The 144,179-nt window shown below is 38.8% G+C and overlaps 6 protein-coding genes across 8 annotated transcripts; 2 read left to right on the forward strand and 4 right to left on the reverse strand.

Moving 5' to 3' along the window:
• The first annotated feature begins 726 nt into the window (after nucleotides 1-726).
• Nucleotides 727-13,374, forward strand: LOC117301295 (UDP-glucuronosyltransferase 2C1-like). The gene is made up of 6 exons (XM_033785184.1): nucleotides 727-775; nucleotides 2,274-2,891; nucleotides 9,084-9,399; nucleotides 10,196-10,430; nucleotides 11,864-12,083; nucleotides 12,812-13,374. Exons 2-6 carry the CDS (start codon nucleotides 2,290-2,292, stop codon nucleotides 13,095-13,097), a joined length of 1,659 nt encoding a protein of 552 aa, XP_033641075.1. The 5' UTR covers nucleotides 727-775; nucleotides 2,274-2,289; the 3' UTR covers nucleotides 13,098-13,374.
• A 6,821-nt stretch (nucleotides 13,375-20,195) lies between these two features.
• Nucleotides 20,196-32,603, reverse strand: LOC117301574 (UDP-glucuronosyltransferase 2C1-like). Of its 2 annotated transcripts, none has more exons than XM_033785602.1 (6): nucleotides 32,418-32,603; nucleotides 28,030-28,665; nucleotides 27,100-27,430; nucleotides 24,728-24,959; nucleotides 23,683-23,902; nucleotides 20,196-23,096 (listed from the first exon to the last, which is right to left on the reverse strand). In XM_033785602.1, the coding sequence occupies exons 2-6, from the start codon at nucleotides 28,632-28,634 to the stop codon at nucleotides 22,811-22,813; spliced, it is 1,674 nt and encodes a 557-aa protein (XP_033641493.1). In that variant the 5' UTR covers nucleotides 28,635-28,665; nucleotides 32,418-32,603; the 3' UTR covers nucleotides 20,196-22,810. The 2 variants fall into 2 exon arrangements, with proteins under 2 accessions (XP_033641493.1, XP_033641494.1); XM_033785603.1 differs by lacking the exon at nucleotides 32,418-32,603 and adding an exon at nucleotides 30,794-30,831.
• An 8,742-nt stretch (nucleotides 32,604-41,345) lies between these two features.
• On the reverse strand, nucleotides 41,346-50,513 carry LOC117301724 (2-hydroxyacylsphingosine 1-beta-galactosyltransferase-like). Its single transcript, XM_033785752.1, has 5 exons — nucleotides 50,207-50,513; nucleotides 47,953-48,268; nucleotides 44,546-44,777; nucleotides 43,911-44,130; nucleotides 41,346-42,386 (listed from the first exon to the last, which is right to left on the reverse strand). The coding sequence occupies exons 1-5, from the start codon at nucleotides 50,449-50,451 to the stop codon at nucleotides 42,101-42,103; spliced, it is 1,299 nt and encodes a 432-aa protein (XP_033641643.1). The 5' UTR covers nucleotides 50,452-50,513; the 3' UTR covers nucleotides 41,346-42,100.
• Nucleotides 50,514-69,542: 19,029 nt separating this feature from the next.
• LOC117301538 lies at nucleotides 69,543-74,955 on the reverse strand. Of its 2 annotated transcripts, none has more exons than XM_033785558.1 (4): nucleotides 74,816-74,955; nucleotides 72,911-73,881; nucleotides 72,240-72,302; nucleotides 69,543-69,773 (listed from the first exon to the last, which is right to left on the reverse strand). In XM_033785558.1, exons 2-4 carry the CDS (start codon nucleotides 73,800-73,802, stop codon nucleotides 69,619-69,621), a joined length of 1,110 nt encoding a protein of 369 aa, XP_033641449.1. In that variant the 5' UTR covers nucleotides 73,803-73,881; nucleotides 74,816-74,955; the 3' UTR covers nucleotides 69,543-69,618. The 2 variants fall into 2 exon arrangements, with proteins under 2 accessions (XP_033641449.1, XP_033641450.1); XM_033785559.1 differs by having other exon boundaries at nucleotides 72,911-73,887.
• Nucleotides 74,956-78,184: 3,229 nt separating this feature from the next.
• Nucleotides 78,185-99,650, forward strand: LOC117301830 (ubiquitin-associated and SH3 domain-containing protein B-like). The gene is made up of 13 exons (XM_033785826.1): nucleotides 78,185-78,300; nucleotides 84,720-84,773; nucleotides 86,448-86,634; nucleotides 87,809-88,007; nucleotides 89,041-89,210; nucleotides 91,146-91,354; nucleotides 92,194-92,365; nucleotides 92,960-93,125; nucleotides 94,199-94,321; nucleotides 95,555-95,647; nucleotides 96,458-96,703; nucleotides 97,801-97,907; nucleotides 99,349-99,650. Exons 1-13 carry the CDS (start codon nucleotides 78,185-78,187, stop codon nucleotides 99,478-99,480), a joined length of 1,974 nt encoding a protein of 657 aa, XP_033641717.1. The 3' UTR covers nucleotides 99,481-99,650.
• Nucleotides 99,651-110,506: 10,856 nt separating this feature from the next.
• On the reverse strand, nucleotides 110,507-111,718 carry LOC117301725 (uncharacterized protein K02A2.6-like). Its single transcript, XM_033785753.1, has one exon. The coding sequence runs from the start codon at nucleotides 111,716-111,718 to the stop codon at nucleotides 110,507-110,509; it is 1,212 nt and encodes a 403-aa protein (XP_033641644.1).
• Between the last annotated feature and the right edge of the window lie 32,461 nt (nucleotides 111,719-144,179).

The following is a 144,179-nucleotide window of genomic DNA, read 5'->3' on the forward strand; positions in this document are numbered from 1 at the left end:
ATAGCCCGGTTCATACTTCCTGCGAATGCGAATGCGAATGCGAAGCGAATCTTGACGTCACAAGTTCGCAACGAACAATTCGCAGCAGTTGCCCTCTGCTCTACTCCCTTGCGAATAATCGCTGCGAAAGGAGGGTGTGACGTCAAATTCACGTCAAATTCGCTTCGCATTCGCATTCGCAGGAAGTATGAACCGGGCTTAACAATAAGATAATTGTTTTACTAGTCAACGTCCAGCAGACTAACTAAACAAGGTAGTACCTGCATAGTATCCTGCTTCTTCTACGAAATCCGATCCCCCCCCCCCCGCAAACAAAATAAAGAGTTTAAAATAGAAGCAAAAAAAACAGACGCCCGGAAGTAAAATATTGTTTAAAATTCAAGAATTATTGCTTATAGAATCTCCTTACAACAATAATGATCAATTCTGTACGTATGTTCTTACAATAAAAAACACACCGACACATGTTTATGGGTTTGGCCACCCGCTTGTTTATTTAATATTAATTTTCATTTTTTGTTGTTGGGGGGGGGGGGGTATTATGCCTTGTGTTTTTCTTAATCACGACTGTTTCATGCAAGTTTATAGTGCGTTCCAACATGGAACAGCAGTTGAGACATTATGCATTACTTATTCAACATTACCGAACTGGTAGGATAGCCACACCGAAGGCCGATTAACATTAGCAAGCCATTCCTTTATCTGATGTCTTGAAGAGAACATTGTTTCAACAGCCAGCCACTACTCAAACGCTACCTTTGTGTTTCTTCTTCAGGTATGTAGAATTGAAGGCAAGATCACTCGAGAGAGTCGAGTGACGAAACCGCGAGGGCCTTTTACTAGTTTGTGGTTTCTTTTTGTTTTAAAGGCAGTGGACACTATTGTGCATAAAATAACTAACATGTGAAAATTTGAGCTCAATCGGTAATCGAACTTGCGAGATAATAATGAAAGAAAAAACACCCTTGACACACGAAGTTGTGTGCGTTTAGATGGTTGTTTTCAAGACCTCAAGTTCTAAATCTGAGGTTTCAAATTCGTGGAAAATTACTGCTTTCTCAAAAACTATGGCACTTCAGAGGGAGCCGTTTCTAACAATGTTTTACACCATCAACCTCTGGGATACACTAAAGTGGAAATAATTGTCTTTGACTGTAATTACTACAAAAGGTGTCACTATTTCAAAATAATTATCGTCAGAAAACCTTTCTTGATTACCAGTAATGGGGAAGGTTGATAGTATAAAACATTGTGAGAAACAGCTCCCTCCGAAGTGACGTAGTTTTCGAGAAAGAAGTGTTTTTCAACAAATTTGATTTCGAGACCTAAGCATCAGAAAGCACACAACTTCGTGTGACAAGGGTGTTTTTTCTTTCATTATTATCTCGCAACTTCGACGACCGATTGAGATCAAATTTTCACAGGTTTGTCATTTTATGCATACGTTGAGATACACCAAGTGAGAAGACTGGTCTTTGACAATTACCAATAGTGTCCAGTGTCTTTAATGTTTATAATATACTGACTGGACCCACCTTCGCTCTATTTATTTCTTGACGAAAGGATAAAGGTGAATGTAAAGCCTTCAAAAGGTAAGTAAAAATGTGGGATATATTTAACTCATGATGAAAAAAGGGGTCAACCTCACACATTACTTGTTATGTACCATCGAAGGTTATTATTCCTTCGATGGTACACGCAAGTAATGATGTGATGTTGACTCCTGAAGGAAGAAATCAAATATATCATATATCTTTCTTCCGTAAGGTATTCAAATGTGCGGGCAGTACTTATTACTGGTATTAAACTAGTGTTTCCGATGATTATGAATGTAATAAAAAAAAAAAACTGGATGATTTATTAGTTAAGATTGTGGAGATTCCAGAGCGCTGAATTCATAGATACCTGTAAATTGTACAAAGAATATTTACCCATGAACAACAACGGTATAAAAAGTATGCCATGGTGTCAAATGTTTTTTTTTCAACCGGCCGAGTTCTCGAATTTAAGGCATCTGAAAGCACACCACTTGTGCGACTAGAGTGTTTTTACTCCGATTATTCTCTCGCAACTTCGACGACCAATTGAGTCTAAATTTTGACAGGTTTGTTATTTGATGCATATGTTGAGATACACAAACTAGTGAGAAGACTGGTCTTTGACAATACCGTGTGTCCGGTGCCTTTTAAGAACTACAAAGGGGGTGTTTGTCTGTTCATTACAATATGATATTGATTTATTACCTACTTTCATTTTCTGTTTGTTTTCAACAGCCAATTTCTCATCACCATGGCTAACTCCAGCCGGAAGCACCTTCAGTTTGCTATAGTCCTCGCCTTCATTGTTGTTTACGCAAACTCCATGGAGACGGTACGTCCCCCAAAGAAGCTTAAGTTTCTATTTTACACCGCCGCCGACGAAGGTAGCCACCACCTAACCAGTACCAAGATTGCAGCTGCCCTTGTCCGAAGAGGTCATGACGTCACGTTTCTGCTCAGCAACAGCTGTACAAAATGGATGAACGCCAGCGATGCCTCCCTGTTTGACTTCACCGTGCATAAGTCCAAGTTTACTGAGAACGACCGGGTGGAAAACTTACGAGAGTTATCCCGTGCCAGTCTGCGTGGCGATACGTCCAGTATCTTCCGCATAGTTTTATACGTATGGCGGAAGAAACTTACATCCAACGAAAGTGCTACGCACGAATTCTTCCCGACTGAATGTGAAAGTCTCCTAGGGGATAATGATACCATAAACAGTCTAAGAGAAAAGAAATTTGACATGCTGATCGGGGACGATTTAAGCAGTTGCAACCCTCTACTCGCTAAGATACTAGGCATCAGATTTTCTCTTATTAGTGGGCTCGGTTCTAGTCCTGCTAAGGGAATGTGGTAAGTGGATAAATTCATACTAATTTTGGTTTGTACCCATATACACACACGTACATGTATACATCGATGTGTGTTAGCACTATTATGGCTTTGTCAACCCACCGGGATACTAGTACCGAACTTCAAATAAAACAGGCTTGTTGAGAACACAATAGCTTTATTTAATAACTTAACTTACGTAACTTAGGTAAATTTAGGACGGAGACTCCAACCTCCCAGACCAGGCTAACGGCTACTGGCGATCATAGGCCGCGCCCTGGTCTAAGTACTATACCCCGTACCTAATTAGTATTCATAATAATTATTACTACGCCATCATACGAAAAGTAGTCCCATAACAGCACTGTATACTCAGTACTTCCACTCGACTTGTGGACTTGTGGACTTGACCATTAACGACTTGTCCACAAGTCTATACTTTCCCGAGCCCTGTGAAAAAGATATCACAGGCATGTTACTCGGGTGAGATTCGAACCCACGACCCTTGCAATTCTAGAGCAGTGTCTTACCAACTAGACTACCGCGATTGCCCGGTAGCTATGGAGGCAGTTCGAGTCCTATGTTTCGGCAGCGGGTACCGCAACGATTATAAGAGATGTTAATTAATTTGCGGATAAAGAATATTCATTTTGGTTTTTACCCATACACTGATGTGTGTTAGCACTGTATACATAGTACTTTCCCGAGTCCTGTGAAAAAAAACACATCACAGCGTGTTACTTGGGCGGGCTTCGAGTAACATGCCTGTGATATTTTTTTCACAGGACTCAGTGCTAACACACATCGGTATAATAGGTAAAAAACAAAATTAATATTCTTTATCCCCGATTCAAATTGAACATTTCATATAGATGTATTCACTTTTTAAAAATTCACCAGATCCCAAACTTTGGCAATAGACGATGTGACCCATGTTTACATTTAAACCCATCTCTGTTGAAAAAAAAACACTGTTTTCATACTACTTCGCTACGCTCATACGCAGTTTCATTTTCTATGGACGACAAGAAACAAAACACACTTCAAATTACAAACAATTTGTTTCAGATAATTTTATTATAGCATGGGATTGGGCCGTAGCGCAGCGGTGAGTGTTAAATTGATCAATAAGGAGTAGCATATTATTAATATTATTTAGTTATATATAAGGTTTTAATGTTAGTTAAAATAATTATAAATATCCATCATAACTCAATCCAGACTCATCGAGTCTCGGCCCTTACGGCCCTTCGGGCATCGCCCGGTATCCTCTGTTATCTTCTTATTACATATCGAGTACAGTCAACTGTAACATTTACTGTTATTTATATTTATGTTTTAAATACAATTTTGGATGATCGCCATTCCTCACTATCAAGACTCACCGATTCTCGGTCATCTAAAGCCTTTTCGAGCATCGCCCAGTATCCTCCCACATTTTCTTATTACAATGGATTACAGTCAACTACAAAAATGTTCGTTAATGCATACACTTAGATAAACACCATTCATCATATTTAGTTATCACTGTCTGGCCATCGAGCCTCGACTCAAGCTTTATATACTAAACACATTGTGTTAACTTAAATCCAATTCGAAGGAAGTGTATATTCCCAGAATTTAAAACATTATACGTGTACAAATTTATACAACTTTACATGGTGATTATTAATTGATTTACAACTTTTTCGGAGTATACTTCTCACGTATAAACAAAATTCTCCATTATTATATAATTTTGCTATTACTCTTTAGAAAGTATTGAGGACACAAGCAGTCTCTGATCAAAGTCTCTCTTCACATATCTGTTTTTTGCTACTGTTGTCTTCCATCTACCATGTTGCATGATTAATTCTTCGCCTACTCCTTTATTTGCCAAATGGGAGGCTCCCCCCGATATGAGACTATGCAAACCGTATATCTTCGGGTTTTGAATTCCTATTAATTTAAGAGCATCTATAAATAATTCACGACATCTAGTATAACTTAGGGGCTTATTCACATGAGGTTTATACATTTTAATACTGGGATGGTATGATAGTCCTGTGAATAGATGTACATCTTGACCAATTGTAACACTAGATCTGGACATAAAATTCCTTAATATCGCAACAGGGGAGTATGAGGTGTGAGTATCGGATAGATAAGCTTTATTCCCTTCTCTAAAAATGTCCGTCTTGGATCTGGGTATGAAAATACTAAATCCTTTATTATTCGGAAGTTCTTCAATATGAGAAGCCTTTATCTGAACCATTTCATCGTGCCTGAAAAGTAGGGCGAATTTTAAGGAAACGTAGCAGGCTGTTCTTAGTTCCATTAATGTGTTATCAGCTCCTCCTAACTGGTCAACTATACGTTTAACTTGCTCTAGAGTTATTGGTTCTTTTTGAATTGGTGGTTTGTGAAGTTGACGTCTGGCACTTACTAAAATTTGTTGAACTATTGGTGAGTCTACCGGGTTTATTTTTGCATTAACTAAAGTATGTACCCATTTGATGGCTGCTGCAGCTGATGTGAGAACGCTATCCGGGTTTGCATTTTCTTTTAATTGAAAGTGTGCGGCTATTCCTTCCTCTTGAATTGGAAGTTTTATGTCTGTACACATTTCCTTAATCCAAGCAAAAAATTTCCTGCATTTGTATAAATATGCAATAGTTGTGCCATCTGCCTTAGACAACACAGCTTCATTGAAGATTTGTCTTCTCATACTGTCCAGCTGGATTGGAAATTCTGTCCAAAACGGTTGTGAGTATACTATCTATAGTGCAAGCAAAAACAAATACAATATATAGAACAAGTAATAATTCATTAAAGATTCGGAATCAGTTAGGTTGCAGTGCAGTCGATGAAAACAGCACAAATTAAATCTCTGGGAACCGAGTAATGAATTTTTGTTCCTTCCAAGTTCCAAAGCATTTTCCCCTTCGACTGAAACAAATCCCTTTATCCATATTTTGTAGTGTAACCACATAACTGGCCAAAACACTGAAGAAGGCCACTGTGGGAAAACTAAAGTACCTTTAGCTTTACAGTTGAGGAGTGTCTGTAAAACACTCGGAATCAAAACTACTGGGGGTACTAATAGACAATTCTCTCCTGACCAATTTTGGGCAAAGGCATCTACTCCAGAAGTGCCCGGGTTCCAAAATCTCAAAAAGAAACGTGGAAGTTTGGTATTATAATGACAGGCGAAACAATCTACGGAAAATGGACCCCACAGCTTTGTTAGAATATGAAAAAATGGTGTTGATATCATCCAATCATCAGTGTCAACCAATCTACTTACGAAATCCGCTTGTTCGTTTTTATTCCTAGGGATCCATTCAACTTCAATTCTAATGTTGTGATGCATGCAAATCTGAAATATGTCATGTGCGATTCCTTGTAATTCTGTATTCATACTGCCCACTTCAACAATCCTTGCCGCAGGTTGACTATCTGTATAAATCTTTAACTGGGACCCCGAAACAATAGGTAAGAAGGAAGAAATAGCGAAGAGAATGGTATTAAGTTCTCTCCATGTGGAACTTTTGGTTGCTTGTTCTTCTGACCATTGCTTGTGGGCTGTATGTATACATCATTACAAACGATTGCACCCGACCCTGTTGCGCTTGCATCACAACATACAATCTTATTCACTTTCCTACTTGCAAATACGTGCCGTACATTTAATATAGAAACATTTCGGGACCAGAACTGAACTTCAGAATTGGTTTGGTGAGTTAAAGTTATGGAATCAGCTTCGTCGTTGGCTTGAGCGATCTGAACTTGGCCATGCCTATTCATAAGCTAGAAATATTGCCACATACTGGACCAAGTGAAATAATTTGTCCAACAAAGGAATGTAGTTTTCGAACAGTTAAGTTGTACGTTTCTTGAATTTCACGAATGTTTTTTTTTATTTTATCTATGCGCCTGTCAAGTACTCTAAGTGTTCCTTCTCTAGTGTCCCAACGCATACCTAACCATTCGATTGACTCTGAAGGCTCCCATACGCTCTTGGCAATGTTATAAATGAATCCCGCTCTTAGCAAATCAACTCTCACATGTTTAGATATTTTCTTAGCTTCAGTTGCATCAATTTCAGTATTATTCGATAACTTTGGAATGACAATAAAACCATCATCCAAGTATAGAGCAATTAGAATACCAGAAGCTCTCCAATGTGTGACCAAAGGTTTCAGCACTTTTGTGAAAATTAGTGGAGCAGACGATAAGCCAAAAGGAAGAACAGTGAATTCGAAATATCTTTGAACTCCATTAATTGTCCATGAAAACCCGAGATACTTCTGATAAGCGTTAGCTATGTCTATGTGATGATAACCTGATTTAAGGTCAAAAGTTATAAGCTGTGCGTTTTCAGAGAAAAACTGCAAGGCAACTTTCCAGTCATCGATTTTGAAATGATTCTTTTGTACAAACTTATTTATTCTGCTCAAGTCAAGTATTAATCGTTTCTTCCCTGAAGGTTGAAAAGCTACAGATAACGGACTAACTGTGTAAGATGGATCTGGCTTCTCTGATATTCTGTTTGAAGTTAACAATTCAAGAATGGAATCAGTGACAAAGGAAATCTCGTTTAATGCTGAATTGTTGTTCCGATAAAACATTGGTGGTGGGAATTCTATAAAAGGAATTTTTTAACCTTCAGTAACTACCGACATGATCATTTTAGATGCACCTATACTTTGCCAAAATTGGGCACACTGCTTTAGTCTTCCCTTTACATTCGTTTTATCAGTTTTTAGCTCTTCGTTAATGTTTTTATCGAAATCACATTGTACCTCTAACACATCCCCGAATTTATGCTCTAGGTGGGTGACTTTAAGCTGTCCCGCTTGATCCTGTGCTGCTGGCTCCGTTGTTGATGGTTGCCGTATAGGGGACTGGCATGTTGGAATTTGTGAAGGTGCTGGCAATAAGAGCCGGGCTTGGTCGCTGATAAACTGGGACCTTCCAGGGTGAGGTCCTACTGAACTGGTTGTATCCAGCCGTCGAAATGGCTCTATCTCTTGGTTTGGCCTTGGAAGTGATGGTGACGGGGTAGAATGGGCAATCTCTTGCCCAATGCCCTGGCCTTCTACAACTGAAGCACATGTCAGCATGTGGCAAGCCTATAAGAGAAATATATCAATCAGAAGAGTTATAAGAGTATAAACGTTATCAAACGATATGGAAACGCCATGATTGTGAAAGATAACCATTGGCAAAAGAAATGTTGTTAACCCCAAGTTAACACTCCCGTGTGCGGTGTTACGGCGTGAACTGATTGATCGAACCTATTGTCCCATTATATACGCGTATACGCTTCATTGATTTGAACTTTCCCGCACGCAAAACCACGTGACCCTGACGATTGGATTAGACGCGCTTTCAAGTCATCCCTCCAAATGAAACTATATATACGCCATATTTTCGTCGGGCAAAAAGACACGTAGTCATGGTAAGATTGCATACACTTTCGAGCTGGCTGCCAAAACACCAAGGTTTTGCCCGGCGGTATGCGCGCGAATCATGTTATGGTTTCCGTGTGACGTCAGAAGTCACATCGTCTATAGTGGGTGCGTTCGTTTAGCTCCCCTGGGTCGACTCCGGTGCGTGGCGTTTTTTTTTACCAGGACGAACATGAGTAATTATCTGCACACACTCGTCCTGGGAAAAAAGCCGCCACACACCGGGGTCGACCCAGGGAAGCTAAACGAACGCACCCAGTGTTACAGGAATTGGCAATTACCGTGCACGGTTAAAAGTACCTAATTTTGTCGCAGCTCTTTTGGGGGAAAACAAATAGACCAAGACAACTTTTAGTGACTGGTGTGTATGTTCCATTCAATCCCATTCGGAATAAAACTTCTATGATGCTATTATTACAATTACTACCGATTGGTAGAAAAGTTATCAAAGTTATCGGGCCTTGGATTTCCTGAAACACAACAACAATCTTGACTAATCGCAAATTACGGTGCAGCCATCTTTAATTTCTCCCATTGTTATCGATATTACCAAACCGAGGCTGGAAGAAAAAAAAGTCTGGTTCCTAACTGCAAAATGATTTTTTAACATTCATTATTGTTTTTGATACTAGGAACATGACCAAGATGGAGATAGCATGATAAAGGTCTATTGCAATACATGACATTCACAATATTGATAAAAGCTGCAATTATCATAATGTTCAGTAATAATCCAAACCGTTTATTTTGTTACAACTAGGTATGGTTTACCGAGCCATCCAGCCTATATACCGGAGCGCCAATCCGGTCTGACCGACAGGATGACGTTCCTTCAGCGCCTGAAGAGTTGCTATTTGTACGGCCTCCACATGCTCGCCCGACGCCAAATGTTGATGACATACCGTACAATCCAAGAGGCTTATGATCTCAGTCCAGAGAAGAGCACGGCAGACATGTTGGCCGAGGCGCAACTCTTGTTGTTCACAGTGTCCTTTGAACTCGACCTAGCCCGCCCTCTAACGCCGAATGTTATCTTCACTGCCTCGCCTATGCTGGGTATACCGTCGGAACATAAGGTAGGAAGATTGGGCCCCAAAAACGTTGTGGATTTAACAACTATTGTGCTAATAAATGAAGCAATTTGTAGCCACAATCAATTCAATATGCCCCCCCCCCCCCCAATTATTATGGGTTCTTTAAATAAAGGCAGTAGACACTATTGGTAGTTGGTTGATAGTATAAAACATTGTGAAAAAGACGGCTCCCTCTGAAGTGGAGTAGTTTTCGAGAAAGAAATAATTTTTTTTCGAAACATCGGAATTAAATTTTGAGGTCTCGAAATCAAGTATCTGAAAGCACACAACTTCGTGTGACAAGTTCTTTTCTTATTGATAGTTATCTCGCAACTTTGACAACCAGTTGAGCTCATATTTTCACATGTTTGTTATTGTATGCATAATGTTGAGACTAACCAAGTGAGAACACTGGTCTTTGACAATAGGAGACTTTCCAACGCTAGGCGGCAGCAGACATACCGGGTAAATTTCCATTGTTTACGTAGTTCTGAACATGCGCATAATTCTGAGAACAATGGATTTACCCGGTAAGTCTGCTGCCCTCTATCGTCCCAGAAAGTCTCCCATTACCAATAGTGTCCATCAGTGTCTTTAACCGAAACCTTCACCCTCTCATCTAATAATTATGCCTGCCTTAAATTTTACCGTAATAAAACTCATCAGTCATACACATATCCGCCCTCAACTTATGACGGCATCACACTTGGCTCCGGGGTCGTATACCCCCCAGGGAGCTGAGAGAAACTTGAAGATTGTTATTATGTCATCGTTATTCCATTATACATTGTATACATAGATATCAGAAGATCTGCAAGAGTTTCTAGATGGTGCTAACGATGAGGGCGTCGTCCTCTTCTCGCTTGGGGGCGTTGTGAGCGAGATGGAGTCTGCGCAAGCGCAGATGTTTGCTAACGCATTGGCCAGGCTACCACAGCGAGTGCTTTGGCAGTTTTCTGGTGACAATTATTCTCGAATAAGAATCGGAAATAACACCAAAACCGTAACATGGATGCCACAGCAGGAGGTCATGGGTATGTTTAGTGTTTGTTGTGTTTGAGTTGTGTATCTTGTGTGGTGTGTTGTTGCTAGCGGGTTTTTGTAATCGGTGTCAAAGTCTGGGGTGATTGGGTTCCACTTTTCGAGGTTGTATGCCTGACCAATAGGGTTCAACGTAGTAAGGCGCCTTCTAATTACGCGTAAAAGGTTACATGTATTACGTTATTACAGGTTTTTAAACACAACATCCTACAACCCCCCCCCCCCCCTTCACACACAATCCCGGCCCCTAGTAGCCTAAAGTATTATACAAGTGTAACATGGTTTGAGGGTGACTGGTCGATATTAGCTCCCCGAGGTATTGAAAGTTGACATTCGCCTCAGCAACTATAGTTTGTCAACTCCCAATACCGAGGGGAGCTCATCGACTAGTCACCCGAAATAAACCACGTTATACTTGTTTGACTATACTTCATACATAATTCATTTGTTTTGAGCAAGGGGAAATTACGTCACTGTGAAACAAAACGAGCCATGATGAGTTTGTTCATGCGATGGATGTCACTAGAGCGATGTTCGTGCGTGTGTACAACAGTACCACGATCGTAAAGCGCCTGACAAGTAGAATAGCTCCGCCCGGGGCTATTACTTTTCATGCGCATTAATTTTTACCCCTTGAGTTAATACTCACGTGCGCGCTTGGTAGTTTAGCAAAATTCACACCTGGCACGTTATGATGAATGGTCATGAACATGTATGAGGTATAGTAAAGATTGTTAACTGTTTGCACAGCTGCATACTTCATAGGGAAATAGACCAGTTATTTGAATCGTTGCCAAAGTGAGTTATTAAAACTCAATACAGTGGCAAAATAGTGGGTAGAGCGCGCCTCTTACCGTGTGTGGCACTGGATCGATTCTCGGCTGGGGCCATATTAATGTGTGATTAGAATTGTGCCTTTGGTTCTCAACTATGCAAATAGTTTTTCTCCAGACCCTCTAGTTCCCTTCCCGAAACAATCAAAACACTTCTGATCTCTACTCAGCTACCCGGTGTGGCATAATATTCTGACACCCCCACCCCAGAGACTCGGTGTCTCGTCGCCCCCCCCCCCCTCACCCCAATGACGAATCGTGTATAAACTTCTTCTGCTAGCGCCCTCTTTCTTCATCATACTACGGCGGACAGAATTGCCTGGGACACCCCGGTTCACTGTAAAAAAAAAAAAAAAAAAAAAACTATGGTGCCAGGTAAAAGGCGGTAAATTTCACTGAGGAAGTTTTGCAAACTACCCCTTCAAGGCACAATTTACAAAAATTCCGCAGTAAAGTTTACGGTGATTTAACAGGCACCCTAGCTGCCAGGTAAATAAATTGACCGTAAAATTTACGGGATTTTTGTACAGTGTACGAGATGATGATTTGCCTCCAAAACTTTTCATTTTATTATTTTCCTCACGTTGTTACAGGTCACCCACACACTAAAATGTTTTTAAGCCACGGTGGTTTGAATGGTCTATACGAAGCGGCATGGTACGGGTTACCAGTGGTTGGTATCCCACTCTTTGGTGATCAATTCGACAACATGGAACGGGCCGAAGTCAAAGGGATGGCACTCAAGCTGGACATCCTGACGTTGAATGAAGATGTTTTAGTTGAAGCTATTACTGAAGTTATCAAGGAACCGAGGTAAGAGTGCTAGATTAGTCTCAGATCAAGGCGCTAATGGGTAGGGAGTTGTCGTAGCCGCATCCTTGGCCGCCAAATCAGTTAAAGCCTCAATAGTCTATAAATCTGACGTCACACTTCGAGTCTCGTGAATAGGAGACTTTCCAACGCTAGGCGGCAGCAGACATACCGGGTAAATTTCCATTGTTTACGTAGTTCTGAACATGCGCATAATTCTGAGAACAATGGATTTACCCGGTAAGTCTGCTGCCCTCTATCGTCCCAGAAAGTCTCCCATTACGCCTTTCACCAGCCTTGGGCGGATGTCCGGATTCGTAAGATTACCTTGACATCACTTTAATGTACACATACCTGCATTGCAGTGAACAAAATAACACTACATGATGAACACAACATTATGCGCACGTACGTTACGTGCAGACGGTCGAAAGTGCAACCTGACATTACCTCGGACCAATCACAACACAGAAATACAAAGTTGACGTCATAGCATGCACGTTTGTCCAATGAAATCATTGAGATGTAAAGCCAAAGCCTGTAATGCGTATAAAGACAGGGACTAGTCTTTCTTTTCTTCTCGCCTTGTGTGTGTATATAGATTTAAACCGTTTATTGTTAAGTTCAAATTCCTTAATTTAACTGTTAAGAAACTTTTTTAATTTGAATGGTGTCAACTCTTTTTAATGAACAAAATAAACCATTAATATATTGTAATTTCTCTTTTCCAGATTTCGCGAGAGGGCACAACACATTTCCCGAATGCTCCGTGATCAACACCTCATTCCCTCTGAGAAAGCTGCGTTTTGGATTAGTCACGTGACCAAATATGGCGGGGAGCATCTTCGTCCGAGATCAGCTGATCTTACATGGATACAAAGTAATCTCATTGATGTATATGCGTTTCTTGGCGCCATTTTACTTGTAGTTTCGGGGTTGCTCTTTCTTGTTTGCAGGGTCTGCTTTGTGGTTTTACGTGACATGTGTAAACGCCAGGATAAGGTGAAAATGACGTAGTCGATCAGATTAAAGTTCATTTTCGCCATTTTACTTGTAGTTTCGGGGTTGCTCTTTCTTGTTTGCAGGGTCTGATTTGTGGTTTTACGTGACATGTGTAAACGTCAGGATAAGGTGAAAATGACGTATAGTCGATCAGATTAAAGTTCATTTTGAACGCATAATGAGCTTCTTATTCTAAATCATTATTTAAGTTTTGTTGATAATCCGGGGATACCGGGTGGTGGTAATAAAATGCACTGGCCATTATTGGTAATTAGTTTAAAGGACACTATTGGTAATTGATCAAAATAATTATTATCATAAAACCTTACTTGGTAATGGGTAATGGGGAGAGGTTGATGGTATGAAACGGCTCCCTATGAAGTGCCATAGTTTTCGATAAATAAGTAATTTTCCACGAATTTGATTTCGAGACCTCGGATTTAGAACTTGGGGTCTCGAAATCAACCATCTAAACGCACACAACTTCGTGTGACAAGTGTGTTTTTCTTTCATTAGTATCTCGCAACTTCGATGAGCGATTTAGTTCAAATTTTCACAGGTTTGTTATTTTATGCATATGTTGAGATGCACCAACTGTGAAGGCTAGTCTTTGACAATTACCAATATTGTCCACTGCCTTCACATTTTAAATTGTCAGCATAACAACTTATTTTGTAAGGAGCAATGTAGACCTGTTGATTGTATCAAATCATGGAGGTTCTACATCCATGATCAAACATTGTGAAAACGGCTTCCTTTGTAGTAGCGTATAATTTGAGAAAGAGTTAACTTCTCACCCAATAATATCAAAATATTTCAGGCCTAAAACACAATCTAAAAGCCCACATTTTTTGTGAAAAATAAAGTATGTGTTTTTTCTTCTTAGTATTGCTGCAACTTCGATGGCCAATTGATTCAAAATTTTCACAGATTTGTTATTTGATGCATACGTTGGGATACACGTAGATTCCCGAAGCCTTTTAGCCCCACCACAGCACGAGTAATTTATGAATATTCATGTTGTAGCACCTTATAGTTTGGGCCAAGAAACAAGAAACTGCTGTTGCTAAAATGTGTTGCAAACTTATTTCTCTGTTGTGGTGCATTGGTTACTGCGGTGATAGTACATTGTTCGAAGGGTTAGCCATGAACGAATTAATATCACATGACAGGGATGTGTGTGAGAGACTGTATACAACAACTTTCATGCGTTTTATTCGTAATGGCGGATTATGATCACAGATTTAAATCTGAAACTGGTCTATTTTAGGTTCGGCTTCACTTTAAAGACAGTGGACACTATTGGTAATTGTCACAGACTAGTCTTCACAGTTGGTGTATCTAAACATATGCATAAAATAACAAACCAGTGAAAATTTGAGCTCAATCGGTCGTCGAAGTTGCGAGATAATAATGAAAGAAAACAAACCAATGTCATACGAAGTTGTGTGCTTTCTGATGCTTGATTTCGAGACCTCAAATTCTAAACTTGAGGTCTCGAAATCAAGTTCGTGGAAAATTACTTCTTTCTCGAAAACTATGTCACTTCAGAGGGAGCCGTTTCTCACAAGGTTTTATACCATCAACCTCTCCCCATTACTCGTAATCAAGAAAGGTTTCATGATGATAATTATTTTGAGTTATTACCAATAGTGTCCACTGCCTTTAAGATTGTATTACAACTATATTACACAAATGCATCCAATTAGTCATGGTTTCAAGACGCCCCAGTTGTGTAGTCACGGGGAAAAAAACCGCAGTCATTCCAGTACCGCTGTGCTGGGTCTTAGACATGGGCCGTTTTCGAATCCACGGCTTCGGCTTTAGACTCGGCTTCAGGCTCCGGTCTCTCTTGTCTGAAGCCCTGAACACGTACGTGTAAAGCTTGGGCAATAAAATCAAAACAACCGCTGGGCCAAGCTAGCCTGAGCCGAATCTGGTGCCGAAGCCGTGGTTTCGAAAAGGGGTCATAATTTTGTCGGTGGGTGTGATAGTGATCTCAGAGCTGTATTATTGAGAGAGTTGCGACATGGAGGGACCAGTTTTCTTTAGTCACGTAGTTGCCGGACACCGTATTGTCTCCAAAAGCAGCACAACCCAATGGGCAGACTAGTCTGGCACCCCGCGTTCCCCCATGCGTTTCTTCGGGAACGAAATTGCTTCTAATTGCAGAGTTGTCGTTACTTTCCCAATGGTTGCGTTCGTTTAGCTTCCCTGGGTCGACCCCGGTGTGCTCATCCAAGTGGCGTTTTTTTTTTCCAGGACGAACGTGGGCACTGATAATTACCTCACGTTCGTCCTGGGAAAAAACCCGCATCATAACTTTGAGGTAATTATCAGTGCCGACGTTCGTCCTGGAAAAATAAAATATGCCACTTGGATGAGCACACCGGGGTCTACCCAGGGAAGCTAAACGAAAGCAACCAATATTCGGCTCTGCGTTTACTGGAATGACAGCGCCCTCTAGACTAGCAGCGTTGTTTATGGAGTGATACCGGGGTCGCGGTATCAGATGTCCGTGCTAAAAGATCCGCGTGACGTCAACGGGCATTTCAGATGTCCGGTGTCGCGTGCAATTATGTCATCTATGCAATACTATCCGGAGGACATTGTTGCATATGCAATAATGTCCGCCGGACGGTTTTGCATATGCAATATTGTCTTCCCGGACACTGCTGCATAATGCAATGGTGTCTGCCCGGACACATTTACATATGCAATCGTGTTCGCCCGGACGCTGCTGCATAATGCAATTATGTCCGCCCGGACACATTTGCATATACAGTTGTCCACCCCGCGCAAAACCGTTCTTGCAGTAAATTAAACGCCCTTGTTCGACGGAACACGTTCGCCGTTTTGTTTTCAAGCTATAAGTGCATGTCATGAATTACATGGGAAATGTTCGGTCGATGGGTATTCGCTGCAATCATTAAATACGTGCATATTCATGCTGCATATTATACGTAGGTTCAGTGCATGTACGCTCGCGTACGCGCGCACATTCATATACAGTCATGTCCGCCGTACGGTTTTTGCATAGCCCCGGACAAGATTGCATATGCAAAAATGTCCGGAGCGACAGTATTGCATGGACACAATTGCATCTGACACCGGCGTGTCAAGCTTTCCGGGATGACGTAGCATGCTGTCGTTGCGGGCGTGAGTCTCCTGTGCTCTGCTCTACCTACCGCCGCGAATAAATCTTCTAGTTATCGTACGAGTGCTTTTTCGACGGGCAACCCAAAACCCTCTTCTGGCTTTCAGATGAAACTTCTTCGTAATTTCAGCTCCTCAAATACTTTATTATGCGATTACTTTTTTTCGCAATACTGTCGTAGACGCTCCACTCGTTCAGCTAACGATTTACTTGTGGACGCCGCCATACGAGCACGAGCAAAACGGCGCTACAATCAATCGACTACTTTCGCTTGCTGTGGGCAGGTATGGCATGACGTAACACTACCGTATTATGTTGATAATCCGGACCTTTTAGCACACCGGACATCTGAGACCGCCACAGCGGTTTATAGCGATGAGGTTTGTGTGACTTCACACAACCAGAGCATCTTGGGCCAAGACTAGCATCAAACTATTTGTTTCACTGTGAAAAAAAAAATCTAAAAAACTCAGTTAACCTGGTGAGCCCTTGTTTAAAAATCCGTTTTAGTTAAAGTACAATGTATAATAATTTGCCCATAGGAAGCATTTTGGGGTGAACTATTGCCCTCTAATAGACCAATTGCGAACAAATAAAGAAATACGGTTATTATTATTTTTTATTCATGGTTTTGCTGATTTAATCATTTTCGTAAAGAGGCAATCAATTTCGCTCACCGAGGATTCAAAAAGTATGACTAAAGAAAAACGAATAAACAGATAAACTGTAAAGAAAAGGCAAACCGTTTCGTACCTTCACAGGTTCAAGATGGAATGCTCCCTTCAAAAAGGCGAAGTCGAGTTGAACACTACAATCAATTTTTCAAAAAAATGAAAATTTATTTTCTTTATTTTATGTTTCCATTAGACTTTACTTTGGGCCCCATAAGGGTTGTTTTCTTCTTTATTTTTTCGGGAGACCTTCAATGGTTAACTGACCAAGACCTGACGTTTGAAAGTGTTTGAATGTTTTTTTAGGTTTTTTTTAAATGTTTTTCCAGTTGTTGTTTTTTGTAAATATTCACCAAATTCATGAAATGATAATCGCACAGTAAGCAAAAAAAATTCCGCTTAGCAGCGCTATGAAATTGCGGCCTGGTCATTAAATCATGGTCAACAAAGTCGGCCATGTTTACAGTGCAGCAGCCGATTTCATGAAACTTTACGCAACTGCGTAAGTCCACTTGCGCAACATTTATGGCGTAAGTTGCGCCACAAATTATTGTCGAGTTCCACCGATTTCACGAAAGTTACGCCACGCCACAAAATGGCGCAACTTACGCACTCGATTTTGATGGCGCAAGTCAGTATTTTATGCGCAAGTAAACTGCCATCAGCACAACAGTAGCCGATATTGCGCAACATTTTATGGCGCAAGTTGCGCCACAAATTTATGGCCGAGTTCTGCAGATTTCACGAAAGTTACGCCACGCCTAAAAATGGCGCAAGCCTGAAAGTTGCGCTACAAAAATGTCGCAACTTGCGCCCTCAATTTTGATGGCGCAAGTCAGTATTTTATTGCGCGAGTTAAACAACTGCCATCCACCGTGTTTTGCGTGGGTTATATAGCTTACGCTATTCCTGAGGCTGCGACGACGGTTCAGTGTTTTCCGAAATATGTTTCATTCTTTCTTTCAGCGGAAACAAGACACATTAATCAGTTAATGGTTTCAAGTACGTTTTGCTTTGAAAAAAAAAACCACACCTTTTTAAGGAAATAAATACGGGGTCCTTGAACCAGTGACTGTTGATTGGAATTGCAATCATAAATAAAAGTTCAGTAAACACTTTCGTCACTCATAATTTTATTGTCAAATATGAACTCATCAGTTCCGATCAACAGTCCCATATCCCCAAATTGATCGATTTTGTTTCCATTTAAAAACTTCATCCTCCCATATCAAAACAAATCAAATACTTTAATACAAGACAAAGAAGTCGAAACAAATTAGTTCATAATGCATTTTTCAATTAAGTTTATTTTCATTTTTAAACATCTTTTATTTATTGCAGCAAAATACTACATGGCTTATTATTTTATTTATTTTTCAGTAACCACTGTAACATAATTTTAAGACCTCTAACCCTACGCACCAAAAATAATACAAATGAAGATATTAACTAAATTTAGCTGTCAGAAGATGACAAATAATGGTTGTCACACAGTTTGTCTTCAAAACATTTCAAAAGAATTGCACAAAATATTTGGCAGGAGAGAATGGTTTTCATTTAATTTAATTTAATTTAGTTGAAATGATTTGCTGTTGTTAAAATTTAAACATTATAGAGGAACAGTAGACACGACAAATGATCACTTCACGTTTGGGTGTTGTTATTGACATGTAATAAGTTTCTTGTGGGTCACTCCCTGTCGTTGATGATTTTATAATGAGAAGAACAAGAAGTAAAAAAGATATGTTTTTAAAAAGGTTATGATGTCATTAAATAATCGTCGACAAATAAAGCTTGGGATTTAAAGAGTGTTTTTTTCATAAAGCCCCATTTTCAAGAAAATTGTAATAAGGGGAAACAATCAAATTTTGACAGCAGCATTCAGTTAAGCTATTTGAAAAAAAACCTCTACCATGGTTGAAATTGTGCACAATGTACCATCATCGTGGATAGTTGACGAAGCTGCCGAAATTAAAAAAATTACTTTTTTTGTACCATTTTGAACTAGTTTGTGTGAATCACCGACACTACGACCGTACTAGTTCGGAATCCCGTATTTTATCTACCTCCATGGTTACTATTTTGTACACTTCTTCTACTCAGTAATCCCAACAATATGTATGTTTATGCACGTTACATCCAGCGAAGGTCACAGTAAAACGAAGTTTCAAAACTGTTGAGTTTTGCGGCATGTCCGCCATGAGTGTACTGTGTAAACGACGTATCACCAGTCGATCGCATCCACACACGTCTTTTTGTCGTCAGTGTTTTGTACATCTTAATACCTTTTTTCTGTTCAAAATAACCTGAAAAGCGAGTGTCTGATACTGTTAATCATTTAACTAGTCCTTTCTTTAAATGTCTACAAACTTACCTTTACAAAATCGTAGATTAGGGGTTAAAGTTGAGCCATTTTATACCGACAATTCCTCCGTCTTCAATGTGTGTAACATTAAATTGTATGTTGTTTTCCGTGTAAAAAAAGGTCGCGTTTTAAAATGGCCGCTTTGGAGTTTTTTTTCTACTGGGGCACTAAAAACTAACCTCTACAGCGGTTCGGAATTTTTCGTGTGCTCTCGGAACATTCCGGCACGGTTCGCGACGATCCCCCACGCAGCAGGTTTGGGGAGTTGTTACATAAGAGTGGACTAACCACTAGGACCTGGTTGTTAATGATTTCATGTCTAAAAGATGCAAGTACTGCTTCAGACCTCTTTATTCTTTATTCTTTATTAAGTACATTTGTAGCAGCAGGTTTGGGGAGTTGTTACATAAGAGTGGACTTTATATCACTGGGACTTGGTTGTTTATATTTTCATGTTTAAAAGATGCAAGTACTGCTTCAGACCTCTTTATTCAAGTACATTTGTAGCAGCAGGTTTGGGGAGTTGTTACATAAGAGTGGACTTTATATCACTGGGACTTGGTTGTTTATATTTTCATGTTTAAAAGATGCAAGCACTGCTTCAGACCTCTTTATTCAAGTACATTTGTAGCAGCAGGTTTGGGGAGTTGTTATATAAGAGTGGACTAACCACTAGGACCTGGTTGTTAATATGTTCATGTCTAAAAGATCAGTACTGCTTCAGACCTCTATATTAAAGTACATTTGTAGCAGCAGGTTTGGGGAGTTGTTACATAAGAGTGGACTAACCACTGGGACCTGGTTGTTTATATTTTCATGTTTAAAATGTAGTGTTATTTTGCTTCATGTCAGTTCAGTTGACACGAGGAATGACTTGACGCCATTGGGGACAAGAACTGTGCATACGTCAATTTGTTGAATGTGTTGTACTGTCACGATTTATTTCTCTTTTCGTCCACATCAAAAAAAAACCTAGCACAGATAAAATATCAATACATTATTAAAGGTTTATGTCTATTCTTTTTCCAAAATGACAATGAGTTAATAACAACAATAAAGTCTGTATCGTGGGCATAGAGTATGCTCAAGCTTGATGTACACTGTCACTTAACTAACATTAATACACACATGCATGTACCATAGAGAATTTTCTCTATGCATGTACAATATACATAGCCACACACGGATTTGTGTCACATTGTTCTGACATAAACTATTTTAAAACATCATTAAATCCACCTATTATATAACCAAAAATACATCAAACTCACCAACCAAGCCTCCACTATACCTCTCTAAATTAGATCATTATGTTGGGGTCCATAGGTCCAGGGTCGTATCTCCTAAAAGAGATAAATCTACTGCATAGTTTCTACCTGTGTCTGTATTCTCTAATAATATTATGTCCAAGAGAAAAGCCGCGAAACTTACTCAGTGCGTTTAACCTGTTCAGTATTAATACGCTTAACAGTGATGTATCTGGTTACATAAAGAAAAATCATATTATTTAAATAATACGTTAAGGGTACATCAAATAATTATCTGACGACTATAAGTCGGTATTGCTGGTTTGCAAATGACTACAACATTAAATAAGCATCAGATTGTCATGAGGACTACTTTTTCGTTTGTTCCTTTCACAACCCTAACTGTGTAGTAACTTTGCGAGACCATTAAAAGTGAAGTGCGCCCTCTTTTGATATACTATAACAAATGTAATTTTATGAATGGGCTCAAAAACTCAATACACCACAAAAAGATGCAAGCACTGCTTCAGACCTCTTTATTCAAGTACATTTGTAGCAGCAGGTTTAAGGGGGTTGTTACATAAGAGTGAACTAACCACTAGGACCTGGTTGTTAATATTTTCATGTCTAAAAGATGGAAGCATATGTAAAATGACGTCAAAAGGTCATTCTCGCTCGGGTATTCTCCGATTGGCCGAACCGCTGTGGAGTTTAGTATTTAGTGCCTTCCTTTTTTTTCTAGCGGTTTCAGGCAACAGTCGTTGAAATAAAGACATATAAGCCTCGTTCGCGGTGTTTGTCCATAATTAAAACGTTGCGCAGCTAAGACAAGTTTCGTGAAATGCAACGAAAGGAAGTGGTGCAGCTGCTCAACATTTACGTAGCGTTATAGGCCTAACGAAAAAAGGACAGAGGTTTTATGACAGTGGCTCAAGTTAAGCACTATTTTACGTGAAATCCGGCACGGGTTTTATGCGGGTTAGCCTATAGCCTACGTTATTCCTTCGGCAGCGACGACGGTTGGTTCTCATGTGCCGAAATATATTTCCTTCTTTCGTTTAGCGAAACAAAACAAAACAAACATAAAATCATCAGCCATTGGTTTAAAAGTACGGTTTACGCTAACCACACGTTTTTTTAAAATAATAATAATATCGGCCACATTTTAGGGGTAGGCCTATAAAACGACCAGTGATCATTATAGTTGAAAAGTACAATTTTAATAAACACTAATCTTTCGTCTTTCATTATTTATTTGTCAACCATGAAACCATCGGTTCCCGATCAACACCTCCACCCACAAATCAACCCTTTATTATAAACTTTATTAAACCCCCCAAAAATTATTTAATTAAATTTAGTTTAATATATAAACCTTCTTTTATTTTCTGCTTCAAAATATATAACAGTTTATTGATTGTTAAGCCGTGTTAATTATGTAGAATTTTGTTCGAAACTACAAAAAGATATTAGCTAAATTTAAATTTCAGAAGATGAAATAATTTTATGATTGTAATCCACCACAAAGTTAGTCTTTTAAACACTTCCAAAGAATTTCACCAAAACATTTGGAGAGTAACAGTGGTCTCATGTTGATTAATTTAGTTGAAAGGATTTGAAGTTGTTAAAGAATGTCGTTATAGTATAACAGTAAGGGTTAAGATGCCCGAGAAATTGACCAACTAGTTTGAGATAATTTCTATTGGTAAACTTAATTTTTTATTTGTGTTTTAAACTTAGAGTTGTCTAGCAAATTTATTTGTAACTAATAAGCTTACAGTAATTCATTGTTGAAGAGTAGCCTATACAAAGGGCCCTTAGTTTAATTTCATTAGCTAATTTAAGTCTTTAAAGCAATATTTCATTTTGCTGTCGAGATTTAAAATGGCCGCTGCGTTGCTTTTTACAGCTGTGTCAGGCAACAGTCGTTGAAAATGATATTAGCCTCGTCCGTGGTGTGGGTAATAAATAAAACGTCGCGCAGCTAAAACTAGTTTCGTGAAATGCAACTTTTAAAAGGACTGGCGCAGCTGCGCAGCATTTACGTGGCGTAACTTTACGACATGGCGCAAGTTACGCACACTTTCGTGAAAACGGCTGCAGGGCCTAACACCGAGAGAAAAGCCAATGAGCAACACAAATAAATGAACTTCCAAATACAATAAATTAAATTCCAAATACAATAGCTACAGATCTATAGAAAAAGAAGTGATTATATTGGGTTTAAGAAACTAATTATAAAGATTTTTTTTGGGGGGCGTAATTTTTGTTGCAATTAAACCTCTTTTTTAGTTTTGTTTCACTTTTTGTGGTGTCGTGCAGTACCTGATGACAAATCGTACAAAGCACCTGAGAACGAGGAAAAGCAACCACATCACCGCAAACAAAATGGCGCACAAGAACGCGTACACGTCGATTAGATAGTACTGGACCCACGTCATATCTGCTGACCGGGGGCGAAGATGACTGCCACCGAATTTGGTCACGTGGGCTACCCAGAATGCAGCTTTGTCAGCCGGGTTTTCAAGTTGATCCCGCATCATACCAGAAATGTGTTGCGCCCTCTCGCGAAATCTGGGGATAAAGACGAGACGATAAAAATACCCATCAGTTGCGTATTTGGTTACAACCTTAAATAATAAGCCAGAGCCCAAGCCATTGGCATAATAGACTGGTCTATAACTGTGACTTAAAAAAGGGCCCTATAATATAAAGTTCTACTCACCGGTTTCTGCCGGTTTATAGTTCATAGTTCTTAGTCCAATTTATTTCCATTTCAAAATAGGTTATAGTCGGAATCAAAGCTGCTAATGGCTTAATGATAAACAAGAACATAAAATCCAGAAGTTGTGTATTTTTGATTAATTCAACTACAACTTACATTGTTTCAGCAATGTTTAACGTTTGTAAAGGTTTTATGCCGTCATGATCAAGTCAGGCCCTGAATGGGAGACTTTTGAACGCTAGGTGGCTGCAGACTAATTTACTGTGTAAATTTCCGCTGTTTACATAAAGTTCTAAGCATGTGCACGATACCGAGAACAATGAATTTCGACCGGTAAGTCTGCTGCTACCAAGTGTCCAAAAAAGTACCCCACTCCAGCCACGAACAGCTTCGTTCGTGAAGATAGTGCCCTATTTGACTGCATTTTGGACGTACCTTGGTTCTTTAATCACTCTTGTCACTGCTTCATACAAATCATAATGGGTCAGTGATGACACCTCGAGCTTCAAACCCATCCCCTTAGCAACGACTCTCTCCATGTTGTCAAAGTGGTTGCCAAAGAGTGGAATGCCCACCATTGGTAAGCCGTACCAACCCGCCTCCAGAACACCCAGCAATCCACCATGGTTAACGAACGCTTTAACTTTTGGATGATCTGAAATAATAATAAAGAGAACAACCTTGAACGCGCAGATACCCAACCGATAGATTGTATGCCTCCTGGCAGCCGAATTCACGAAACGCTATGATTAGTTCGAGTAACTCGTCCTAACTTAGGACGGGTTCAATGCGTCCTAACGTCTATGGTTAATACGGAACTCGTCCTAAGTCCTAAGATTATTTCTAAGTTAGTGTAAGCTTTGCTGGTAACCTGTTTCTGTTAAGCAGTACTTTTCTGTGCTAAGCAAGTTTTGCTGTGCTTAGGCCTACATCATGCTTTATGAAATTGGGCCGTGGTAGTAACGACTCAACGTTTCGATCAGTACGATCTAATAATAATAATAATAGGCCGTGTCCGAATTGGCGACTTCGGCCACAGCTACGGCTAGGGCGCGCGCGTCTGCCATTCTTCAACACTGACAGACGCGCTGGTCTAGCCGTAGCTGTAGCCGAAGTCGCCGATTCGGACACGGCCATATCGAAGTTTTATACAGCGCACGTATCTACCAAACAAAGTACTCAAGGCGCTGAGTATATACAAACTTTCAGAAAGATAGGTTATTGTAGAGATGAATTCTAAGACCCAATTAAAAAACACATTATAAGGGTTTACAAGGTGCTACGGCGCATACAGCAGCCACAGCCAGGAAAACACCGGGGCGAACCCCTTGTCTTTTCGATATTTGCACTGGGTTCTTTTACACGTGTTATACACACCACATTGGACCAACGGCTTTACGTCCCATCCGAAGGACGAAGCAATGGTGTATTGCTTAAGGACACAAGAACCATAGGTTTAAATAATTATTGTATATCTTACTCATCAGTTGTTTTTGAGGCATCCATTTTACAAGTTTAGTGTTGTTCCCGAAGCGTACGTATGACGTGTTACCAGTGAACTGCCATAGGACCCGCTGGGGCAACCGAGCAAATCCGTCAGCGAAAAGCTGAGCTTGCATAGTTTTCATCTCGTTCACGTGACTGCCCAGCGAGAACAGAACAGCACCCTCATCGCCAACGGTGTCAAGAAAGTCTTGAATATCTTGAGGTATCTGCGAAGTGATTGGAGAATTGAAACAAACGTGACATCACAAGCTCTTAATTTATCTCGAAAACACGTACGACTTGTTGAACCGAAATTGATTTTGCGAGACATTGATAAAGGCAGTGGACACTATTGGTAATTACTCACAATAATTATCATCTTAAAACCTTTCTTGATTACGAGTAACGGGAAGAGGTTGATAGTATAAAACAGTGTGAGAAACAGCTCCCTCTGAAGTGACGTAGTTTTCGAGAAAGAAGTAATTTTCCACGAATTTGATTTCGAGACCTCAGGTTTTAGAATTTCAGGTCTCGAAATCGAGCGTCAGAAAGCACACAACGTCTTGTGAAAAGGGTGTTTTTTTCTTTCATTATCATCTCGCAACTTCGACGACCAATAAATTGAGCTCAAATTTTCACAGGTTTATTTTTTGCCTACGTTGAGATACAGCAACTGTGAAGACTAGTCTTTGACAATTACCAATAGTGTCCAATGGCTTTAATGTCGGGCAAGTTACAGTAGATGAGTTGTTGGGATGGTATTGTGGTCGAGTAGACTTTTAGTTTTAAATAGCCCGAACATCTGACGCCAGAGATTGGCCTCAAGCATAGTTCAATCCCCGTGTATATTCACCTTTCACCTACATTTATTCACATTAGAGATACACAGTCAAGTTCTATCAGCTGTGTTTATGGTGTAAACCGAGGACTTCTCTTTGTTCTCCCATTGTTTGGACATAGTATTTTTTTCAGACGTCCTCATTGGTTTTGTACACGAAATCAAATCGAGGACGTGCTCGGTGTGAATTTTTCCCGGATCCCTTCTCCAAGTCCTCGGTTTGAATGCGTAGACATGCCCTACACTAACATAGCGTGCAAGTACACGCACAACATTCATGTGTATACATGTATGTACATAATACACACACGTGGACACAACATTCAGAGGAGCGTATTTAGGCTTTCCATCTAGTCGGTGTTTTGGTTTGTCCGAGGGGATGTCTGTCGGCTGCACAAACATTACCTTGGACCAATCAAAACACAGATAAGTAGGATTTGAAACTTTGCATGGTGGAAATAAGATATAGAAGAGTTTGTGGTAACACCTTGTAATAACTATCTCTAAATGAGTTGGGGTGGTTCTGAAAAGAACCGTAGGATTAACTCGACGTTTCGATCAGTATGCTCTGGGGCCGATTTCACAAAGGTCTCAAATTGATCGTAACTTCAAATCAATCGTAGTTGCTAAGTAAAGTGTGATGTCACAATACAAATCTCTATGGTGATACTGAAAATTTGTCTTGCGATGAATTTTATTGCTTTGTGAAATTGGGCCCTGATCGTCTTCTGGAGAAGACGATCAGAGTTACCGCAAACTCTTTTATAAAACACATATACGGAAGCCTTTAGAACTGCATTTGTACAATGATATCATCGTATCCAATGTAATCACTTGCTCTCAATACCCAAGGATTAAAGACAGGGGCCCAGTCTAAGGCCCTTTCGAAACCACGACTGTGGCTTTGAGATTGGCTTCAGGCTCCGTTCTCACGCCTGGTGAAGCCCTGAGCGCGTACGCAAAACACGCGTTGATGTCAAATCAACCACAGGGCCAAGCTAGCCTGAGCCGAATCCATATATGCCGAAGCCGTGGTTTCGAAAAGGGCCATGGTTTTAAGAAGAGACGAGAGAATATGATTATTTATAACGCTAGGGGGCAGCAGACACCATAGTTGATGATAATTTGTACGTGGACAGCGTCAAATGATTAAAAGTGTGTAAATAGAAGGATGCGACATGTCACGGATAGACCAGCGCCATACCCTTGTGCAGTTCAGTCTAGCACCCTGTGCGCGTACGTCGTGCGTTTTTTACGTAAACCGTGTAGAGTCAAGGAGCAATAAATTGCTCCTTGGTATAGAGTTCAGTGACCAACCAGTCTTCGTCCCAAAAAGTCGCACAATGAAATGCTCATGACGTCACTGACCACCATTTTTGATGAAACGTGCAAGCGGCGTGCAAGGCTATCATTGGCTGAGCCGAACACAAGCGTGCACTTTGCCATTGTTTGTCATCAAATAATGGCGGTCGATGACGCTACGTGCAATCCATCTATTCGTGAGAAAACTCCATAGTATTCTGACTCACCTCTTGTTCTGGTGATGTGTGTAGATCTTGAAAAAGTAGAGGCATTACAACCATAATCGTGTTCGGCTGCAGAGGTCTTGCGAATTCCAGTTCAAAATCACCGATGAAGATCTGAAGCTCCGCCCTGGCCAACATCTCGGACATGTAAAGCTCCGGACTCAGGTTATACTTCTGCTGGAGATGTGCGAAAAAATACTGAACTTGGAGGTGGTTTGCTAACTTGTGGACGCCGTACATATATACATTCTTCAGGCGCTGTAGGAAGTTCATCCTGTCCGTCAGGCCGGCTTGGCGCGAAGGGATGTAGGCTGGGTGAGTCGGTATTCCGTGCCTGAAACGATTCATTAGACGAGGTTCTAGAAAGTACCACCACATAAAAATAAAAACAACTCTTTTCTTGTCGTGTACCATGCACGATAAATCCAAATCTATTAACATAGAACTAACACAACCGAAAGGTTCCAAAAAGCAAAGCAACACCCCGTTTGATTTTTGAGTTAACGTTGAAATGATGTATAATGTAGGATTGGACAGGCTGTGAGAAAAAAATGAATAGGACTGAGATGCCTATTTAAACGTACTGGACTTCACTGGTTATCGTCAAAGACCAGTACTCTCACTTGGTGTTTTCCAACAGTAATGCATTACGTTTAAAATCTCTGAAAATGATGGCTCAAAATGGTCATTATAGTTGCAAGAGATCAATGAAATAAACAAAAACCGCCCGTGTTGCACAACATTGTGTGCTTCCAGACGCATAGTAAAATGATTCAGCTGGAAGTCTTTTATTATTTTAGTGTCCTGTGCTTTTAATGACTAAGTAATGGTATTGCCGAGACATCTACGATACCCGTGCTGTCCCAGAAGCAAAGCGGTGACATCCTGGAAAATGGTGGTGGGGAGGGAGGGGGGGGGGGGGGCTATACTCACCAGTCTCCCCTTGCAGGCATAAAACCCCTTGCACTGATATGAAGAAAGCGAAGACCAAGTCGTTGGGCAAGAAGAGGCTGGCATTCACTTAGGTCTTCCCCGACCAGTATGTCAAACTTCTCGGCTTGAAGACTCTTTATTGTATTGTTGTCACCAAGCAGGCTGTCACAGTCGGTCGCGAAGTTAAAGTTATTTTTTTGGCCCGGTGGTTTATACCATTGTTTGATTAAATGGTACCGCATGTTGTTTAATACCCCTTTCAATTCCCCGCGAAGGCTAGCGCGTGAAATCTCACGCAGGGTGCTTTGACGATCGTCTGCCGTGAATTTGGACTTGTGGACGGTGAATTTAAACAATCCGGCGTCGCTCGCGTTCATCCACTTCGTACAGCTGTTGCTGAGGAGGAAGGTGACGTCATGACCCAGTTCGACAAGAGAAGCTGCTATTTTGGCGCTGACGGCATGGTGACTACCGTCATCGCCCGCAGTGTAGAAAAGAAACTTTAACACTTTTGTGGATTCTTTTGGTTTTCTGCAGTTAGCGGTGAAGGACAAACAGATCAACATAAAAGCAAGTGGGACGAAATTCTTGCCGACTTCAGCCATGACGGCAATTGTTGATGCCAGATAATTTCACCTGTATTAAAATAATGAAGATGAATGTAAATTAATACCTCTCGATAACCTTTCTATTTCAAATAATAATAATTATTTGATAGTATAGGTTTTCTCCGTCAAATTAGGCAAATGAGCAGCCAATTTCATTTTCATGCGTTCGAATTGAAGCTGTTTTGCCTCTCCAGTTGTTACAGTGTTTCAAATTCAGAATTTGGCCATTTAATTTCGTTTTGAGATCGAGTCAAATTCCTTTAGCACTCTGTTCAATTTAGTGTATCGTCATTCTTTTTCGAGACACAAACGCCCCAAGAAGCGACTGCAAATTTGAATGCTGCTTTGATGAATTGTTAAATTGAATTATTATTTTTTTAAATCGAATGACGCAACATTACATTTGACTAATCATAAAACGAAATCGAATGGCCCTTTTCAGTAGCATTCGGTTTCGCGCGAAATAGAATAGCTTGATGGTTAAATTGGCTGCTCATTTTCCGAAATTGATCGAGAAAACCTATAATAACCAGTGACTCTCAAGGTGCTTCAACTTTTAGTGTTTTCTTGAAATATAATATAGGTTTTCACGGTCAATTTTAGAAAACCTATATTGAGATACATAATTTCAAGTATGATATTATTCTTTTAAATAACACATTGTAATGGGTTACAAGGTGCTTGTGGTGCAATATAATGCAGATCAAACCAGGATCCTTTTGATACGTGCTGGTGGGTTCTTTTAACGTGCACACACGGGACCAACGGCTTCCAATCCAAAGGAAGACACACCAATAATGGTTAAAACTCTCCCCTGCCCTACTGGGTCTAATTTTATTAAAGCGGCTAAGCACAGCAATTTGCTTAACACGAAATTTTTTGCCTTTGATTAAAACTTATGTTTACCAACCAAATTTCCACGTGATTTTCAGAAAAAGCGCTCAACAGTTGCAGTACCCGTAACAAGCAATATGCAACAGTTGAAAATTTGGTTGGTAGTCCTGTTTTTATCAAAGGAAAAGTATCGTGCCAGCAAATTTGTGTGCTTAGCAGCTAAGCCATAGAAAGCCATCCCATTATTCTTCTAGTTTTTGTGTTTGCTTATGTGTGTTCATTCATTTATTTTTATAAAGTTAAGAGACTTACATATCACGACGAAATGAAAACAAATTTGAAAATATCAACTAGAGGTACATGAAAAGTTTTTGTTTACTACAAAAACAAGGTGTTCGTGGTGAGTGAGTGAATGAATAGGTGACAACATTTTACCTCATCAATCCAATGACTGGTTAAGGAGTTATGATTTTTTTTACAAATTAAACACCAACTTCCGGTTTGCATCGGATAAAAGGTCAAATAGGGGTTACTTTTTATGTAGCGCGTGATAAGTTTATTAAGACCTTTTAAATAATGGATGGGTTGTAAAATCCAATATTTGGTTTAGAAGTTATGATTTTTTCAAATATAAAGTTTCAACTTCCGTTTTGAACCGGAAGGCACTGTCAAATGAGGTCACACTTGGTAGCGTTGGTGATGTCTTTTGAGTTCTTTCTTTTGACATTATAGATGATAAAAATCAAATCATGTGGTTTAGGATTTTTTTATTTTTCAAACATTATAATTATATCAATTTCCAAGTTTAACTGGAAGTCAAGGTCAAACAGGGTTGCATATTGTATAGCACGTGATAAGTCTATTAAGACCTTTCAGATGATGCATAGATTGAAAAAATCCAATGTATGGTTCAGATGTTATGATTTTTTTCAAATATAAAATTTAAACATCCGGTTTGAACCGGAAGACAGATTTTTCAGGTCACAAATTATAGCGTTAGTAATGTTTTTCAAAGCCTTATCTGGAGTAATATTTTTTCAAATAATTAAATGCATCTTCCTGTTTAACTGGAGGTCAAGGTTTAATAGTCAATGTTGTGTATCGTTTCTTAAGTTGTTACATACCTACCCAATTGGCCAATTATTTTCAACCTCTGGTTTGAACAAGAAGCCAAGTTTAAACTGATTTCATTTGTGTAGATCCTGACTAGTTCATTAAAACCTTTCAGCTGACGTATGAATTGTAAACATTTTATAATTATGTGATGGACTATCTGAAGGTGTATAATGTGTCTTATAACATCAATGCAAATGTATTCCTACTTGTAGTTTTGGTGCGAGACGTTGTTCATTATTACTCAACTATTGCGATTCACCGCGATTCACTCAGCGCTCGATGTTACTAAAAACGTTACAGCGCCCTCTTTCGCTGGACTAAAGAGAGCACTTTTGGGAATTCCCCCCAAAAACTGGTACATAGCGTGCGTTGTTGATCAAAATGGGGTAAACGCGTGGGTCAACAGGTGCTTTGACGTCCCTTTTCGACTGATGTAAAGGTCCAAATTTTGTTATTTCTGTGCAAAAGATTGAGCGGGATTGCTGTTTTACAATCTGAAACAAAAATTACGTAGTTTTAAAAACATGAATACGATAAGATTTTATGAAATTTTCAACTTCCGTTTTGCACTAGAAGTATTAAAAATATTTTACGTGTTCTGTGAAGCATTTGTCCAACTTTTAATGATCTATCCGATGATGTGTAGGTTGTCAAAATCCGAATCATAGTTTTTGAGTTATGATTTTTACAAATATTAAACTTTGATCTAACGTAATTCAATTCCCGATGACGTCATAATGACGTAATTAAGTATGTGTTGTCTTGATACTGAGGTTCAACTATCTCTTGAGTTTCAACATTACATTCAATCTCAATCTTGAGTTATTCCGTAGAAAAGCTCGAAAGTTGTTTTTTGACGAAAAAAACCCGAAGGTGAACTTCGACCCAGGTTAACTTTTCAAATGTTGCCCTAGTCTTGGTCTATCAGATGCGAAAACTTTTAACATCATAGCTTTCATATTCGTTGAGATACAGCAAAACGAAAATGGTCCCTTTTCAACTTTAAAAACCTTGTAATTTGACACCTAATGACGTCATCATGACGTAATGAAAACTGTGCCGTCTTCGTATTGAGGTTCAATTGTCTGATGAGTTTCAAGGATCAGTTTGGCTTGAATCTTGAGTTATGCTATAGAGAAGAGTTGACGGTGAAGAAGAAGAAGAAGATGGAGAAGAAAAAAAAGGAACAAAAACAATAGGTGTTCGTGCTGAAATGCACGAACACCTAAAAAAAACGGAACAAAAACAATAGGTGTTCGTGCTGAAATGCACGAACACCTAAAAAAAATAGGACAAAACAATGAAGACACTGATGGGCACCTTTGGTAATTGTCAAACACCGGTATTCTCACTCAGTGTATGCCAACATTGACTGTGCATAGAATAACACAAATCAGGAAAAATACAATAAAATACTCATTTGTCATCGAAGATGCAAGAGAGAATAATGAAAGAAAAAGCACTCGTGTTGCAACAATTTGGTACGGTGCTTTAAGATGCCTAACAAAATGGCTACTTGCCTGCATTGCGTATTTTATTTTAGATAGTCGAGTAAGAAATTACCCCTCTCTCAAAAACTGTTGTTTTTTAGAGAGATAAGTTTCTCACATTGTCTATACTGTCAACAGCTCTTCATTGCTCGTTACCAAGTAAATTGTTACGCTAACAATTTTATTTATTGTTTTATACTACAACATCTCTCCATTGCTCGTTACTAAGTAAATTGTTATGCTAACCATGTTATCGAGTATAGTTACCAATGGTGTTCAGTGCCTCTATAAATATCCTCACAAAATTACAGACCTAAAACGTAAGGGTTGTTTTACTTACCCCTAAGTATTCCACGTTGATTGCAATATGGAAAAGGTTTGCGACAACACCATGTAATGACTATCTGTAATGAGTTGGGGTGGTTCTGAAAGTTTCAACTCGACGTTTCGATCAGTAGGCCTATGCTCTGATCGTCTTCTGGAGAAAGTTGATTGCAGCTTCTTGCCAAACGAGAAGTGAGCCTACGTTTAATAATCTCTGACTGGCGCCAATGATATAAACCTATTTTTTAGAACAAGCTGAGCTTAAGCACTTGTGTTTTACTCCGGGAAGTACCAGCACTTTCTACCAATAATGTTTTATTGATCTGTTCAAAAATACCTGGACCATGAACAATGAACGATGATTTTGGTGCATACTTATTATGACTGTGACTGATTATAAACAATAAAAAAAATAAGCTTAAAGGGATGCTGCAGTGAGTTAAAATAAAACAGTTACTTTTGCTGTCATTTATTTCTGATATATGTATTGAACATCAATAAAATGTGTTTTGTTTTTTCCCCCGACATATCTCACTTGCGTAATTAGCGAATAAGTCATGCCCCCCCCCCTTTTGTGGATAGTTACCGCCCCCTACCATCGACGTCACGTCGGGAATTCAAACATATCGTCTGCAAAAAGAGTCTGGTTCCTAACTACACGCGCCTAGATACCGGGCCACACAATGCACACGTCTCTATATGCAAACATGCCAGGGGACCCGACGGCTCGGGTTCCCGACATGACGTCACATGAAGGCTCCATTTTAGGGGCGGGATGGGTTCTTCTAATCTTTTGAAAACCACTTTTTAAATACCTGCGCATTATATAAAAAAAAATCTAAATCTACCAGCAACTATTTGTAAGAAAACCAACCATTAAGCTGATAAGTGAATATACCGGAGACTGTATTTATGATAAGGATCGCCATTAAAATAAGACCAGTGTTGCGGGTACAGGACTCGTTTGGTATAGGTTTTCTCGGTGGAATTTCGGAAAAAGAGCAGCCAATTCAACCACCAAACTATTCTATTTCGCGCAAAATCGAATGCTACTCAAAAGGGTCATTCGATTTCGTTTTGGAATTAGTCAAGTGTAATGTTGCGTCATTCGAACTAACAAAATAATCATTCAATTTAACAATTCATCAAATCAGCATTCAAATTCGCAGACGCTTCTTGAGGCGTGTGTGTCACGAAAAAGAATGACGCTACGCTAAATTGAACAGAGTGCTTAAGGAGTTTGACTCGACCCAAAACGAAATTGAAAGGTCGAATTCTGAATTTGAAACGCAGTAACAACTGGAAAAGCAAAACAGCTTTAACTCGAACGCATGAAAATTACATTGACTGCTCATTTGCCGAATTTGACCGAGAAAACCTATATTATGTCAAAGATTAAAGTATTCTCACCAAAGTGCATGAAATAAAAAAATCTGTGAACAATCAGGCTCAATTGGCCATCGAAGTTGCAAGAGAATAATGGAAATAAATTTTTAAAAACTTGGTTGCACAAATTTGTGTGCTTTAGATGACCAAGGGCTTCAGGCCTGAAGTTTTTGTAATTATTGAGTGAGAAGTAGAGGTTGCCTCTTTCTCAAAAACTAAGTTACTTCAGAGGGAGCCGTTCCTCACAGATTGCTCGTTACCGAGCAAGATGTAATGCTATCAATTATTTTTGACTAGTTATATAATGACCAGTGCCTTTGAGCGCGGTTAATATGTAATGCGAGTGCGAATGGGAAGCCGCGTTTGACGTCACATGGCTGCCTTCGCAGCGAATCTTTCACACAGGAAGTGATTAAAAAAGGTGATTAGAAGAGCGAACCTCTATAATAAGGGAATCAATGTGTGGTGATAAAGGTTTTCATCTGGTGGTTTAAACCCGCCGGGCCTGGTTCTTGATAATTTTAAAGTATAATTGGGGGTTTTTTTTCAAACAAAAGAGTATATGTTTCTAGACAATAATTATGTTTTTGTTTTGTAATGGTTTTTAACGATTTATATGTTCAAAACAAATAAAATAAAGTTGTGTGGGGGTGACTCCGCCTACCCCTCGTGTGACGTCAATCGAGGCAGACTTTGCCCCGATCGAACATCGAATACACGTACGTGCAAGTACATTTAAGTCCTAGTCGTGAGTTTATACGTTTCGAAAAAGTTTTTTTCCTGCATTTTCCCGGCAATTTCGACCAGGTGTATTGCTGCAAAACATTTAAATATGGGGTCAGTTTGCAAAGTAGTCCGGTCCGACATCTTTTCCAGCGTTGTGCAGCAAACACTTCCAGCCGTCGTGCTTAGAGAATCCGGAATACACCACGCATTTTGGCATGAAGAGAAAAGTTCTTTTCTAAAACATGACTCCATCACAACATTTTTTTTTCAGCTAGTGGGGAAGTCGAAGAAGATACCTGCAAGACGTAACGAACCTAAAGGAGCATTTGCACAACGTGAACAAAATCAGGTAACGTTTCAACTTTGAGGGCATGTTTTTAGCTTGCGCCAAGCGTCACTATCTTGTGTTGTGTTGGCACTGCATGCGATTCATCGATCATCGCGCCTCAATTGACGTCGCGAACAGTGCCCTCTTGGGTCGGGCTTTTTTTCAAATTTGTAAATACCATGAAAACTATTTTTGTTTACCTTAGTTAATTGTTTATTCATATTCCACATCATTCCAAACACACTCTTCTAGTGACAAAAGCTTTATTTTGACAAAATATCACTTCTAGGTGACTTTAATGATAATAATTGTTTTGAGCAATTGCCAATAGCGTCCACTGCCTTTAAGAAAATCCGCATGCCTCTCCATGCCTATCGAAAAAGATCCCAATATTATTACAAAGTTTGTCTGGGGCTCAACCATTTTAAAACATATTGATATATATATTATTGCAGGCTAAGAGAAAATTCCTCCTCTGTTCAAAGGTCAAGAAAGAGCGGGTAGGGGTCCATAGTTTTAACCTTACAGCACGAGTAAAAATATAAGCAATGTGTGTACCACATAATTAACAACATGACCAATTCAATTTAAACTACAGCAAGGTCGTAACACGTCACCCAGAAAAGTAACGTAGAGCCATTGGAGCCGGTTCGCACACTCCGTAGTTAGTTGCCCTTTAAAACAATTTTAGACTTTTGGGACGCTAATACAATACAATATAATAATGTTTATAGATCCCCAAAAGGGTATTCAAAAGCTCGCATACAGTAAAAACATTGACACATTGAAAACATTACAACACAGACAATGGCTAAACTACAATTACAATAAAAACACTACGAAGCACGAGGGATATAAAAGGAGGATGGGAAGCAGGCGCGGATCCGGGGGGGGTGGGGCGCACGCCACACCCCCCCCTTTCAGGCCAAAGAAAACAAGAAAAAAAAAGAGGGAGAAAAACAAGAGAGAAAAAAAAAAGGCGGGAGGAGGGGGACGACACAAATAAACTTCATGCCTGGGTATTTTTCTATCAAAAACCCTATTATTAACCCGTCGTTGGCCTACATCATGTACGCTGTTTCATTGTGGACCACTGTTATTTCGCTCACAGACATTGTCTCAAGAGTAATTTAACGTGAATCTGGGCATGTGAAAAGCGTGTTTCCCAAAATGAACATCAGCGCGAAACACACAATTTCAGCTCTGTTTACCGCCGTGAATTCGTCGCGATCACCATTCCACTTCCATCGACCAGCCCTGATTTCGAGGAGGATCCCCTGCATGCGAATAAAATCACACGCCTGAGCTGATTCCTCTTGTAAATGCACGCCCTGGCAAACATATCCGGTGTAAAAACTGTTTTTATTTTCTTCTTCAGTAATTTATATTAATGACCCCGTTGACGAATTTTAGGTGTGAAAATGCAAGTATTTTGATACCGCAATTATGTTAATGTGCAAAACATTGATCGCCAACGACAAACAGGGTAAGCAGATTGGGGAAAAACTAGCCCCATAAATCGGTCCAATCCACTCGGCCCAAGCATCCGGATATAAAATTCTTCCGCTTCTTGAAAAAAAAAAAAAAAAAAACGATCTGCAATGATCTGTATCATGAAACATTCCGTGTAATATGCTTCTGAATTTGTAGAAAGCCCTAACGCCTAGATTTGTTTAAAAAAAAAACGTTATCATAGGTCTTGTTCCGAACTGCTCGTGTTTGGCGGAGCGCGCATACGGACGTTCGTATAGTTAGTCGGGTTCCTTTAATTGTAGCAATTAATTGTACCATAACCTAAAGGTTTTTTAAAATATAGTTTCATTCGGAGGGATGACTTGAAAACGCGTCTAATCCAATCGTCAGGGTCACGTGGTTTATTGAGTGCGGGAAAGTTCAAATCAATGAAGCGTATACGCGTATATAAGGGGACAATAGGTTCAGTCAATCAGTTCAGGCCGTAACACCGCACACGGGAGTGTTAACTTGGGGTTAACAAAATTCTTTTGCCAATGGTTATCTTTCACAATCATGGCGTTTCTATATCGTTTGATAACGTTTAAACTCTTATAACTCTTCTGATTGATATATTTCTCTTATAGGCTTGCCACATGCTGACATGTGCTTCAGTTGTAGAAGGCCAGGGCATTGGGCAAGAGAGTGCCCATTCTACCCCGTCGCCATCACTTCCAAGGCCAAACCAAGAGATAGAGCAATGTCGACGGCTGGATACAACCAGTTCAGTAGAACCTCACCCTGCCAGGTCCCAGTTTATCAGCGACCGAGCCCGGCTCTTATCGCCAGCACCTTCACAAATTCCAACATCCCAGTCCCCTATACGGCAACCATCAACAACGGAGCCAGCAGCACAGGATCAAGCGGGACAGCTTAAAGTCACACACCTAGAGCAGACATTCGGGGATGTGTTAGAGGTACAATGTGATTTCGATAAATACATTAACAAAGAGCTAAAAACTGATAAAACGAATGTAAAGGGAAGACTAAAGCAGTGTGCCCAATTTTGGCAAAGTATAGGTGCATCTAAAATGATCATGTCGGTAGTTACTGAAGGTTACAAAATTCCTTTTATAGAATTCCCACCACCAATGTTTTATCGGAACAACAATTCAGCATTAAACGAGATTTCCTTTGTCACTGATTCCATCCTTGAATTGTTAACTTCAAACAGGATATCAGAGAAGCCAGACCCATCTTACACAGTTAGTCCGTTATCTGTAGCTTTTCAACCTTCAGGGAAGAAACGATTAATACTTGACTTGAGCAGAATAAATAAGTTTGTCAAAAGAATCATTTCAAAATCGATGACTGGAAAGTTGCCTTGCAGTTTTTCTCTGAAAACGCACAGCTTATCTTTTGACCTTAAATCAGGTTATCATCACATAGACATAGCTAACGCTTATCAGAAGTATCTCGGGTTTTCATGGACAATTAATGGAGTTCAAAGATATTTCGAATTCACTGTTCTTCCTTTTGGCTTATCGTCTGCTCCACTAATTTTCACAAAAGTGCTTAAACCTTTGGTCACACATTGGAGAGCTTCTGGTATTCTAATTGCTCTATACTTGGATGATGGTTTTATTGTCATTCCAAAGTTAACGAATAATACTGAAATCGATGCAACTGAAGCTAAGAAAATATCTAAACATGTGAGAGTTGATTTGCTAAGAGCGGGATTCATTTATAACATTGCCAAGAGCGTATGGGAGCCTTCAGAGTCAATCGAATGGTTAGGTATGCGTTGGGACACTAGAGAAGGAACACTTAGAGTACTTGACAGGCGCATAGATAAAATAGAAAAAAAAAACATTCGTGAAATTCAAGAAACCTGTTCGAAAACTACATTCCTTTGTTGGACAAATTATTTCACTTGGTCCAGTATGTGGCAATATTTCTAGCTTATGACTAGGCATGGCCAAGTTCAGATCGCTCAAGCCAACGACGAAGCTGATTCCATAACTTTAACTCACCAAACCAATTCTGAAGTTCAGTTCTGGTCCCGAAATGTTTCTATATTAAGTGTTCGGCACGTATTTGCAAGTAGGAAAGTGAATAAGATTGTATGTTGTGATGCAAGCGCAACAGGGTCGGGTGCAATCGTTTGTAATGATGTACATACAGCCCACAAGCAACGGTCAAAAGTACAAGCAACCAAAAGTTCCACATGGAGAGAACTTAACACCATTCTCTTCGCTATTTCTTCCTTCTTACCTATTGTTTCGGGGTCCGAGTTAAAAGTTTATACAGATAGTCAACCTGCGGCAAGGATTGTTGAAGTGGGCAGTATGAATACAGAATTACAAGGAATCGCAAATGACATATTTCAGATTTGCATGCATCACAACATTAGAATTGAAGTTGAATGGATCCCTAGGAATAAAAATGAACAAGCAGATTTCGTAAGTAGATTGGTTGACACTGATGATTGGATTATATCAACACCATTTTTTCATATTCTAACAAAGCTGTGGGGTCCATTTTCCGTAGATTGTTTCGCCTGTCATTATAATACCAAACTTCCACGTTTCTTTTCGAGATTTTGGAACCCGGGCACTTCTGGAGTAGATGCCTTTGCCCAAAATTGGTCAGGAGAGAATTGTCTATTAGTACCCCCAGTAGTTTTGATTCCGAGTGTTTTACAGACACTCCTCAACTGTAAAGCTAAAGGTACTTTCGTTTTCCCACAGTGGCCTTCTTCAGTGTTTTGGCCAATTATGTGGTTACACTCCAAAATATGGATATAGGGATTTGTTTCAGTCGAAGGGGAAAATGCTTTGGAACTTGGAAGGAACAAAAATTCATTACCTGGTTCCCAGAGATTTAAAGGTGTTATTTGTGCTGTTTTCATCGATTGCACTGCAACCTAACTGATTCCAAATCTTTAATGAATTATTACTTGTTCAATATATTTTATTTATTTTTGCTTGCACTATAGATATTATACTCACAACCGTTTTGGACAGAATTTCCAATCCAGCTGGACAGTATGAAAAGACAAATCTTCAATGAAGCTGTGTTGTCTAAGGTAGATGGCACAACTATTGCATATTTATACAAATGCAGAAATTTTTTTGCTTGGATTAAGGAAATGTGTACAGACATAAAACTTCCAATTCAAGAGGAAGTAATAGCCGCATACTTTGTTCAATTAAAAGAAAAAGCAAACTCGGATAGCGTTCTCACATCAGCTGCAGCAGCCATCAAATGGGTACATACTTTAGTTAATGCAAAAATAAACCCGGTAGACTCACCAATAGTTCAACAAATTTTAGTAAGTGCCAGACGTCAACTTCACAAACCACCAATTCAAAAAGAACCAATAACTCTAGAGCAAGTTAAACGTATAGTTGACCAATTAGGAGGAGCTGATAACACATTAATGGAACTAAGAACAGCCTGCTACGTTTCCTTAAAATTTGCCCTACTTTTCAGGCACGATGAAATGGTTCAAATAAAGGCTTCTCATATTGAAGAACTTCCGAATAATAAAGGATTTAGTATTTTCATACCCAGATCCAAGACGGACATTTTTAGAGAAGGGAATAAAGCTTATCTAACCGATACTCACACCTCATACTCCCCCGTTGCGATATTAAGGAATTTTATGTCCAGATCTAGTGTTACAATTGGTCAAGATGTACATCTATTCACAGCACTATCATACCATCCCAGTATTAAAATGTATAAACCTCATGTGAATAAGCCCCTAAGTTATACTAGATGTCGTGAATTATTTATAGATGCTCTTAAATTAATAGGAATTCAAAACCCGAAGATATACGGTTTGCATAGTCTGAGATCGGGGGGAGCCTCCCATTTGGCAAATAAAGGAGTAGGCGAAGAATTAATCATGCAACATGGTAGATGGAAGACAACAGTAGCAAAAAACAGATATGTGAAGAGAGACTTTGATCAGAGACTGCTTGTGTCCTCAATACTTTCGAAAGAGTAATAGCAAAATTATATAATAAAGGAGAATTTTGTTTATACGTGAGAAGTATACTCCGAAGAAGTTGTAAATCAATTAATAATCACCATGTAAAGTTGTATAAATTTGTACACGTATAATGTTTTAAATTCTGGGAATATACACTTTCTTCGAATTGGATTTAAGTTAACACAATGTGTTTAGTATATAAAGCTTGAGTCGAGGCTCGATGGCTTGACACTGATACCTAAATATGATGAATGGTGTTTATCTAAGTGTATGCATTAACGAAAATTTTTGTAGTTGACTGGAATCCATTGTAATAAGAAAATGCGAGAGGATACTGGGCGATGCTCGAAAAGGCTTTAGATGACCGAGAATCGGTGAGTCTTGATAGTGAGGAATGGCGATCATCCAAAATTGTATTTAAAACATAAATATAAACAATAGAGTAAATGTTACAGTTGACTGTACTCGATATGTAGTAAGAAGATAAAAGAGGATACCGGGCGATGCCCGAAGGGCCGTAAGGGCAGAGACTCGATGAGTCTGGATTGAGTTATGATGGATATTTATAATTATTTTAACTAACATTAAAACCTTGTAACTAACTAATATTAATAATATGCTACTCCTTATTGATCAATTTAACACTCACCGTTGCGCTACGGCCCAATCCCATGCTATAATAAAATTATCTGAAACAAATTGTTTCTATTGTGTAGTTTGTTTTGTTTCTTGTCGTCCATAGAAAATGAAACTGCTTTTCATGCGTATGAGCGTAGCGAAGTAGTATGAAAAAACTAAAAACACTTCTGCCGTTGAGAGCGGGCGTCACAGGACAATGCCGCTGACGTCATTTGTGGGAGTTTGCTTTGTTATACATCCACGCTGCAACAAAGCGGCTTTATCTACTTATGACGTTTTGAGAGTGATTACGTAACAGGGCTTTTCGCAAATCTCGCAGAAAAGCTCTGGACAAGGGCATACAAAATGACTGTTTTTTTACACAATTGAAACATATTTATAATCATATGACTCGATTTCCTTATTCATCGAAAACATTTTAAGTGGAATTCAGCAAAGTTCACGACTTGACATTTTCGTTCAAGCAGGAATTCACTGCTTCCGTAAGAGCCAAGTTCTTTGCCTACGGTAAGCACAGCCATGACATTATGCCCTGCACATTCCTTTGTTTAAAAGACCGATTTAGAACTTAAAGGAACAACTTTCAAATTGAAAGCACTAACGACAGTAGCAATTTCGTATAATACAGACAAAAAATGCTGCCTGGGGATGGCGCGGTATTTCATTCTGAACAACATGAATAAAATCACGCCCCCCGTTTGGAAAATCCTGGATCCGCCCCTGGATAGTGGTTCGACGCAGATGGCACTCGCATACGACCAGACCTAGGAACCAGCTGGCTGGTAAGCACATCGTGAAGAGGATTGTTAGCACCATTCAGTAGCTTAGTTAGCTTGGCAGCCTGCAGATCCCCATATGCTGTGTCAGGTAGATCCACTGTTCTCGGTAATGTGCGCATACTCAGAACTACGTAAACAACGGATATTTACCTGAGTCTGCTGCCACCTAGCATTCAAAAGTCTCCAATGAACCTTGCATCATGACGTTACAGAGCAAAACAAGGCAGACCATTGAACAACAACCCACTGTGAATTTCTTTTTTAAAATTGCACTTAATTTAAAATAAACTTACTCTAATGTTATTATCAACCTTGCAACCCCAAGAAAATGAACAATCACAATAAGGAATTCATTTTACGCTTAAATTCCAATTTAAAATTCTGATTGATTACGTAATTTTCAACTTTTCCTGTCGTTTACACATGCCACGTAAAACCACAATGCAGACCCTGCAAACAAGAAAGAGCAACCCCGAAACTACAAGTAAAATTGCGCCAAGGAACGCGTACACATCAATGAGATTATTTTGTATCCATGTAAGATCAGCTGATCTCGGACGAAGATGCTTCCCGCCGTATTTGGTCACGTGACTTATCCAAAACGCAGCTTCATCAGACGGAATGAGGAGTTTATCACGAAGCATTCGGGAAATGTGTTGCGCCCTCTCTCGAAATCTGGAAAAGAGTTGGAAGAGTTTGTTAAGATATGCATTGAAACTGAAGCAAAGTCACTTGTCTTGATCCGCAAGACGTGCACTGTTTTTTAAAACCGATAATTTCATGGGATAAACTTGCTTTGACGTAGCTTAGCTTTTATAATCTTGTTACCATGTGACAGGCAACACAACAATAAAGAAAATACAGGTTTTGGAAAACTCCAGATGCAGTTGAAACAGTGGTTAATTTTATTTTAACAGTTGAAACAAAGCAAAACTACAATGCTACAAATTATTATGTTTTTTTTTCTTTGGGTTTGTAAGGGCTATGAAAGGCAGTGGACACTATTGGTAATTGTCAAAGACTAGCCTTCACAGTTAGTGTATCTCAACATATGCATAACATAACAAACCTGTGAAAATGTGAACTTGCGAGATAATAATGAAAGAAAAAACACCCTTAATTTGTGATGGTTGATTTCGAGACCTCAAGTTCTAAATCCGAGGTCTCGAAATCAAATTCATGGAAAATTACTCCTTTCTCGAAAACTATGGCACTTCAGAGGGAGCCGCTTCTCACAATGTTTTATACTATCAGCCTCTCCCCATTACTCGTCACCAAGAAAGGTTTTATGCTAATAATTATTTTGAGTAATTACCAATAGTGTCCACTGCCTTGAAGCATAAAATCCGTAAGAATAAGTTTTGTATAAGCCATAACAAAAAGAAAACAAAAGCTACCGCGCAAAAAAAATAATGGGGCGTGGTGTTGTTCCATTCGCACTCAGCAAGTTGCATGGACGGGTTTAACTATTGCCAGAGGATTGTACTTGGGAAACATCAAAATGAAAAATACCAGTAGAAACTTCGTTGGAATGATGGCAGCGGGTTTCGTTGGGCTGTGGCATGGAGCTATGTGACATTAATTCGTTGACGGATGATACAACGTAATTAAAAAGAATAATAAATAAATAAAAACAAATAACGGAAAACGAAAGACTCAAAAAACAAGTCTTGCCGCTGTTGCTTCTTGTGCAGGAATGGTTTGAGTCAAGGGCTGCGCCAAAGCAGGATAGTTCCGCGCCACACCATTAACGCCTCAGCGAACTGCAAGTATTCTTTATAAATTGAAGTTACTTAAAGAGGAATGGAATTCGGTAAACAACTACGTAAACAAACTACGTTAACAAATGACTGGGTACTCCATGTCAGTTGGTTACATAATTGGTCCTTTTATATTATTGGTCCTATGTGATTTAGTGTCATCTTGCATTTTAAGACTGCATGCAGCGTATATGCCCAACATGTGCATACATGTTGTGTACATCATAGAGTGCCGTTTCATTCACTGTAATTCAGGTGTGATGCGAGGTCAAAGGTCAATGTACGGATCCGGATATATCATTATGGCATAATTCACGAGCCTCGAAGTGTGACGTCAGATGTTCAGGCTACTGAGGCCACTGATTTGGCGGCCATTATACGGCTACGACGACATTCCCTACCCATAAACGCCTTGATCTGAGACTAATATAACACTTACCTCGGTTCCTTGATAACTCGAGTAATAGCTTCAACTAAAACATCTTCATTCAACGTCAGGATGTCCAGCTTGATTGCCATCCCTTTGGCTTCGGCCCGTTCCATGTTGTCAAAATGATCACCAAAGAGTGGGATACCAACCACTGGTAACCCGTACCATGCCGCTTCGTGTACACCATTCAAACCACCGTGGTTTAAAAACATCTTGGTGTTAGGGTGATCTGTACAAGAGATGAGGACAATTATTATACAATTTGGGAAGCAAATCATTATCTTGGAATGGGTTGAATTGCTGCTGTTAGCTTGGCTAGAATTTTAAATATTTTTTAGACTCGCAAGCCGGAGTGAATTTCACTGTATATGTATTTATATGTATGACAATAAACAATTGAACTGAATTGAATTGAAATTTGTTGTTAGAAATAGATGACCACAAAGGTAATAAAAGTTATACTTGGTTATCATAAAGTGCATATAATTATACGTAATATGAAGATCAATGTGCCTTTTGTTTTCCTTCGTCAGGCGTACAACCTCACGGCACCTACACCCGCACTTGGACTCAGACTTTATAGAAAGCTCGGCAACGACACACACAAAAGATACACATTTACATAGCAAACACTATACACATACCCATGACCTCCTGCTGTGGCATCCATTTTACAGTTTTGGTGTTATTTCCGATTTTCATTCGAGAAATGTTACCAGAAAACTGCCAAAGCACTCGCTGTGGTAGCCTGGCCAGTGCGTTAGCAAACATCTGAGCCTGCTCAGACTCCATCTCGTTTACGTGACCTCCAAGCGAGAAGAGGACGACTCCCTCATCGTTGGCACCATCTAGAAACTCTTGCAGATCTTCTGATATCTATGCAATAAAGGGAATAACGATGGGTTCATGCTAAAGCCAAGGTTAAGGTTAGGCTTCAAACTATAGACGATGTGACCTCTGACGCCACACGAAAACCATAACATGGTTCGCGCGCATACCGCCGGGCAAAACCTTTGTGTTTTGGCAGCCAGCTAGAAAGTGTACGCAAACTTACTATGACTACGCAACTCAGTGCCCGGCGAAACATGACGTATATAGTGTTTTGTCAACAGAGGGCGGTTTGAATGTAAAAATAGGTCACATCGTCTATAGGTCAGAGCTAAAGTTTAGTGTACATCAACAAATGGATGTGGCTACAGGACCATACGGTTTTACTAGATTTTTATTAGGCTTCACTTTAATCGGGGTTGTTCTAAAACCCCCTCGACCCCCTCGACCCCCACGACCCACGACCCACGACCCTCCGACGTCCGCCCCGTGTTCGAAGTTCGAACGGTCGCTTTACGGCCGAGTAAGAATTAAGTCCCCGATTTAGAATTCACAGTGTGTGATCCGTGACGCAACTTCCTTCCACGACTAGGCTCGACTTCAAGTCTGAGACTGCGGTTATATTTATCTGCATCAGCCACACAGAATTGGGAGTATTTACTCTCCGCTCCCGCACGAGACAAGTTCACACCGATTTGGGACCCCAAACACGTCCGTGTGGCCATTCGGTCGGTCGGGTCTACAACCTTGAGCTCCGCTTAGAGCAACTAGTAGTACCATAGTACACAGGACGGGAGCGATCGGCCGGAAATGGGTCCGTCTGCTGATCATCACGTAATGAGTTGGCCGGTATCGTACTCGGGCGGTAAATGCAGGTTCCCAATTTGGTTAATAATCTCGGATCGGCCAAGAGATACACTTGGAAATGCCGCGGTTTTTTATCTGTACATCGTAATTGCCACAGGCCCGATCTCGGCAGCCAATCACGCGAAGTTTGCTTCGTGCATACTACGTGTCTCGTACGCTGTGTTGTGATCTGCGAGGCATGGTAGTCGATGTCAGCAAACAACATTGTGTGCGTGATTGGCTGAGGTTGTGAACTGTGGCATTTTGGTGTACAGAAAAAAAGATCGCACAAAAGTCGATGGTCGAGGGGGTCGTGGTTCGTGGGGCGTGGGTCGTGGGGGTCGAGGGGGTCGAGGGGGTTTTAGAACAACCCCTTTAATCGGGAAGGATGTGCTGACTTTCTGATGACTTTGTTTAAGGGAATAACGATGGGTTAATGTTGAAACTGGGGTATGGTAAGTTTTAGGTATGATTATAAGTAAAGTTCAGGCCAGAAGTTTAGTATAGGTTCTCTCGGTCAAATTATGGGGAAAAGAGCAGCCAATTTCATTTTCACGCGTTCGAACTAAAGCTGTTTGCCTCTCCAGTTGTTACTGCGTTTAAAATTCAGAATTCGGCCATTCAATTTCGTTTTGAGTCGAGTCAAATTCCTTTAGCTCTCTGTTCAATTTCGCATATCGCAAATCTTTTTCGTGACAAACACTCCTCAAGCAGCGTCTGCAAATTTGAATGCTGCCTTGATGGATTGCTAAATTGAATGATTATTTTGTTAAGTCGAATGACGCAACATTACATTTGACTAATCATAAAACGAAATCAAATGACGCTTTTGAGTAGCATTGTGATTTCGTGCGAAATAAAATACCTTGGTGGTTAAATTGGCTGCTCATTTTCCGAAATTGACCGAGAAAACCTATAGTATGTACATCAAGAAATGAGTGTGGTTTTATAAGATTTGTTTTAGACCACTTGGGACGGTGGTGCTATATTTCTGATATCTATGTATAAGGTAATACCGATGTGTAAACTGGAGTATACTCCTGTTGAGGCATGAACAGTGAGGTACATTGGGCCGGATAAATAAAAACTAGCAATTACTTATCAACTTAAAGGTTCAGCATTAGCAAGAAGACTGAAAAGTAAAAGATCAGGCATGAACATTTTGCTCGCTGGATTACCTTTCACTTATAGACATATAAATAAAAACGACATTTTACTAACATACTGTAGCAATTACTTGTATTTTTACAAGCTACTGCATGAGGAGCTTGAGATTTTACTTGAACAATAGTGTTGCATATATGGCTCGGTATCGGGTCAGTATTAAAGGGTTATTTTTTCCCTTGGCCTAATAATCCAACTATAAATGTTACTTATAAATTTGTTGTGTACTTTAATTGCTCTAAAAGTACCAATCTCTGGAGCGCTGGCGTGGAGAGGCTGGCTGTTTCCTCATCAAAAACTTGACTAAGTGGAAACTGCCCCGCCTGCATTTCAGTTAATCGCTATTGATCAGCGAGTCCATGCCTCTATTGTTATACTCCTGAATACCCCGCTATTGTGCTTTTCTCCGACCACTTACTAATCCGTTCAAGTAAATGGTGTTTTTCCAGTAAAAGGTTATTTATAGAGATTTGAGCAAATTCTCATGCCTGATCTTAAACTTATCGACATTTTGTTAATGGTGGCCTTTACACGGTCCAGTATCTTGTGAAACTATCAGGTAATAGTAAAATGTCGGTTTTATTTACATCTCAATAAGAAGAGTCCCTCAAGCATTGATTTTACCTACTAGTTCGACCAATTACTAGCAATATTAAGGCTTACTTTTATTTACATAAGGATTTAAATAAAATACTAGTATATAGTTTTCTCTGTCAAATTCAAAAAATGAGCAGTCAATTTCATTTTCATGCGTTCGAGATAAAGTTGTTTTGCCTCTCCAGTTGTTACTGCGTTTCGAATTCAGAATTCGGCCATTCAATTTCGTTTTAAGTCGATTCAAATTCCTTTAGCACTCTGTTCAATTTAGCGTATCGTCATTCTTTTTCGTGACACACACGCCTCAAAAAGCCTTTGCGAATTTGAATGCTGCTTTGATGAATTGTTCAATTGAATGACGCCACATTACATTTGACTAATCATAAAACGAAATCGAAATATAATAGCTTGGTGGTTAAATTGGCTGCTCATTTGCCGAAATTTACCGAGAAAACCTGTAACAGCAAATGCTAGTTTTTATTTATCTGGCCCATTGTGACCGTAAGCAAGTCATTGTACCAGACATTATTCAAAGCTCACAAATGGCCAACAAAACGCTTCAGTTCACGTACAAATTTCCCGTTCATTACAGTAGTTGTTAAAACGGATAACCTACCTGATGTTCCGACGGTATACCCAACAAGGGCGAGGCAGTGAATATGGCATTCGGCGTTAGAGGGCGGGCTAGGTCGAGTTCAAAGGATACTGTGAACACCCAGAGTTGAGCTTCAGCCATCATGTCCGCCATGCTCTTCTCTGGACTGAGATCATAAGCCTCTTGGATTGTACGGAAAGGCACCAACATTTGGCGTCGGGCGAGCATGTGGAGGCCGTACAAATAGCAACTCTTCAGGCGCTGAAGGAACGTCATTCTGTCGGTCAGACCGGACTGGCGCTCCGGGATATAGGCTGGGTGGCTCGGTAAACCATACCTATAGTTATAATGTCACGAAACGAATGATTTGGATTATTACAGAAAACTTGATTTAAAGCCGTTGGACACTTTCCGAACAGCACAACAATTAAAGGTCACAGATTTACAAATAACTTACAGTGTTTAGTGAAGGAAATTGTGAAAGACTTCACTTGAAATATTATTTCATGAAATGCTTTACTTTTTGAGAAATCATTAAAAGTATTATCAATTCTCAATATCGAGAATAACGGATTTATTTTAAAAACAAGTCATGACACGGCGAAACGTGCGGAAACAAGAGTGGGTTTCCCCGTTATTTTCTCCCGACTCCGATGACCGATTGAGCCGCTGACACGAAGTGTGGGCCTTTGGACAATACTGTTTACCGATGTTGTGCAGTTGATTTAGGTGCAGCTCATATCAATAACTGTGATTTTCATGCATTGCAAAGCGATTTGCAATGCATCAGGAGTCAATATTGCGCTCACATTCGGTACCTTCTGGAGACCAATGACAAAACAAAAAGGAGAAATATGGGTTTTCTCGATCAAATTTGGCAAATCACCAGTCAATTTCATTTTCGTGCGTTCGAATTAAAGCTGTTTTGCCTCTTCAGTTGTTACTGCGTTTCAAATTCATAATTCGGCCATTCAATTTCGTTTTGAGTCGAGTCAAATTCCCTTATAGCACTCTGTTCAATTTAGCGTATCGTCACGTCATTCTTTTTCGTGACACACACGCCTCAAGAAGCGTCTGCGAATGAACTTTTAAATTGAATGACTATAAATTGTTTGTTAAGTCGAATGACGCAACATAACATTTGACTAATCATAAAACGAAATCGAATGACCCTTTTCAGTTGCATTCGATTTCGCGCGAAATAGAAAAGCTTGGAGGTTAGTGGCTGCTCATTTTCCGAAATTGGCCGAGAAAACCTAAAATAACTCCATTGGAAATAAAGACCGGGGTGCTACAAAAGAAATTCTGTGCACAACGTCTATGGGAAAACCTTTAAGTAAAGGGACATTGGAAAGAACAAGAGATGTCTCCACAGGGATGGATAATATTTGAGAATGTGTGTTTAATTGTGTTTTTAAAAACCCGGGAAATGTAAAAGTCTGATCCTTTTTTTATCAGTCGGTATTAATTGCGTATACTAGATAATCTGAATGGGATTGAACGGAACTTGAGGTCTCGAAATCAACCATCTAAACGCACACAACTCCGTGTGTCAAGGATGTTTTTTCTTTCATTGTTATCTCTCAACCTCGACGACCGATTGAGCTCAAATTTTCACAGGTTTGTTATTTTATGCATATGTTGAGATACACCAACTGTGAAGACTGGTCTTTGACAATTACCAATAGTGTTCACTGTCTTTAAAAGCAAGCTGCGACAAAATTAAGTAGGCCTACTTGAGACCGTGGAGCTGACGCTAACTGTCTAATCTTGTATGACTAGACAAAGTTTGGGATCTTGCAAGTTTAAAGGGAAAGTACTCGTTTGGTAATTACCCAAAACAAATATAAACTTAAAAACTTACTTGGTAACGAGCATTGGAGAGCTGTTGATAGTGTAAAACATTGTGAGAAACAGCTCCCTCTAAAGTAGCACAGATTTTGAGAAAGAGGTAATTTTTCTCTAAGACTTCTAGCTAGAAGTATTTCATTTTCTATCTAAAAGCACACACATTCGTCCAACACCAACTCCGATGACAAATTGAGCTCAAATTTGCACAGGTTTGTTATTTTATGCATATGTTTAAATACACCAAGTGAGAACACTGGTCTATGACAGGGACCAATAGTGTACCTTCCGTACTGAGTATACAGTGCTAACACACATCGGTGTATGAGTAAAAAAAAAAATAATATTCTTTATCCCCGATGCAAATTTAACATCTATTATAGTGTACCTTCCCTTTAAAAAAACAAACATCAAAATGTATACGTACCACATTCCCTTCGCAGGACTAGAACCGAATCCACTAATAAGAGAAAATCTGATGCCCAGTATCTTAGCAAGTAGAGGGTGACAACTGCTTAATTCCTCCCCGACCAGCATGTCAAATTTCTTTTCTCTAAGACTGTTTATGGTATCATTATCCCCTAGGAGACTTTCGCATTCAGTCGCGAAGAAGTTGGTGTACATATCACTTTCGTTGGATGTAAGTTTCTTTCGCCAAACGACCAAAACCATGCGGAAGATACTGGACGTATCGCCACGTAGACTGGCACGGGATAACTCTCGTAAGTTTTCCACTCGGTCGTTCTCAGTAAACTTGGACTTATGTACGGTGAAGTCAAACAGGGAGGCATCGCTGGCGTTCATCCATTTTGTACAGCTGTTGCTTAGCACAAATGTCACGTCATGACCACTTCGGACAAGTGCAGTTGCAATCTGCTTAGCCATTAGATGGTGGCTGCCTTCATTGGACGCGGTGTGAAATAAAAACTTCAACTTCTTTGGAGGACGTATCGTTGTCATTGAGTTTGCGTATATAACAATGAAGGCGAGGACTACAGCGTACTGGAGGTTCTTCTGGCTGTAGTGAGCCATGGCGAAAGGGGGGGGGGGAGGTGGCTGTTCAAAACAAAGACACTATAATTCGTTATAAATCAACAAAACAAGACGAGCAGTAGAGTACTGTTGGAAACGATCGAGACCACACCGGCTCTTTTCAGAGCCAACACTCCCAACAAAAGAGATTTACACACGGTTTACCCGCAATAATGTACTATTGTTTATAGGTTCTTTCTTTAGCCTAGTAATGTTTTTAACAAAGTAATTGGCAATGGGTTTCACATGACGTCATATGACATTGGCCGTCATTTTGTGATGATAACCAATTAGGAGATGTGAATGCCGTGCACGCACGGCGCAGTGACTCTCAGCCAATGATAGCATAGCCCGAACATCTGACGTCACACTTCGAAGCTTGTGAATGTTATTGACCCTTTTCGAAACCACGGCTTTGGCTTTAGATTCGGCTTTAGGCTAGCCTTGTCCCGCGGTTGTTTTGACAATTTGCGCGTGCTTTGCGTTCATACGAGAGGACGGAGCCTGAAGCCGAATCCAAAGCCGTAGCCGTGGTTTCGGAAAGGGCATATTTCCAGAGATCTACAGTTGAGCCTACGTCAATCTTCATCTATGCTAACCTTTCACAAACCACTTCACATATTGATTTAAGATACGCAGTCAATTATTTAAGATACGCAGTCAAATTCATGCAGCGTGAAAACGTTTTTATCAATACGTTAATAATCTCGGTTGGATATTCCCAATGATATTTCCAATCTTGGTAGATCACTGCCAGGTTTAGTTTTTGTGTTCTGCTGTTTTTAATGTTTGTATTTGTTTTATAAACTCTGTGATTAAAAAATCGGTGGTTCTACATCATTGTAGAGGATCCTTTGCAGTGTGTAACTACCTTTTTTTGGATGCAGTTTAAGACAGTACAGGACACCTTGGGTAATATTATCAAATACCAGTCTGAAGTAACGTAGTTTTCGAGAAGGAAGCAATTTTCCACTAACATTTTTGAATTTGATGGCGATAACTCAGAATTAGATTTTGAGGTCTCGAAATCAAGCAACTGAAAGCACACAACTTCGGATGGGTTCAATGCGTCCTTAATGGATACGGAACTTAAAGGCAGTGGACACTATTGGTAATTACTCAAAATAATGATTAGCCTTGGTAATGAGTGGGGAGAGGTTGGTAGTATAAAACATGTGAGAAACAGCTCCCTCTGAAGTGGAGTACTTTTCGAGAAAGAAGTAATTTTCCACGAATTTGATTTCGAGACCTCAGATTTAGTATTTGAGGTCTCGAAATCGCAAGCATCTGAAAGCACACAACTTCGCAGGACAAGAGTATTTGTTCTTTCATTATTATTTCGCAAATTCGATGACCGCTGAGCTCAAAATGTTCACAGGTTTGTTATTTTATGCACAATATAGGGCCTATGTTGAGATGCAGGTGAGAAGACTGGTCTTTGACAATTACCAATTGTGTCCACTGGCTTTAACTCGTCCTTTCGTCTTACAGAGTCGAACATCATCTTCGAAAACATAATCGAGTTACTTTTTAAAGGCAGTGGACACTATTGGTAATTACTCAAAATAATTATCAGCATGAAACCTCACTTGTTAACGAGTAATGGGGAGAGATTGATGGTATAAAACATTGTGAGAAACGGCTCCCTCTGAAGTGCCATAGTTTTCAAGAAAGAAGTAATTTTCCACGAATTTGATTTCGAGACCTCAAGTTTAGAACTTGAGGTCTTGAAATCGACCATCTAAACGCACACAACTTCGTGTGACAAGGATGTTTTTTCTTTCATTATTATCTCGCAACTTTGAAGACCAATTGAGCTAAAATTTTCACAGGTTTGTAATTTCATGCATATGTTGAGATACACCAAGTGAGAAGACTGGTCTTTGACACTTACCAATAGTGTCCAGTGTCTTTAAACAATGAAGACAATATTTATGTACATTTTCAAACGGGTTTCTCACTTATCTGTTCTACTAAACATGTGTGTTGTCAGCACAAACTTCAGAGAACTTAGTGGTGCAAGATGAAGCTTGACCGGATCTAGTTGTTCTAAAATTATTTGTTTAAGGGGTCAGCAGCCAGCAAGATGTTTGGGCAATATTGGACTTCTACCAGCACATTATGTTTATTCTTCATTTTTCGTAGCCTTGCTCAAGGCAGTCGAATTATTCACTCCGAAAAAAGACCGCCGCTGTATAAAAACCCACCCGTATTTAGGCTCAATCGGTCATCAGAGTCGGGAGAAAATAGCGGGAAAACCAACCCTTGTTTCTAATGAAAATATTCAGAAAAAAACTTGGAATTAACCTACTCTATTAAAGACAACCTTGAAAGAAAAAAAAATTTGAATGACCACAAACACTTCTCTCTCTTAACTGTTTTTAATATAGGTTTTCTCGGTCAATTTCAGAAAATGAGCAGCCAATTTAACCACAGCCTATCCTTTTTCGCACGAAATCGAATGCTTCTGAAAAGGGTCATTCGATTTGTTTTTAAGACTTATTCAAAATGTACTTTCAACGTCATTCGATTTAACAAAATAATCATTCAATTAAACAATTCATCAAAGTTGCATTCAAATTCGCAGATTTTATTTTTTTTGCGGCGTGCGTTTAGTCATTCAGTTTTATTTTGGGCCAGTGTGCAGTCTTAAAAACGCTTGGTTAACTTGTTGTTTCCTTACACGAATGTTAAATGCATGCGGTTCAATTGTTGGCACTCTTGAACATAATATGCCAAGATGTCTGGCACGCCAAAAGATTGATGCTTGGTGAACATTTACACCCAAAAAAATACGAGAAAAAAAATACAAACAATTCACGCACATTCAAATATAAGGTCTTGCTCAGTTAACCATTTTAAAAAGCTCTCCCGAAAAAATAAAGAAGAAAAAAACATTATGTGGCCCCAGGTAAAGTCTACTGAAAACACAAAATAATGAAAATAAGATAAGCTTGATTTAAAAGTGAAGGTGCGAAACAATTGCCTATTACAGTTTCTCTGTTTATTCGTATGTCTTTAGTCGCTTAATTAGAACGCTACCTGGATCACCGAGGGAGTAATAGTTTTAACCATTGCACGAGTAAACGCAGTCAATATTTGTTTTATAACACCCCAAACACCCCGAATACAGATTGCAAACACTTTTCCTGTGCTGCATGTAGTGTCGTGCAATCCGAAATGGTTACAGACTATTAATTTATTATCCTCGTACACGCAACGGACGTCTGGGTACTGCACGCCGTGTGCTAGTCTTCGGACTATAAAACACCAAGCTGAAGCGAATTCCCAGCCGCGAATACCAGCCGCGAATTCTCAATTTACGGCCGAAAAGTCCAGCCGCTAATTCGAGTCGCCGCGCCAGCCGCGCTTTTCCCGTTTCACGAAGCGACAACATTTCCTAAGTTGTTCACCCACACTTTAGCCACTGTTTCTTTAGTTTGGTAAATTCATGGCAATTTTGAATATTGGTTTTGTGAAAATTTCGTTCATTAGTTCTTAAGTTCTATTTATTTAAGTATAAAACGAAAAGAAAAACAACATAAATTTTATTGTCTCGTTTTCTTTTATTAACATACTGCTCCGGCAAGGTCATTAATTTGATTGCTGCCAGCTTAAAAAAAAAACGCAATACAAGTTTTAAAAACTTTGTATTGGGTTTTTTTTTTTGCATAATAAAAATAAGTGTGTTTTTGTATATCATTAAAACCTTGGGTTGTGCTGCATTTGGACTGTACTACCGGGACCAGCAACCACATGAACAATATAAATTGGATGCTACTCTCTTAAAGGCACGGGACTAGTGTGTTGGTTAGACCAGTATTCTACATTTAAGTAAAAAGGCTTCAGACCTATTTTAATACTTGAGTTAAAAATTACCGCTTTCTCAAAAACTATGTTACTTCAGAGGGAGTTGTTTTCATAATGTGTTTTGTAACACCCCTTGCAAGTATTCTGCCTGCTCATTGGTTTAGAGCGCGTCACAAATTGTTACTTTTTAGTGTTTAATTATTAATACCATTTCATAACACATCGAAATATTTCGTTGAAGCTAATTAGACCATGTAATTAGTTCTTAAATAAAACACTTTGTATGTTGTGGGTTTTGTCTCATTTGAAGGGAATTTTTAATCAAAGAAATAACGTAAGTGGTCATTTTAAAACAAAATGAAGCTCACATAATTAGCAAATAGTTACTTTTTAGTGTTTAATCATTAAGACCATTTCATAACACATTGAAATATTCCGTTGCAGCTAATTACACCATCTAATTAGTTCTTAAATAAACCACTTTATATGCTATGGGTTTTGTTTCTTTTGGAGGGAATTTTTTTTCCAGCCCAAAATGGCTAAGCAGTCACTTTAAAAGAAAATGTACCTCATATAATTAACAAATAGTAAAATTTTAGTGTTTAATCATTCAGACCATTATATTACACATTGAAAAATTCCGTTGCGGGTAATTAGACAAACTAATTAGTTTCTTAATAAACCACTTTATATGCTGTGGGTTTTGTCTCTTTTGTAAGGAATTTTTCCTGCCCAAATTAGCATAAGTAGTCACTTTAAAACAAAATGTACCTCTCATAATTAACAAATAACTAACTTTTGCAGTTTACTCATTAAGACCATTTCATAACACATTGAAATATTCCGTTGCAGCTAATTACACCAGCTAATTAGTTCTTAAATAAACCACTTTAAACGGTATGGGTTTTGTCTCTTTTAAAGGAAGTGCATTTTTCTAATCAAAGAAAAAACGTGTAGTCGCTTTAAAACTATATGTAGCACACATAATTAACAAGTATTGAATTGTTAGTGTTTAATTACTAAGAAAACTTAATAAAACGTCTTAATATTTCGTTGCAGCAAATTTGACCCACTAATTAGTGTACAACTACACCCTTTTGTGATTTTGTTTGTTTGTTTGTAGCTGATTAGGCCCGCCGTGAACTTCTTTATTTTATGTGAATGTGTTTTATATTTCTTTAATGAAATCTAACGAAATAAATGTAGTCGCTTTAAAGTAATACGACTTCACGTAATTAGCAAGTATTTAATGTTGGTCTTTAATCATTAAGACCATTCAACAACGCATTTATTTATTTATTCCGTTGCAGCTAACTACACCAAATAATTAGTTCCTAATGACACCACTTTATATAATGGTCTGGGTTTAAAGTCGTTTAAAGAGAATTTCACAAAAATAAATAAAAAATAACAAATATTTGTTTATGTTTGCGCATTAAGACTACTCCATAACACTTGATGTTTTAAATTACAATTGTTTTTCCAAATCTGAAAGGTAATAGGGTATTCACTGCCCTTTAAATATCAATACATAAAATGTTTACACTCCATTCGTTGTTAAAATGTAAAGACAAAATTTCGACAACTCGCAGCATCAAGAAATGCACCTACCCACCTTGCACTTGACCGTTTACATCATCATAATAATTGTATAATGATCGATGCGTTTAAATACTGAAACTAACGGGATCAATATTAAATTTGTTTGAGTGTACATTGTATGTTTAAAAGGTCCCCAAAGGAAGGGGTAATTTATCAACATTATCTCTTTAACAGGAAGGTCTTTGTTCTTACTCAAATTCGGGAGGTACCGCAGCCGGTACCGCAGCCGTGCGAGTTTCGTGTGTTTGTAACTTTCAAATTAGTATATCTTAAACTTTTAACATTACAGTCACCGTCCAATTTTAATCAAAAATGTATTCAGTCACAATTCTTCTGGGATAATAACGTAATTGTTATCGTCATTCAAAACTGCGATGTGTGTTTAAGGTCATAACCAAAAAACATGAATATACTGTAATCAAGCTGCAATCATAAAAATTACACTTTTATTCATTTGTTAAAAACCTTTATGGTGTTAGAGTGTTATTCCTTTAATCCCTTTGGTCATCTCCAGAGACAGCATGGTGCCATTGACCACTTAAGATCACTCATCACTTGTCTCATGGAATGCAGTTTGAGCGGACCACACCACATTACGCAATTGAATTACACTAAAGTGAAACAACCCAATCAGGGTGTGTTTACGTTGAATTACTTGGGCACCTTAACTTAGTTTGACGACCATCTGCCAGGAGCAGCCAGGCTGCCAGGAGCAGCCAGGCTACCAGTTCAAATTATTAAGTAACAGTAGTTATAGTTAAGGAAATATTCAGTGGTGTTTTGAAGTGGTCTTAATGATTAAAATAATAGTAAAAATTAACCATTTGTAAACCATTTATGTAAAGTGCAGTTTGTTTTAAAGCGCTATTTACGTTATTTCTATGATTAGAAATTCCCTTCAAATACGACAAAACCCACAACATATAGAGTGGTTTAATTAGGCACCGATTCGTTGGTCTAATTAGCTGCAACGGAATTTTTCGATGTGTTATGAAATGGTGTTAATAATTAAACACCGAAAAGTAATTATTTGTTAATTATGTGAGGTACATTTTGTTTTAAAGTGACCACTTACGTTATTTATTTGATAAAAATTCCCTTCAATTGAGACAAAACCCACAACATCAAGTGGTTTGTTTAAGAACTAATAATATACACATAATGAATGTTTATGAGTGCAATGGTGCGAATATGTTCAAGAGTTGAAAGATGGAATGTTCTATTCAACGAGGCGGAGCCGAGTTGAATGGAACATTCTAGCTTTCAATGAATGAACATATTATTCGCACCATTGCACGAATGAAAAACATTCATTATTTGTATATTATTAGTTCTTAAACAAACCACTTTATATGTTGTGGGTTTTGTCTCAATTGAAGGGAATTTTTCAAAACAACTGCAGAGAGTCGACTACGTTACTATTAAAGATTGAGGGATCGAATATAAAGCATTAAACAATCAATTATCTTACCCTAATTTGGCCTCCATTTTGTTATAATGAACGAAATTTTCACAAAACCAATATTCAAAATTGCCATGAATTTACCAAACTAAAGAAACAGTGGCTAAAGTGTGGGTGAACAACTTAGGAAATGTTGTCGCTTCGTGAAACGGGAAAAGCGCGGCTGGCGCAGCGACTCGAATTAGCGGCTGGACTTTTCGGCCGTAAATTGAGAATTCGCGGCTGGCATTCGCGGCTGGGAATTCGCGGCTGAGAATTCGCGGCTAGCTTCAGCTTGGTCTATAAAACGGCGCATGGCAAACCGACGCACAATCACACGGCCGTCGTCTAGCAAAACTAAGACATGTCATGTGACGCGCTCTAAACCAATGAGCAGGCAGAATACTTGCAAGGGGTGTTATAAAACACATTGTGAAAAACGACTCCCTCTGAAGTAACATAGTTTTTGAGAAAGCGGTAATTTTTAACTCAAGTATTAAAATAGGTCTGAAGCCTTTTTACTTAAATGTAGAATACTGGTCTAACCAACACACTAGTCCCGTGCCTTTAAGAGAGTAGCATCCAATTTATATTGTTCATGTGGTTGCTGGTCCCGGTAGTACAGTCCAAATGCAGCACAACCAAAGGTTTTAATGATATACAAAAACACACTTATTTTTATTATGCAAAAAAAAAACGCAATACAAGGTTTTTAAAACTTGTATTGTTTTTTTTTTTTAAAGCTGGCAGCAATCAAATTAATGACCGAGCCGGAGCAGTATGTTAATAAAAGAAAACGAGACAATAAAATTTATGTTGTTTTTCTTTTCGTTTTATACTTAAATAATAGATAAATAAATAACAATATAGACTTGACACTATTGGTAATTGCCATAGACCAGTCTTCTCCCTTCGTGTATCTCAACGTATGCATAAAATAACAAACCTGTGACAATTTGGGCTCAATTGGTCGTGCGTTACGAAACATGAAACAAAGTAAGAAAAACAGAATAAGGCGTGACAGGGGCGCGCAGCTGTTACAGTGTCTCCTTCAGCAGTGCATCTCACATCTTGATAAAAATGGTATTAAAGACACTGGGCACTATTGGTTATTACGCATTCCGTGTAATGCTTCTGAATTTTGTAGATAGCCCTACGCCTAGATTTGTAAAAAAAAAAAAAAAAAATGAACAATCAGAATTAGGAATTCATTTTGCGCTTAAATTCAAAATTTTATTTCTGATTGATTACGTCATTTTCACCTTATCCTGGCGTTTACACATGTCACGTAAAACCACAAAGCAGACCCTGCAAACAAGAAAGAGCAACCCCGAAACTACAAGTAAAATGGCGCCAAGGAACGCATACACATCAATGAGATTATTCTGTATCCATGTAAGATCAGCTGATCTCGAACGAAGATGCCCGCCGCCATATTTGGTCACGTGACTTATCCAAAACGCAGCTTTATCAGACGGAATGAGGAGTTGATCACGGAGCATTCGTGAAATGTGTTGCGCCCTCTCACGAAATCTGGAAAAGAGATGGAAGATGGCTGCATGATGTGCATTGAAACTAAAGCAAAGTCCTTTGTCTTGATCCGCAAGACAGACATCGTTTTTTAATCCCAATGGTTTCATTGGATATACTTGCTATGACGTAGCTATATGGGGGGCCGTTTATGACTAAATGAGCAAACCCATATAAGAGCAAAACCATATATATAAGAGCAAAACCATATATATAGGAGCAAAACCATATATTATATAAGAGCAAACCCACACATATAAGAGCAAAACCATTTATATAGGAGCAAAACCATATACATAGGAGCAAAACCATATATATAGGAGCAAAACCATATATATAGGAGCAAACCCATATATAAGAGCAAACCCATATATAGGAGCAAACCCATATATAAAGGAGCAAACCCGTATAATAGGAGCAAAACCATATATAAGAGCAAACCAATATATATAAAAGACCACCGAAAATATATATAAAGATCAACGGCAAATATATAATAGATGCAAAAATAAATATAAAGGATCGAAACCTAAAATATAAAAGACAAACACACAAATATATTTAACAGCGCCCTCTATATTGGACGTAGTTTTATATATTATAAGACATGTGCACCCATTTATATAAGACATAAAAGTCTCATACAAAGGACGCTAACAGCCGTCAAAGGTTAAAATCGGATACGAAAATCACCGAGCCGTAAATTCAGCCTTGGTCTGGCACTTGGTAATCATTGCGCACTGCGTTTCGCTGGGAAAGGGAGAGGGGGACCGATACGTCGCGACGGCGTGACTTTAATTGTAATTAATCTGTTTAAAATAATTGAATGAGATTTTTGATTTATTTTGCACGGCATACTAAAATACTAGCTTCTGAATATTCAATAAAATACCTTTTGATCCTGGCCATCACATTAGGGTTGTTTTGTCATTTCCCGTGCCCCTTACTGTTTTTCTTGCTTTGTATTTACTTTTGTACATGTACTTAAATTTATTATCTATTATTAGACATACTGTCTGCTTGTATTTGTAATTGTTTAATGGCCAAACAAAGAATAAGAATAAGAATAAGAACCAATGAAAGTAATGAAAACATATGACGTCGCTCCAATGTCGTGCATATTAGCAAAGTAAATGGCGGACTATCTCTCACAGCGTAAAACATGGTAAAACCAAAACTTTTAAGATTTCGAACACACGGTGTAAAAAGGTTGGATAGTTGATTTATAGTTTTTGATTGTGAACGATTTTCCTGTTATCCTAATTTGTTTTTACACTATAGTATTGAAGAGAGAAATCGCTGCCGGTGTACGTGCAGCATGCACACTGATCAGATCGGATCGGCTGCCCATTTCCAGCTAGCCCGAGCAAAGATCGTTGTAGCGGCGCTATAACCATGGAGGAATAAATTAATTTATTCCTCCATGGTATAACGATCGATCTTTGAGCCCGAGTGCTAGCGTCGGTCAGTCACGCCGTTGCGACGCGTCGGTCACCCTCTCCCTTTCCCAGCGAAACGTGCGCAATGATTACCAAGTGCCAGACAAAGGCTGAATTTACGGCTCGATGGTTTTCGTTTTTACGATTTTACCTTTGACGGCTGTTGACGTCCTTTGTATGAGACTTTTATGTCTTAAATATATGGGTGCACGTGTCTTATATATATAGGAAACTACATCCAATATAGAGGGCGCTGTTAAATATATTTGTGTTTGTCATTTATATTTGAGGTTTTTGACCCTTGCAATTCTAGAGCAGTGTCTAGAATTGCAAGGGTCGTGGGTTCGAATCCCACCCGAGTAACATGCCTGTGATATTTTTTCACAGGACTCGGGAAAGTACTGAGTATACAGTGCTAACACACATCGGTGTATGGGTAAAAACCAAAATTAATATTCTTTATCCCCGATGCAAATTTAACATCTACTTTATAAAATGTTTTTTTTTTTTCATCATGAGTTAAATATATCCCACACTTTCACTTACCTTTTGAAGGCTTTACATTCACCTTTATCCTTTCGTCAAGAAATAAATAGAGCGAAGGTGGGTCCAGTCAGTATATTATAAACATTAAAGACACTGGACAATATTGGTAATTGTCGAAGACCAGTCTTCTCACTTGGTGTATCTCAACATATGCATAAAATGACAAACCTGTGAAAATTTGATCTCAATCGGTCGTCGAAGTTGCGAGATAATAATGGAAGAAAAAACTACCTTGTCCCACAAGTTGTGTGCTTTCAGATGCTTGATTTCGAGACCTAAAAATAAAATTATGATGTCTCGAAATCAAATTCAAATAATTTTAGCGAGAAATAACTTCTTTCTCGCAAAGGACGTTTTATAACTTCAGAGGGAGCCGTTTCTCACAATGGTTTACACTATCAACATCTCTCCATTGATCACTAACAAGTAAGCTTGTATGCTAAAAATACTCCTTTTTAGCAATTATACCAACAGTATCCAGTGCCTTTAACCTGCAATAGTTCTACATCATTGTAAAAGCTCGAAGACATATGCCATTCATTTCTTTGCAGAATGTAACTATACCTTTCATATGCAGAAAGGTCCGATCAAATAATGTGTTCATAGTCGCACCATTGGCCATAGACCTTTTCGCAAATACCGGGGCGCGCGCGTTAAGCTTGGAATTAGGTGCATTGTGGTCTAGCTGGTATCCAAGTTTGATTCATATCTATCCCACAATGCACCTCATTCAACAGTCTGCGCTTGCGCATTGGTATTTGCGATAAGGTCTATGATAAAAAATAGTCACACCGTGGGTCTCCAGAGTCACACAACTTACTCGTTTAAAGGCATTGGATACTATTGGTAGTTGCTCAATAAGCATAGTACTTACTTGTTAGCGACCAATGGAGAGCTGTTGCTAGTATAAAACATTGTGAGAAACGGCTCACTCTGAAGTAATAGTTTTCGAGAAAGAAGTTATTTTCCACTAAACTAGTTGAATTTGAATTCGATACACCTCAGAATTAGATTTTGAGGTCTCAAAATCAAGCATCTGAAAGCACACAACTTCGGATGGGTTCACTGCGTCCTTACGTCAATGGATACGGAACTTTTAAGTTCAAACTCGTCCTTTCGTCCTATAAGATAGAGTTTAGGAAGAGTTTGGCGAAATCGACGGCTGTGCATTTAAGAATACGACACCAATTCTCATGGGTTGAGGGTTCGGCACTTAGTCGGTTGACCATCAAGCAAAGAGGTGAACATCATCTTCGAAAATATAAACGAGTTACTTTCTAAAACAAGGAATATATTTATGTGAATTTCAAATGGGTTTAAACTCACTCACCTGCTTTTACTGAACATGTGTTGTCAGCACAAACCTCAGAGAACTAAGTGGTGCAAGATGAAGCTTGACCGGAACTTGTAATCCTATAATCGTTGGTTTAAGGGGTCAGCAGCCAGCCAGATGTATGGGTATTACTGGACTTCTACCAGCACATTATTTATATTCTTCATTTTTCGTAACTGATTTTTTCCCGTGCGTGTTTAAGCACAAAATCTGGAGTAGCATTATTTGTACACTGTATTTTGTAGAACTTCAAATCAAATATAATAATAATAATAATAATAATAATAATACAAATTAATAATAATTTATTGAACTTATATTGCGCTCTCTTCAGGACCAGCCCGTTTGAGTCGAGAGCGCATGACAAAACAAGATTCCAGTAGGAAAACTATTAAGATCACTGAGCTAAAGTATAATACTCATATATAAAGTGGTTTGAATCGAGGATGAAGGACAAGAAAAGAAAAGAAAAAACGGACACTTAAAGCTCGGTTGGGATTCGTATAAAACAAGACTTTTGAAAAAGATAACATTTAAAAACTAAAAATAAATGTAAAAACAAAAATTAAAAATGAGAAATCAAATCCGTGGAAAATTACTTCTTTCTCGAAAAAATATCGTCACTTCAGAGGGAGCCGTTGCTCACAATGGTTTATACTATCAACCTCTCCCCATTACACGTCACCAAGTCGGGTTTTATGCTAAACAAAATTTGAGCTATCACCAACTGTCCACTGTAAGGCTGGCTCGAGCAACGTTAAGCTGCGAATTGCATTTGTTTTAATATTTGCCGCCAATCAACTTGTGTTGCCGTCAAGTGTCGCTGATGAATCAGCTAGAGACCGCAGACGGCCGAAATAATCAGTTCCGTCCGTCGGCCATTTTATACCATGATGGAAATTTTGTGACGGCAAAAAAGGTTCGTTGTGATTCCGTTCAGATTTCGTTGGAGAACGCAACCCTTCCTTGACGCAGACGGCCGCAATGATCAGTCGCTTAAAGGCCGGTTTATAGTCGGTCGCGCGATGGTCGCGCGACGGAAATCTTGCGCGCAATCCTAAGACTGAGGCTTAAAAACCGTGTCTTTTTATGATCGCGCGTCTAGATTTCCGACGCCCGACCATCGCGCGACCGACTATAACTCGGCCTTAAAGCGGCGGTCCCAACCCGCCGTACGTGCAAGTGCGTGCTGTCTACTTGCAAGATTTGGGGATCCGTACATGAGTACCGCCTCAGTACGGATTTGGGAGCACGCAGACACGACGTAGCACTTTTAGTGCATGAGGAACTTTCTCTGCGTCACCCGTACGGATTCACCCCCAGTACGGGTGAAGTACGGGTGACGCGCGTGCCCTCTACAGCCAGCGAGCGCACCACGCACTGACTCCGTGAGTCCTTTTAATTTTTTCCAACGGTCACTAGCTCCACGGACGGCGCACTTAGCACGTGCGTGCTGCGCATGTGATAAGTGCGTGGTCCGTGCTTACTCGGCACTTCCCCAGTTCAGCTGTCCAATGAGCACGCAGAACTCACGTGGACCGTACCGAGTAAGCACGTGCTCCGCACTTACAACACACGTTGTGCGCACTGATTTCTGCAGTATAAAAAAACGACGGAAGAGTGCCATCATTTCGTCTCCAAGATGCCGAAGAAGACACAAAAGAAGGGGTCCCAAAAGGCAACATTTTATTATTTGTTTGACACAATAAACTTCTACATGTTTATTGACACATGAAAACATATCATGAGTTCAGGGAAAGTCTCCCCATCCCCAGAGTTCATAAAACTAAATCCTGAGTATCATGAGTTCATGTGCTCAAACCACCCGATATTGCCATTGTAGGCGACCAAGCGGAGAACTGTAATGGTCTGCCAATAGTGTCTAAATACACAATTTGTACATTTTACATGTAATATATTATGGTAAAAGTATCTTATCATTCATTGAAGAAAGGAAACTTATTGATGTGTAAAACTTTCACTTTCAGCTTTCGTAATAATACCCCCCCCCCCGACGTCGGGCGAAAAACTCACGTTTATCGCACTTGCACGCACTTACAACATGCGAGTGAGAAAGGACACCGTACGTGACAAGCACGTGTAAGTACGGCCTCCGTACGATAACGTGGCGATCGCAATATGGTCGTACGTTGTAAGCACGTTGTAAGCATGTACAACTCACTTACCACGTGCGCAACGTACGTTGCACGCAACCACTCACGGCCAGGCGTGGCGTGCGGGCCACGTACTTTCACCTTGCGCAAACCGTGCGAGTGACGTGCGTTGACGTACTCCCTCCCTGCTCTTGCCACTCCCTCCCCACGTTTTCAGAAAAACGTGGCGGCCGTGGGCTCCCAAAAAAAACGTCCGGACAAAAAACACGCACGGTGGGTTGTGACCGAGGCTTTAGGTTTCCATGCCATACGATCCGTTTTGAGGTCGTCACAACTTCGTGGAGTGGATTACCAGAACATTGTATGCATATCCCCCGTGTGTTCCTTTTTGTTTTGTGTCAGCGGTCTTCGGTTCAAAATCCAAATGAGGACCATTTGATTTTTCTCTCACCCCATGTTTGGTAGTTTCACTTCAATGTTTATTATGCATCAAACCAAATCAAGTGTGTTTGTTACTTTGCCCAGTTGCGCATCCACGCAGCACAGAGAAAAAAGGAAAGTAGTTTTTAGGGAAAACCTGAGGGAGTATCACCGCTATGTCTCATCTGCCCGGAATGCCAGGTTCTTGCGCTCAAATCCAAATGAGGATCATATAAAATATTGTGTTCAAGAACTGAGACACACAGCAAATTTTTGAACCAAACTAGTGGCGCTACAAAATGGAGGGTCAATGGTCAAAAATTGAGACAAAATGGAGGGTCAATGGTCAAAAATTGAGAATGTTCTATTATAAACAACCTTGAACACAACGAGTTGGAATGACCACTAACATTTCTCTCTCTTAACTGTTTTTAATAGAATTGCACAATTCTAACTTATAGAAAAGAAGTACATTATATAGGCAATGTATATTGTAATTTAAGCACAATGCAGCCTTACTGTAATAATTTAGTATCGATAATTACCAAAATATTCATGTATAGACATGTACAACCAGGTTTAATAAATACAACTTGCAAGCGAAATATAAATACACAATATTTTTGAAAATATCATTATTGTAGTGTGAACGACATTATAGAGACAACCAAAGAGGGTTTCATATAAATTTAGAATCAAAATCGCTCATAATTTATTTGCATTTTTCTTCTAATACAAAAATACAGTATACATTTAGTAAGAAGCTACAAATCTCATTGCAGACTTAAAGGGAAGGTACGTACACTATTGGTAATATGCATAAAATAACAAACCTGTGAAAATTTGAGCTCAATTGGTCATCGGAGTTGGGAGAAAATGATGAAAGAAAAAACACCCTTGTTGGACGAATCTGTATTATTTTTTCTCAAAAACTACGTTACTTCAGGGGAGTCGTTTCCCAAAATGTTTTATACTACCAACAGCTCTCCAATGCTAGTTACAAAGTCAGCTTTTAAGTTAATATTTGTTTTGAGTAATTACCAAACGTGTACCTTCCCTTTCATTAGTACACGCACAGCAACAATAACATTTAAAGAAATACATTATTGAATAAATAATGATTTGAGAAAAATTGAAGAGAATGGTTTTTGGACATTCATCAGTCTATGGCGTAAACAGTGGGTAAAGGAGCAGGGGAGGGGCTCTGAGCACACTCTCATAACTATTGCCCACCCCCTTTGTTGCCCCCAAAATGCAGCCCCCCAACAACAAAATTAAAAATAAATAAATAAACAAATCGTTGTCTCTGCCACTGCTTGCCCAACCTTTCAACTAATATGTTATATAATATATTGAAAATATCTTATGCAAAACAATAGTTAATCTTAATCTGTACCGGCATTCTCCATAGAAAAAAACAGTACATTTGTTTTTCTCCTGGTAGGATTGTAGGAACAGTTACATTCTTTGTCAATGATGATATAATTCACAATCACGTGTCACTGAAAATCTGATCAAGTCTTATTTGTCAGCTTATACAGAGAGGGGCGGGCGGGGCCATAGCCCGCCTGGGTTGAGGGGCCCAGAAGACAGCCTGGACTTGGTGCGCAGAGGCAGTTCTACCAGAGCACAGCAACAGCCATGCAAAATGTGATTTGTCTCTGTTTGCGATCACATAAGCTGTGTATTAAAGGCAGTGGACACTATTGGTAATTATCAAAGACTAGCCTTCACAGTTGATGGTTCTCAACATATGCATAAAATAACTAACCTGTGAAAATTTGAGCTCAATCGGTCATCAAAGTTGCGAGATAATAAAGAAAAAAAACACCATTTTCACATGAAGTTGTGTGCGTTTGGATGGTTGATTTCGAGACCTCAAGGTCTAAACCTGAGGTCTCGAAATCAAATTCTTGGAAAATTACTTCTTTCTCGAAAACTATGGCACTTCAGAGGGAGCCGTTTCTCCTAATGTTTTATACCATCAACCTCTCTCCATTACTCGTCACCAAGAAAGGTTTTATGCCAATAACTATTTTGAGTAATTACCAGTGTCCACTGCCTTTAAAGGCACTTGACACTTTTGGTAGTTACTCAGTACATTAGCATACAAACTTACTCGGTAAGGAGCAATGGAGAGCTGTTGATTGAACAAAACATTGTGAGATATTAATCTGCTCTGAAGTAACAAAGTGTTTGAAATAATATATTGCTTTGGTAACTTCTCCTAAAATATTTGAATATGAAAGACTTCAGACCTTTTTTAGGCATCTGCACATGCGATATTGAGCAACAACTTTGTTTTTTTTCTTTTCATTAATTTCTAGCAACTGTGATGACCAATTGAGCCAAAATTTTCAAAGCTGCTTAGTTTGATACATATCTTGAGATACCAAATGAGAATATATGTACTGGTCTTTGACAATTTACCAAAGGTGTCCTGTGCCTAAGAGAGTTGCGCCCACTTTCTCCGGTCATGTGGGTGTTGGACGCCAATGTCGGTCCAAACGCAGCACAACCGAATGTTCTAAGGCCGTGTCCGAAACGACGACTTCGGCTACAGCTACGTCTAGATCAGCGCGTCCACCAGTGTTGAAGAATAGGCAGACACGCGCGATCTAGCTGTAGCTGTAGCCGAAGTCGCCGTTTCGGACACGGCCTAACACAAAAAACAACTTAAATGTTTATTTTGAATTTTTAAAGAACCATTATTTAAAGTTTTTTTATACAAATTTGAAAGCTGGCAGCGATTGAATTACTGAGCACTGAGCCGCAGCAGAATGTTAATGTAAAAAAAGAAAAGAAGAAACAGAATAAATACATACGTCATTAATTAGATAAATAACCTTAAAATAAATAAATGCGATAAACAATCTAATGTCTTTGTCCAATGTCCATGCTTGCCTGCGCAATGATATTTAGTTATATGTCACTGTTTGTCCAATATTAAACTCGCCATAAGGTGTGTGCAAACTGATGAAAGAATCACTAGTCTGTGATCTAAGGTCCACCACAAGAGAGCGCTATTTCTTGCACTACTAAAGAGTACTAAACACACTCTCACATAGATCCTGTGTCCGTCATTTTTGGAGTCAAAATCGTAGACAATAATATGCACAAAAGACTTGACTCCCAAATTGACCCACATTGACGGCGGTGCATTCTGCTTTGTGCAAGGAGGATATAGAAATCAATAGACCCCCTTGCATATAACGCGAATTGCTACCAGATACGCTGAGGTTACGCGCACGTTTTGAGGCACAAAGAACAGCTATCGTCCAATGATCTGCCTCCTTTTGGCCTCAGGGATGGCACTTCTTGACAGTGCGACGCCATATTCAATGTTGCATTCAAATGGGAATGAATGTTCTTCATGGATGTTGCCAGGAACTGGTCACCTGTAAAATGCCTCTTGTGACATCCCTTTGAGTATTGCGAAATCACTTTGGTTGTACATAAGGAATTTTGCAAAACAAAGTCCTAGTTCCTAAAGAAAAATATTTTAACATTCAAGCGTGAATTGATTATAAATCTTATTGCCTGTAAATTATATAGTCTCATGTAACATGAACCTTAAACTTTGCAGAATCAGCCCCAGGACTGAAAGAAATGTCAATAATCAACTACATAATATTGTAGTAATGTGCGCAAGGAAACATTAAAAAGTAAGACAAAACAAAACCAGTCAGGCGTGACGGGGTGCACAGCACGATGCAAGCCCTAGTCACACCAGTCATATTCCTGAAACCATCCAGGGGTCAAAATTGCCACTAGCCCGCTACTGCCAGATTTACAGCCGGGCTACTCATTTTTCCAGTTTGATAGCCCGGCAGGCTAGTGGAAAAATAATGCAAAAATCAACATCACAAACAATAATGAACTGTGCTGTATTGTAAAAAAAAATGTTTTTGGTGACCAATTTGTGCCATGATTGAAGATGAACATGTGTTTGTTTCGGGCTACCAAAATCTCATCAGGGCTACTAAAAATGATGGGTTACTAGCCCTGACTACCATGAAAATACATGTACACTGTATTTCGACCCCTGCTATCAAGTGTGCTGTTTCTCTCCTTCAGCAGTGCATCTCACACCTTGACAAAGATGTCTCTGGTATTATATTCATTGAATGCTGCCATAGGCTAAACCTCATAGCTCCATTTAAAGGCACTGGACACTATTGGTAATTACTCAAAGTTGTTGTTAGCATAAATACAACATGTTAGCCTAATGAGCCATGGAGAGCTGTTGACAGTATAACAAATTGTGAGAAACGGCTCCCTCTTAAGTAACATAGTTTTTGAGAAAGAAGTAATTTTCCACTAAAATATTTGAATTTGATTTCGAGACCTCATGATTAGATTTTGAGGTCTCGAAATCAAGCATCTGAAAGCACACAACTTCATGTGACAAGGGTGTTTTTTCTTTCATTATTATCTCGCAACTTCGACGACCAATATTGAACTCAAATTTTCACAGGTTTGTTATGTTATGCATTGTTGAGATACACCAAGCCGAAGACTGGTCTTTGACAATTACCAAAGGTGTTCCGTGTCCTTAAAACAATTGATACCTCAAATGTTACTAACGGCAGCAGTCTTAATTGGCATGTCTTGTTGTTGCTGGTGCTTCATCTTCACAAGCTTCTGTATGGTGAGGTTACGAACTTTGACCTCTTGATCCAGTGAGTCCCTTTCCTGCAGGAAGTCAACGAGGTCTGCAGAGATTTCTGGCGAGACAAAAAAGAGAGGAACATTTCAAAGTTCAGTAATAAAATTTAATTATCTTCATTTGTCAAAATATTAACCAAGATAACAAGGCCACAAAATGAGGCAGAAAAATCATTAAGCCATTTGCTTTAAAGGGATGGTACATACATTTGGTAATCACTCTATAACTGCAGTGAAAATATTTGGTAAGAAGCGTTTGATAAAAGCATTTTTGAGAAACATGTCACTTGGAACATTTCTCTCTGACAGTAATGTGGTTCAAAGATGTAGTAAAAATGATAGTTTGTATGCCCCCTATCTTAAAGACACTGGACACGTTTGGTAATTGTCAAAGACCAGTCTTTTCACTTGGTGTATCTCAACAATAAGCATAAAATAACAAACCTGTGAAAATTTGAGCTCAATTGGTCATCGAAGTGGCGAGATAATAACAAAAGAAAAAAACACCCGTCACACGAAGTTGTGTGCTTTTAGATGGTTGATTTCGAGACCTCAAGTTCTAAACTTGAGGTCTCGAAATCAAATTCGTGGAAAATTGTTTCTTTCTCGACAACTATGTCACTTCAGAGGGAGCCGTTTCTCACAATGTGTTTTACAGTCAACTTCTCCCCATTACTTGTCACCAAGTAAGGTTTTATGCTAATAATTATTTTGAGTAATTACCAATAGTGTCCACTGCCTTTAAATCTTTTTAAATTATTTTTACCGTGTACATCTTCATACAGGATTTAAAAAACAATCAAACGATTCCAAAAACTAAAGTTTGCCTTTAACGTGGCATAATAATATTTTTGTTTCAAGCTCAGTTCCTCCCAGCCCCTGTATCAATAAAGACTAGTTTATAAGACAGTAGTCCCGTAAATCAATAGCTAGCAGCTAATGGTAATCAATCTAACTCCACCCATGGTCATACCTGTCATAACCACTTAATGTTCTACTTTAATTCCTTATCACTCAATACACCACCAGCAGGTGCAGCTGGATGATTTGCATAAGTAATGTGGTTACATGTACATATACACTAACATGAACTCACATGCATTCAGTAGCTAAAGGACCTTTAAAGGGAAGGTACACCTTTGGTAAATATTGTCAAAGACCAGTCTTCTCACTTGGTGTATCCAATCATAACCATAAAATAACAAGCCCGTGAAAATTTGGGCTCAATTGGTCATCAAAGTTGCAAGCAAATGGTGAAAAACACCCTTGTTGGACAAAATTGTGTGCTTTCAGATTAGAATAAAAGACTTCTAGCTAGTAGTATTTTATTATTTTAGTGAGAAATTACCTCTTTCTCAAAAACTACGTTACTTCAGAGGGAGTCGTTTCCCACAATGTTTTATACTATCAACAGCTCTCCAATGCTTGTTACCAAGTCAGTTTTTAAATTAATATTTTTTTGGAGTAATTACCAAACGTGTACCTCCCTTTTAAAGGCAAAGTATACCTTTGGTTTTGGGAACCATTTGATCGTTTTATTGAAGATGTACACTATGTTTAATAAAACTCAACCATGTGAGCATTTATTTCAAAAGGTGGTTAGAGGTTAGAGATATTAGTGGTTTATAAAACCTACAGGAATAATAATCCGTTATGAAGGAATATATACAATCATCAAGGAAGCATTACACAGCGACACTTTCCAGAGCAACATTCTGGGGCAAAAAAACACCAGGTATCATCGTTACCAAATAGCAGAGAAGCTTAAAGCCATATTATACACTTGCGGAGCAGAAAAAAAAAAAAAAATCACAGATTTACAAATAACCGTACTTACATGGTTTACAGAAGGTAATAGTAAAAGACTTCTCTTGAAATATTATTCCAGGAAATGCTAAATACTTTTTGAGAAAACATTTAAAACAATTGTAAATTCTCGACAACGAGAATTACGGACACCTGTCATGACACGGAGAAACGTGCGGAAACAAAGGTGGGTTTTCCCGTTATTTTCCCCCAATGCCGATGACCGATTGAGCCTAAATTTCCACAGGTTTGTTATTTTATACAAGTTGTGATACATGTACACGAAGTGTGGCCCTTTGGACAATACTGTTTACCGAAAGTGTCCAATGGCTTTAAATGCGAAGGATGCAACTGAGGGCTCCATTGACAGCCAGAAACAATGACAACCGTTTAAAGCAAGAGATCGAAAGTGTATAACTTTTCCAGGGGGGATGAAGAAAAAACCCATGTCATAGGCGGGAACCAACGCACAACTCTACTCGCATAATGGCCTTCTGGCGGAAATCAAACCAGGGCGGCAGTAGCGAGGGGAGAAAGCACTTTATATACGAGACGCCCATGCCACGTGCCTTTTCCAAGGGGAGCAAGCCTACCCTTTAAGAATGAACAACCAGACTAAACAGGACTTGGTTCAGTCATTACTATGGAATGCAATTTCACCTGTGACAGCTGCAGTAGGGACTACGCTATAAGTTCTGGGAAAAAAAAATTCTTCTTACCTTTTATCATATTTTCATAATTTGATAAGACTTTCTTCATCTCGGCTGCACTCATCTTGTTCACTGCAATAAGAAATTCAGAATTGTTTACTTTTATTGTAATGTGAGACGGGCATTTTGTGTAAACAAAAACTTTAGACATGGAGGCTAATGCTAAAATATTGCCCCTGGTCTTGGCTATTTGCCCTTTGCGAAATGAAAACAGCCTGGTTCTTTTTAAAAGTCTTGATGGAAGTTTACTTTCACTGTTAGATGTTCAAAGTAATCAGTAATTGGACTTAATTTCCATACAGTTAAAAACAAAATCAAGGATGATATTTCTTTATAAGGTCATACTTTATGCGAATGGATACAAATTTTGATATCACAAATTCACAATGAATTCGCAAAAATTGAGGTGTGTTCAACTCTGCGAAACGTTCGCTGCGAAAACAGCTAATTTTTGATGTAAAAATTTGCCTCGCAAGCACATTCGGAGGAACCAGGGAAATATGAACTGGCTTTACTAACTATTACTCCCTATGGACCCTGTAGGGCCCTACATGCCCCAATACAAATACTCCAAACACCGATATACAGAGCAATAACAAAAAACACAAATCAAAAACAGGAGACTGAGTGTAAAACAGAAGGCCTACCAATGAATCAAAGGCAGATTTAACAATACTTACATTGCTCCTTGTTCAGTTTCTGTTTATTACTCCATCTTCGAGTTTCACTCTCAACGTCTCGTTTCTCTGCCCCTTCATCCTGAAGGGACAAGACACGGCAGAGTTTATCTGACATTGGCGTCAGAAGTCCCTCTGTCATTTCAATTTTGTTGCTACGGACTCTTGTTGATTTGTCGAACTGTTCATCATTTTCAGATGCTTTCTTAGTTTTTTTGCTAGCCTTTATTGACAACGGACTTTTGATGTCTCGGACATCAGGCACTGTGGTGGTTTGGGTTATTTGAGTTTCTGAGTTAATACTCTGGGTTTTGATCACAACATTGTCGTCACTCTGCGACTGAGTCAGACGTGTCCCATAGAGGTACTTAGCATAGCTCTTCCTCAACTCTACGGAGCCTGATTCACAACTTAGATTTTGCTCACTGTTTCGTCTTAAGATGTCTATCTCAGACACTCCTCTCAAAGTGACCGGACTGCTTGACCGCGTACAGGGGCTACTGTGTACCTGCAGAAGATTCTTCCGATTTTTCACGTCTTCATTCTTAGAGTGATTGATGAGCCACTGGAGTTTGTCGCCGATGGATTCCCGAGCTCCAGGGGATGAAAAGTCTTGTGGGACGCTGCATCCCCGTCGATGAAGAAATGGACTTCGAGATTTCTTTACGAATCTTTGATGTTCTAGAACAAGACAGGTTTCATGGGCTTTTACTTCGGTGTGCAGAACGTCCGGCAACTGGTTGAACCCGATCTGGATTGGGCTTCTCCGAGGGGAGGGTTTCTTGGAGCAGAGGTGGCATGTCGTCAGGGGTTCACCGGTGTCGAGGCCACAGACGCTACACTCGCTCGGCTCAAGATTGATCGAGACGAAACTCGTATCTTCCTCTCCTTGCATTGTTCTCGCTTAAAAGTCTTGAACACTGCAATGTGATTATCAGTTGGTAATAGACATTACAGCCAAGGTTCTACTTTCACTGTATCTGATGGAAAAAAACCCAAAAACAATTAAATTCAGATCAAAAAAGATTGTGAAAAACATGTGTTTTGTAGACTAAGGGCTAATTTCTACCCACCTATTATTTATTATTAATAAATAGGCCTACAAAAAAAGAAATTTAGTTTGCATTCGTATGAAGTTCATTACAAAGAAATGTCTCATGATTCGACTTTCCTATCAATTTGATTCAGCAATAATAATATTGATTCTGAAAAAGAAAAAAAAAGAACACAGAGTCCGCACCACTCAGTTTAGACCACACAAACGCAATTGATAAACCTTACATTGTGACTTAGAATAATGCTATAATACAAAGTATTTTGTTTTTAATTGTCATAACCATATCCTTTTTATCTTTTCCCACTTCCCACCTGTTCTTCTATCCTTTCCTTAATCCCTTTCCCCCTCTCTTTTTCTATAAATGGATATGTATTCGTTTGTACTTGTTTTATGCCTCTGAAGAAGGTCCGGATTGGATCGAAAGCTAAGGCCATCTACCCTATTCATTATATTTTAATAATAGTAATACTATATATAAACTAAAGGTTTTTGTTGAATCAGTTTCAGTTCACTTTCATTTCAGTATCATCAATTTAAGAATTAATAAACAAACCAGAGATCAGTGCTTCAAAACCACCATCCACAAACGAGAAAATTCCCCGCCTTGAAATAGTCAATTCAACAGGTTACTGCTCGTCGTAGCTTTGTTATTATTATGTGCACCCTCCATTTTGGTTCACATAAAATTAAATGAAAAACTGACACATCACTAGGCCACTACGCATTATGCTTACTACGCATTCATTTGGTAGCCATGGATGATGGTATGGTTGCCTTACAAAATAATTACAAAATTTCCCAGTAAAAATGTGGGATGATTTGAGGAAGTTGTTGTCTATTTTAATACTCACTGTGTGAAGAATTTCTCTCAAGTAAAACTTCTCTGAGACAAAGAAAAGGAAAAACACAGCCTTTTACCACCACACACTTTCTCGTCTTTGCATCTTGCTCTGCGATGTATTGTTGTAGTATGCGGTAACTGGAGTTTCGCTTCGAGTCATAACACACGCCACAACCGGACAACAATGTTTTGGTTGACAAACGGATGTAATAAAAGAACGTGTAGTACACGTCAATCTGAAGAAGAACAATTTACTCTTTTCTCAAACAATGGTTGCTATTAAGTTCACCTGTACACATTTTAAGTCACATTGAGCAACTTTAAGAAGATGCTGTTTTCTAATGACCTTAGAAGCTATGTTATGAAGAAAACATGAAGTGCTTGAAATAAAATGATTATCTCATGACGTCACACCGGTGCAAGGCACTCAATCAGCTAGGCTGGTTTTCAACAATAGGGGTACGGGGCGGATATCCTAGCCTTGTATTGTGCAACCATGGTGCCGCATAAAGTGAACCACTCCCGAAAGTTCAACAAAGAATCTATTCATAGGAGTTCGGCGTGTGCCACGAAAACACAATTAAGTCAACTCCATTTTTGGAGAGTAAACTTAAAACTGTTACTCAGCACACTGGCCGCAAGGGTGGGGTCCCCAAACAGGTGCATATGATAAACAGTCCCCATGGCCATGTTCTACGACCCAGTTTCCAAGCACCTCAAGGTATCATGTGAATTCATGAGTTCACAAAAACGAAAATGTGGCGCACCCAATTGGTTTCTAGTGAAAGTAGGCGCGCTATATTGATTGATAGACTTCGTAAATGGAATGGTTACTCCCCACCCCCCTAAAAAAAAAATAAAAAAAAACATACGTTATAAATGTATAAAATTATTTGGTTTATAGTATTTTTTGTAGAGATCGCATAACATCATAAGGCTATACGCACGAACTTAAAACTGTTACTCAGCACACTGGCCGCAAGGGTGGGGTCCCCAAACAGGTGCATATGATAAACAGTCCCCGTGGCCATGTTCTACGACCCAGTTTCCAAGCACCTCAAGGTATCACGTGAATTTTATGAGTTCACAAAAACGAAAATGTGGCGCACCCAATTGGTTTCTAGTGAAAGTAGGCGCGCTATATTGATTGATAGACTGCGTACATGGAATGGTTACCCCCCACCCCCCTAAAAAAAAAAAAAAAAAAAAAAAAAAACATACGTTTTAATACAATTATTTGGTTTAGTTACTAATAGTATTTTTTGTAGAGATCGCATAACATCATGTGGGGTCCCCAAACAGGTGCATAATTATGATAAACAGTCCCCATGTTCTACGACCCAGTTTCCAAGTACCTCAAGGTATCATGTGTATTTTATGAGTTCACAAAAACGAAAATGTGGCGCACCCAATTGGTTTCTAGTGAAAGTAGGCGCGCTATATTGATTGATATACTGCGTAAATGGAATGGTTACCCCCCCCCTCCCACCCCCCTAAAAAACAAAAAAAAAACAATAAAAAAAAAACATATACGTTATAATAATTGTATACAATTATTTGGTTTAATTACTAATAGTATTTTTTGTAGAGATCGCATAACATCATAAGGCTATACGCACAGCCACGGTAGCCCCCCCCCCCCCTTCCCAACCACCACCACCACCACCACCACCACCACCACCACCACCACCACCACCACCACCACCACCACCACCACCACCACCCAAAAGAATGCATTGCCTGTACAATTATTGCCCGTAGCCTGGTCTTGGCCCAAGACTATGGTGCTTGATTCTAGCTGAGTGTAGTCTAGATTTCAAGCCGTCCAAGTAACTAGATCATACCGTGGCGGGCGCACTTTGGCGATTCAACCGCGCGTAGTACACTATCCAGAATCAAGCACTAGTCTTGGGCCAAGACTACCCGTAACCTGTGTTTTTATTGATATTCAGTGAGTGTCAGAGACTGATATGTTGGCGACATGATGGTGTTTGGTGTTTCTGAGCAGAGTGTATAGGTTCGAATCCCGGACAAACTACCTGCTGTGCGGGCAGAGATGGTTCTTGTGATTGTTAGTAGTAAATAGCTATGGGATGGTCATAGCCGAGTATAGCGCATCCTCAGGGGAGCTCATGTTTTAGTAATGTGAGGTAGTTTGGGGCGCCCTTCGCCTTATCAAAGGAACACATTGCCTTCCTTGGATCGGTCGAGTTGGTCTTTGAAAAGCGTTCTGTAACCGTTTGTTGTAAAATGTATATGGTTAGAAAGATATTGTAAAAGTAGAATACAATGATCTACACAAATATGCCTCAAATTTGCGTGGTTTTCTTTTTTCCCCTGTCGACTAACACGGTCGGCCATTTTATGGGAGTCAAAATTTTGACTCCCATAAATGGCCGACCGTGATAGTTCGCGACGTAAAAGGAAAACCGTGCAAATTCGAGTGATACTTGTGTGGATCATTATATTCTACTTCTAAAACATCTTTCTAACCATATGCATTTCATAACAAATTGTTTCAAACGCTTTTAATAGACCAGCTCGTCCGATCCAAGGCAACGTGTTCCTTTAAATCGCTACATTATAAAAACTAACTATTACTATATAATGCTATAAGAAAGGCAGTAGAGTAATTATTACAGATGAGATACACCGACGACCGGGCCTCGAAAAAAACAAAAAAGTTAATATTTTGATGATGGAAAGTTGCGGTTTTATTTTACCCTTTCATGTCTATAAGGTCGCATTGCTAGAATTGCCACCCGTGTAGTCTTGATAAAAGTCTACCTTAGCATGGAGGAACTTGGAAATACCATAACATGAAGTCGTCTCAAACAACACAACGGCGATTTTCAGTATAATGCAGTGTAAGTAGCGCAAGAGGGCGTACTTTACTGGGCCACAAACCACAAAGAGCGCAACCAAAGTGACTGGTCAACTTCTTTATGGAGGATGGCGCCAGCGCCAGACAGTTTTATTTCCTTTCCATAATGCTACTGAATAATAATTCATTTTGCATGTAGTTTACTTCCCTCAAAATCACGTAATAAAACCCCCATTTAAAGAGGACGACAAGACCATTAAAAAGCTCCCTTTTCCCAAGAGATCTTAGCCCTGCGGCAGGTCACTTCCATCTAACCAATCAAATAGCTCCATTTGATCGGAGCATCCCTGTCTGTAAAGCATTTCACTTCCTGGTTCGTCCGGATGAACCCGTGGGTCTATGTTTACAGTCATGACAGTCAAACCATAGTGTGGTTGATTGGTTTTGATGTTATAATTTCAGGGCGTAACGTCGTTAGAGTAGGTGATAATTTCCTGTGTATATTTCACCGGATTGTCTAGTCGTATAAATTAGTATACTTTTAAGACATGCGAGATGGCGAGTGCAGCAGGAATTATCAACCATCGGCGTACCATTCGGCAGGCTAGTTTAAAATCAGCAGCCAGCGCTATGGATATTTTGATGAGCATGGGATTTCCGAAACACAGGGTGTAAGTATTTTTTTTTCTGTAATTGAACACATTATTTTATCCCCGTTCGTCCTAACAGGAAATACACACCCCAACCTGGTCAATTTAACTACTTTGATTTTAATTTGATGGGGGTGGGGTTGGGGGGGGGGGTGGTCCCGATATGGGGCCTACACTTATCATATATTCATATTCATAATCATAATACAGTAACTGGATAACTTTCCGTATGGCGCCACCACTTATTCACACATTTTTTACGAAAAGGGATATCTCATTGAGGTAAATTAGATACTATATTATTTCTTATCGAATGAAAAAGTGGTGGCGCCATACGGAAACTTGTCCTTATTAGCCTTTACTTTTTAGTCAAGGCGCACGCGGCACACCGGATGGCACGCACAACCCCAAAAATGTAACGCACGAAAAAAGACTATCACTGCGAGCGGCGAAGCCGCGAAGGGCCTTTACCAACTCGTTTGGGGCCTTATGTTTTACTTTACATTTGCCAACGATTTTGGTGGGAGAAAATGTAATGCATAATGCATTAGCGTGGTGAGTTGCTGGCCAATAAGAAGCCACAATTACTTGCATGACGTTACATTTTCTCCCACCAAAATCGTTGGCAAATGTAAAGAAAAATATAAGGCCCCCAAAACGAGTTAGTAAAGGCTAAAGGCTCGCGGTGATAGTCTTTTTTCGTGCGTTACATTTTTGGGGCTGTGCGTGCCATCCGGTGTGCTGCGTGCGCCTTGACTAAAGGCTATGACAGTATGGTCCTAGGCCTCCCGTGGTGTTACGGGGAATGATAGCGGAACGAACCTCATAGATCTAGGAGGACTACTTTCCCTACTTACCAGCTACTATAGCCTAGTTGCGATAACGTAACCACCCCCCCTGGCGGCGAAGGGAGGGCGTCACGTTATCGCAAGTGGAAAAGTTTCCGTATGGCGCCAGGCTCGGGCCTTTAATCACACGGCCGCCGACCCGGCCGGCTTTAAACGGCCGTTGAAGAACTCGTTGCTACCCTTTTATTCCCTTATTAAAGGATAAGGGTCCTTTTTAAGACGTCCACAGATTTACAATAAACTTACAGGGATTGAAGATAATGATAGAGGAAAGCTTCCCTTCAAATATTACCATCTGAGGTTCTGTAGTTTTTGAGAAATGGGTAAAACAAGTCACAAAATAATGTTCGTCTCAAGTGAGCAGAGACAACAATTATTTTACATACTTGTAGTGCTGTAAAATCCCATTAGGCCTAACCAGTTATAAATTGTATTATACATTAAATATATAGCATAACTGGTTAATACGATTTTACATGCTTAAACTGAGACGAATATTATTTGTTTTACTCATTTCTCAAAAACTATACATTACCTCAGTAAGTAACATTTCAAGGGAAGCTCATAATCTTCAAACTGTGTAAGTTTAATGTATCTATGTGGACATGTTAGGAAAAAGTACATCACCCTTTAAAACTCAGCAACAGTGTTTTGATTGTCAGTTGTTTGAGTGTTTACAATGACATTACCTGTAAGGCCTACGTGAGGATAGTATCAATTTTGTAGTTTTTGCCAAGGTTTTTTTATTTTAAAATGACTAAGCCTTTTTGAATATAAAATGTACAACAAACAGTAATTTGACATGCTTGGGAACAGATTGTTAGGCCTTGGAGTAATTTGCTTTTCATTGATTGTGACCTGCACTTGAACCTTGTACTCAAGGATTTTGGTCACTTTAGTTGAAGTAGCTGGCAACTCTTGGAAGGACAACCATGATTAACTGTATGGAGCAAGTTCGGGTGCGCACATTTAGTCCACCAGTGGTCGACCACAGACTAGCAACGCACATGCGCAATGACGTACTCACCCAAACGACTCGTTTGGTAGTCTAGTCAACCTTCCACCTTTTCGCTAAAGTGTCACTGGTTCCCCTCTGCGCTTAACACATGTTAGAATGGAACATGCTGTTGGGACCAGTGAAGAAACCATGAGCTCGAGCCTGCTGGTTCCAAATGGTCGACCACAGTAGTCCACCAATGGTCGACCAGCCTGGGTTCGAGTCAAAATGGTCAACCTTTAGTTTACCATTGTGCACACTCGAACTTGCTCATTGAGTACTGTAACCATGGTAACACAAGTCCTGTTTTTCACTGAATGAATTGAAATTCACTGTATCCAGTCATTTGATGATATTATTCGCACTATATCATCCATTGATGTAATAGCCAGTGGGGTGTCCAGGGGTATCTTTAAGCAATCGCACATCATCGGAAAACAGTATTGACCAAAAGCCCACAAACCTGTACAAATTTAGGCTCAATCGGTCATCAGAGACGGGAGAAAATAGCGGGAAAACCCAGCCTTGCTTCCGCAAGTTTCGCCAAGTCATGACTTGTCATGCTTGTGTTTAAAATAAATCTGTTATTCTCGATATATCGAGAATTAATAATTGTTTTAATGTTTTCTCAAAATGTAAAGCATTTCATGGAATATTATTTTAAGGGAAGTCTTTTAACATTACACTACCTTCTGTAAACCCCGCAAGTTATTTGTTAATCTGGGAACTTTTAATTTTTGTTCTGTTCAGAAAGTGTCCTCAGATGGCTAATTTATCATTAAGGACCTGAACTTGATTTTATTGACTTTATTGATAACATTGTTTCCTTTCCCACTACCAAGAATCCTTTTTATAGTCAGTGGCTCAGCCTTTTGTTATTATAATGTAATATTTATAATGTAATTTCATTACCTGTAGTGTAGGCCTAATAATACTAATAATAATATCAAAGTCTTATGACGCACGTATAGCCTACATGTACCAAACAAGGTGCTCAAGGCACCGAGTGTACAAACTTTCAGAAAGATACATACTGTAGGTTATTGCAGTGATGAATTCTGAGACCCAACAAGGTGCTACGGCGCATTTAGCAGCCACAGCCAGGAACACCGGGGCGAACCCCTTCTCTTTTCGATTTAAGTGCACTGGGTTCTTTTACACGCGCTACACAACACATGGGACCAACGGCTTTACGTTCCATACGAAGGACGAAGCAATGGTTAAAGTGTCTTGCTTAATTTAAAAGGACACAAGAAGTTGGGTCGTTGGTAACATTTTTGTATATCATGATTATTAACAGCTATCCTCTGCTCTTGACCCAAATTCGTTTTGTTATTATAGGTCTATTGGTTTCATTACCTGTAGTGTAGGCCCAGGTATTACTTTATTGTAAAGTACTTTTTAAAGGGTCTATGTAACTTTTGTAGGACAAAAAAACACAATGTCCACAGATTTACACTAAACTTACACAGTTTGAAGATAATGATAGGTGAAAGCTTCCCTGAAAATATTACGTGCTGAGGTGCTGAATCTTTTGGGAAATGAGTAAAACAATGTCATGAGAAGAAAATTGTTTTAATCATTTATACAAAGGTATTTTTATGACATTGTTTTACTCATTTCTCAAAAACTACAGCACCTCGGTAAGTAATATTTGAAGGGAAGCTTTCCACTATCATTATCTTCAAACCGTGTAAGTTTAATGTAAATCTATGGACATTTTGAAAAGGTACTTAAATCCTTTAAACAAGTTATATTGGCTTCTTGTTCCCTTCATTGCATGCTTCGAAAGCATACATTGTAAGCAGTTTTTATAGTGCTTTAATTTTTCAGGTTTTCAAGTTTAAAACATTTTTTTTTGCATTGTTATTTAAGTGTAATTTATTTTACGTTGTGAAATTGTGTGTAATTTGTAAAACAGCATTAAAAGTGACAGATTGAGGACACCAAAAGACAAAACTTGCAGAATTTTCAATTTTTTTAAAAAGCTTTATTGGACACTAATTTTTTACTTTGTAAAACGACAAGTTTTTCTTTTTTAGCAATTCAGCAATTGTACAACAGCATTGACAGATTGCATACATCAAAAGACCCAAATTTGCAAAATTTGCATTTTTGTTGTATTGCTTTTAGACACATTTCTCACTTCATAAAAACAGCACAATTGTAGGGTATATTACTTCAGTGGAATCTATCCCATCACCTACATGTAGCGCAAATCTTGTCCTGGCTATTCCTAGAAATTTGTGTTTTTGTACAGTCACTCTCTATTTTTATTTTACTATTTTAAAAAAGCCCTGTGTACAACATGTGTAATTGTTAATGCCATTTATGCTCAATGGACCATTGTGCGTAACAATCAATTGGTGAAGAGACTCTACATAGGCCCCTATTCTTGCAAAGTTCAAGGGCACGGTACACACATTTTCAATAAAGAATCTATATAGGCCTACAAAATACGTGGAAATAGGGCGTTAATACTGGCATGCTTTACACTTTATACATAAAAATACTGTTTGAGCATCCACATTTATGGCTCCTCACTTAATAAATTTTTATTGTGGAAGTTGAAATTGTGAGAAGTTGAAGCTATAGTTGAAGCTATATTATAGCTTCAACTTCTCACAATTTTTAGGTCACAACATACTATGGTTAGGCAGTCGACACTATTGGTTATTACTCAAAATAGATATACATGTATTAGCATAAAACTAATACAATAATAAAGCTAATACACTACAAAGGCATTGACAGTGTAAGGTTATGTACGTAAAAGCTGAAGAAAAACTGACACTCTCCTATTTGGAATTTAACTTTTTATAAAAAAAGTGAAAACAAAATAAAAAATCTTTGAAAGTTGTATTTTCAAGGCAGTTTGGTCAATTTTGTTTTACATTTGTTTTAATGCAAAATGTATTTATTTATTTTTGTGGTCCACTTCTATTCCAATAAATAGAGTCTTTATGAATGAAACAAAAAATCTCTGACCTTACATCAAAATGACCTAAAATACCAAAATACTAGTGTAGTTTGAGGCAAAATCCCAAAATGCTGGATGAAAACACAATTTCAAATACAACATATTTATGGTTTTGTTTAAAAAAAAGAGACTTTCAGTTCACGTTTGAGTTGTGCAATACTCAATCATAGCAACTATGAGTTTTATCTTTTAATGGAGCACAAAAAACATGTATCTTTGGATGTACAGACATGACAGATCCATTTTTTTTAAGGTTCAAATTTCCTGTCAAATAAAACGGTATTTTAAACCATTTTAAGAACTTTAGAGACTTTGTTCTGACAGTAGAAAATGTGAACTACTTACATAGGAAAAAAACAGAAACACATCCATTTCATAAATTCTATGACAGTATGAGGCGATGAGGTCAGGTAGGAGGCTGAGAAGTCTCAAGTGTAGAACCTGTTTGTTAAAGAACTCTTTTCTACCACAATCTTGTATTCATATTTTTAACGGCAGCCAGTAACTTTTTCTCTCGTTCTTTATTGTTTTATTTCAGGCCCTTTAGGGTAAGAATGTTGATGCCCTTGTGATAGGCTCTATAGGTCTACAATTTAAATTCCATCTACAGTATAGTGTAAATATTGTTTTACTTAATTCACAGTATAATTTGTTAAAAGATATTTCTACTGTTATGGAAGAGCATGTTCGAGAATGTAAAACAATTAATAAACATTGAATCAAATTCAATAGTCATTTTGCAGTCTTTTCCCCTATTAGGGAGTCCCGATGCGCCATACATGTACACATTGTTGAAAAACACATTCTAAATACACTGAAATACTAGTCAAATGTTTTCAAGACCTTGAAGAACTACTAAGCACAATTAATTCTTTCTTTTCCAGGTTTCTCCGTAGTGTTTTGTTGTATTGACCGCCAAAGGGTATGCCTAATCCCTCAATAAAGACTAGTTTAGTTTCAGTTCCCTCTAGTGCAGCTCCATACTCTGTCAACGTCAACCAGTGTTTGCTCACTTTACTGAATGAATAGTCTCTGAACATGCAATGAATGAAACTTGAAAGGTCAATGGTTGATTACCAAGAGACCTGAAGGGATTTAAGTTTGGAATTTATACTCTGGACAAATTTAACACTGAAGTACTTTCACCTCAAGGAATAATGCCTTAAGGTTGGGTCATTTAATGCATAGAAAGTAAAATTTAGAGGTCCCTGTTTGATGTTGCGTTTTGCTTGTTATTGTTAACTCTTTGATCTTTGTGTTTTATGACATTTTACTAACTCTTAAAATAGCTCAAATGCTCAAGCTCAAGAGTCGTTCACCACCGGTTCTTTTCAGAACAAACGCTACTGGAAAAGAGAGGTTATTCATAATGTGGTGTTACCACAAACCTCTCTTAGTTTTATACTTTCACCATGCAAAGTTTCAAATCCTACCTAACAAAGACTCTTTTTTGAAAACCAAGAGTTTCTATGTAAAGTGTAAAATGGTGGAACCTTTTTCCCTCTCTTTTAATAATACTGTACTGACATGACTGAAACCAAAACTGGAAATGCTAGAAGGCGTTTTTAAACCCTGACTGCTGATTGTTTGAATGTGTTTTTCTTGTTTTCTACAGTGAGAAAGCATTAGCAGCTACCGGGCACCAGGATATTCAGCTTGCGTCAGACTGGTAAGTATCCATCAGTTTAATCAACAGCCCCAACCAACCTTATTGCAAAATGGTTATATGAGCATTCATTATTTTTGTTGGATATGAGGAACATGATCAAGATGCAGGCAACATGTTAAAGGCAGTGGACACTGTTGGTGATTACTCAAACAAATTATTAGCATAAAACCTTACTTGCTAACGAGTAATGGGGAGAGGTTGATAGTGAAACACATTTTGAGAAACAGCTCCCTCTGAAGTGAGGTCATTTTCAAGAAAGAAGTTATTTTCAACGAATTTGATTGCGAGACCTCTCATGTTTAGAATTTGAGGTTTAGAAATCAAGCATCTGAAAGCAGACAACTTCGTGTGACAAGGGTGTTTTTTCTTTCATTATTTTCTCGCAACTTCAACGACCGATTGTTATTTTATGCATATGTTGAGATACACCAACTGTGATGACTTAGTCTTTGACAATTACCAATGGTGTCCAATGTCTTTAAAGGTCTTAAGGATGCTCTTTAAATACTGAAAATAAAGGAAATGTATTTTTTTAGATTTATCTTCAAGAGGATGTGCAATACCAAACATGACACATCCTGTACAACACTTGTTTAGTTTGTGTACATCTGTACACGTACTGCATGTCCTTTCCTGTTCTACACCCTAATCTACCCCCAACAGGTCACAAGGTCAACTTGAGGTGGAATATTTGTTAGTGTAGTTATCATTTTGGCAAAACCATATTACAATGTAGTCTATTTTTAGATCATATCTTTGGATGAACCTTTTGTGTACATAGCAGAATTCTTCTGAACATTTTTTTTTTTACAGACACAATTTTCACAAATATTTTGTGGAGTGTCGGACTTAAGGCTTACACTTTGAAATCAAGTCTTAATTGTTCTCTGGTTTGGGGACTTGAGTTGATTTTGACCGGACTTCAGAGACTTTAGACTTGACCTCATAGACTTGAGACTTGGTCCCCGAGAAGTTTTGTGATTATTTTAGTGAAATGGAGTTAGGACTAGTCCTACATGTAACTCTTTCATAAAATCGACCCCCAGACACCTTTGGTAATGGACCCTTCCCATGCAATATGCTAATTACATTCACGCATGCGTACAGACCCTATTGGTTGGCAATCGCCATAGAGTTGTGCACTAAGCAGACGCGCAATCGCGTCTGCGACACGCAGCCATTAGTCCCGTACAAAACAGGGCGACGTGTCCTCATTTTGCTAACCAAAATGTTAGTGCGCACGCGCTGTGTGCAGTTTACATATTTCATGGGAAGGGTCTATTGTCAAAGACCAGTATCCTCACTTTTTGCATCTCAACAAATGCATAACAACAAATCTGTGAGAATTTGGACTTAATTGGTCATCAAAGTTCCAAGAGATTAATAAAAGAAAAAGCAACAACCTTGTCCAGTTGTTCTGTTGGTGCATAAATTTAGTGTGCTTTTCAGATGCCTAAAAAAGGCTTCAGGCCTGAAGTCTTTTATTGAGTTAGAAATTACCTCTTTCTCAAAAACTATGTTACTTCAAAGAGAGCTGTTTCTCACAATGTTTTATACTACCAACAGCTCTCCATTGCTCATTACGAATTAAGTTTTTAAACCAACAATTATTTTGAGTAATAGTGTCCAGTGACTTTAATGACAACTCTGTTTTTTTGGTTTATCCTCTTCCAGGCTTCTTGATCATGTTGATGACCCAATGCTGGACGAGCCATCACCGAGGGAGTATGTCCTTTATGCATGTCCTGTCGGACCTCTTGGTGAAGAACTCGATGAATTCTGGACGAAGTCTCTTCAGCATTGCGGGAGAAACGGAGCCCACAGTCTCCTGCCTCATGTTACGTTGTGCTCATTCTTTACCGTAAGTAGAAACTCTAGTGTTCAACTTCTTCAAGAAATCTTCATTTTATATGTTCTACCCCACACTGGCTGATGAATAGAGCAAGCTAGTCCAAGTGTTGAGACCAAATAAGAACTCACTTAGACTAGTGTTGTAGTCGCGACTATTACATCATTAGTCGAGTCGCGACTTCCATTTTTGAACTGCTCGGTCAATCGTGTTGCCACAACTACTACAAAAATAGTCGCGACTACCTGTTTGGTAAACCAATTGTGTCGCTCAGGACTAACCACGACGACACAATTTACTTACAAAACACAATCAGACATCAGTGACACATACTTTCAATCCTTTCAGCTTGAACTTTACTATATTGCGCTTGCTGCAAATAAAAAAATGAGAATTGAGAATAAAAAAATCAGTCACAACTAGTGTAGTAGTCAAGACTGATTGAGGTGTGACTTGTCGAGTAGTAAATTTCATTAGTTGCCCAGGCCTACAAACATGTAACATTTGTATTATTATTTTTTTTGGTATAAAATATGCAAGTTCGCCCCAAACTAAAAGCCATCCTGCTTGTAGAAATGATTTAACATAAAAAAAAACGGGAGAGCTGGAGGCAGGAATTGATATTCCTCATAAAACAGACCAGATTGTAGGATGGGGGGAAACATCCACCAGGCAAGAGATGCAGCACCTGATAAAAATAATAATAATAATAATAATTAGAGATTTATAAAGCGCACATATCTGCCTTAAATGGCACCCAAGGCGCACAAGAAAAAAAACCCACTAGAAACAGTAATTAACGAAATAATGACAAGTATGGAAATGACAGTTAATTGCTGAATTCCTTCATGAGGTATGTTTTCAGATGCTTGTGGAACAATTCTGTAGTTTCGCTAGATTTGACCTGTATGTGGGAAGTGCATTCCACAAAAGTGGGGCTGCTGCAGAGAAAGACCTGTCACCCCAAGACCTCCTCGTTCTAGTTTATTGGAGCTGCTGGGCTTTTTCTGAAGGCAGGCCAGGTCTGGAAGATGTCTTATCCACAAGCAGATAAAGCTGTTGGAGCCTTGTTCTACATCTCAACAAATCAAGAGTGTATGGTATGGTTTCATGCTCAAACACATTGTATAACATTGATTTGCACTACATAATTTTCTTGGACTCTCCGACTCTTTTATTTTCCCAGTGTGTAGACAGCAATGTAGAGATGTTAACGGCAGCTTTACAACAAGCCATGGAGGAGCTTGAACAAACAGCTCCAGAGACGGTCACACTAGAACATTACTCATCGGCAAACTTCATCGGGCTGTTTATTGAGGAAACACACGCTGACTACATGCGTAGATTGACGGCGCAGTTCGCCACTGAGGCACTTAGAAAAGCAGGTAGGTCTTATAGGAGGTACCATGGGGAAAGGGTTAAGGGTCAAGTTTGATGTGTTTTTTTTCCGAAAAAAACAAAACAAAAGTTAAGATAACAAAAGTATGGGATCACAATATAACGTGAGGTTACATAATGTCATTTTGTTTACCAAGGACCTTAACATTTTGGAAGAGTTGTTGGCACATAAAAATTACTCCATTGTATTTTGTCGTAGTTTACTTTTTCGCACCGTAGATCGATTAGCCAGTGTCTGTGTTTTAGACAGATACTTTCATGGTAAAATGTGCCACCAGTGTGTCTGGTTCCTCCTATCAGAGTGTTTGAGCATGACACCAGGCTTTCTACTTTTTCTCACCCATACACTCTAGGTTTGTAAAGATGTAGAACAAAGAGCCATTCCAACGGCTTTGTTTCATGGGGCATGTTTCCCTCCATCCTACAATCTAGACTGTTCTTTGAGGAATAACAATTCCTACCTTCAGCTCCCCTGAGATGTTGCGTCTTTAACATTTTCTTCTTGTAGCCAATTACCAGAAGTGGTTTTAAACCTTGTTTTGGGTGAACTTAAAAAGTAACAAAAATAAAACAAGTTTTGAGGTGGAAGGTAAAACAACAGCAGTGGACACTATTGGTAATTACTCAAAATAATTACTAGCATAAAACCTTACTTCGTAATGAGTAAAGAGGAGAGGCTGGTAGTATAAAACATCTGAAATGGAGTAAGAGAAATGGAGTTTTTGAGAAAGAAGTAATTTTTCACGAATATGATTTTGAGACCTCAAGTTTAGAATTTGAGGTCCCGAAATCAAGCATCTGAAAGCACACAACTTCATGTGACAAGGGTGTTTTTTTCTTTCATAGTTATCTCGCAACTCCGACAACCAATCGAGCTAAAATTTTCACAGGTTTGTAATTTTATGCATATGTCGAGATATGTCTTTGACATTTACCATTAGTGTCCAATGGCTTTAAAGACAATTAGACTTGTTTGATTGAGTATGGGGTAATATTTTAAATTTTCTTTTTTGTTTTCAGGGGTGAAAGTTGACCCACACAAGAAGCAGCTTCACATGACCTTAGCGTATCAGTTTAATACCTCACATCACGACGTCTTAGAGAAACTGTCTAAGGAAGTAAGCATCAACGCCGCAGCGAGATGGGAACTCAGGCTGTATTCACGAGACCCACGAGCTGCTAAGACAGAGGTAAGAAAGATGGAGCTCAACACTCTTATTAGAGCCAAACGAGAAGCGAGAAAGCACACAATTTCGTGTGACAAAGGTGTTTTTTCTTTCATAGTTATCTCGCAACTCCGACGACCAATCGAGCTTAAATTTTCACAGGTTTGTTATTTTATGCATTTATGTCGAGATACAGCAAGTGAGAAGACTGTTCTTTGACATTTACCATTAGGGTCCAATGGCTTTAAAGACGTGGGAGGAAAATCCAAGAGAAGTATTCCAGGAAAAAACCCAATCCGTCGAGTAGGGGCTGAAAACCCAAATGAATATCTCGTCTCTTTATCCAAGATGCAAATTAAAATCGTTGCAGTACCCGCTGCTAAAACACAGCATACGAACTGCCTCTAGCTACCGGTAATCTCATCTGCTCTTGATTAGCAAAGGTTGCGGGTTTGAATCCCACTCGAGAAATATGCGTGTGATTGTTTTCACAGAACCCAGTGAAAGTACTGGAGTATACAGTGCTTACAAGCATTAGGGTAAGGTTGAAAGCCAAATAAATATTCTTCTCTTCACCCAGGGGTATAAAATAGGTACCTGCGAGGGTAGAGGTTGATATTGTTTATGAAAAAAGCCTTTGGAGCGCTACGCTTTTTTGTCGAGGCTGTATACTCCCCTTAAAGACAACGGACACTGTTGGTAATTGTCAAAGACAAGTCTTCTCACTTGGTGTATCTCAACATAATATATGCATAAAATAACAAACCTGTGAAAATTTGAGCTCAATTTGTTGTTGAAGTTGCGAGATGACAATGAAAGAAAAAAACACCCAGCCCCCGATTTCACGAAACTCATCGCAAGTAGCGACGCATCGTAGGGTTTGCGATGCGTCGCAGACCTAAGACATGTCGCGGCTGCGACGAGTTCCGCAGTCCATTTCACCAAACACGTCGTAAGCGCGACGAGTCGCAATACAAACTATTTTCACTCTTAATAAAAACAACCCTTTGGACGAGGATGAACTGCTAAAGTTCTGCGGCTGTTTTATGTTGTGTACAACTTGGTCATGAAACAGTCATGTATTATAGTTCATTCAAGATGGCAGACACTCAACCGTTTCGGACTAGTTGTTTAGGTTTTTGGTTTATAATTATTTATTTGTTTAGTTGTTTTAGTTTGTGTGTGTTCGTTTGTTATGCGTGTGTTTGTTTTCTTTTCTTTTACCCGTCCTTTTTTTTTTTTTTTTTGGGGGGTGGTAAATTTCCATTTGTTGTCTTGTGTCTTCCCGATTGGTTCACGGAAGTTACGTGTGGTAATTGTTATGTCCTTTCATGCATTTTGTGCGTAAACAAATGAAACATAGCATTCTTACGACGACCCTATGGGTAGTCGTAACTTACAACGTGTTCTTCCTCGTTGTCAAGGAACTTGCGACGTATCCGACGCATCGTAACTTTGATGAAATCGATTTATACGCATCGCAACTTACGACGTGTAACCGGTCGCAACTTGCACTTGCGACGCGTCGCAGCGCTTCGTGAAATCGGGGGCATGTCACACGAAGTTGTGTGCTTTCAGATGCTTGATTTCGAGACCTAAAATTCTAAACTTGAGGTCTCGAAATCAAATTCGTCGAAAATTTCTTCTTTCTCAAAAACTATGGCACTTCAGAGGGAGCCGTTTCTCACAATGTTTTATTCCATCAACCTCTCCCCATTACTCGTCACCAAGAAAGGTTTTATGATAATAATTATTTTGAGCAATTACCAATAGTGTCCACTGCCTTTAAAGCTGAGAAAGATTAAAGGAATGTTATTTTCCCGATGACCAGGGGACGAATGTAAAACGTGTTGAGACAGTTACTTTGAGCTGCACATTACAAGAACTAGCTGTTATTATTATTATTATCCCCGATGCAAATTTAACATCTTTAAAATTTCCTAACTGTTTCCCTCTCAGGTTTTAAGGGTCCTTTACTCACACACACCGCGCGCAGAAGACGAACTGGAACTCATTCCCGACGACTACATCTTTATGTCGGGTACAGACGCCAGAGGGAGTAATGATGGCTGGTATAAGGGTACATCCCACCAGACGGGTTTGAACGGAATGTTTCCGGGTAATTACACAGAAAAGGCACCGGAGTCAGACACATGGACGGTACACAGGTGATAATAATAATTTGATTTGATTTGATTTGACATGGTTCATAAAAACAAAGACCATCGCTGCCAAAGGCTGAATTGCAGTCAATTTACAACTGTGCAAAGATATAAAAATACAAGTTTCAAAGAATTTAAAATACAAGAAAATGATCAAATGTAAAACACCAATATTTGAAAAAAACAAGATTTGCAAAGATGACTTAAAAACTATAGTGATCCAAGAAGATTCAGACTGAAATTGCCTCCAGATTGGGACTACCAAAATCTACAAAGGTGATAGCTCTAATTGACAAGCCTAAATAACTAATTAATCTCAGGAGTAAAGGAAAAAACAAACTCAGGTTTACATAACAAAATAAGACTAAAACAGACAAAAAACAAATAAATGAATAGTGGCGTCTTATAGCGCTCATATCGGCCACTTAGTGCCGCTCAAGGCGCTTCAACTTACAGTATTTTCCTGCAAGGCATGAGGGACTACCATTGAATATATGAGACCTCCTTTTTCATAGCTACATGTAAAGTTTTTTTCCTGGTGCAAACCAGAAACACTGAAGTTTCTGAAGTTACTAATAGACTAAAGGCTACTCAAGAATCAGCAGCCGCTGCAACTTATCACCACGGTAACATGAGTGGAAATATAGGTTGCCCTTGGCAACAGCCACAGTGGCTAATTCAGACACAGAGTCCTTTTTTATTCCATTCACTAGTCAAAGAAAATGTAGTTTCTGGAGTACGCCTGTTTCCGAAACAAATCAAACTTTCTGTTTCATGTTATGTTTCCTGGCATGCCTGGTTGCGCTGAACATCTCTCAACTTGTTTTTTTTTTGTTTATCACCAGAGTTATTCCCCTCACAAAATCCCTGAGCGCTAATCAAGTCTTGATCAACCTTGATGACAAAGTTCCCAGTCCGCCCGCCCCTCCTGGAGCAGACGAACATCGGTCCAGTCAGTACAAATCACCAGAGGGACTCTTAAAACAGTCTCAGGAGGAGGAGTCCAAATATGCAAATGTGAGTGACATCATATGCTAGTTAGGATGCATTTGTAGAATTTGAACCTTGGTGGGAGTGTAGTTAGATGAGGTTTGTGGTAAAACCATGTGGAAATCTCTTTTTTTGAGTTATTTTGTTGGTGCTGAAAAGAATCGGTGGTTAACAGCTCACAGTTTCGATCAGTATGCTCTGATTGTCTACCGGAGGATGCTGGACTTTTTTTTGTGATCACAAAGCTCCTGTGCTGCACCTTTGCACCCACAGAATTTTATTTCAGTTCATTTATTCATTGGGGTTGTAAATGACTCTCAGAAAAGCAAACTTAATCACTTTATTAGCCAAGAGCTCAATAGAGAGAAGACAATGAAGGAAGTTTCAGTTTTAGATGTTGGAGGCAAACCCCAAAGAATTATTCCAGAGAGAGTCCATGCAGTCGGGTGTGGACTGAAAACGTGATGCCAGAGGTGGAAGTCAAAGCTTAGAGGCCTTTGCAGTCATGGCAGTAGGCACTTTACAAATGTCTTTATTATTATAGTTATTAAAGCAAGATACCACTACGCCAACCTGACCGCTCAAACCATTGAAATACCTTGGATATTCTTCTTGTCGTAGCTCTTCAAGTTGACCAAGACGCCGGCGCGATCGAACAGCATTCCCCTTGCCACAACGACGACGGATCTTCACAAACAGCCAAGGCGTCTCTTTGTGATTCGACATGCAGAGAGAGTAGATATTACATTCGGCCAGCAGTGGTTGCAGTACTCATTTGATACCGAGGGTAAGTTAATAGACTGTGCCAAGCGCTCTAGTGATGCACTGCTGCCTGTGCTTGCACTGCCATTGCTGGGTCCAGGCAATGCAATGATTTGTACACGAGGGCATAACAAAATCATCCAAATTTTTAGCATTCTATGCAAATTAAGTGTCTTCCCCAATGATTTCCATAACTTTCCCTTGCAGCACAGTTTGACATAATTATGTAGAATATTCTTATTGAGCAATTTGATACTAACAGAAAGTGAATACTGAATCTGTTTTTCAAAACCTTGCAGATAAAACACATTTTGAAACCGCGCCTTGCAGTCTCTGCGCCTATCGCACTCAACTCGCCTATTGTCTGCTTAGTTTTCAGGGTTAAATTTCTGTTTAGTAGTAATTATTTAGGGTACTGTGAATGTGTTCTATACATCGCTATATCATGCTGTCCTGTCACAGAAATTGTGTTTTTCTATTTTTCTATGTATTTGTGTATACAAAATCGCGCTTTTGCGACCCAGCAATGGTGCCGCAGCCAAGGCCAGTGTACAGCACCTGCACTTTGGGGCTAAAATGGAACGGTCTATACCGTTCAAGGCAGTGGACACTATTGGTAATTACTCAAAATAATAATTAGCATAAAACCTTACTTGGTAATGAGTAACGGGGAGAGGTTGATAGCATAAAACATTGTGAGAAACGGCTCCCTCTGAATGTCTGAAGTGATGTTGTTTTTGAGAAAAAAGTACTTTGATTTTGAGACCTCAGATTTAGAATTTGAGGTCTCAAAATCAAGCATCTGAAAGCACACAACTTCGTGTGACAAGTGTGTTTATTCTTTCATTATTATCTCGCAAATTCGATGACCAATTGAGCTCAAACTTTCACAGGTTCATTATTTTTGTGCATATGTTGAGATACACCAAGTGAGAAGACTAGTCTTTGACAATTACCAATAATGTCCAGTGTCTTTAACAAACCCAGTGCACTTATGAATAAGAGAAGGGGGTAGCATATTACACCAGATTGTAAACCATTAAATGGTCTTTGACATTTCTGTTGTGGTTTTATTACTTGATGGTTTTTTTCAAACAGGTAACTACCTCAAGAAAAATATAAACATGCCAAAGAAAGTTCCGTTGCGTGCCGGAGGTCCGCCCTGTTTCAACAAGGACTCGCCTATCACTGAGGTGGGACAATTCCAGGCAAGGTTAACCGGTAAGTCCACAAATAGTAATAGTACACTGGTGATCCCCTGGCTGCCGCGTCCCAGATTGTGTCGTATAACCGGGTGTGGTCCCTGGCTACCAGCAGCTAACGGTTGTATGGCTTTTTTTTTTTAAATACATCAGGCCTAAATTCATTAGGCGGTTGGGTTGGCGTTGTGGTATCTTTTATTGCCATCAACCTTCTGGACCATGTGGACCCCAGTTCGAATCTCGCCAGGGGGCACAATTATGTGTATTGGGGTTTCAGTCCTTACCTGATTGGCGTGGGTTTTCCCCTGGATTCATTCTTCAGCCGTATTCGCACTGGATTAATATTTTGGGTGTAGCTTAATCATGACGCTGGGTAACATTCCGAGGGATTGACTTTCCCGCCGTCCGCACTTGGATTTATTTGACTTGCCATTGTATTGGGCTCAGCTACAAATTCCTTCTCTGAAGTTTTTTCGATGTACTTTTACATCATGTCAATTCAATAAATGGCCCTTTTTTTTGGTTGAAAATAATCATATATGGTAATTTAAAACTGTTAAAATTCGTTGACCTTTATCATCTTAACTTAGGAAAGTTTATGTATAAATATATGAATAATCTTTTACCTGCTTGTTTCAACTCCAGTTTTACACTTACCTCAAACATCCACTCCTATTATACCTATAGCGCTGCTAGGAAAAATCTGTATGTTAACTATCGTAGAACCTCGTTGTCTAAAAATGGTGTTGTCCAGCGTGGCGCTTTATTTTGGAATAGTCTGGATGACTCTTTTAAGTCATTGCGTACTCTCTCAACTTTTACCAAAAAACTTAAAACTCGTTTTCTTAATGAATACTAAGATTCTGATGTTATTTTTGTATGTAGAAATTGTAACGGCTTTATTTTCTGTCTTACACCTGTCAATTTTGTCCTGTTAGTTTTGTCCTGTATTTTTAATGTCTGTCTGTTTTTTTGGTTTGTCTGTTCATAGGCTGGGGAACAAAAGCTGTGCTTCTCCCCGGACCTAGATGTTGCCTTTTGTTTATTGTTTCATCTTTTAATATATTTTATATTTACTTTTATTTTGTCCATATTACTCTGTATCACACACTATTTGCAACATTGAATAAACGTTTATATCTATCTAATCTCCCTGGTCTTATTTTTTTGTTCAGGGGGAAATTACGGTGGAACATGGATTAAAAATCACTATAAAGTAAATACTGATTGATGTTGTCTCTTTTTTTTTCAGGCGAAAGTATGAGGGAAAATGGAATAAAAATAACTCACGTTTATTCTTCACCCGCCCTGAGATGTGTTCAGACGGCGCAGGCTATCTTGCAAGGTAAGAGAAGAAATACATGCCGTGGCGTGTCATGGCTTGCCGAATTAGAACATCGAAACCCTGTGGAATTGGGACCTAGGCAGGGACAGTGTGTAAGTTTACCAGGGTAACCGTGGGGTAAAAAACTCCTGGGCCTCCCCAGGTCTGTATTCCCTGTTTTCCGCGGGTACAAGAGAAAAACAGCAGAAATAGCAGAAGAGGAGTTTTTTGAAGCATCAATGCAAAAACGCGTTCTCCTTTTTGTGTAAAAACGTCATATCTCACTTAGGCCTGCTCTAAATGTTGCAGTGTTGCCATGTTAAAACTCAAATAATTGGAAAATGACAAGTTGAATTTGACAAAGAAGCGATGTAGGTAGCCCAAACTTTTGATTTAAAGGAACACGTTACCTTGGATCGGACGAGTTGGTCTATAAAAAGCATTTGTAACCGTTTGTTATAAAATGCATATGATTAGAAAGATGTTTTAAAAGTAGAATACAATGATCCACACAACATTGCCTCGAAATTGCGTGGTTTTCCTTTTCCTTTGCGAACTAACACGGTCGGCCATTTATGGGAGTCAAAAAGTTGACTCCCATAAATGGCCGACCGTGTTAGTCGACGAGGTAAAAGGAAAACTGCGCAATTTCGAGGCATGGTTGTGTGGATCATTGTATTCTACTTTTACAACATATTTCCACCCATATGCATTTTATAACAAACGGTTACAAATGCTTTTCAAAGACCGACTCGACCGATCCAAGGCAACATGTTCCTTTAATGATAGCGCAGGCTTTATTCTCACAATTGTTTGTATTTATATTACCAGGTCTGAATTCTCCTGACTGTCATAAGATACGCATCGATACATCTCTCTTTGAGTGGCTCGCTTGGTGTAAAGGCATCCTCCCGAAATGGCTGACACATTCTGAGCTGACGGCGTTTGGTCTAAACGTTGACACTAACTATAAGGAGCTGATCTCAGCGAGTGATCTCAATCTACAGGAGAACTGTCAATCTTACTATAAGAGAGGAGATGCATTGTTGAGACGGGAGATTAAGGAACATCCAGAAGGTAGGTCAACTGACTTTAGACAGGTTCCCTTGCCTTTGGATAGTCCGATAGAGACATGCACTGGTCTTACGAGCCAAATGATTTCATTGGATACAATGATTTCATTTTAAAATGATGCATTGTTGTTGCTGTAGATGATGATGATGTACAGATGTAGAGATAAATCTAGCGCTGTCATGTGACTCATGTTGTGGTAGTGTAGTAGCCGAGCGGTTAAGAGCACCGAATTCAAACTCTGGTGTTTCTGATCAGCAGAGTGTGGGTTCGAATCCCCAGCCATGACACTTAACCATTGCTTCGTCCTTCGGATGGGACGTAAAGCCATTGGTCCCATGTGTTGTTAAACGCATGTAAGAGGATCCAGTGCACTTATCGAAAAGAGAAGGGGTTTGCCCGGTGTTCCTGGCTGTGGCTGCTGTATCAGCCGTTGAACCTTGTAAACCCTTTTAAAAGCAGTGGACACTATTGGTAATTACTCAAAATAATTATTAGCATAAAACCTTTCTTGGTAATGAGTAATGGGGAGAGGTTGATAGGATAAAACGTTGTGAGAAACGGCTCCCTCTGAAGTAGGCCCTAATGTAGTTTTCGAGAAAGAAGTAATTTTCCACGAATTTGATTTCGAGACCTCAGATTTAGAATTTGAGCTTTCGAAATCAAGCATCTGAAAGCACACAACTTCATGTGACAACAGGACAAGGGTGTTTTTTTCTTTCATTATTATTTTGCAACTTCAATGACCGATTGAGTTCAAATTTGAGAAGACTGGTCTTTGACAATTACCATTAGTGTCCAGTGTCTTTAACAAACCCAGTGCACTTATGGATAAGAGAAGGGGGTTCGCCCCAGTGTTCCTGGTTTGATTGGTAGCATGTTACACCTAATTACCAACAGTGTCCAGTGTCTTTAACAAACCCAGTGCACTTATGGATAAGAGAAGGAAGTTCGCCCCAGTGTTCCTGGTTTGATTGGTAGCATATTACACCAAAGCAGATTGTAAACCATTAATGGTCTTTGACATTTACCAAGCATGTCCTATCCCTTTAATACTTGTTATTATAATTTTTATATGACCTTTACCCTTTGACCTGCTCCAGGTGATATTCTGATTGTGGGTCATGCCAGTAGTTTGGATGGTTGCACACGGTATCTACAGGGCCTATCAGCGAGGCCTGCGTTAGAGTTCTCAAAGATTGTACAGAAGGTAAGACCAGAGGCCTATAGTTTCATGAAGCTTTTAAGCAGATAATTCTGCTTTGCAAATTTCTTTGCTAAGCAAAATTTTAGTGGGGCACCAGCCAAAACAATGCAAACTATATGTAAGGTTGGCTGTTAACCTGTTTATACTAAGCAGTACTTTTCTGTGCTTAGCAATGTTTTTGAGGTTGCAGGCTTAACGTACAATTTGTGACGGGTATCCTACTCATTATTGATTAGCAGGGATTTTTGTAAGCAGTATTTTCTGTTGAAGCAGCTCTATGAAACTTGGCCCTGTACCATAGAGTTACATACAAAAACTAGAGGGCACACTGGCCTATGTATATACGCGCTCCGGCATGCGCGCAGGCGGCCTTTTTCTAAGTTGAACAAACAGGCATTGCTTAGCGTGTGTTTGTGCGGCCATTTTGTAAGTTGATAAAACAGCATCGCGTCAGCGTTCAATAAACACAAACTCCAACGTGTACTTCGTATTCAATGCGCATACAGAATGGTGCGCGCGTGTCTCCTTGCAGTCCCGTCGGGTTTGTGCAAGAAGCATCACCAGTGTGCCCTCTAGTTCTTATATATAACTCTATGCCCTATACCCAATTTCATAGAGCTGCTCCATCAGAAAAAGTCTAAAAGTAAGCAGGATACCAGTCCCAAGCGGTGGTTGTGATAAGGTATTTTGGCTTAAAACCTTATTCTGGTAAGCACGATTATTTGTGCTTAAGCAACACAACTTGGACCTCTGAATTGTCAGGAGTTGTCTGGTTTCACGATTTTTGACTGATCTTCCGAACCTTAAGATTTTCTTGAAAGAGGAAAACTTGCCATGACAGAGATAATAACAAGTTTTGGTCCTTGACATGACCAAAACATCAGCTATCTATTTGAAACGATGTAGAGAGTCTGAAAACCTGTAAAATGTAACATTCTTTACATTCAGGGTGCTCGTTTTCACACAAAGATCCGGTCTTTTAGATTTTCCATGTGTATACAATCTCATCTGTAGGGTGTCATAGCCGAGTGGTTAAGAGCACCGAATTCAAGTTCTGGTGGTTAAGTTTCTTAGAGTGTGGGTTTGGGTCCCAAAGGTGAAACCTGTGTCCTTGAGCGAGATACTATAACTGCTTCACTTCATCAAGGGGTACAAATGGGTACCTGCGAGGGTAGATGTTGATAATGTGTATAAAAAAGCCTTTGGAGCGCCACGGTTGCCCAGGGTTGTATACTCCCCAGGGAGCTGAGACAAATTAAAGGAAGGTTATTGGCCCAATGACTAGGGCACTATTGTTAAAAGCATTGAGACGGTTATTGTGAAATTCGCTAAGTAAGAACTTGTTGTTGTTTTTTTTTCTTGTAAAATGTACAATTTTGTACATGCAGTGTGCTGATTTGTCATTTTAATATAATCTTATTCCGCTATTTATCCTTCTGTTCAGGTTCCGTATTGTGGGGCCATCGCTCTTCAAGAATATATCGACTTTGGAATATGGGACCTTATAACTCCTCCGTTTCCCACACTTACTCATGCACCAAATGGGCGATTTGACTGGCACATTATGCAAGGGTAACTCTACCACCCCCACTGACTGTACTCAAGAGAATCAAGAGAATTACATGCTTGGATCTGGCTGCCTAGTCATGTAAGCTTAACTCTCTACTGGACCTTAAAGACAGTGTACACTATTGGTAGGTGCTCAAAATAATTGTTAGCATACAAACTTACTTGTTAGGGATCAATGTAGAGATGTTGATAGTATAAACCATTGTGAGAAATGGCTCCCTCTGAAGTAACGTCGTTTTTGAGAAAGAAGTTATTTCTCACCAAAATATTCGAATTTGATTTTTGAGACCCCAGAATTAGATTTTGAGGTCTCGAATTCAAGTATCTAAAAGCACACAACTTCGTGTAACAAGGTATATTTTTTTTCTTCATACTATTTTGCAATTTTGACAACCAATTGAGTTCAAATTTTCACAGGTTTGTTTATGTGGAGATACACCAAGTGAGAAGACTGGTCTATGACAATTTCCAAAGTTGTCCAGTGTCTTTTAACGGCAGTGGACACTATTCAAAGACCAGTCTTCTCACTTGGTGTATCTTAACATATGCATAAAATATTAAATCTGTAAAAGTTTGAGCTTGATTGTTCGTCGGAGTTGCGAGATAACTATGAAAGAAAAAAACACCCTTGTCACATGAAGTTGTGTGCTTTCAGATGCTTGATTTCGAAACCTCAAATTCTAAACTTGAGGTCTCAAAATCAAATTCGTGGAAAATTACCTCTTTCTCGAAAACTACGTCACTTCTGAGGGAGCCGTTTCTCACAATTTTTTATGCTATCAACCTCTCCACATTACTCGTTATCAAGTGAGGTTTTATGCTGATAAATATTTTGAGTAATTACCAATAGTGTCCACTGCCTTTAATTTAAAGAGTGGCTCCAAGGTCGAATTAAGTTTTGTGATGTTATGGAAAAATATATTTTATAAGACAAAAATTGCACTTTGAATGGTGTCAGAAACAGTTGAATCTTACACCATTTTGACGTGAGATTGACTTGTATTTTTGTTCCCTTTCCTGAGGTGACTTTTAAAAAAAAAATGAGTGCATCACAAAACATATTTTGACCATTAGGGACCCTCCTTGAAATTAATTTCTTATCTTCACAATTTAGGGACTTATGCCAATGATGTAGAAGTAATAAACAAAATATATTTAAGAAATTGCCTCACCTCTAACAACTCAAGAGATATTGATTATGATATATGTTTTTCTGACAGTATATGTGGTTTAAATTTGAAAGTGATTAACTTGTTGGGAATATTGTCACTTTGTGCTGCACCATTTCTTTTTGAAACATTCTAGCAATTTGGCCAGTGGCCACGAAAGGAATGACAATAAACCAATACCAAATATGCTTAGAGGCACTGGACATTATCGATAATCACTCAAAATAATTGTTGTCATAAAAACCTTACTTGGTAACGATCAATGGAGAGCTGTTGATCGTAGAAAAACATTGTGAGAATCGGCTCCCTCTAAAGTAACGTATTTTTGAGAACGAAGTAATTTCTCACTAAAATGTTTGAATTTGATTTCGAGACCTCAGAATTAGATTTTGAGGTCCCGAAATCAAGCATCTGAAAGCACACAACTTCGTGTGACAAGGGTGTTTTTTTCTTTCATTATTATCTCGAAACTTCAACGACCGATTGAGCTAAAGTTTTCACAGGTTTTTTATTTCATGCATATGTTGAGACACACCAAGTGAGAAGACTGGTCTTTGACAATTTACCAATAGTGTCCACTGCCGTTAAGTGTCTATCCTTCAGGAAAAAAACACCTTGGTCCAATTCAATGGCTCTGCGTACCGCAGAATTCTGTGCTTACAGCACCCTGTAATGCACATAATTTTACAGGCCTTTTTCTTACAAAGTTCCTTCTGTCATTTAAATTTTTGACTTTTAAGCTGAACTTCGTCTGTTATATTTGTTCTCCATATTAACTGTGTCTTTCATACAACTTTAGCTAGACAAAGAGTATTTTTCTTAATAAAGTGTACAGTTAAGATTTTATCTCAAAAGTAGAAACCTAACAAGCAGTAAACAATACATGCAGGATACCTTACATTTATATTTTTCTGGCTCATTTTAAATTTCAGCTTTTTAAAGTTTTAAGCTAGGGTTTAGTTTACAGGTAGTGTCACACTTACACTTAGTTAACTTTTTTTGTTGTAATTCTCAAAGACCTCCACTGTGAAATTACAAATATTTCGTTTGAAACACCCCAGTTGATTAGAAATTAATTAAATTTTGACTACAAGTTTGAGTCTTCAAAACTCCCCTCGAAGCGCGTTTTGGAAACTCCAACTTCTGCGGCATCCATTTGTGAATGCTTAGGCCTGACGTCATACACAGGTGACTTTTAAAGGCAGTGGACACTATTGGTAATTACTCAAAATAATTATTAGCATCAAACCTTACTTGGTAACGAGTAATGGGGAGAAGTTGATGGTATAAAACATTGTGAGAAACGGCTCCCTCTGAAGTGACTTAGTTGTCGAGAAAGAAGTAATTTTCCACGAATTTGATTTCGAGACCTCGTGTTTAGAATTTGAGGTCTCGAAATCAAGCATCTCAAAGCACACAACTTCGTGTGACAAGGGTGTGTTTTCTTTCATTATTATCTCGCAACTTCGACGACAGATTGAGCTCAAATTTTCACAGGTTGGTTATTTTATGTATATGTTGAGATACACCAAGTGAGAAGACCGGTCTTTGACAATTACCAATAGTGTCCAGTGTATTTAATGTATCCTCTTGATAAAGCCCGGTTCAAACTTCCTGCTATTGTGAATGTGAAGCAAGTTTGTACATCACAGGGCTGTTTTCGCTGCAAATGTTTTGCAGGAATTGAGCACAAGTCAGCTGTTTCAAATTATTCGTTGTGAATCTGTGTCGTATTGTATTGTTTTCACATTCGCAGGAAGTATGAAATTGGATTTCATCATAAACAATGACAGCCACCAATCTTCGATTCTACATTTAACTTTAAAAAAATCTAACAAAAAAAAGCAAACAATCAAACAAACCTCTTTAGGCCTATGCTTTTAAATTGTATTTTTTTGGTGAAAGGGATAACAAAATGCCCCTGAGGGCCAAAGCTTTTGATTATTTCCGCTTTTTACGATTTTACGAAAACCAAACGTTTGTACCTTGCTGACCCATTCATGTTTAAGATGATAATTTGAAATATTTAAACACAAATTTGAAATTTGTGAGGTCTGAAATAATAGATATTTTGACATTTTCTGATTGAAAGTGTTAAATTCATCTCAAGAATGATCCCAGCACTGAACTTAATCTATCCCTTAAGGGACAAAAGGCGCTGTTCAGTCAACTGTACCAATTTGAAAATTAAAGCTTGCCCCTAGTCTGTATACAAAGTTGAAGAAATGATAAACCTTCTATCTGCCACATCTGACGGGCTTTAAAGACTCCGGACACTATTTGTAATTAACAATAATTGTTAGCATAAAAACTCACTGGGTACGAGCAAGCGAGAGCCCTGATAGTTTAAAACATTGAAAGAAACTGCGTTCTCTGTAGCAAAATAGTTGCTGAGTAAGAGGTAATTTCTCACTCAAATATTTTAATCTTATAAAAGACTTCAGGCTTGAAGCTTTTTTTATAGTCAGTCAGTCATCTGAAAGCACACAAATTTCTGCAACAAGGTTTTTCTCTTGAAACTTCGATTCGATAACCGAATGAGCCCAAATGTTCACAGATTTGTTATTTTATGCATACACATATTATGTTGGGATACACCAAATGAGAAAACTGGTCTCTGACAATTACCAAAGGTGTCCAGTGCCTTTAAATTAACGCTAGCAATGGTAAATTTTGTGCGGTTTTATAGGAAGTTGGTTACGATTATTGTTACATCTAAGCCATCCCAATTGTTCCTATCTAATCTACCTAATAGTGCCAAACTTCATATAGCTGCTATTTAGCAAAAGAATATTGATTAACAATTTTCTGCTTAGCAAAATGAGTATAATACCAGTCACAAACTGTATTTTTACATGTTATTATGGCTGGTAATATTAGTATGGTAAGCATAATTTTGTGTGTGCTTAAAGCTCCTATTTTGTTTGTGCTTAAGCAGCTCTAGGACATTGGGCTATGGTGGTGTTTTAGCAGACTCCTATATAATTGCTTGTAATCCAGCTTATCTACGTGTCAAATGCACTGGACACCTTTAGTAATTGTCAAAGACTAGTATTCTCACTTGGTGTAAGTATTATACATATGTTGGGATACATCAAGTGAGAATACTGGTCTTTGAAATTAATACCAAAAGTGTACCCTGCATTTAACAAATACTTTAAAATGAAATTCATGCATTTTTTGTTTTAAATTTGCTGCAAATGGTTGTGTATAAGCATATTCGCAATAATGTTTTAATTTGAATGAATTAAGTAAACAAGTTTATTTTTGTAAAAATGGCGATGTAAGAAATGTGAAACTGACAGATTTATTTATCATGCATGTCTCTGGACCCGGATAAGGTAAACATCCAAAGTCAGATTCTTCAAAAGTTTGAAAGGAATGAAGTTAAAGACACTCTAGACACTATCAGTAATGACTCAAAATAATTGTTAGCATACAATCTTACTTGGTAACGAGCAATGGAGAGCTGTTGAAACGGCTCCCTCTGAAGTAACATAGTTTTTGAGAAAGAGGTGATTTCTCACACAAATATCAACTGAAGTCTTTTATTATGCATCTGAAAGCACACAAAGTAATGCAACGAGGGTGTTTCTTATTTCACTGTTCTCTCGCAACTTCGATGACTAATTGAGCCCAAAATTTTCAATACTTTAGTCTTTGACAATTACTAAAGGTATCCAGTGCCTTTGATTGGGTGCCACTGTGGGCGCCTGAATGTGACGAACAATTGTAGCTATATTAGTGACAATCTAAAACCAAGATTATTAAGAAAATGTACATGAATATAGTATACTAACTTGCAATATGCAATTTGTCCGCACTGTATTTATTTTGCTAAAACATTGTAATTATTTAATTAAAGGGTTCAATTTTTCGATCGGTATACAGAACCAAAGGTGGTTACTAAAACAAAAGGCGGTAACCAGCCATGAAAGTTTTGTGCTTAGCTGGTTGTCCGTTTATATTTTACTAAGATTGCAAATTTGTGAACTCACATTTCTGCTTAAAATGGGCACAGGTCACAAATCTGCTTAGTAGACAAAATCGACTCTAAAGAAATTGTGTCTGACAGCAAATTGGCTATAAAAATCCCATAAAGATGTGTATGTGGTTTGTAACTTGACCAATATTATAAGAGTTGCTATAGCACATGAGTATGGAAGTGTATTGCAGTTATGATAACTTATCGATACGTACAATATAACTTTGCATTTATCGTGTACGTACATGATAAGTTATTCTGTACTTATGTTAAAGGCAGTGTACACTATTGGTAATTATTATCATAAAACCTTACTTGTTGACAAGTAATGGGGGAGAGGTTGATAGTATAAAACATTGTGAGAGACGGCTTCCTATGAAGTGGAGGACTTTTCGTGAGAAGGTAATTTTCCACGAATTTGACTTCGATACCTCAGATTTAGAATTTGAGGTCTCGAAATCAAGCATCTTAAAGTACACAACTTCGCGTGACAAGATTGTCTTTTTCTTTCATTATTAACTCGCAACTTCGACGACCAATTGAGCTCAAATTTTCACATGTTTGTTATTCTATGCATATGTTGAGATACACCAAATGAGAAGACTGGTCTTTGACAATAGTTTCTAGTGTTTTGTAAATTTTGTTCATGTGGCGGCAATACGCTTCCGTACATGAGCCCAGAACATTTTACCCACTCGCATTGAAAGAAGGATCTTCGACAAAAATGCTTAATATTATTTTAACTTGCATACTTTATTACAAATCTATATACTTTTTGTTGCATCTATTTTAGCAATGTACATTGGCACGTTAAGTTATATTTAACAGTGTTTTATATAACTCTTTAAGACAATTCTGAGGCATAAATGATGTAAACAAAATTTAAATAAAAATTTTGCTATTTTTGAAAGGAAACAACTTGTTTGATTTGTCTGTGTTATTTTCGGGGAAGTAAACCCAGTCTTCTCCCTTGGTGAAAACTCATTCAAAAAGAGCCTCACAAAGCCAGGCATCACCAAAACTACAAGCCATGGCTCAATTTCATAAAGCCTGTAAGCACAAAAACGTGCTTAGCACAGAAAGTATTTCTTAACAGAAAGTTTTTTTGCTGAGAAAGGGGAAATGTGTAAGCAGTATTTTCTGTTTGACAGCTTTATGAAACTGGCCCCAGCTGTTAAAGTAAAGACCTCTATCGTGGTGCTGGGGCCACCTTGATTGTTCTCCAATTCAAATCGATATTACCAGAGCGAGGCTGGAAGGAGAAACAGTCTGGTTCCTTTTTGTACGATGAGCACTAGCATCCATTACTGCTATTGGAAACGTGATACACGACCAAGATGAAGGCAGCATGATAATGGTATATTGGTAGTTTTTCGGGAAGTAAAACATAATATCAGCTTCGCCAGCAATGCTTATTATATTAGTTAGGGTTCGCTAAGGAGTAAAGGGTTTCCCCAAATCATGATACTTTAAGGAAGTGGACACTATTAGTAATTACTCAAAATAATTATTAGCATAAAACCCTACTTGGTGACGAGTAATGAGGAGAGGTTGATGATATAAAACAGGAGAAACGGCTCCCTCTGAAGTAACCTAGTTTTCGAGAAAGAAGTAATTTCCCACGAATTTGATTTCGAGACCTCAGAATAATTTAGAATTCGAGGTCTCGAAATCAAGCATCTGAAAGCACACAACTTCGTGTGACAAGGGTGTTTTTTCTTTCATTGTTATCTCGCAACTTCGACGACCGATTGAGCTCAAATTTGCACAGGTTTGTTATTTCAGCATATGTTGAGATACACCAAGTGAGAAGACTGGTCTTTGACAATTATCAATAGTGTCCACTGCCTTTAAACACATTGTTTGCCTCTTATACACAGACGAACTCTGTAAAAACCCTCTAAAGACCTCCCGAGATTACGAGCATATAAAGAAGACACAATGGGGCTTGACACACCATATATCGAGCACCATTAATGTGTATCAACACAAACCAAATGTTTCACATTCTTTCGCCTTCATGCATTGTAATTATCCCAATCCTAAAGCACGCTTGTTGAACACCTGTGGCTCGTGTCACCGACCTGCCAACGTCACGACTTTTAACCAATCACCATGCTCCGTGCTTCTTAAGTACCGCCCACTCACACTTACGTCCAATCGGAGCTGCCGTTACTCCTGCTACGGTTTGTATGGAATGCAGCCAGCGTGTTTTGTGTTATGTAAGCTCTGAATGCAGTGTTTTAACGCGGGCATTCGCAGACGACATTTTATTTGCAAATGCAATAAGTCACACTGGATTTTCACACATGTCAACATGACTCTGATTTTCTTTGGGACGAGACCTCGTTAAGTAGCCCTTTATTGATTATTCGTCGACCGCCATTGCTTCGTCAATTAATGGTCATTTCCGCTAGTGCTCGAGGTTGTGCAAATGAAGGAAGAACACCTCTTTGGAACACTGGACATGGATGGAAAGAAGAGATGTTAAGGTAAGTGAATGACAACTCGTCTGTAAAGACGAAAGCCTTGCCAGGGCAACATTTTATAAAGCTGATAAGCAGTACTGCTAGACAAATTTCTTTGCTAAGCAAACATTGAGTCGGGCACCAGCCACAACCCACAACCACAACAAGGCAAACTATAACGTAATTTGGGCTGGTAACCTGATTCAGCTAAAGCACTACTATTCTGTGTTTTTGCGAGTTTTTGCGCATACATTACGTGTTTTCATGGAATTGGGTCTAGTAAATTATAGCAACAGTCTTGCGACAGTATACTATTTTTACTAAACTTATGAGGACCTTTTTACACAAGGCTTTCTTATACATGTAGCCTGAACCCAACCACACATTGGGTGCGTCCCCGGGTCGACCCCGGTGTGTGTCATTCTGTTTGTCCAGGACGAACGTGTGCAGATAATTAGGATAACTTTCCGTACGGCGTCACCACTTTTTCACTTATTTTTACAAAAAGGGATATCTCATTGAGGTAAATAAGATACTATATTATTTCATATCGAATGAAAAAGTGGTGGCGCCATACGGAAACTTTTCCGACAATTACCCACGGTTGACCTGGAAAAAAAAACGCCACACACCGGGGTCTTCCCATGGAAGCTAAACGAACGCACCCTGTATAGTAGTGCTTGCAACCATGGTGCAACAAATAGACCACTGTGGTAGCACATGAGTAATTTTTCAAACAATGTCTTACAATCCCTGAGACTTCCATTCAATGGGTTCTTTTCTTTGGGATTGCCCGGATTAAATTGCCTAGTGTGACATGATCTTCATTAAATATGCTGTCCATGCTGTATGCAACAGATGATATTAGTTAAATTAATCAACAGATGAGTCTAACATTGGCTACATCAACTTGGGCCTAGCTCTGTTGAAATTGTTAATCACAAACAACATTTGGAGGCGAAATTTCATATTTAGGTTAAACTCAGTTGACATTGTTACCTTTGCCAAGACACAATACCCTAATAAGTTGACCTACATCACATGGTGTCAGTGCAGCACAATCCTTTTTGGTAGGGCCATTTCCGGGGTTGGTTTGGTGTTTTACCTTGAGTCTTCTAAGATACCCAAGTTTCATACAAGTTTTGTTCGGCAGAAAATACCATGTGACAAACTAAATGTTATTGTTTCTTATTGGGCCAAAATTTATGAGACTGCTTTACTGCATAAAAAATGCTGTGCTTCATGGGCCTTTGTATAAGGAAGGCACTAAAAACTAACCTCTACAGCGGTTCGGAACTTTTCGTGTGCTCTCGCTCGGAACATTCCGGCACGGTTTGCGACGATCCCCCACGCAGCAGGTTTGGGGAGTTGTTACATAAGAGTGGACTAACCACTAGGACCTGGTTGTTAATATTTTCATGTTTAAAAGATGCAAGCACTGCTTCAGACCTCTTTATTCAAGTACATTTGTAGCAGCAGGTATGGGGAGTTGTTACATAAGAGTGGACTAACCACTGTGACCTGGTTGTTTATATTTTCATGTTTAAAAGATGCAAGCACTGCTTCAGACCTCTTTATTCAAGTACATTTGTAGCAGCAGGTTTTGGTAGTTGTTACATAAGAGTGGACTAACCACTAGGACCTGGTTGTTAACATTTTCATGTCTAAAAGATGCAAGCATATGCAAAATGACGTCATAAGGTCGTTCTCGCTCGGGTATTCTCCGATGGGCCGAACCGCTGTGGAGTTTAGTATTTAGTGCCTTCCTTTGTATAATTGTTGATAAATAAATGCGCTGTCGTTACCCTCACAGAAACACCTGCTGTACATACTTATGGCACCATCATTTACCGTTTAATAGTAATACATGACTTCATTCTCGGCTCCAAGAAAACAATCTGCTTGCAATATCATGCTACTGTTTGTGACATTATTTTTCTCAATTTAAAGACACTGTCGGGCCCTTTGGGTAATAAATGTCAAAGACCAGTCTTCTTACTTGGTGTATCTCAACGTATATTATGCACATACTAACAAACCTGTGTAAAATTTTGAGCTCAATTGGGAGATAATAATGGAAGAAAATACACACTTGTCACACGAAGTTCTGTGCTTTCAGATTCTTGATTTTCGGGACCCCAAAATATAATTCTATGGTCTCGAAATCAAATTCAAATATTTTAGTGAAAAATTACTTCTTTCTCGAAAACTTCCGAGGGAGTTGTTTCTCACAATGTTTTATACCATCAAAGTATTCCAGTGCCTTTAATAGTGTCCAGTGCCTTTAATAAACATGACCTTTCAATCCATGATTTATACCCTCCTTGAGTCATAACGAAGCCTACGCTAGATGTTGAAAACCATGAGTTACGGGGCTTCAATATTTGACTTGATACAGCTCTCAATCAAACATTGATTTTTGGATCTCGTCTGTCAGACCTTGTTAAAATGTTAGAGACGGCTTTGTGTAATTTGAAAAAAAGGTATTGAATACATATAGGATCAGATGACATACATGATATGACGACGTTCTATAGTGAATACGACATCATATAGAATGCTTGGGAAAAACAAAAAAAATAATAATAATAACATACAGCACTTATAGATCGCACATTATCTGAACAAGAAAATGTCATTCAAGGGCCGGTTCCCAAAGTCCTGATTCATTTTAAAAGACATGTTCCGAAATGTATTGAGTGCTATAATCAAAATCAAGAAGAATGCTTGTCGAACAGAAAATAACACGTACGCTAATAAAAAGTCAGAACTTGGTTGTAATGCCTCCTGCTGGCATTTAGAGAGAGAGAGGGACTCAGCTTGTATCATGAACTTTGGTAGTTTTAATCACGTTAACACTTGGCTGCCATCTTGATGGAAAGGTACATGAGTAGGGGTTAGACTCTAGGGGGCGCTAGTCCTGTATGTATGCATGTGTGAATGTGACATCCCCTTTTCTTTAAAGATTAATACAATGGAAATGAAGATTAATCTCAAATCTTTTAAATCAAATGTTCATTAGTCCAGTTTTTCCTTAAAATGTTCAGTCCTCCGGAGAAACATTGTTCTGTTTAAAAGAGTCCAGGTTGATTAAACTTACAAATTTAACTGTTCTTTATTGTATGACTGTGTGTCTGATTGTGTGTTTATTTGTTGTGTTTAGTAACATGATGGTATGTTGTTACAAATCAAGTCTGTTTGGCTTGTTCACTCTCCTGCCTTATCGCGTCACTGTCGGTGTTCCTGAGGGGCGGTTAGAAAGCGGTCTGCTCTGGGGTTGTGAAGGAGCATTGCGAACAGGAGTTGGTTTGGTAGAACTCAGGGGAGCTGGTCGCAGATGAATCCTGTTTCGTCTGAGCTGACTTCCACTTTCCGTTTCCACATTGTAGGATCGAGGAGTAGTTGGTTTGCTCATAACTCTACCTTGGCTCCAGGTTTTGTTAATCGGATTTTGGATGTAGATGGGTTGATCGTTGAGGAGTTCTTGGATAGGGGTACTGGTAGAGCGTCTGTTGTAGTATTGCGTTTGCGAAGACTGGTCTGCCTGCAGTATATCTCGCACATCGTCACGATCTGGTGGGGGTGATGTACTGAAGGTAGTGTCGTCTTGTACTTTCTTCTGTTCAGTAGCTCAGCAGGGGATGCAAGGTTTGACTTGAGTGGAGTTGCACGGAGAGTTAGGAGGGCTAAGTTGGGATCGTCCCCCGACTCTCGGCATTTGGTGAGGATTCTCTTCACTGTTTGGATATGTCTTTCAATGAATCCATGACCTCTGGGGTAGTAGGGTGAAGAAGTTTGGATCCGAAAACCGTACTGCTGTGCTAGGGCTCGGAATTGGGAAGAGGTGAACTGCGTGCCATTGTCACATACGATAACCTCTGGGATGCCTTGTTCGGCAAAGAGCACACGTGAAACTCTTGTGATGGTGCTTGCAGTGAGATTGTCAAGTTTGCGGATAAACGAAAATTTGGAGTAATAATCCGCGATGATCAGGTACCAGACCTTGTCGTGGTGGAAGAGGTCAGCTCCAAGGGTGTGCCATGGACGTGGTGGAACTTCCATACTGATCATTGGTTCACGCTGCTGAGAACGCTGGTATTTCTGGCATGCATGGCAATTTGTCACCATATTGTCAATGTCTTTGTATATACCTGGCCAGTAGACACAAGATTTTGCACGCAGCTTGCACTTGTCGATGCCCTGGTGACCGCTGTGGATCTGTTGTAGTATGTTCTGTCGCAGAGAATTTGGAATCACGATTCTACTGCCAACCAGGACTGTGCCGTCTTCTATGGCTACGTCATCTCGGACTGACCAGTATGGTCTGATGGAGCATTGTATTTTCTTGATGCTGTCAGGCCAGCCGTCTGTGACTTGTTGTTTCAGCAGCTGGAGGGTCATGTCTGTGGCTGTCTCTTGCCTTATCAGCTCCAACTTTGTTGGTGTCACGCTCACGACATGGTGTATATGGACTTTCATCTCTGGTATCTCATGCTTTTCCACTGGGGAGAGTCGGGAGAGTGCATCCGCAACGACCATCTCTTTACCAGGCTTGGAGCGTATTTCTATATCGTAAGCCTGTAGACGCAGAAGTATGCGATGTAGTCGTGGTGGGGCCTGCATTAAGTTTTTCTTGTGGATATGCTGGAGTGGACGGTGGTCACTTTCCACGAGAAATCTTCTACCGTACAGGTAAGTATGAAACTTCTCACATCCGTATAGGACTGCTAGTAATTCTCGCTCTATGTTTGCATATCGTGTCTCTGCTGGTGTGAGAGCTTTTGATGCAAATGCTATCGGACGACCTTTTTTGTACTAGGGTTGCTCCTAGTCCTCTGGTTGATGCGTCAACTTGCAGTATTACAGGCTGCTTCTGGTCGTAGTAAGCGAGTGTGGTGTCTGATGCTATCAGAGCTTTGATGGAGTTGAACACTTGTGTGTGTGATGGAGACCAGATGTACTCAACATCTTCACGAAGGAGTGTCCGCAGTGATGCGGAGTGGTCAGCTAATTGAGGGATGAATGGGCCCATGTAGTTGACCAGCCCTAGGAAGGTTCGCAGTTGTTTCCTATCACCTGGCGGCTGCATCATTTCAACCGCCTTTACTTTATCTGGGTTGGGCCTCACTCCATCGGGTGAGTATATCAGTCCGAAGAAACTACATTCAGTCGTTTTAATGATGCATTTTTCGGCATTCAACTTGATCCCTGCACGTATGGTGTGTTCCATAGCTTCATGAAGGTGTATGTCATGGTCTCTTGCGCTTTTGCCGAATACTTGTATATCGTCAGCGATGCCCACAGTGCCTTCACAGCCACGATAGGTTTCGTCTATCTTTTGTTGAAAGACATCCTGACTCATCCTGAGACCAAAGGGCATTCTCAAGAATCGGTATCGGCCAAAAGGGGTTTTGAATGTGGTGAGGTACGTAGATTGTTCATCTAGTTCGACATTCCAATAGCCACTTCTGGCATCAAGCTTGCTAAACATTTTAGCACCGGATAGCTTAGGTGTGATTTCTTCGAGAGTAGGCACAGGGTAGTGATCTCTTTTGATGGCTCGGTTGAGGTCCTTGGGATCTAGACATAGGCGCAGTCGACCGTTTGCTTTCTCACGTATCACTAGTGAGTTAACCCAGTCTGTTGGCTTGGAAACTTTCATGATAATCGCTTTGGATTCCATCTCATCTAACTCTCCCTTGAGTTTATCTCTGATCTCCAAGGGAACCCTACGTGGTGGGTGTATAACCGGTCTGGCTTCCGGATCGAGAGTGATGTGGTATTTAAAGTTCTCAAAGCAGCCAACAGTGCCATCGAAACAATCGGGATACATTTCGAGGTCAGATTTACTCCCGATATTCGGCCTCTCGAGAAGTGGTGTATTTCTTTGGATGTATTTTGGAGAACGATGTGGTGTTTGTGATTCAGTTCTCGTCGCCGATGGGTCAGCGAAGTGAACGCGTTGACCGCTGCATGTATCTTTCGTGAGCTTTTCCTGTTGAAGTTGGACAGGATTATTTGTTTGCTCATTTTCCACCACAGTTGTTGTTTCCACTGCACAGTGTAATGTGATCAAGTTCAGGGCTTGGCATGTCTTTAGGCCAAGGATTGCTGGGCCCGCTGCATCAGTGACGTAGAAAACGCAGTTGTGCTTTGTGTCGTTGTACATGCAGGGAATTTTCACTGTGCCCAGTTGCTTGATTTTGGATCCGCCATATGCAGTGAGTGCCATTTTGCTTGTTTCCAGCGTGCTGGGCTCTGGATTCCCGTTACTGTCCATTTTCTCTGGAAAAATGATGCGGAAAAGATGGACTGGCAGAAGGTTACTCTGAGCACCAGTGTCTACTTTGCACCGGAGCATGATTGGTTTTCTGCCTTTCTGGTTTATGCGTAACTTTGCAAAAACTTCATCTCTCGTGTCGTCGGATGATCCAATACTGCTGACTTCTATGGTGCCAATGGTGAGGTATTCATCAATAATTTCCTCTTCGTCAAGGTAATGCACTCGTCTGCGTGGAGATTTGTGGGGAGGTTTGCCTTTTGGGGGTTTCCCAGATCTGCATACCGATTGCCAGTGGTTCTCTTTCCCACAGTTTCGGCAAGTACTACCATAGGCGGGGCAGTTGCTCTTTGGTTTTAGATCGTGCACCCGGCCGCAATTGTAGCATGTAGGCGGTTTTTTTCCTTTCCCTGGCTGTTTGGATCTGGTTGTGCGTGATGCGTTTATGGACTGTTCAGTCTTGCCGGCTGTGTTTGAGTTGCGGCTTGTTTCTGGTAAGGACTTGAGTTGATTTGTGGTTGCTTCATGGCTTCGAGCAACGTCGATGGCATCATTTAGCGTTAGTTTCTCGTCCCTTCCTATCAGCACTTTTTGTACGTCTTTGTGTGACGAACCCCAGATCAACTGGTCAACAAGACGATCTTCCATTTCTTTGTCGTCTCTGTATTTGCATTTGACAGCTATGGCTTTCATCTTCGTTACAAAATTATCAGCTGCCTCATCGACGTTCTGTCGCATGTCTTGCAATTTGTATCGGTAGATACGATGGTTTGACCTTGGTTCCAAGTGTTTCTGGAAGCGGGACAGTAGCTTATCTGGCTTTTTTCTGTCTTCCTCTTCTTCAAAGGTCCAGCTATTGTATTTATCTAAACCTTGTTCTCCTACCCATAGGAGGAGATAACTTGCTCTCTCTTCATCATTTGCTGATTTTAGTACGCTGCAAAACATTAGTTCACACTTTTGTTTGAACCTGGAGAACGTTGCCACAATATCTGGCGCTTCCCAGTCCATCTGGGGGGCTGATACTGCAGAGCTGAACGCCATCGTAATGTATTGTATTACACAGTATAGTATAATTAAAGTTCTCAGTTCTGTTTTCAACGTTTTGTTTACGTGAGCAAAAACGGCAAGAAAATCACACTTTTATTGATATGATGACTTTGTTTTGCTACTCACATAACTCTTCAGTTTACCGCTGCCACCATGTAATGCCTCCTGCTGGCATTTAGAGAGAGAGAAGGACTCAGCTTGTATCATGAACTTTGGTAGTTTTAATCACGTTAACACTTGGCTGCCATCTTGATGGAAAGGTACATGAGTAGGGGTTAGACTCTAGAGGGCGCTAGTCCTGTATGTATGCATGTGTGAATGTGACATTGGTCATTATTTTCTGACTTGGGAGTTTTATAATGAATACGATTTTGACTCACTGTTTTTCTCATGATTCATATGATCCAAACAGTTCAAATGTGCTAACATTTGGTCACATAACATGCCGATCATACATGTCTTTGACATCACTCACCAATGTAATGCCATGTGCTATTCGTACGAGGTGTTAGAAGAATAAATGCGACAGCAGAAAGATGCTCGTAAATAACTGGAAGTATTGAAGCTTAAACTCACCAGGTGCAGCCAACATTATCTCATAAATACTTAATACCAACTTAAAGGCACTGAACACATTTGCTCATAATTATTGTGAAAGATCAGTGTTCTCACTTGCTGTATCTCAACATGCATACATTTACAACAAATCTGCGAACATTGGGGGTAAATTTGTCATCGAAGTTGCAAGAAAACAATGGAAATATACCCTTGTTGCACAATCTGGAGTGCGTTTTCAGATGTATGCCTGAACAGTTTAAGGCCTGAATGGTTTTTTTTCGCTTTCGGATTCAAATGTATTTTTGGGATTAATTAAACTTTCTCAAAAGCTATAACATTACTCCAAAAAGGGATTTTTGGGACCATCAACGACTCTAATTCTTTGCTCGTTATATCAAGTAAGTTTGTTTGGATATATATCATTTGAGTAATTAACAACACTGTGAAGTACCTTTAAATGCGTTTAGACATTCATTCTTTGGTATAGTTAATCTTTATGACTTCTGACTAAATGTAGCTGAAACGACTCATCATCCAAAGTACGCCCCATGTGTACTGATCCAGAGGTCGAATGAAGTGATGTTAGTTACACCGTTGGCAAAGTTAATTTTACGGCAAATTTCACTGCTAAATAATTGCTACTCGTTGTAGGTGAGTTGAACATTAATGACAATGTCCTCTTCTTTTACCATGGGATTTCCCCTGCCCCCTTCCCGCCTTGATCTTTCTCCTGCAGCGTATTTTTATGTTTTAATTTTTATTTGTTTTATACCGGGGAACTGGTCCCAAAAATAAATTCAAACTTTGATTTACAAACACCCCGCCAAAATCCACAAATAAATTAGAAATTGGAAAAAATAAATAGCTGTCCGGCAGGCAATTTTTGTTTCTGTACATCAAAATTGCCACTGTCGTATTGCTTTTTAATTTGGATTTTTGTTTCTTCAAAAAGGAAAAAAAAAATTAACAACCTGGGCCTAATTTCAAAAAGCCTGTTAACACACTTCAATCTTTCTTTAGCAAAAACAGGCTACCAGTCAGTAATCATTCCATAAAGTTTACATTGCTGCGATTGGTGCCCACTAATTTTGTGCTTTGCAAGAATTTGTTTTGTTTAACCAGTGTTTCTAAGCAAGAAATAAAAATGAACGTCATTTACATAACCGTTACATCTTACACTGAATGAACACAGTCTAAATGATGACAGTGGTGACGATTTTCTGCTAAACAGCGTTTTGAAAATGAACCATGTACTAGAAATGATATGTTCCAGGTATATCAAGACTTCAAATGACCTCGCGAATCGACCCGCCACAATCAGCACTATATTAATTTGCACTCCGTAGTCTATTATTACACCAGGGTAGTTCTCTGAAAACAAACATAAATAGCGGTGATTTAAAAACAATACTGCGGCGCAGATCGGTTTTTCAACGTTGACTGTTTTAATTAGAGTCATGGTGTAGTGTATAGTAGTAAGACATGGACCTTATGTAATGACGTCACATACCGCCATCTTGGCGCTGATAAACAGATAATGAAGCAATGGACATCACATAAATTGCATGCCCAGCGCACATGGAGATGGTCAAATAATGAGCAACCTCTTTTTGACCTCTTTGTAAGGGCGACACTCATGACGTATCTTTTCGAGAAAAAAAAGTGATGAGTTGGACGTTGTTCATGCTACCCCCATCAGTGTCGAGTTTCCTGTGTCGTGGAACAATAGTTGAACGCTGGTTCTTATAATACCAAAAAGGAACCAGACTACTTCGTTTGCTCAGCTTCAGTATGATTACATTTGCTGGAGTGTTAGAAATATAAAATTGTTGAATTTTCTTGATTTGCTGGATTAAACGTTTCGTTTTACCAATTCAATCTTCCAAAAACAAAAACCAACATTTCTAAAACACCCCGTGTGGGGAAACACAGTAAAATGAATCAGTTTTTGATGTTAACCATCTAACAATTTTAACAGTTTTTGTTACTGACCCTTAACTGTGTTATCTGTGACTTAATAAAGTGCTGGCACTTTCTTTCAAGGTAGGGCGATGACATGGCTTGAATTGAATCAGAGTGTTGGTTAATAACCCATCATTGAGTTTACCATAAGGGGTTTATCACTTTGGTTCATTTTGATCAAATACTGAGAGTTTCGTTTCCTTTCATAACCTCAACATCAATTTCATATTTATTTATAAATCTCTTTAATTTAAGCTGAAACGTTCATACCATTGGACATAATCATATATAAGAGAAGCGTGTTTGGAATGAAGAATCTAGTTAGCCGGTGTAATAACGAAGAGGTTGAGTGTATACGGACAGTGTTCGAAAGGTTTTTAATCAATGTATTTATTTTCTCGCAATCCATGATTTAATCATCTAAACTTTGGCCAGTGAGCTGAGGGCACCGACAAGGCCTAGCACGCGCATTCTGGTGGAGAGATATTATAATCGTTGTTGAGCATTACGCGAGTAAACGTGGATTACTTGTTGGTGACAATATAGACAGTTAACAAACACATTGGTGACCTTGGGCGTGGCGGACGAGCTAAGCATAGACCTTATCGCAAATACCAATGCGCAAGCGCAGACTGTTGAATGAGGTGCATTGTGGGATAGATATGGATCAAATTTGGATACCAGCTGGACCACAATGCACCTAATTCCAAGCTTTACGCGCGCGCCCCGGTATTTGCAAAAAGGTCTATACTGCCGACTGTTCGTGATCTGCGCATGCTCAGAACTATGCAATGGAAGCTAACCTAGTAAGCATGCTGCCATCTAGCGTTCAAAAGTCACAAATTCTTCGGTTATCCAAAACTGCTAATGAACTTGTGATGATAACTCCTCTTTTACCTGGACGTCAATAAACCCATTAAGTAAATATTGTCTTAGTCCACAAAGCACAGACGAAAACGTAATTACTAAAAACACTTGCATCTTACCAAAAACAAAACAAACCAACTCAAATCGGTCAATATATTCGCAGGCATCCCCCCGCAGATGTCGTTTTTGTCTCCGCTTAAAATTACACCTCGCCACGCCGCCAGCGATTTCGTAACAGTTTTCCTCCGGGTGTGTTTACGTTTCCTCTACAATATGCTGAGAAATAAACCCATTTCTCCCCTAGTTTATTCAAGGGTGGAATACGCTCCCCAGCTGTTTTTCTTGGACGGTGGTAGACCCGCAGCGATGTGAATTCAGTTTTCACGGAAGGACCAGTTTCATTTTAAGACCGGTAAAAACTTCGCACCCGAGCTGTCTACGGCCAATGCCGATGGGTTCAAATAATATTAAAGGGAATTTTTCATGCGAAACATTTCCCTGTTTTTTGACCCAGGAAGGCCCCGGAAAGTAAAAATATAGCTTATATACCTTAAGTTGTTATAAGAACTAGTTCAATTTGTTTTAATCCTATATTACATAATAAACTAAAGTTGGTAAGACACTGCTCCATAGAATTAATAACGAATTGGTTCGAATCCAACCCGAGCTCGGGAAAGTGCAGAGAGGTGAAAAGCAGGGCACTACAAAGTAAGCTAACCCGATTCATGATGATCACAAATACACTAGTAGTTTACTTAAAGATAATGGTATACATTTCTGGTTACCCCCGGCCGAAGTTACGAAAATAGTAGTTGGAAATTTGAAATAATTTTGAATAAATATGATACATATAGTAAGGCCACCAAGACCACAGACGTTTGTTTGGCATGATATCTTATCTTACCTTTAGGCCTACAGACCTTTCTCAAGATGTCTCCATCTGGTCAAGTTCCTTATGACAAATACCAATAACATATGCAAATAATCATTTTGCAAATAGGAACCAGACTATTTTGTTCTTCCAACCTCGGTGTGGTTACATATATAACAATAGGAGAAATTCAAGATGGCTGCACCATGATAAAGGCCTTTAAGCCTTGTTTACAAAAGATACAAAAATGCACTGACAGTCATTTAAAAAGGAACAAAAAAAGTGAAACTCGTTTTAATGATTGAACTCTTTCCCAACGCAAAATGTCGCCTGTCCCTTTAAACCTTACTCCTGAGTTGACATCCTGTAGACGTGACGATGAAGAGGGATTAAGCACGTTCGAGTTACCCGCTCGTGTTTGGGTGACACGGGACCGTAATGGCTCTATAATGTCACTATTGCGAAGGGGCCTTCTAAATCACATTACTACGCAATGTTTAATTATTTAGTGTTGATGTGACCAAAGAGCAAGATGTGACGCATTGGGGTCAGAAATAGGGGCGGGGACTCATCGAATAAGGGGGAGGGCACGTTGAACGATGCGGAATGCAGAAGTTGTCAATAACATAAGGTGAATCCACTATATAAATCATATTCGTAGAGTTTGTTTAAAAATGCATGTTTAATACTTGGAAAACAAAATGATTTTTTTGTGTACCCGATGCAAACTTAGCATCTATCAAATGTTCCATGCATATGTTGTGTGTGTTTGTGTACCTTTCGCATTGTACGGCAGATTTGTGAACAGTTTGCGACTTTGATGATAATAGGTCATGATGAGAAAGTTTAGCGCTAATGTTTTCATTCATTTAAATGCCCATGTCTGGTCATGTTTGGGTGACACGGGACCGTAATGAATGTGTAATGTCAATGAAGGGCCTTCTTAGTCACATTACTACGGAATGTTTAATTATTTAGTGTTGATGTGACCATAGAGCAAGATGTGACGCATTTGGGGTGAGAAGTAGGGGCGGGGACTCACCGAGGGGATGTTGAAGGATGCGAAATTATCACAGGAACTAACTAATATGGTGAATCCCCTATAAATCAAATGTTGGAGTTGGTTTAAAAACCCAGTAAAGTGAAAAAATTGCCGTTTGACGACCAAAGTTAACAAGAGTATTTCCCATGTCTTGACACAAGATATTTCGTATACAAATCGGTGGACATTTCCCGTAATTATTATTACGGCATGATTGTGACAAGTTGTATTTCAGTCAACACTAGAGGGCGCTTGATAAGACGGATCAAATTTACTGGATCGCTCTTAACGGCTAAGTCATATATCGCACGCTGGTAAAACAAATTACTTTTCATTTCTCTAGTTTCTTGACCTGACAAAATAGTGCCTCTTCAATTACCAATATATAGTTATGTAGGATTTGAAACTGTGCATGGTTTAAATACGATATGGAACGGTTTGCGATAACACCATAAAGACTATCTCAGGAGTTGGAGTGGTTCTGAAAAGAACCGTTGGTTTCAACTTGACGTTTCGACCAGTATTCTCTGATCGTCTTCTTGAGAAAGATAGTGATAATGGGTGTGTACTTTCCCTCAAATTAGGCTGTTATGGCCGCGAACTCGACCCATAATCGATTACCAAGGTCCAGAGTTTTAATAGCACTTTATATTAATTGTTTAAAGTAGTTTTATGTTTGTACGTGTCTTATTCTTTTATACGCATTAATTGCGCAAAGAAAACACACTCATGTGAAGTATTCGTTTTAGAGTCTTCGACCTTCAGGAGCGCTAGAGGTGCACGTGCACTTTGTGGAAATGCAAGCTGAAACAGAATCAACCAATAAAGATCATATCAGGGCCAAATTTCATAGAGCTGCTTAGCACACAAATTTGCTGAGCATGAAATTTTTGCCTTGATAAAAAAAAAGGATTACCAACCTAATCTCCACTTGATTTTCAAAATAAGCAAACAACAGCTGAATACCAGTAACAAGCAATATGCAACGAATGGAAATGTTATTGGTAATCCTGTTTTTATCAAGGAAGATGAAATTGGGCCCTGTTTTCACATTATTTTGTATTAATTACCTTGTATGGATACATTTTCAACTTTATTGGCACTTCTTTTTATCTTGCTAACCAATGTTTTTTTTTTTTTTTTTTTTTTTTCTATTACTATTATTCCTTTTAGTTTTCCCAAAGGCAAAACAGATTTGAATTTACAATTACACAATGCATAAACACTAAGAAATGAGATTGAGATAAATTTGGAACACCACACAGTGATTATTAACCAACAAAAACAGGCACGAGCGAATAAAAAATGAGTCTACATTCAAAATATTGCAAACGCTAGCTGCGATAATGCATAAAGTAATATCGTAGTATAAACAAACAACAAAAAACAACAACAACTTGTCACCAAGTTTGTCAACAATGGTTCATACCAAAACGGTAAGCAATGTTTCTGAAAATAATACAATAGATATGAGACGGTTTGATAATCGAATACATTTCGAATTTTACAAGACGTTGTGGTAATTTACTCTTTTGGGTACTTGTTTAAAAATTTCCGACGTGACCCCGTTAATTTGATAACAAGCCTATAGTAATGTCATGCAGGATTATTATAAGGCAGGTAATACAGTTACAACTGTGCAAGTGAACTACATCCCCCCCCCCCCTGCTACTCACGTCTTCTGGCGAGTCAGTTTCTGTAAAAATGAAAAAGCAAATCCACCCTTGAGGCTGTGCATAAGAACACACTCACGGCCCATCCTCACAAGCTCATAAAAACAATGTTAAAGACATTGTACAACTTTAAAAGTGAGAATTAAGTAGGTCATGTTTGTGCGAACCTTTTATTAATTTACTTGACGGCAGACTGAACCTTGTTACGGGAATTATTTTTAAGTTTTCTTCCTCGGTTTAGCCTTCTCCTTATCTGCAGCAATTGTGTAAAGCATATTTCATTTAAATTAATATTATTGTACATTTCACTGACTAATTTAATTTTGTGGATACGAAAATCATAAAAAGTACTCAAATGTATGATAATCTTAAGATTCATGAATTGAAGTGATGACAGTCTTAAAAATGTATGTATGGAGAATTCCGACGCTTTGAGAGAGAAAAAAAATATATGAGATGATCAACATATCAACATATTTTTCTTTTACATAATAGTCTAAATTAATAAACATTATTTTAAAAATAAAGCTTGCACTGAATTCCCTGCCTCTGTGGTCGCCGATTATGTGAACGGTGAGCAGAGCCATATAATAAATTGTGTCCTTATGGGCCCCCATACAATCGGACACCCAGTTCGGTCTGTCAAAATGGTGTGGCACCTGAGGGTCAAGCTTACTTGTATGCTTAATGGACACTATTGGTAATAACTCTAACTATTTATTAGCATAAAACCTTACTTTGTAACGAGTATGGGGAGAGGTTGACAATACAAAACATTGTGAGAAACGGCTCCCTCTGAAGTAACGTAGTTTTCGAGAAAGAAGTATTTTTCCACGGCATTGATTTCGAGACCTCAGCATTAGAATTTGAGGTCTCGAAATCAAGCATGAAAGCACACACCTTCGCGATAAGGGTGTTTTTTCTTCCATTATTCTCTTGCAACTTCGACGACCAATGAGCTCAAATTTTCTGAGGTTCGTTATTTTATGCATTATGTTGAGATACACCAAGTGAGAAGACTGGTCTTTGACAATTACTAATAGTGTCCACTGCCTTTAAGCTGCTCTAAGAAACCGTGTCCAGGTCAGCCTTAAACCCAGAAGAGTGGAAAGATCGTATTGACATGTTCGTGTGAAAAGTAAGCATGGTTTCTCTCAAGAGAACGATAACATGTTGTGATAGGGCAGGATGCTATTTGTAGGACCCATCATCAAACAGACAACAGCACACACTGGTTCCTTACCACCTGCGTCCCCTTTTCGAAACCACGTTTTCTGCTTTGGATTCGGCTCAGGCTAGACTGGCCCCGCGGTTGTTTTGACAATTTGCGCGTGCTTCGCATACGCGCTCGGGGCTTCAGACGAGAGGACGGGGCCTGAGTCGAATCAAAAGCCAAAGCTGTGGTTTCGAAAAGGGCCTGTATCTTCATCATAAATAGAACCCCAGAGAATCATGGTTCACTTAGTCCTGCGTTTGTACTATACACAAGACGAGTGTTGCTCTGGCTTTATATAGTTCACGGGGTCATGTTTTCTTCTTCCAAGGATTACAACCTCGTACATTTCCGCTTGTTTTGTTTTGTATTATTCTCTTGGTAAAAGGCCATGGGGGTGACTTGGCTCCTGTCTTGAGATCGGTCACGTATTTTATAACCCAATAACCTGTGAAACGTTCAAACGTTTTAAGTATTTCAAATGTTAGGAAATGTTCGGCTTGTGCGCGAGCGTCTCCACGTTACTATAATCATTATTCGCTTATACAGCCAGCGCAGACATTCGACGCTTGCACAGTAAGCAGATAATCAATTTCCAACATATCGATAAAATCACTGGGTGTATACTGGTATATTTCCGCCCTTACATGACGCGATTACGCAACATAGGCGTTCAATGGAATTCACCACGGGAAAATCCGTCCAAATAATGTTGACGCAACGACGCTGCGCGGACGAAACACGCAACATGGACGTCTCGATTACCCAAGATTTATCTGTTCGAGATGATTTTTTTAGTGTTACCATAGTAACTTGCATTGTGACATCACGCGTTGCTTAGCACAACAGACTCATTTTAAATGTTGGCGACATGACAAACAAATTTAAGCTTAAATGGATTGGTTGGTATAGCTTGTATTAATATTCCCCGTATAACCCTGCCATGCAATGTTAGCAATCCCATCAAATTCAAGATGATTTATCAGGCAGTCTGGCTGTTAAACCTCAGCCGTAAAACTGATAGATTTCACAAAGTTTGAGACAAGGCCTAACATTATTGTTAGATCAAATATTAGAAAAAAAGGAAAAAAAAAAAAAAAAAAAAACAACAACAACAACAGATTGACAGAGAACTATTATCCATCGTAAATGTTGCGCGGCTATTACAATTATTTGTTATTCAGGTGCTTGGAACGATGAAATCAAAATACCCATTCGCAACAGTTTATATAGCTTAATGCAGCTTTCTAGCAAGATCAGCCGTCTGGCAGAGAATCGTAAAAATACTGTGTTTTATTCACACACAAAATAAATAAATTAAATAAAATCAGCAAACAAACATTGGTCAACTGATTATCTGATCTATATAATGTTCAAAAACTTGTTCTTGCGACGGTGGTTATAGCTTTAAATTGTAATGGAAGGCACACGTTTAGTAAATACTAAAGCAATATTAACTTAAAAACTAACTCAGTAACCAGAGTTGGAGAGCTGTTGATGGAAATATTAAAACATTGTGGGAAATGGCTCCCTCTGAAGTAACGTTTTTGAGAAAGAGGTAATATATCAGACTTCATATTACCTCTTTCACAAAAATTATGCTACTTCAGAAGGAGCCGTTTCTCACAGCGTTTATACTGTCAACAGCTCTCCAATGCTCGTTACCAAGTCAGTTTTTAAGTTAACACTTGTGTTGAGTAATTACCAAACGTGTACCTAAGTTCGTTTGAACTTTTCGTGTTGGAAAACTGGGGCTACAATGCATCTATAACTAATTGTGGTAAGGTTATACGGTGGTCTGCAACTTGTTCTGTAAACTAATATCTTCTGTACTCTAGTATGCTATGTACATTTTTCATTGTTTTTGAAGAGAAATGCCTAATTGCATGTAGTCTAATTGTTATGAAAATACTGTACCAATCATATCCGAGTAATTAGAATTTCGCACAACACGAAGAGCACTGGAGAGACAAAGTCGTGATAGATATTAGAGATAGGAGAAAAGGCGGGGAAAAAAATGGAGTTAGAGACGTCATAGGGATACTAGAACAAACTAACATTTTACTTTGGGCTGGACACATCAACCCGAAGAAAAGACAATAAGATGGACAGCAAGAATAATGGATTGGCATGCCAAGGACAGAGAAAAGGAAAATAAGTAGACAGAGAAGAAGATGGAGAGATGACATCGAGGTTTATGCAGGGACAACATGGACCCAAACTGCAAGGAATGTAAATACATGGCATTTGCATGAGGAGGACTATATGCATCTTGGATGAACACAGCCTAAATGATGATGACGATTTTCAGTCGGGAAGAGGAATGTACCACCACGGACGGTATCCGGTGCTTAGTCTAAAATTCGGATACATTGGTTATGATATGTAGTTAAGACATTCAATTATATCGATTTAAGAAACTTATCTCCTCACTCGGCGTCTTGGGGAATAAAACTGAGACTGATTTATCCAGAGAGGACAATTTCATTCGGATTCGAAACTTCGTCCCGCTTTGCAAAACACAAAAGCCGTTAACTCGAAGGACCGACCCCCACTAGACTATTGCATCGTGGAACATCAAAACGCACTTAAAACATATTGAAGAGAGGAGAGAATCGTCAATTTATGTGACCCAGACAATTTGATTAGTTGTTGAATTCAACCGTGACGGGTAAGTAAAGGAAGCTTCTATCTTTGGTAGCATTGGCGACCGTAGTACGATCGCAATAATTGGGGAAATGCATCCTTGCTAGCTTTAACCATTGCAACTTCCGTGCGTACAGCTTGAAAACCGGAAAAAACCATCACACGCACTCACGAGGATGGAGGGATTTTGGCTTGAAGGAAACCTGTGTTCGTGCACGCAACACTCTCTACATGATCCAATATCGATGTACATTGTTGACCCACTCTTCTCTTCATGTGCCACATCCTCGCTGACTTGAGAGGGGACAGGACGAAAGGACGTCCTTACTACATCACATTGACTTGAGTTTAGTGTCTAAGCGAAATGTCAAGTTTGTAAATGGTCTGCTGTGGGTACGTCGACAATAGTGCACCCGGTTGGAAAGCGGTGCAGTAGACATGTAGACTTCAGCAACTTCAAAACGTAAGGTTTGCTTGTTCATGATGCAACTTCTAATTTTACCGCTATTAATGTGTTGTACTCGAATCTGTATTATTTGTTTGTTTTAAACTAAAACGGATTTTAACAACTTTCTGGTCTGAAATTAAGAGAGAAAAAAAATGAAAACGACGTCAGAAATAATGTTCGTTTATTATAGTAGATACAGCCAATTTGTTTTATTGATAATAATACAAATAATGAGTCATGTAAAACAAAACACAAATTGACGTTGGAACACTGAAAATCTATCTGCCAAAATGCTGCTGCGCGTGCTACGCTTTTGCGCATTTCTTAAATGTAGTTGATGAGCCAAACACTGATACTTAAAGTCCAATGCGGATTTATAACTGTTTCATAATGAGCAGCAGATGGACAATCATGGGGGAAAATTAATAAATAGCAGCCGGTCAACAGCCAAAAACTCATTAGTATGAAAATATCTTGTGGCTATTTAAAGATTAGACGTGTTTTTTAACCGAGCGGATGTGCTGTTCCTGTACAGCAGTGTCGTATACTGCAGATGTACATCAGCTGATGAACTACCTTGATATCTCCGAATCAACGCCGTTTGGCCAAATAGTAAGCTATACGTCCTGTGTGAATGGTAACGCATCTTCTGGAGATTTATCTGATTATTATCGAAAAGAACCATCTCTTTTTTGTCTCTCTCTTTCTCTATCTCCTTTCTACGTGCATGGGTATTATTTATACGAGACTTTAAAAGGGAAAGGAGAGCGTAATAGGTTAATGGACTTTAGAAGGATTAAATATTTCAGACCGTTGAGGTTGGCATTGTGAAGGTGACTTGAAGTGCCACTGCGATTACTTTAAGTTACGCATTCATCCATAAAGCTTAATTGTTACTGTATGTTTTAGATCTCTTACCGACTGCAGATGACCTGTACGTTAAAATGAGCTTGCATGCAATCACACGTGCTTAAAGGTGAAACTCATTTCGTTTGTTCAGAAATAACTATACAACAAAACCAGTTTGCGGATACACGTACGATTATAATGTGGTAAAGACCCTTAAATTGGCCGCCATCTTTGATGACACGTGCACACTTGAAAGGCTTTCGGGAGGTTTAGCTGCACGTTCCGCGTGAACGTGAACGTGAACGTGAACGTGAACGTCAGGAAATGTTGTTGTTAAAATCTCACGTTTTACGCATACGTGAAGTAACCACTTCTAACGTCAGGTGTACGTGCAGACGTCATGCGTGAGACGCAATAAACCAAAAGTGTTTACTTCACCTCGAAACGACACAATTTTCTGAAGTTCACGTTCACGTTTTTGTTTGCGTAACGTGCAGCTACCCCCCCCCCCTTTTGGTTGAGAGTCGTGTGCAGTGCATAAACGCGTGCACATTTTCCCATTGTTTGACCTCAAGGACGTTGCTTTGTAATGATGTCATGTGCAATCCATCTAGTCAACATGGCGTCTACGGCTATGGCTTCAGCTGTTGGTAAGGGTTTACTGCTAAAGGACGTGATATACCCCATCATGTCATACATGATGACATGGACACCAAGCCGTAGCCAAAGCCGTATCTGTCAGTTCGGACACAGCCTATTGTCTTGTTGTTAGCTTGGCACCTCCAGCTGGGCCTGATTTCATAGAGATGCTTAAGCACACAATTTTGCTTAAAGCTTAGTAAAATCAGATTACCGGCCAAGACATTGTTATGCTTATAGTGCACAACAGCTAAATACCAGTCACAAGCGTTGTATATTATGGCATGAAATTTTGGTCAGTATCATGTGTAAAGTAAGCGAGCTATTTTCGTGCTTACTCAAATATTTTTGCTTAAGCAGCTCTATGAAATTGGCCCCTGGTATAACATTAAATTTTGTCCACCTGTAAATTAATTGAATTCATATTTTGGGGCAATATTTCAGCATCAATGTGGTGTTGTTTTTTCCATATCCTCAGGCCTATATTGCATTGCCTGCAAATTGTGTGTTCTTGTCATGGTTTGAATTCCGTGATCAATGTTTCTTATAATTGAATTGAACAATTAGCTTTAACATCTGTTAAAAATTGCATTACCATGACGGGGAAAACTTTTATTTTCGTGGGGATGTATATTTTATGTTCAAGCACGGTTGTGTTATTTTTGTTTTGTAATTTATTTGTTGTTGTTCAATATACCGTGACTCGTTTGGTACGTCATTGCACTATTGTACAAGATAGTTCGTTCAATGTTTTTATTGAGTATGTTTGCAATTTCGGTAAAAATAACACAAGGGTACCGATGGAGTTATCAGGTTGGAAACCAATTTCCCCCCAACAGTAGCTTTATAATAATCTTGCAGCACCGATCGATGTTTCACCAATCAAACCCCCGTCCCCCTTTCTGATGTTCATGTTTTGATAAAGCATGTGTCTTTCGAATGTTTTTCTTTTGGTTACAGCTGATGGTACTCGCACAGACGTATATGCCTGCAATGATCAGTGGAACGGAGAGCTACGCACAGCACATCGCAGCAAGCTGCAGACGACACGTCGTGGCAGTCGACGAATTGGCGGGAAAAATATAACGAGAGGGAAAAGCGCGGGAAACTGACGACAGGGGAAAGCACTGTGGATAGTGATGTATACATTTACATACAACAAGCGTCATTTCGTGTCATGAAATCATCTGGTTTTCATGTCATATGAAATAAGTGGCCGGTGTGTTATCGTGTGTCTTTGGAAAATCTGTGAGTAGTGTGATACATTCGGTCAGTTTGCAAGATTTTGCCACAAGGGAGATTCACCTGCTCAGATTCTATGGATGGTCGTGGTGTGTGCAACCCAAGGCATCTAAAGGTATGACATTCCATCTTTCTTCTTAGTTTAGTATTCATTTATTCCAACATGACTACAAGATCATATTTTATTTCATCTCCCCCTTGCATCAACATCAATTGACTTTGGAACACAAAATACACGACGCAGCGACTGAATTATTGATCAAGAGTATAAATAATTTTTACAAGGACGTGACATATTATGACGGGTGGTGATGATGTCGGGGTTTCTGATATCGCAACCACTGGTTGTCGAGTGTATTAAAGGCAGTGGACACTATTGGTAATTACTCAAAATAATTATTAGCATAAAACCTCACTTGCTAACGAGTAATGGATATAGGTTAATAGTATAAAACATTGTGAGAAACGGCTCCCTCTGAAGTGGAGTAGTTTTCGAGAAAGAAGTTATTTTCCACTAATTTGATTTCGAGACCTCGAGTTTAGAATTTGAGGTCTCGAAATCAAGCATCTGATAGCACACAACTTCGTATGACAAGGGTGTTTTTTTCTTTCATAGTTATCTCGCACTTCCGACGACCAATTGAGCTAAAACTTTCACAAGTTTGTTATTTTATGCATATGTTGATATACACTTAGTGAGAAGACTGGTCTTTGACAATTACCAATAGTGTCCACTGTCTTTAAAGGAACATTACGGAATGGGGGTTTTGCTAACAACACAGTTGCTGACAATGTAAGCAGGTTATGTAAACCACCAACAGCATAAAACGACACACCTGTAGAGTTGAGATCGATCGGTCATCTGGTCACGAGAAAATAGTGAAATACCGATTACACATTTTTACAAAAACGCCCGCAGAGCGTTACACTCTAAACGTGAAATTATTTTTATTTATTTCCCATCAAATAATATGACATTTCAGACAGAAATATTGCAACGGATGTTTCATACTATCATTATTATTAGACCGTGTACGTTTTGAGTAAATCTGTGATCTTAGATGATTTTATTTTCTTAGCAATACTGTAATGTTCCTTTAAACGGAGCCGTGACTGACATCAAGATCAACCACGGGAAATATATCAGGGCTTGCTCGAATCAAGGTTTACGACTCATTATACTCAAGTACAGCTACCAGCTGTGTTAACCGTCATTCAACCTTGGCAGGGTTTGGGTAATTGTTGTGCAACACGAAAAACGTCTACAAATTTACTTGTTAATTTTACTTTGCCAGTTGTGTTTACTCATTCAACCTTTAGTTTATTGCCTTTACCGAACAAACATAAAACATAACTTGTTATGCAAAAGGGAAACCCCGAACAGGCTCGCACTAATACTAAATGGAGAATCTTGATCACACATTAGAATAAAACAAACACACATAGACAAACAAACATGCAAAAACAACAACTGTAGAAAACATGGAACATAGTAAACAAAAAAGTGACAACATTAATTTACAAGCATACAATGTGTATTATTGGACAGACAATTTAAAATACAATATCGGCTTCGTATTGCACAAGCGTGAAGTTCAAAGAGAAAACCACCCTACACTCAATTGCGGGTCATCAAATTACAGACTGTGGCTGTGGCTAAGGGTTTCATAAAAGACCTCTTTCGATACATGATGGCACGGTGGTCAAGCCATAGCCATATATAGGCGCCGCAAATTTAGATACAGCTTTGACTTCTAAACATCTATATCAATTTATTTATATTTTTTTATTTTGTAAACCAATCTACCTTTGTCTCTGAAAACATTTCCTTTTTTACTATTTTGTTTGTTTGTAAAATTACAAAATATTTAGTTGAAAAAAAAAAATACTTGGTAGAACGTAAACTTAAAAAAATACATTTTAAAATGTACTGGACGTTTGATTGCTTAGCTAGAGGTCGGACTCAGTTCATATTCAAACTGTTATGTTTGGTTTTAATCAACGGTAATACAGACTCAATAATCCTCCAGAGACCGTCTGATGTGGCGAAACGACCTATACCACGCAAATTAATTGTGCTGTTTGAAGTTTTAATCGTGGACGAGTCTGGGGGACACATCGTCACATTATAACAGCACTCTTCAGCCGTAATTAGGCGCAATTAGTCGAACAATGAAGCGAATTCAATAAAATTATTTATTTCACATACTAAAAATGCTAATGTATCATTTGCTACGAACTTAAAGGTCACCGTGATTGCTACTCAATATTATTAGCATTCAGTGTGGAAATAATTGGTTGATGTTGAGTCGGAAAATGTTGACAATGGTTTTTATTTTGTGTATTCATTATAATATTTGGCTGGAGACAGACATTGGTGCGCTGAAAACAAACGCATAAAGCGCCTAACAATGTCGTGTGATGTTCTTATAAGCGAAATCGCCAGACAAAATCATACAATGCAAAGTGGCCCCTTTCAAATTGTTATGCATTATGGGAAAAGTTGGTACAATGAAAAAGCCGTCTTTAGATGTATGTTATACCTTGAAAAGTCACCCTCATAAACAATTTATAACCAATATTAAACTGCAGACACATGTTCGAATAGGTTTCATGCATGACATTAACGATCAAATTATATAGAGTTTGAAATTAGTCTAACTTACCCATAGTAGTAAATGAAAATTGTATATGAAAATTGGGTAAAAACTTCCCGTTACAGTCCTTGATGTATAGACAAGTCAGAGTCGTTTTATAAAGCAAACGTTGAAACAAACAGTAGAAACTATCTGGAGGTAGACATATCGCGGTGTGATGATATAGTTTTATAGAAACTTGAGGCTACACTAACTATTAAGTTATCCCGAAAAGATAAGGTACACATTTTAATATTATTTTAAAAACCGACTTCTGGTAACAAGCATTGGAGAGCTGTTGATAGTATAACACATTGTGGGAACTCCCTCTGAAGTAACGTAGTTTTTGAGAAAAAGGCAATTTCTCACTAAAAGAAGAAACAAAAATTCTAGCAAGCAGTTTTTTATCCCTATCTGAAAGCACACAAATTCAAGGTTTTTTCTTCCATCATTTTCTCGCAACTTCGATTACCAGTTGAGCCCAAATTTTCACAGGCTTGTAACTTTATGCTGATGATGGGATACACCAAGTGAGAACACTGGTCTTTGCCAATTACCAAACGTGTACAGTGCCTTTAAAGGCAAGGCTCACGTAAAGATAAATTTAATTACCTTGGATATATTCCAGTATAACTTATCTTTACATCTCTGATGAAGACACTTAAGAGTCATTCGTAAACTGATGGAGAATGTGCTTTCGTGTCGCCGTTTGACGATAGTTTGATGTAAACCGTAGGCTTCACTCCTGAGTTATGAACTGATCAATTATTGGTTTTGATTACAAAGAACTGTACATTAGTTCTACGCAAAGTACAATAGAAAAAGTGTACATGTTTCAAATGAACAATTATTTATTGGACAATGTGCTTTATACATTTCGCCGTTTGATTATATTTTATTTGAAACATCATGCCACATTAATCCATTTTACCCCAATCAACTGAACAATTGGCTTTATTACAAAGAACTGTCCTTTAATTCCACGAAAAGTACTAATTAAAAAAGAAACGATGAGACAATGTGCTGTAGGTAGAGATCAATTATTGGTTTTGATTACAAAGAACTGTACATTAGTTCTACGCAAAGTACAATAGAAAAAGTGTACATGTTTCAAATGAACAATTATTTATTGGACAATGTGCTTTATACATTTCGCCGTTTGATTATATTTTATTTGAAACATCATGCCACATTAATCCATTTTACCCCAATCAACTGAACAATTGGCTTTATTACAAAGAACTGTCCTTTAATTCCACGAAAAGTACTAATTTAAAAAGAAACGATGAGACAATGTGCTGTAGGTAGAGATGGCGGTGAAATGTCTGATTGAGATGACTAACTCGACGCTCCATCAATTCATGAATTATCCAGTTGAACTTAATCATTGGTTTAATTAGTAAAAAAAAATCTTTAATTATACAAAAAGTACTATTTAAAAAGGGAACAATGTATTGAGATGAGACAACAATCTAGATTGACGTGTAACCGTTTTATCTTGAGGCTCCATCAACTCCTGAGTTACCCAAATCAACTGAATCATATTTATTGGTTTCTAGGAAAAGTTCAAATTAAAAAAAAGGAACAATGTGAATATAAAGGAACACATTATGAAGACAATGTGCTTTAGGTAGACATGTCGCCGTTTTATGATAGGTGATCAGAAACCCCTGGTTCCATCAACTCCTAAGTTGTCCCGTTCAGCTGAATAATATACATGTACACTCATTACAGGGTATATTATGTACTTTTTCCTAACAAAAAACACAATGTCAACAGATTTACATTAAACTTACACAGTTTGAAGATTATAATAGTAGAAAGCTTCCCTTGAAATTTTACTTACTGAGGTGCTGTAGTTTTTGAGAAATGAGTAAAAGTAATAATTTTCGTCTCAGTTTTAGCATGTAAAAACGTATTTACCAGTTATGCTATGGTTTTGGTATAATATCATAACTGGTTAAGGGGGTTTTACATGCTTAAACAATTTTGGTCTCATGAGACCAAAATTATTTTGTGACTTGTTTTACTCATTTCTCAAAAACTACACAACCTTAGTTAGTAATATTTGAAGGTAAGCTTTCCACTATCATTATCTTCAAACCCTGTAAATTTAATGTAAATCTGTCGACATTTTGAAAAAGTACCCGAATCCATTAAGTACCACCGAAGTGTACTTTGATTCCACGAAAAAGAAATAATTAGAAAAAAGGACTCACGTTAAGAGAAAGTGACTCTGGATATATTCTAGTAGACTTATTACTTTCGGCATGCAAACCGTCTCAACCTGCCCAGTACCCTTTCCCTATCTATAATCACTCCAGGAATGAATCAATGGTGCTCTAAAATCTAATTATTAAAAGTTCTACGGTTGCTTGCTTCTAATACGTCTCCTTTCGATTTTCTTGTGGGGTTATTGAGCGAGGAGAAGAGGCAGGGAGGCCAGAAGGAAATGCCAGGAGAGTTTTTCTTCTCATCTGTTTCTGATGAGATATTTCGTTTAAACGCTCTTCGGGAGGTTCAATTCAACCAGCCATTCTGGTTGGGTCTCCCATTCAAATTAGTGTATACTCCATTGAGGCTATACGAGGGTAAAATAACCGGTTCTTATTTTGCGATATAATGCAAACTTTTTTTTTTTTTTAATCATCAAAGCATTTACGTTTTAAACAATAATTAGTTAAACACTTTACAGTCATGATAATTGTGAGATATGCAAAAAGTGAAGGAATAATGTACCAAGCCGAGGAAAGGAAAACAAGTTTATGGTCGTGTTCGTGCTGGAATCTGAGAACGTTTTTTATTGTTCTTGCATTGATAACTTAGAATAATTAAATAATTATTGAAATAACCTGGATCATGTTATGTTTTAATCAAACATAATTGACTCATTGGAAAGGCCACATGTTGTGTCCAATGAACTAGACATGATGGAAGGCGTAAGATTTCTCATGACTTCAGGATTTTATCTAAATCGTCTGCGGAGCATATACAATTTCTCAATGGAAACAAAGTCACTAAACGGAGTCACTAAAATAAGGGCATGTGTACAAACCTGTAGTTTTGTATTACTAAGTGATATCCACATTCTCCAACGTCATGGATTGTATGTACCATCGTAGCTTGAGATTCTTGAATGACCATTAGGGAAACGCAAAAACAAAAGCCATTTTTAGGAAATTAAATCCCTTTCTTCAAATATCACGGAAGGGTTTAGTAGAATCAGAGTCTGTATAATCCTCATGATTCTTTGAGGTTAATGGCCTTTACCCTTTTTAATATTCATGCATGAGGTACGTCACAAAGCTAATCCAAAACGAGGCGACGAGCGCAGCCACTGCAAGTGACGGGGGACGTGTACCCATAGCCTAATCTTTGGTAAGAATTATGACGTCATGCATAAATATTAAGAGAGGCGTATAGGGGAACCCATATCCACAAGCTAAGAAATTGAAACAGTCCTCAAACCTAGACCCCATGAAAAAAAAAAAAAAAATTGTCCTGCTTGTTAACATCTAGGCTGAAGGATGAAACTCGCCCGGTGTCTTAATGTGTTGCATAGCTCTTCTGTGCAATCAGCCATTGGATGGGTTGTTTGGAACTATAACAACATCTAACAGGTTCAGTGTTGACAAGACACTGTTTGACGGAACACTGTAAATTATTTTTTACACTTGAGACACGGGCAGACACTGGAATAGCGATGTACACGGGTGAGGTTCCGCCGACGGCCCCTCTTGATTACAATTTTACAATTAAACTCAAATTAACAACCTTGTAACCTATTAGAAACTTCAACACAAAGAGTCCTTTTTATCGCTCATGGTTCATGTTTCATTTCCTCGGGTGAGATTCCACCGAAGGCCCAATCTTGATTAGATATTTTACAATTAAACTCTAATTTATAATTTGATAACCTTTTAGAAACTTCAACACAGAGGGTTCATACCTTTGCCTAGGGTTCCTCATAATGTTTGATATGCGTCAAATGGCTTCAAGGTGACCATCGAAGCCGTAGCCGTAGTATATAGCCGCAATCAGAGAGACTGGCCCTCTATAAAGCATATAACCACTGCATAATAAATCCAGGTTGATTTCACATGTCGTCTCTTAAAGGCAGTGGACACTATTGGTAATTACTCAAAATAATTATTAGCACAAAACCTAACTTGGTAAACAAGTAAAATGGAGAGCTATTGATAGTATAAAACATTGTGAGAAACTGCTCCCTCTGAAGTGACGTAGTTTTCGAGAAAGAAGTAATTTTCCACGAATTTGATTTCGAGACCTCAGATTTAGAATTTGAGGTCTCGAAATCAAGCATCTGAAAGCGCACAACTCCGTGCGACAACGGTATTTTTGCTTTCATTATTATCTCGCAACTTTGATGACTGATTGAGCTCAAGTTTTCACAGGTTTGTTATTTTATGCATATGTTGAGATACACCATCTGTGCAGGCTAGTCTTTGACAATTACCAATAGTGTCCACTGTCTTTAATTCCAGACCATAAAACTTCGAAGGAAATCGTTCCTGAAAATGTTTTACTTTATCAATAGTTGCACTGCCTTTCACCAAGTAAGTTTTGTATACGGTCATAATAATTGTTTGAGAACTATGCAAAAGTATGACCATACACCCAAGCCTATTGTAATTCGTAATCATTTTATAGCCTCCGGTTTTATATTTCGTATAATTCCCTAATTCTAAACACAGCGCCAGGGTGGCGAACAAGACAATACAAGCCATCAAGTCGTTAATAGTTTTAACTCAAAACAAGCATCAATGGTGCTAATGAGCAGTTGTCATTAAACTTACATTTTGACACAAAATAATTTATATCCCCAGGAGCTGGAACTGTTCTTTTTATTTTTAAATCACCACTGTGAGACCATCTTTTGGAAATATGAACGATGACAATTAACCAGATAAGTCTACTATATAGTTCAAAAGTTCCACATTTTTTCATATCTTTACAAATTGTAGTGACACGCATTATAGTCTTGGGTTTATCAATTAAGAAAAAAACTTTAACTATTGTTAAACTCCGATGTCAATTTGTTGTTGACCAACTTTATACTTGATAGTGTCTGGACACTCTCCCCGTATATTAACTAGTGTCGTGACATCGTCATCGGTCTCCACACATTGCAAATACATTCTCACAAATTTCTACGAATTTATAGGCCGTTTGTGAGAGCAGGTGTTTTGTTGACATCCTCGTCATAAAATGTTCCTGGAATGTGATGGATGTTTTGACTTATTTCTAATAGCTTCGTATTTTGTCCTTCAATTATTGTATTGTGTTTTTTGTTCAACGGGAGGAAACTATTTATTAAAACTTAAAACAAAACCTAACTTTACAAACATACTGAGAGACAGAGTTAACCTTGACACAATACTTTGAACGAGTCAATGTTTGTGTATGAAATTTCAAAGTTGGATAATTAGATATGTTGTTAAAAATTAAATGTTTCTGAAAATTTCAAACACTAAAACTGAAGTGACGCCAAAAGTCTTACACTCCCTTTAAGGTCGAACAAAACGAACCCTACAAAAGTTGAATAAGAAGGTGACAAAACAAACTGTTTGTTTACATGGTGATTGATGTTTAATTACTCTGTGAGTGGGGTTTGTGAGATATTGATACTGACAGTTTTCAGTCCAATGAATGTAGTTTTACAGATGAATAAATTACAAACAATATCAATCTGAAAAATGTTACGGGTGGATACTTTCTGAATTCTTTATCCCGATGCAAATTTAACATCTCTTAATCGTTGCGGTACCCGCTGCCCCCCCCCCCCCCCCCCCCCGAAAAAAAAGACACTGCTTTAGAATTGCAAGGGTCGTGCGTTCGAATCCCACCCGAGTAACATGCCTGTGATTTTTTTTTCACATGAATTGGGAAAGTACTGAGTATACAGTGCCGCACACACATCGGTGTATGGGTAAAAAACAAAATAAGATTATGACTTATTCTTAATTGAAACCTTGATGTTTTTTACCTAGACATTATCTTATAGTCAAAATATAATAGAATCGAGTTTGGGCTGTTTTGCCATGGTAATACCAAGTACGTTTACCAACTTTATTGCATTAAAATCGTCGATTTATTTTCTCGACCTCACAACACTGTACCCGTCTTTAAGTACCAATTATAGATTTCTAAAAAGCTTCATCTGCTTGTAATCCCCTCGCCCATGCACATCTCGCTTGCGGTCGCTCCCTAAGTATTAAACAAGGTTGTCAAATGTGGGTTAAGTACCGTTCTTTTATATACTATTACGATCGAAAAGAAAGAACCATCACTTAAAAACACATTTTTTAAATTCAAGTAACATACAAATCGACCGTTCAAGCTCGTTGGAGTGTTTCCTGTTTATTGCTGGGAGTCATTTGCTTTGGGCTCACGTACTTAGATGGTGAAATGTGTACAAGTCTGATGCATGGAGAAATGAATTACTTCTGAGCATTGTACATATGGGAACTGAAGGAAAGGTTTCCCGAGTTCCGAAAGAGAAGTCTTACACATGTCAAGTAGTGGTATATATAAAGCAAGACAAGTTCACAGATGAACATAATCTACCCGGATAGATACAGTGACATTGTGTTACCGCAAACCAAATTGATACCTTAACATGCAAGCTCTAAACGTTTTTGTTAGCATATACAACAATGTGCAATTGAAAACCATAATGAGTTATTCCACCAAAATCATAGCGCACAAATTACCATGAATAATATATGAAGGTGGGTTAAAGAGCTTTACGAAATCTGTATCAAGATTCCCCAATGACAAGGGGGGGGGGGGGTCTTAATATTTGGGCAGCTACACCGCTTGCCTTTTGACACAGAACCGTGTTTGCACGATAATTTATAAGTATGAGTGATGTAGATGTCAGTTGAGGACGGAAAAAAACGCGGAGGATCTTATTTTGACAGTAAATTTGAAGAAAAACAAATATTATACAAGTCGGGGTATTTTTGTTCAAGAGCAAGTTTGAAAAAAAAAAGACTAAACAAAACCAAGATCGTTCAAGCAACCAAGTCGCCTCTTAACTTTTCATAATACTTACATAAAATGTTAAATTGGAAGACAACATACGAAACTTATCGGTTTTATTGCTACAACTAATTACATAAGCTATTTGATGAGCATTAAGTAAGTACATATTCTATAACGAAAGTTTGATGGACGGGCCTGGAAAACAAACGTTATATTTTTGTTTTCTCATTAGTTTATGTAAACATTGATTTTTCTTTAACTACTTCTTAACTCTCTTAAAGGCAGTGGACACTATTGGTAATTGTCAATGACAAGCCTTCACAGTTGGTGTATCTCAACATATGCATAAAATAACTAACCTGTGAAAATTTGAGCTCAATCGGTCATCAAAGTGGCGAGATAATAATGAAAGAAGAAAACACCCTTGTCACACGAAGTTGTGTGTGTTTAGATACTTGAATGTAAGGCAATAAGTAAACGAGTATAACATCCAAGGTGCATTTCCTGCAAATACGTCTCTGATAAAATGTAAACACAAGGATGACGCGAAGCTCACTTTGTTGGTGCAGTACATGTATACACTGTATGCTTGTCTATCGCTTGTTTGCATGCTTTCCTACTCAAACCACAAGTCATTGTCGAGGGCTAAATTAACCTTGAAGACATAAAGGCATCGATTTCGTTGGTAATATATGGATATAATCATTTACTAAAATGCGTAATTTTTTTAGAGGCTGTGGGAATACTATGTGAGCTCGATACCATAGTAATGTATGATCTCGTTCTGGGTTAACGATGTCATGAACATTGTGTTTAATGATATGATGCATCTTTGAAAAATATATTATACTATTTAAAGGGAAGGTTCAAGTTTGGTAATTACTAAAAACAAATATTAACTTAAAAGCTGACTTGGTAACGAGCATTGGGCAGCTGTTGATGGTATCAAACAATGTGAGAATCGGCTCCCTCTGAGGTAGCATATATTTTGAAATAGAGGTAATTTCTTACTAAAATCATAAAAGACTTCTAGCTAGGAGTATATTATTCCCATCTGAAAGCACACAAATTCGTCCAACAAGGATGTTTTTTCTTTCATCATTTTCTCCCAACTCCGATGTCCAATTGAGCTCAAATTTTCACAGGTTTGTTATTGTATGCATATGTTGAGATGCACCAAGTGAGAACACTGGTCTTTGACAATTACCAATAGTGTAACTTCCCTTTAAAACTTACCGTACTATGGGATAATGTTTAAATATTCTAGCTACATATATGTGAGAGTAAATTCAATGAAAATTGCGTTAATAAAAAGTGTTCACGCTTTGGATAATCTGAGGATAATCTGTGCTATTTTATTAAATTATAGCTAGATGTGTGAGAGTAATGCTCCAGAAATACCATTTGGAGTAGGAGTGTCTAGATTGTGCAAAAAATGAAAGTGAGTATACTATAATAACATGTTTTATTACTATTTGTAAATTTCAATGATTATTTTTGTTTTGTTCAAGTTTGTAGTAGGCCTAACATAAATACCTTTAGAGAATATCTGAATATCTTAATTGTTTTGTACGATTATTTGCAGTTTATTGTTCCCCTCACAAAGTCTTACTTAGTATGCGAGCTATTTTTGCTACACGATATATTCGAGACCACATTGTGTTTGGTATTGCATTGAGTAGGATTGGATTACTTTGAATTGTACCAAATTAATTACATTAAGTGAAATAATGGATTGCTAGTCACTCAAGCTAGACAATGTCTGATCTGCATTGGAAATACTCAACTGTGTCTCACATACATTACATTTACACTATGTGGACATTTCTATATTGAGCACCGTTACAAACACGTAGTTTTGTTTCTTAATTCAAACATAGCTTTCTGATACCCTTTTGTTAAAATTGTGAGCATTTTGACAAGTATGCCCGTGTGTTATAGGCCTAAAGCGATATTTAAGAAACTGCGTATCAAATAATAATAATAATTAAAATTTATATTGCGCCCCTTACATACAAAATGATCAGAGGCGCAGAACACTTGTTAAAAAGCACAGAGTGGTAGAAAAAGACAAAGAAAAAAGACTGGTCACCAGGCCAGTACCCAAACAAAAGTATGGGGATACGTCTGTCCCGCCAACAGAGAACTAATTAATTACTTATTACATACCTATTATAGTTTAAAGCCATTGGAGACTTTCGGTAAACAGCAATGTCCAAGGCCCACACTTCGTGTATCACAACTTCTATATAAAATAACAAACCTGTGGAAATTTCGGCTCAATCGGTCATCGGAGTCGGGAGAAAATAACGGGAAACCCACCCTTGTTTCCGCAAAGTTTCGCCGTGTCATGACATGTGTTTAAAATAAGTTATTTGTACCGAAAGTGTCCAATGGCTTTAAAACATATGGTTATAAATAAAACGATTCATACATTTGAGTCTGCTATTTTGTACAACCAAATATTTGATTCCACATTATTGCGGAACCGTGTTCCGCTGGCTGTATTTCTTGAAGCAATGGTTTTGTGTTACCTCAAGGTCTACTCACAAATTTCAATACACTGTTATGTATACATAAAATAAAATTGAGAGATATTAAGGGAATGTGTCCTATAAAGGCAGTGGACACTGTTGGTAATTGTCAAAGACCAGTCTTCACAGTTGGTGTATCTCAACAAATACATAAAATAACAAACCTGTGAAAATTTGAGCTCAATCGGTCTTCGAACTTGCGAGATAACAATGAAAGAAAAAACCCACCCTTGATACACGAAGTTGTGTGCGTTCAGATGGTTGATTTCAAGACCTCAAGTTCTAAATCTGAGGTCTCGAAATCAAATTCGTGGAAAATTACGTCTTTCTCGAAAACTATGGCACTTCAGAGAGAGCCGTTTCTCACAATGTTTTATACCATCAACCTCTCCCCATTACTCGTAACCCATAAAGGTTTTATGCTAATCATTATTTTGAGTAATTACCAATAGTGTCCACTGCCTTTAAAGACAGTGGACACTATTGATAATTGTCAAAGACCAGTCTTCTCACTTGGTGTATCTCAATATATGCATGAAACAACAAACCTGTGAAAATTTGAGCTCAATCGGTTATCCAAGCTGCGAGATATTAATGAAAGAAAAAAACACCCTTGTCAAACCATGGTCAAACAAAGTTGTTTGCTTTCAGATGCTTGATTTCGAGACTCCAATTCTAAACTTGAGGTCTCGAAATCAAATTCGTGGAAAATTACTTCTTTCTCGAAAACTACGTCACTTCAGAGGGAGCTGTTTCCCACGATGTTTTATACTATCAACCTCTCCCCATTACTCGTAACCAATAAAGGTTTTATGCTAATAACTATTTTGAGTAGTTACCAATAGTGTCCACTGCCTTTAAAGATAGTGCCTCATTTTCAAGAAAAACAAAAACGTTCGTTTATACATTCAAAACATTTCAACACTTCAAAGGAAAACATTGCTGTCTTAACTATTCTTGTTCTTATTGAAAATCTGTTAACCATAGGTCAATAACCAATAATCATTGCAATATTATTACAACACTACTTAACTCCATATCCCTGATTGTATTTGTCAACCATCTACCCTTGTTATTATTTTGCAGCGTTGTTACGTCTTACCAGACACTTGTATTAAACTAACAATAGGTCGAATATTCATCACAAATGCACACAGTGAATTAGCAATGTTTACCAATAACCTTGACTGTTTGTGTTATGCATCGAGAAAGGCCATTGACACCAGCACACACGTTCTCTTCACTTGAAGCATTATTACGTTAACCAGACACACCGCTAATTTAGCACATTATTACGGCGATCACTGAAGTTTTGGAGAAAGACATATTTTCAAACTGAAATTTGAATTGAATTCGAGACCTCAGCTGAGGTGAGGTCTAGAATTCAAAGCTTCTGCAAAGCACACAACCTGTGTTTGTTATTTTTTTCCCGTGAAGTTTTGAGATACACCAAGTGAGAAGACTGGTCTTGACAGTCATTGAATGTGTCTAGTGCCTTTAACAATAGGTCAAGTATCCATCACAATTACACACAGTGAAACAACACTGTTTACTCATAACCTTGGCTGTTTGTGTAATGCATCCAGAAAGACCCTCGACCACCATCTATACGTTCTCCTCATTTGTAGCATTATTACGTTTTATCAGACACCTAAGTGCTATTCAAACAACACCAATTTAAATGTGGTTCATTGCTTTATGTTACCATGGTTGTAAAAAAGTAGCAATTATTGACAAGATGCTCAAGATAACTTGGACAATAGAAACGTTGTCCTTTCACACAGGGTACGATTTGTACAATTTTCCAACCATGCTACGATTTAGCAAAGGACCCTTGCTAAATAATTGATGTCGTGTGAAAGGGGATATATAATAACAGACACTTTTTGTTCACAACATTGGTTGTCTGTGTAATGCATCGAGAAAGGTCCTTGATCCAATGCATTATTTCCTTCTTTTGTTGCGTTGCTACGTTTTACCAGACACTTATAATACTTAACAACGTTTAAAGGTAGTGGACACTATATATTGGTAATTACTCAAACAATTATTATCATAAAACTGTTCTTGGTTACAAGTAATAGGGAGAGATTGATAGTAAAAAACATTGTGAGAAACGGCTCCCTCCGAAGTAACGTAGTTTTCAAGAAAGAAGTAATTTTCCACGAATTTGATTTCGAGACCTCAGATTCTAGAATTTGAGGTCTCGAAATCAAGCATCTAAAAGCACACAACTTCGTGTGACAAGGGTGCGACGATGGTGTTTTTCTTTTTCTTTCATTAATGGGTCATTCCGTGTCAATTCAACACGCTTTTGGACCTGACCCTCACGGATTTAAATGAAATTCGGTGTGCTGATTGGACTCCCTGAGAAATGCCCAAATCCCAAATTTTATGTAATTCGGATCATTATTTTGGGAGATACGGCTTAACGAACTTTTGACTAATTAGCATGACCTGCTATGTTTGAACAATCATATCTCCAAAAGTAAAACACCTACTGAGATAATATTTACATAATTTTGAAGCTCTTGACATAGCCCACAATTGATAACATAAAATCAAAAGATTTCCACGCACCACCGAAAAAATAAGCAAAAATTTGACCTTTGACCTTGATTTGCGAAAATGCTTATTTTTCAAAATGCGAAATTTATTTTTTTAATGCAAGTTTAAGATGTAAGCAACAATATTCTGTTTTTTTGCTATGATTTTTTTAACATTGGCTATCAAAGCCAAAACCATAAAAACGCATTGTACAACATACACAATGTACAGTGTTCAGAGTATTGTGTGGTAGTGTGTACACGCACATTAAAAACCATGTCACCCTGGTAATAATATGGAGTCCAAAAGTCTATTTCATGACATGACTTAATGAGCTAATTTATTTCATCCCCTTAATTTAATATAGGAGACAATGTATACATACTGTATACATGTTATACAATGTACAGTGTACAGAGTATTCACATTTAGTGCTTTAAAAGTCAATTCCCTGGAGGATGATTATAGAGAAAAATGTGTTGTGACCCATTTAAATCACACAGCAAGAAAAAGAGCAGGCTTAAAGCAGGTATCATAAAGATTTATACTGGAGCATCCAAGTCTTTATTTCACTCGAGCACACAGTTTATGCACCGGCTGTCGCAAGAAGATATCTGAACTGTCGCCTGAGAAAATACTCTCAAAAACTGAAAGTTCTAGCAACGATATAGAAGTTCAGGGACCGTCAATGTCATCTGCACATCAGGATGTTTTTGTGCAGCCAAATACCGACATTAACATTATCAATGAGGCTATGACAATTATTGGTGTATCTCCTATCATAAGTATGAAGAAAGCTCATGGAAGTTACATGGAAAACAAAGTTACGCGAATAGAGACAACAATTAAGCAGAAACTGGAAACTGCTACTGTACAGGAAAACGGTTCGGTGATGATGAAAGTGAGTTGATACATGTAATAAAAAGTTTCATTCCTTGACCAAGAAAAGTGAAAAAGTTTTGACCGTCTTACCAGTGAGTTGGAGTATCAACAGAATAGAAGATGAATTTGGATCATCA

The sequence above is a fragment of the Asterias rubens genome, chromosome 17, assembly GCF_902459465.1.
Source record: "Asterias rubens chromosome 17, eAstRub1.3, whole genome shotgun sequence".
NCBI classification, from domain to species: domain Eukaryota; kingdom Metazoa; phylum Echinodermata; class Asteroidea; order Forcipulatida; family Asteriidae; genus Asterias; species Asterias rubens.

Bases quoted from the DNA above. Each gene is read 5' to 3' on its own strand.
- LOC117301724 (XM_033785752.1), bottom strand. From the start codon at position 50,451: ATGGTTTTGGTCGTTTGGCGAAAGAAACTTACATCCAACGAAAGTGAT. The intron at 44,131-44,545 runs GTATGTGTATAG...TCTCTTGTACAG, and splicing joins GCCACAGCAGGAGGTCATGG to ATCACCCTAACACCAAGATG. The intron at 42,387-43,910 runs GTAAGTGTTATA...ACTCTTTTCCAG, and splicing joins CGAGTTATCAAGGAACCGAG to ATTTCGAGAGAGGGCGCAAC.
- LOC117301574 (XM_033785602.1), bottom strand. From the start codon at position 28,634: ATGGCTGAAGTCGGCAAGAATTTCGTCCCACTTGCTTTTATGTTGATC. The intron at 27,431-28,029 runs GTGAGTATAGCC...GAATCGTTTCAG, and splicing joins ATGCCTGCAAGGGGAGACTG to GCACGGAATACCGACTCACC. The intron at 23,903-24,727 runs GTAAGATATACA...TTATTATTTCAG, and splicing joins GCCTCAAAAACAACTGATGA to ATCATCCAAAAGTTAAAGCG.
- LOC117301830 (XM_033785826.1), top strand. From the start codon at position 78,185: ATGGCGAGTGCAGCAGGAATTATCAACCATCGGCGTACCATTCGGCAG. The intron at 88,008-89,040 runs GTAGGTCTTATA...TTTTGTTTTCAG, and splicing joins TGAGGCACTTAGAAAAGCAG to GGGTGAAAGTTGACCCACAC. The intron at 92,366-92,959 runs GTGAGTGACATC...TTCTTGTCGTAG, and splicing joins AGGAGTCCAAATATGCAAAT to CTCTTCAAGTTGACCAAGAC.
- LOC117301295 (XM_033785184.1), top strand. From the start codon at position 2,290: ATGGCTAACTCCAGCCGGAAGCACCTTCAGTTTGCTATAGTCCTCGCC. The intron at 9,400-10,195 runs GTAGGAAGATTG...TTGTATACATAG, and splicing joins GTATACCGTCGGAACATAAG to ATATCAGAAGATCTGCAAGA. The intron at 10,431-11,863 runs GTATGTTTAGTG...ACGTTGTTACAG, and splicing joins GCCACAGCAGGAGGTCATGG to GTCACCCACACACTAAAATG.
- LOC117301725 (XM_033785753.1), bottom strand. From the start codon at position 111,718: ATGCAGGCCCCACCACGACTACATCGCATACTTCTGCGTCTACAGGCT.
- LOC117301538 (XM_033785558.1), bottom strand. From the start codon at position 73,802: ATGCAAGGAGAGGAAGATACGAGTTTCGTCTCGATCAATCTTGAGCCG. The intron at 72,303-72,910 runs GTAAGTATTGTT...TTCTTATTGCAG, and splicing joins GAAACTGAACAAGGAGCAAT to TGAACAAGATGAGTGCAGCC. The intron at 69,774-72,239 runs GTAAGAAGAATT...TTGTCTCGCCAG, and splicing joins TTATGAAAATATGATAAAAG to AAATCTCTGCAGACCTCGTT.